This window comes from Musca domestica, unplaced genomic scaffold (assembly GCF_030504385.1).
Source record: "Musca domestica strain aabys unplaced genomic scaffold, Musca_domestica.polishedcontigs.V.1.1 95, whole genome shotgun sequence".
NCBI classification, from domain to species: Eukaryota; Metazoa; Arthropoda; class Insecta; order Diptera; family Muscidae; genus Musca; species Musca domestica.
In genome coordinates this window covers 1,395,242-1,539,420 of record NW_026712445.1, presented here as the reverse complement: position 1 = coordinate 1,539,420, position 144,179 = coordinate 1,395,242, and the positions used below count along the sequence as shown (strand labels likewise).

Below are 144,179 nucleotides of genomic sequence, written 5' to 3'. Positions count from 1 at the left end.
TTTGTCGTTACATCCTTTTACAGCCAATTCCGCCTCTATGCAAATAAACGAAGTTTGAAAAACTTTGCGATAACAGAAAAGCGCAATTTAAAAACTTTTATTTTGGAGTAGGAAAATAGTTTTGTGGTTCATTACCTTGCCATTCGATGATGGCTTCCGTTCCTGCCACAAAATAAATAAACTCCAAAAAGAATCAACAAATAGATGAAGAAAAAAAATGGGACAACAAATATTTTGCAAATTTGTTATTGTTGTCATTTATGGAAAGTAGGTCCTTTGCGAATCTCTCTTCTCTCACTGTGTGTGTGTGTGTTTGTGTACAAGGAAGACTGTTGTTCTGTTGTCACGGACTTAAAATGCGTGTTTTACATGAATTTTTCTTGACATAAAAGAAGCCATCCCACATCCCCCACCAGAAAAAACAACTCTTTTTCTGAACTAAGAATACAACGAGGATTTTTAATAAGTTTTTGTAGGTTCCACCTGTAACTTGGTAGGAGGTAGATAGGTAGGTAGGAGTTATGACAATAATTATCGTCACTGGCATGAACATGAAATTAAATCAATGATAAACATAAAAAACAAATGTATAAAAATAAAACAATTTGTTGACGTATTTGTTTTACTAGACCACCAGAGTAGTTTTGTGGTTTTCCTATTTTCAGTTGTTGATTAAGGCTGCATGTTAGCGGTTAGGCATTAGAAAACGGCAGTCATGTCTTCCAATTCAAATTCAAGTCCTAAAACGGGAAAGTCTAGTGCAAACAGAAGCAATAACGATAATCCGGAAGTAATTGCTGGCATAAGTGGCATAAATGAACCCCGACCTATGCCATATCTCTTCGAAAAGGAATTGATAAATAAAGCGAATAAACACATCTATGTGGTGGACGATTTTGTACCATCCCGGAATAGTGAGTAAACGTTTATGGACTGTGTGGAATAACACTTTGCAACAAATTTCAATTTTTTTAATAATTGCGGGGCAACTATCCAAAAAGGGGCAACTATACCAATGATTCTGGATGTGATCGAAAGAACTCTATCAAATAAATAATTACCGGGAGTTAAAAGAGAGTTCCACGCACCAATTTGAAGCCAAATTGATTGGAAAATATGGCATGACCCCACAATAAATAAAATCAGGGGATTATAAGGGCTGTACCAAAAGCTGGACCTATTTTATTATACCCTATTTATTATATTCTTCACCATGGTATGGAGGCTATATTAAGTTTGTCATTCCTTTTGTAACACCGCGAAATTTACATTTTAGACCCTACAAAGTGTATATATTCTTGATCAGCATAAAATTCTTTGACGATTTAGATATGTCCGTCCGTCCGTCTGTGGAAATCACCCCAGCTTCCGAAGGAAATGAAGTAGGTTGATAAAATTTTACTGAAATGTATATTATGCCTGCAGGACTTTTGGTATTGAGAATGAGCCATATAGGTCCACGTTTTGGTATAGGCCCCCTATAATGGTACCTCCCTATTTTACGTATTTTTGTGATTTAAGCGTCATTTTTTACCGGAATTGTTTCAAATTTGGTATTTGAAGTTCGTAATGGATACTACTATGACACAAAATTGTCTGTGCAGGTTCACGTACCTCCCCATAGCGACATTATTCATCGGAATAGTTTCAAATTTGGTATTAGAAGTTCGTACTGGGTACTACGGCCTATGACAGAAAATTGGCATTTGAAGTTCGTAATGGATACTACAACCTAAGACAGAAAATTATCTGTGCAGGCCCACGTCTTCGTATAGCCCCCATATACCGTACCCCCCGATATTCGGTATTTTGATGATTTTAGCGACATTATTTACCGGAATTGTTTCGAATTTCGCATGTGAAGTTCGTAATGGATACTTCATCCCATGCCAGAAAAATTGTCTTTGAAGGTCCACGTCTTCGTATAGCCCCCCTATAACGGTACCCCCTATATTCTGTATTTTGATAATTTTAGTTACATTATAAACAGATTTTTCTTCAAGTTTCGCATTTAAATATTGTAATAACTTATGACAAAAGTTGCCTATGCAGGTCCACGTCGTCGTATAGGCAGAATTTTTTTACAGAATTTTTAACGGATTTAATTTTTTTTTTTTGGAAATTGCCAAATTTGTGCCAAATGGTGGAGGGTATTAAAAGTTCGGCCCGGCCGAACTTACAGTTTTTTTTTACTTTTTTGGACTCAAAATAGTCTTTGATTCCTCAAATATCCTCAAAAACTATCGAAGTATGAGTTCAGTATCGTTTGAAATAATATAATAGATGATATGATAAAGAGCTTCCCTACATCCCTCTAAAGGACTTCTATGCACACTAAAAATTCTATCAATCCGAGATTTTTGAATGTTACATGTCAACAGAGCATCCAGAGACAAAGGTCCTTCTAATAGAACTTCTGATGACAAAAACCTTTCTTCATTTATTGCATGGATAAAATACCTCCTGATTTTCTCTTTATATATCTCTCTTTTTAGCACATCACATAACGGCCAAATTCTATGCTCATCATCAACAGCGGGAACCCAGAAATGAGAAGGCCTATCGCAACTTTATAGAAAGACCCTGTCCCGAAAGACATCAAACGGAAAATCATGTTTATGGATGGATGCCTCAAACACTCAAGGCCACCCGGTTGCTTCGAGAATTGAATTTCATCAATGCTCCCAACCAGCGATGTTGCCTTACCGTTTACGGAGAGATACTGCAGAGCGATAAAATTACCGAGAGAGCGGGATTTAATGGCTTGCGTTTTCATTTGCAATAAAAAATTGTTACCTTTTTTTAAAGTTATTTTTTTAACGAATTGTTTTTTTTATTTTGTATAAAAATAATATTTTTTTTAATTTTTAACTTAAACAACTAATTGCAGACTTGTTAATGAATGAAATTTTCCTTAAAAATAATTAAATGTGATCTGAATGTGATAGAAGTAAGTTATGCCAGTGCTACTGTATATTCAGTTGGTTCCGGTTCTTCTTTGTTGCGGGGACCAAAGAAACTCAGGAGTACGGGTAATAATATCAAACCATGGGCAGCTCCAATTAGCACTATACCCAAATACATGCGGAAATAGAAGACCTCAAAGACCTGAGAATTTGAGAAACCCAAGACAATGATACCGGCAAATTTGGTGAGCGTAATGCCGGAGAGGACACTGCTACCCGTCACTGCCAGCGATTGACGGGCACGTTCCTGTCTGGTACCAATGGCATTCTTATACGAGCGTATAATGTGCGATACAAATTCCACACCAATACCCAAACACACCACCAAATTAACCAAGGAGATGGCATTCAGGGTGATGTTCCAGGCCCACATCATGCCACACATATTTACCAAAATCAGGAAGACCATAAAGAGTACCATGCCAGCCGAAATGATATCAAATCCAGTTATGAGGAAGGTCACCATGAACACAGCCAGCAAAGAGATACCCAAAGAGAAGATGGCATCATCCCATATTGTTAAATATTGTTCATAGAATATGAAGAAGACACAATAGGGAAAGATGGAGGCATCAACATTGTTCTCCTTTAACATCGCATTGATTTCATCGGCCACACGTCGGGCCTCACGCAAAGCCGAATAGAATTGTATGGAGGTCGTTGAGGTTGTGGAGTACTGCATAAAATAGGTATCCAATATGGTACTATCTCCCTCATTGTCCAGGGTGTAAACAACGGCCTGTGAGGGGAGGGATGTGAAGAGGGTGATTTAAGAAATATTTTGTTTTATTTATATTTTGTACTTACATCGGCATAGGAAGCTCTGCCAGCTTTGGCACACTCAGCATCCGGTAAGTCAGATAAGAAATAGGGTATATATTTCCTAAAGGTTTCATTGGTGGGTCTTAGGCCATCTGCCATAAATGAGCGGGGACAGGGTTCACATTCGTATTCCTTGGAATCTGTTGAAAAATAAAGAGAGAGCATGGAAATGTTAGAGCGGAGGAATTATAAAAGCAACAAGTAAAAAAACGATAATTTCGGCCGGGCCGAAATTTGAAAGAATTTGATAATGTTCAAAAAAATAAAATCCGCAAAAAAATTTGCAAAAATCTTAAAAATGCCGAATGTAGACGTTATGTTAGTGTCTATACGATGAAGCGGACCGGTATAGGCAACTTTTGTCATAAGCCATTACAATATTCAAATGCGAAACTTAGCTAAAATCATCAAAATACCGAATATCGGGGGCTATACCAAAACGTGGACCTGCACGGACAATTTTCTGTCATAGACTGTAGTATCCGTCACGAACTTCAAACACCAAATTTGAATAATGTTGCTAAAATTATTAAAAAAAAGAAAATCGGGAGGTGCCGTTATATGAAGGCTATACGAAGGCGTTGAGCTGAACGGAAAATGTTCTGCATAGACTGTAATATCCATTACGAACTTCAAATATCAAACAATTCCGGTAAATAATGTCGCTAAAATCATCAAAATACCGAAAATAGGGGTACCCTTATATAGGGGCTATACCAAACGCCCATTTTCAATATCAAAAGTGCTGCAGACATTTATCATTGCTCGTTACCGTGGTACCGGTAACGTAGCCCGACGTCAAGAAAGTGGACGGAAAAAAACAGCAACATCAGCAGAAATGGTTCGAAAAGTAAAGAAGCGACTTGATCGAAACCCGCGTCGCAGTGGCCGAAAAATGGCTCGTGAGTTGAACATATCGCAATATTCCATTCGGCAAATATTGAAAAATGAGCTCGGAGTAAAGCCATTGAAATTCGAAAAAGTGCAATAACTTACACCGCAACAGAAAGAAAATAGACCCAAAAGAGCTAAAGAGTTGCTTTGCTTGGTGAACTGCCGAATTTGGTTTTCTCCGATGAGAAAACGTTCGTTGTCCAATAGTTTGTAAACAAACAAAATGATCGTGTTTACTGCCAAAGAGGTCAGCTGAAAATGTGGACCTTCGATTGGCCACCAGAACTCAAGCCCCGGCCATGGTGATGGTGTGGACCGCCATAACAGCCGATGGTCGCTCTCCGCTCGTATTAATCGACCGTGGCATCAGAATAAATGCCGAATATTACCGCGAAAATATTCTGGAGGGTGTATTAAAGCCTTGGGAACGCAAACATTTTGGCCTCAGACCTTGAACATTCCAACAGGACTCAGCACCATCGCACTCAGCACTCGCTACCCAAGAATGGTTGCAAAATGAGGTTCTGCGCTTCATTTCCAGCGACAATGGCAAACAAAATATCTGGATACCAATCCGTTGGGCTATTGTGTCTGGAGTATTTTGGAAAGCAAGGTTGGCACTAAAAATACCAAAGTGTCGATCAACTCAAGCAAGCGCTTGGCCGGGAATGGGTGAAAATACCGCAGAACAACATTCGGGCAGCGTGTGACGGGTTCATTAGCCGTTTGAAGGCCATAATTCGTGCCAAAAGTGACCACTTCAACAAATCTAAACTTATTCTAAAATTTGATGCTATTTCACATTTGTTGCTTTCATTCAATAAAATTAAAAAAAAAAAAATGTAGAAATGATGGCGTTTGACTTTGTTGCAGTTTTTTTATCTCAACCTGTATACTCTCTCTAGCTGAGGATGTAAAAAACACACACACACATTTTTGTTGTACTTACTACTGGGGCAAAACGTATTATCGGTCGTATTAACTTTACAGCAATCGGCAATACCCAACCAGTCGATGTAGTCATCAATCCATGATGTGGCTGGGCGGGCGAGGTAAGTTCTGTAAAAATAAAAATATGATAAAAATATATTCCAATAAAAAAAAATATATTTTTTAATTGTTTATGTCAATATATCAGAGTCTATAGAGCTGAGCTCCAAAAACATGGATTTAAAAAAAAAATATTTCAGATTTTATTCTCAGCCGCTAAAACGAGGACTATTTAAAATAAAATATAATAGGATATTTTGAGTTCTATCAGCGTGGATTTTTAACAATATTTCAAATCCTATGCTGGACTCAACAAACATGGATTATTTCACTATATTTTAAAGGCGATTCTGAGCTCCATAGAATAGGATTATTTAACAATATTTCAAAGGCTATATAACGGAGGCTCCATAACGATGGACTTGTTCACAATATTTCAAGTCTGAGACCGCAATATCATATTTGAGAATTTCAGTTCTATCCCCTCACCCAATACCAAATTTAGTACCATTTAGTACCTTTCTTACATTTCAAAAACTATCTCTATATTTCAATTCTAAATACCAACAGACCCCTCAACATCAAATTTGAGGATTCCAGCCCTATATCAATTTTATTACCATTTAGTACTTTTCGTACAAATGTAGAACGTATTTCCAAACTATCGTTAAATCTCAAATATAGATACCATCTGTAATCTAAACATCAAATTTCCGAATTTTAATGTCTATCCCTTAACCTAATACAAAATTTAGTACCATTTAGTACTTTTCGTACAACCATCGTACACATTTCCGAAAGCGCCTCCATATGTCCAGGCTAGTAAAAATTTTAAGATTTCAAGCACTATTTGTTCACCCAATATCAAATTGTACCAAATATAGTACTACTTAGTACTTTTCGTACACATGAAGTACAAATTTCCAAAACCACATCTTTATCAAAAACCTATCACCAACAGGGAACCCAATATAAAAATTCAAAATTCCAGCTTCATACATTTACCCTTAACCAAAGGGTTCCAAATTTAGTACCATTTAGTACTTTTCGAACAAATATGGTACGCATTTCCAAAAACATCTCCTTCTCTCAACTATAGACACCCGCAGTGACATCTATATCGAATTTCAGCTCTATTCCTCCACCCAATACCAAGTTTAGTACTATTCAGTACTTTTCGTACAATTATAGTCCACATTTCCAAAACCACCTCCATATCTTAAGTCCAGATTCCAAAAGCGCTTTCAATATCAAATTTGAGGATTCCAGGTCTATCCCACACTCAATACCCAACTTGGTACCGTTTAGTACTTTTCAAACAATTATGGTACGTATTTCCGCAAAACCACCATCATAACTTAGCCACAGACACTTACAAATTTCTACTTAAATTTCAGATCTTTAATTTTCCCCATTATCAAATTTAGTACAATTATAGTACGCATATCCAATACAAGTTCCTTTTCTTAATCAAAAACACCATCAAAGACATCTATATCAAATTTGAGGATTTCAGCCCTATCCCTTCACCCAACACCAAATTTAGTACTATGTAGTACTTTTCGTAGAGTTATAGTACCAATTTGCAAAACCATCTTCATCCCAGATACCAACAGAGTCCACAATATCAAATTTCGAGATTTCTGCTCTATCCCTTCACCCAATACCCAATTTAGTACCATTTAGTACTTTTCGTACATATTTCCGAAACCATCTCCAAATGTCCAGATTACATATGAACACCGACCCTAAGACCAAATTTGAGCATTACAGCCCTATCCTAACTTTCGTACAAATATATCAGGCATTTCCAAACCACCGTCAAATCTCAAATATAGATACCAACAGTATGGTAAATAACTAATTTCCGAATTTTATCTCTATCCCTTTAAACAATGCCAAATTTAGTACCATTTAGTACTTTTCGTACAACTATCGTACACATTTCCGAAACCATCTGCAAATGTCCAGGCTACACATGAACAGCGACCCTAATACCAAATTTGAGATTTCAATTACTATCTGTTGAACCAATACCAAATTGTACCAAATATAGTACTATTTAGTAATTTTCGTACACTTGTAGTACCCATTTTCAAAAGCACCTCTTAATCACAAAGCTACCACCAACAGAGAATCTAATACCATTTTTCCAAATTCCTGCATCGTCCATTCATCCATAAACCAAATTGTTCCCAATTTAGTACCATTTAGTACATTTCGCATACTTAGTACACATTTCCAAAACCACCTTAATTTATGGAACTAACTTTCCAACCCTGATTCTCATACCTAATTGCAAGTTCATAGCTCTATCCGTTCACATAATACCAAATGGTGCTATTTTCCATGTTTAGTACCATTTAATAACTTTTCGTACTTTAAAGTTCGTATTTCCAAAAACCCTTTGGTACATTCATCCGGCACTCCTTTAGTAACTCTCATACCAAATTTCAGAATTCTAGATTATTCCGTATGTCTATTACAAAGTATTAAATTTGTAGTACTCTTCGTACCCTTTTAGTACGAATTTCCAAAAATATAGCCTTATTACACGCCTACGTACCAAGCCTGACCTTCGTGCAAATTTTGAAGATTCTGGGCATCTGAGCGTCCATTCTCAGTCAATCACTTAGTTATTTCACTACCTTTCACTCTAAGAACGTGCATTTTTTGAATATCTCAAAGGTCACCATAAACTTTTCAGAAAATTTCAAGGGCCACTAGTAAGTCCTGCAAGTTCGAGGTACATACAGCTTTCAAGAATAAATTCCTAAGGAAGCTCTGAATATCTAGTCCAGGGGATATCGTAAATCTATTTCTATAGCATTTTAAGTAAATTTTTCACAACCCATTCCGAGCTCCAGCTAAGAATATTTTTTAAAAATATCCTTTAAAAAATCTTTCCCAATGAAACGGATTATTTAAGACATTCCTTAAACCTTTCAATACTTACATATCGGGATAGAGGGATTGTGTGTACAGCTGTACCGACAGCGAATTATTGTTACATTCCACACCACCACATATGAGATTTTGATGATCACGCTCTGTGTAATCCAAACCGGGTTTCAGAACCCAATAGACCGGTGCACCCATTGCCAACAGATCATCCATGTAACGGAAATATTTAACAACATGCGAATCCTTGGGCATGGACATTTCCTGGTCCAAACCCAATTCCAAATTGGGTGTTACCAGCAGCGACAGGGTGGTGACCACAAGGAAAACAATGCAGACAATGACTTTTACGGGTCTGGAATAGGGAAATGAATTTCGAAATTATTTCATATCCAAAAAAAAAAAATCCACTACTTACTTCGACAGAATGAAGGGAGCATAGAAATTTTTAAACAGCTTTTCCAAAACTCCAACACTGGCATCACTTTCGCTCTCCTTTAGCTGCTTAGAGGTTTTACAGCAGCAGAACAAATCCAGGCGACCCGACTCATAGCGTCTCTCGTCCAACGCCATCATGGCCACAAAGGCCGTAATTTGGAAGAGGAAATTAAAGAAAATTGCAGCAGCAGCATACATGGCAAAGGTCTTGACAGCCGGCATATCCGATATGGCACCAATGGCAAAACAAGCAAATTCCGAACCAGCCGTTTGCAGTATCGAAGGTCCCACCTGGCCCATCGCCTCACCAATGGCCTCGGCAATGCTGTCAAACTTTTTGCGATTCAAACGATGATAGGTATGGACCATAATGAAGATATTGTCCACACCCACAGCCAAGACCAAGAACGGTATAACCTCAATGGCCAACATTGTTGTGACCACATTCAAATAACCCCAGAATCCCAAACTGCAGAGCACCGAAGCCAGCACAATGATAATGCCGCCAATGGCCAGGACTATCTTCGATTCTCGCAGGAAATGTAAACAGCTACGGATTTTACCCAGTGCAATGGCCACATAGATGAACATCACCAGATAACTGATTGCCACAGTGGAGACCTCTCCCTCGGACAGCTCAACGATGGCATCCTGAATAGAACGTTCGGCCGAGTAGGCAATATCCAGCTGATCATTGGTATAGTTCTTCATAAAGTCCACAAAACGTTTTTCCCATTCCAGGTTGGGTTCCAGCAGGGCTTCATTGTTTTGATTTTTGCCAAGGAAGGTCAAAACGACACCGGTGGCCAGCAGATAATTGGGTTCTTCGTCGCCACTTACTTTGGGCATGCCGCCCACAGAAATGCCGGGTTCAATGGGGCCACCATAGGGACCGAAACAGGCCTCCAACATGGGAACGCTGGTAGGGAAAAATGAAAATAGGCAGGGTTAGATTTTTTCTTAGGTTCCGCCATGGGAAAACCTTCAGCCAGACTGAATAGGGTTTTCACCATAGGAAAACTTCTATTCAGCGGGTTTCCCCCAAAGGGAAACTTCTATTCAGCCAGGCTGAATAGGGCTTTTCTCCATATAGGAAAACTTCTATTCAGCCAGGCTGAATAGGGCTTTTCCCCATATAGGAAAACTTCTATTCAGCCAGGCTGAATAGGGCTCTTCCCCCATGGGAAAACTTCTATTCAACCAGGCTGATTAGGGCTTTCCCTAAAGGAAAACATATTTTCTAATGGTTTTCCATTGGACAACTTCTATTCACTTTGGCCGAATCAGGTGTACTCACTTTAAGCAATCCTCCAGATGATTCAAATAATTGATGACATAACCATTTTCATCCTCATATTCCGTTTCGAAAAATTCCAAATCATTTTGAAAGAATCCATAGATCGATTGGACAATACATTTATCGACAGTGGTCTTTTCGCCGGGATACATGACGGGAGCATAGCATACTTTATCCAGACCAATACCATCTTCCATACCAATTGCCTCGATGGCTTCCTGCAGTTTGAATACTTCCAAGAGGAAATCCTTTTGATAGGCCGGACCAAATTCCACTGTACCGGCAGAAGTGACATGGGTGAACTAAGAGAGGAAGATAGAAAGAGAGAGAGAGAGAGAGAGGGGGGGATCATAAGTATGACCTACATCTAAAATGCTTGCCTCAAGTCCAACTTACCCCTGAGGCATTGGTGGGCTTAATGAACACTTGATTGGTCCTGTAGAAGGGGCCAAAGTGGGCGTCGAAATATTCCTTTTCTATACGGGTTTGACTCTCTTCGCCAGCCCACAACTCAATGGGATCCGTGGTCACTTGCATATAAATAATTCCATAGCAGAGACCGGCAATTATCCATGACAGTACGGCCAGAACCAAAACGGGATGTTTGGCACAGAATGTACCGCCCGCACGAAACACTTTGTACAGGACATCATTGAAACAACCAAAGCCCGAAAAACAGAAGCACTGGGGACTATTACTGTTCGAGCGCAACCTTTCAAATACCCACACCGCCACAATGACGACAACTAAACCGGCAGCGATGAACAAACCCATGAAAACAAAAACCTCCTCATGGCCCACGGGAATATCGGTAATGGCACACGATTCGGCACAGTCAATGCAGGCACAGGCATATGAATTTTCATAGGCCTCGGAACAGGATAGCGGAGACATTTTAAATCGGTCATCCTCCGTATCATCCTCCAAGAATATGTAGTTGATGGGAAACGGCACATAGTCGCTGAGTTCGGTGTCACCCATGAATCGGTACCATTTCTGATGGTCACAGGTGCGAGCATTGTATGCACCACAACCCAAGTCCATGGCAGGACGACCTGTTTGTGAATGCTGTATGGCCTTACAGCTGTTATAAACGCCCTCCACAAATCCATCATCAATACGGAAATCGATTTTTTCCACATAATCCCAGGTATCGTGCTTTGCGGTATAAGCGGTCAGGAAGAGGCTATGATTTTGGGCACATGTCATGGCACAGATGCTGAGACCCATGTTCAATGTACACGTTGGACAGCGGGAATATATACCATCCGCCTGAGACATACCCTGATCCATGGTTAAGATTTGGCCGCTGTCACAGCACAAATTCAAGGGAGCTGAGAGAAACGTTTCATTATTTCAAAAGAGAGAGAGAGAATGAGGAGGAGGAAATTAGGGGAAAAAAAAACAATTCAAAGAAAACAATTCTCACCATCCGGATCATTGCCTTTATACTCATTGTATAGGATGGGACAACGTGTTTTGAATATTGCCTCGGCCTGGCTATCATTCAGAGGCAGAGCTTCACCATCATAGGCCTTATTTTTCCAATGTGCCCCAACCATATGACTGTGGCCATACCATATGCATTTGCCATCGCTTTGTGGTAGAGTTTGTAAAAAGAGCAGGAGACAACTTATGGACAATATCACAGCTGTGTTATTCTTGGGTACTGAAATAAATAAAACATTTAAATTAAATTAAAAACATTATTTCAAAATCTATTGAAATAAGGAGGAAGAGAATAGGGCATTTTTTATTTGATTTTTATATCATCACCATTCTATGGAGGGTATATTAGCTTTGTCATTCCGTTTGTAACTCCTTGAAATATTCATGATAGACCCTACAAAGTACTTACAGGGTGAGATAAGAAAAACGGCAACAAAGTCAAAAGCCATAATTTTAACATGATTTTTTTTTTAAATGTTATTGAATGAAAGCAAAAATTTGTCGGGAATAGCATCAAGTTTAAGAACAAGTTTAGATTTGTTTGAATTGGTCACCTTTGGCACGAATTATGACCTTCCAACGGCTAATGAAACCGTCACACACTGCCCGAATGTTGCTCTGCGGTATTTTGGCCCATTCCCGACGAAGCTCTTGCCAACCTTGTTTTCCAAAATACTCCAGACACAATAGTCCAACGGATTGGTATCCACGAGGAACCTCATCCTGTAAACATTCTTGGCTGGCGCGTGCTGACCCCCAATTGAAATGTCCAAGGTCTGCGTCTGAAATGTTTGGGTCTACACCCTTCAGAATATTTTTGCGATAATATTCGGCATTTATTCAGATGCCACGGTCGATTATTATGAGCTGAGAGCGAACATCGGTCGTTAGCCACTTGTGGTTTTCCAGCCAAACGCTTGAACTCCATCACGAATAACTTTTTTTCTGGAAAATTCTCAATAAAATGCTTTTGTACGCTTCTGTCACTGGAATAATTTTAACAGCTGTCGGACGAGTGGCAGTGGAGTTTTTTCATCTCACCCTGTATATTCTAAAACGATTTAAGACGATTTAGGGATGTCCGCCTGCCGGTGTGTCTGTCTGGGCCATATCGGTCGAAGTTTTCGTATAGCCCCCATATAACGGTACCTCCCCATATTCGGTATTTTTATGATTTTAGCGACATAATTCACCCGAATTATTTCAAATTTTCTAGTCGAATTTTCTAATGGGTACTACAGCCTCTGTCAAAAAATGTCATATGCAGGTCCACGCCTTCGTATAGCACCTATATAACGGTACCTTCCGACAATCCGTATTTTGTTGATTTTAGCGACATTGCCTGCCGTAATTGTTTCAAATTTCGTATTTGGAGTTTCCAATGGGTACTACAGCCTATAGCAGAAAATTGTCTATGTAGGTCCAGGTCTTCGTATGGCTCCCAAATATCGGTACATCCCTATAATGGTTATGTTGATGATTTTAACAGAATTTTTAAAGGATTCTATTTATTATTATTATTTTTTTTTTAAATTTCCAAATTTGTTCCAAATGGTGGAGGATATTCAAACTTTGGCCCAGCCAAACTTATTAGGTTGTAGGTTGTTGTACCCATTTCCAAGCCATACGAAGACCTGGACCTGCCTCTATAATTTTGTGTCAAAGAAATTCGAAATTTGAAAGATGAATAATACATCTAAAATTAACAAAATACCGAATATAGGGAGTTACCGATATATGGGGGCTATACGAAGACCTTGACCTGCATATAAAATTTCCTGTCACAGGCTGTGGTACCTATTAGGAAATTCAAATACAAAATTGGAAACGATTCCGGTGAATAATGTCGCTAAAATCATAAAAATCCAGAATAAAGGGAGGTGCAGTTATGTGGAGGCTATACCTAAACGTGAACCTCATTTTCAATACCAAAAGTCCGGCATACCAAACACATATCTGAGTAAAATTTTATCAAGCTACTTTAATTCTTTCGGAAGCCAGAGTAATACTATGGTGGAGGGTATAAAAACCTAAACAATACTTTAAATCGGTGTTTACCCGGGGGCTATACCAAAAACTGGATCGATATGACCCATTTTTTAGATCAATGAAACTTGAAGTAATCCGGAGGTCTGCAAACTTTTTTAAAGCTCTATATTAAATCTTGCGAAGGGTATCTTAAAATATTGGAGACCCTTTGTGTATGGTCAAGGCTGTATAAAAAGCCTTAAACAAGTTTGGCCTATGAACCCGAAACTCTTTGGAGTTTTTGTCCAAAAACCGGGTTCTTTTTATAATCACTTGGAAATTTCCAATAACCACACTGTTTATTGGATGATAAAATTATAAGGAACTTTGCTGGAAATTTTGAAAATTTTAATTTAATTTAAAATTATTCGAAAATAAAAAAGTTTTTTTTTTTTTTTTTCTTTTTTTTTAACCAAAAGTATATGACATTTTTATGTGGTACAAGTTACGTATACAATTGTCTTTTGTTCAGAGACTCACAATGAAATTTGATCTAGAATATTTCATCCTTTGACAGTTTCCCCAAAAATTAGATATTATGTGAGATTTTGACTCAGAATTGAAACGTGCTAAATTAGCATTAAATAAACTTAAACACATAATTTTCAGTTGAAATATATAACTTCTAATGTAATTTTCTTAAAAAACTATTAAAAAGTTAAAAAGCAGTAAATTCGGCCGGGCCGAACTTTGAATACCTTCCACCATTTGAAACGAATTTGAAAATTTTCAAAAAATAAAATCCGTTAAAAGTTCTATTAAAATCTTTTCTGTCCTAGGCTGTAGTATCCATTACGAACTTCAAGTGCCAAATTTGAAACAATTCCGGTGAATAATGTAAATTCCGGTCATCAAAGAACCGAATAAAGGGAGGTACCGTTATATGAGGGCTATACGAAGACGTGGACCTGAACAGCAAATTTTCTGTCATAGGCTGTTGTTGCCATTGCGAACTTCAAATTCCAAATTTGAAACATTTCAGGTGAATCACCAAAAAATAGGGATGTACCATTATATGAGGGCTATACCAAAACGTGGACCTACATGGCCCATTTTCGATACCAAAATGCTGCAGAGACTACTTCAATTTGTTCGTAAGTGATTTCCACAGACGGATAGACGCACGGATCACTTTGTGGGGTCTAAAATGTATATTTCGAGGTGTTACAAACGGAATGACAAACTTAATATAAATTATTATGTCGTTAACATTTCAATTAAAAAATAATTCAAAATTTTGCATATTATTTTCCATATTATACTATATTTTCCAGCACGTGCGACACACTATTTTTTTTCGTATCGATTTGTTTTACACAGTCTCTTAGTTTAATCTTGATCCGAGTCATTTTTTTTTTAAATAAATCACAAAAAGACATCGATACAATCTTTTATTCTCAATTTCAATTAACAATCATTGATTCTCAAGCCCTTTTTTAATTCTGAAAAAAAAATTTCCACAAATATCAAACACTTGAACTTTGATAATCGACACATGACGAATAATTTTGGTTTTTTGTGTAACTATAATTTAAATTAAAAAAATATTAAAAAGAAAATTTTAAATACCATTCATTTTCAATATTTGTTCGCTTTATTTTTCTATTTCGAAAATATATATTTTTTTTCAACACAATTAATCCTTGTTCGGAGCTAGCGTTTGCATTTATTCCATTATATAAAATTAATTTTTATTTTTTCCCCCTTTCAGGACTTCACTATAACTTATGCCACAAAACTAATTACGCTGATTATCAAAACCGGTCCGCGTGAAATGAACGACCGTCGAAAACTGTATGAATTATTCACATGTTGCCGAACTTATTGGTTATCCGAATTACCAGTGTTTTATTTTGAGATAAACCAATCTATCGCAAAAAAACCTGTGTGGATTTTGATAAGATTTCCGCGGTGAGTGTTTTGAGGACGAATCATTATTTCGGCTTGGCTCGGCGTCAGTCCGTCAAACAACCAACGATAAGCCAAACTAACTACCAACCACCTGCACCACCAAATTTTGCTCCGGCTGTGAATTATTTGTCATTTAATGGTGTTTAATTAACTGAAATACAAGCAATAGAATAGGTTTATGGATCCTTTGTAGCGTCGTGTGGTTATTTAGGGGCGGGGGAAATCCAAAAGATTAGTGAAAACATGTGAATGTATTTTTAGTTTCGCAGTGTGTATATATGTATATCTACATATGTATAGATTTGAAATCGTGATTGACGGATCGAACAATAAATGACAGCTAATATGGGGTTTGAATTATTTCAGGCAATGAAGGATTTCAATTGAAAATAGAATGGAAAATATCTTTAATTAATTATTTGTTGATTTATTCGACCTATCTTTATTATCTTTAATTTCTAGAATTAGATCAAATATTTAATAACTCAAAACCCTTTTTCTAAAATTAGTAAGACATTTTGAATTTCTACCTTATTTTTACTCTGTTTCAGAATCTGCAGAGATCTACTAATTTTGCAATTTTTTCGATATTATAAGGGAAAATGATTTCCTTTGTCGTGTGTTTTCTAAAAAAATATCCAATAGCCTATCTTTATGATCATCCGATAAAACCCGCTGATTTTATCCATATTGTCAAAATGCATGTCATTGCTAATTGAACCATGGTAGAAGAATACAGGTAGTCGCATCCAAGTAGATGCTGGGTCAATTAATTGTCAAACCAATTTTGAAATTGTAAATTTTGAATGAAAATTATTTTAGTTTGTAAAAATTATTAAAAAATATATATCACAACCTCCGATTGGCGTATCGGAAAACATATACAAATCCATTTTCAGGGTGAGATAAAAAAACTGCAACTATCTTCAGACTGCTGTCATTTCTAAGCCACTCGTCCGACAGCTGTTAAAATTATTCCAGCGACAGCTCATTATATTGTTTACAAGCGTACAAAACAATTTGGTGAGAATTTTCCAGAAGAAAAGTAAAAAGGCTGTAAGTTAGGTCGGCCCGACCTTCGAATACCCTCCACCATTTGGAACTATTTTGGCAATTTTCAAAAAAATAAAATCCGTTCAAAATTCTATTAAAATCTTAAAAATATCGAATGTAGACATTACATTAGGGTCTATACGACGATATGGACCTGCATAGGTAAATTTTGTCATAAACCATTTCAATATTCAAATGCGAAGCTTGAATAAAAAAATTCGTTGAATAATGTGTAAAACTCCGCATATAGGGAGGTACCGTTATATTGGAGCTATACGAAGTCCGGTGAATAATGTCGTTAAAATCATCAACGTACCGAATATCGAATATCGGGAGGTACCGTTATATAGGGGCTATATAAAGACGTGGACTTGCATAGACAATTTTCTGTCATAGGCTGTCCGAACGAACTTCAAATACCAAATTTGAAGTTCGTTTCGGTGATTAATGTCAAAATACCGAAAAAAGGAGGTATGGGGGCTATACCAAAACGTGGACCTACATCACCCATTTTCAATACCAAAAGTTCTGCAGACATAATACACATTTGAGTAAAATGTTATCAACCTACTTGATTTCGTTCGGAAGCCATTCGGCAAACATTGAAAAATGAGCTCGGGGTAAAGCCATTGAAATTCCAAAAAGTGCAAGAATTTACACCGCAACAGAAAGAAAATAGACTCAAAAGAAAATGGTGAACTGCCGAATTTGATTTTCTCCGTTGAAGAAATATTCGTTTTCCAGCAACAAAATGATAGCGTTTACTTGCCAAAAAAGTAAGCTGAAAATGTGCACCTTCGGTTGGCCACCAGAACTCGAGCGCCGGCTATGGTGATGGTGTGGACCGCCATAACAGCCGATGTTCGCTCTCCGCTCGTATTAATCGACTGTGGCAGCAGAATAAATGCCGAACATTATCGCAAAAATATTCTGGAGGGTGTATTAAAGCCTTGGGCACGTAAACATTTTGGCCTCAGACCTTGAACATTCCATCAGGACTCAAGCAAGCGCTTCGCCGGGAATGGGCCAAAATACCGCAGAGCAACATTCGGGCAGCATGTTGCGGTTTCATTAGACGTTGGAAGGCCATAATTGGTGCCAAAGGTGACCAGTTCGAACAAATCTAAACGTATTCTACAATTTGATGCTATTTCCGACATTTTTTGCTTCCATTCAATAAAATTTAAAAAAAAAAAATTAAAAATTATGGCTTTTGACTTTGCTGCAGTTTTTTTTATCTCACCATGTATGTAAATAATCGAACATTATCTAAGGGTATACATCTGTCGGCACAACCGACTGATACTTTTTTACTTGTGATTTCCAAGACAGATTCAGTCAAACTTATGTGTTCCCTTTTCAAAATCGTTTGGAAGAAATTACAATTCAGTTCTAACAAAAATAGGTGTGTTTGGTTATCCTAAAATTTGTAACAATTGTTAAAAATTGTTACTGAAAGTCTTCTGTTAACCCGAAAATTCTGCAAAATAGAGCGGTTGGAGAGAGAAATTTTGACAGTTCTTTCAGTAAGAGTTTGCACATTCTTGCTGGACAAATTTCTTCTTGCAATAACTTGCAACTCTTCTTCTTCTCATTCATAGACATTCAATCAGATGTTTTCTATTGTTTGTTTATTTCTTTTTCTGCTTTCAATTTGAAAATATTTTTTTTTTGGAATTAGCAAGACTAATTGTTTATGGAGAACAACTTTATAAAATTTGAAAAACATACATATGTAATAAGAAAATAAAAAAAACTATTTCCAACACTTTTAGACAAACGGCATTAGCAACACGTTTAAAGGATTACGGGTAACAAATCAAATCTATCTTTCTTTTATTGTTCATATTTTTATTTTATTGCTAATTTCCTTTTTATTTATAAAACTTGTGCTTCCTTTCTTTTAATTCTTTTAATGGGGCACAAATTGGTTTGTTTTGACAAAACAGGTGATTAGTTGCAAACTTCTGCAAGAATACCGTCTGTTTACTTTTCGCATTTTCCTTGCAAAAGAGAATAAAACTACCTTACTCTCTCAGAAAGATGTTGCTGGACAATTCATGCAGGAAAAGTAACCAGACAAAGTTTTGTATGAACAAAATGTATTGTTTTTGTAACGAAATACATCTATATTCCTTAAACTTTTGATAATATTACCCAGTAAACAATTTTTTCCGACTGCTCTGATTTTAGATTTTTTTCCGAAATTTCTGACGTTTTTTTCAGAAATTTCTGATAGAAATTGGTCCGATTTTCTAAACGTTTTTTTTTAGAATTTCTGCACATTTTCCTATGTTTTTAAGCGAAAAAAACTCGAAAAATGTACAAACGGAGAGAGTAGATTGTCTATTGCTCTGGCATATTCTCTCCCACATGTAAACGGATGGTGGTGGTTTGACACATTCTCTCCCATTGTAGTTGTTGTTGTGATCATTCATTTCAAGATCTCAACAACAACAAAGCGCAAAGCAAAAATGCTATTTGTTATTGTTATTGTGAACTGTTAGATTTTCCGTTGTAAAAATGTGCGTTTTGTTGATGTGAATCAGCCTCTTTCTCTTTCGTTCCCAAAAAAATATGATGGAAAAAAATTGCAAAAACAACTACATACCGGTTTTCTGTGTGCACTGCTTTTTATTTTTAGTTCTTGTTTAGCAGTTGAAACAGAAACGTGCTACTGTATGTTATGTTCCTAATAAAAATAATATTTATAATGTAAATGTATTATAGATGTAATATTTAAACTACATTTTTACGAAACCCGAAATAAATTGTTTGTTTTTGAAATAAATATGTGTTTTTTTTTTTTCATTTTTAAGTGGTGTGACGATTTTTTTCGATATTTCTTCCGAATTCTGAACGATTTCTTTCAGAAAATCGGAACTTTCTCCCGAATTCTGAGCGTTTTTTTTCAGAAAATCTGAATTTTATTCCGAATTTTCTTTCGAATTCTGACCGATTTCTTTTAGAAAATCTGAATATTCCGCCGAATTTCCAGACGAATTCTGCCCGATTTCTTTCAGAAATTCGGAGTTGTCCTCCGAATCTTTTCCGAAAATCTAATTTTTTCTCCTATTTTTTCAAGAATTTTCACCGAATTCGGACCGAATTCGTCCAGAAAATCTAATATTTTTTCAGATTTTTTTCAGAAAATCTTTCCGAATTCGGTGACCACGTCCATACAACTTTCGTACCGAAATCGGAAGGAATTCGGAATCAGAATCGGACATTTTTTCAGAGATTCTGACAGAAATCGGACCGAATTCGGCAAAAATTGTTTACTGGGTACTTGCAACTGGGAAGTATTGCATACATATACACAAACATGTATAAGAGTTTCACTCTTAACCTGGATAAAAATTGTTTTAAATGTATAATAATCCGGCAAGAGTATAATTTTTGAAAACGAAACATTTTGAAACAATTTAAAACAAATGTTCAGTCTAGTCTAGAAACTCTAAAAATCATTCGAATTTTCAACAGATTAAGAGTCATAAAAATTTAGAAATAAATACATACACATTTGTTTTTGCATAGTCACTGGTATTTGACATTTATTTTCTTCCTCTTGCCTAGAAGAACAAAAAAAAACACATTCTTTTACATATGAAATGAACACTTAATACAGGTGTAAGATTAGCTATCACATTTTATAGCCAAATTTCATGCTGATAACGAATTGAACACCTGTTGATATTTCCAAACATTTTTTTTTTTTTGAATACAACTTGACGTCTTAAGGGAGTTGGTTGGTTAGCTCAAAAGCAATTAAAGATTGATAAGTCCGCGGGAATTATTCATTCACCTATTGTTGGCTACCCAGCCGGCTAGTATTTCAAGATACAATATTGAACGAGACGGCCAACATCTGGCTGATTGTTAAGTGACACACATACAAAGTTTTGATATCGGTCATAATCGAATTATAAAAAAGGCACTTGTTACGATTAAATGTTATAAAAACTGATTAAGGTTTCAATTTTAAGAAATTTGTTTTAGGGCTATGGCAACCAGTGGCATTTTTTAAAATACAATATTGTTACATGGATTTTTAGTTTATTCAAAGAAAAACAAAAATATATTATGGATGATTTTGAGTCTTTTGTTTGGATATATTTATGAATATCTCGATTGCCATCAACAGTCATAGTCAGAGGCATTTATTTTAACTAAAGTTAAAACCCTATTTTAAAATTTAAAAATTATAATAAAATCTAAAACAAATTTTTATTTTTTTCGTTTTCCGATATTTCGCAATTCTTTAAATATCATCTTCAGGGTATTTGTATACAATAAACGTCAAACGAACTTGAAACTATACTAGGATTCACTATCTTCGTCCGTTGTTAACATTGCATTGTATTCTTTATTAATACTGGTCTTTATTATTTTATGTTTTCTCTTTCGGAATAATAATAGCGTTAAAACAACTATTCCAGAAAAATACTATGGCATTATATTATTTATATTAAGTGTATGTATAAATAAAACATACATCTGGCGATGAACTTTGACACTAATTAACGTGAGTCCCATTGTTCATTGTCGATGTTAAATTATAAAGTTTATTTTCTTCGTTTGTCTTGATTATATTGTTTTCTCCACTAATTTCGATACATTAAATGTCAAACTAACTGATGTAACTATTTATTCAAATACGATTAATTCAAATAATTATAACAACTAATTTTTAACAGTTTTGTTTCAATTCCGTTTTGTTTCACTATTTTTGTGTCTTCATGTTAGTTGAGATGCCAACCTGGTGGAAGAAGAGAAATATAATATTGGCAACACTTGTCAAACGGTCATAGTAGGGTTACCAAACTCGCAATTTTAAACATTAAATTATTTTGGGAAATATCACCTGTATATATAACAGCAAGTGTTATTGTCAAACAAACGTAACAACAATCGCATAGAAATTTGTCCAAAAATGTAAATAAAAAACTTAATTTTCAATAAATTAGTTTAATTTCCAACATCGCCATTTTTCGAATTTAGATTCTTAATTTTAAAATACAGAGAAATACTTCTAAAAATATTTAATTTTTTTATGCTTTCATATCATCCCTCTAAATGTATAGTTGTTAGGTTAAAATCCAAATCCATAATTTATAGTACTTGCTTTTGGGCTGAATTCCGTCGGAAGTGCTATATACCATGGTACAATGAAGAGAAGGTAGGCCAACTTTGAAGAAATTGCAAGTATAGAGGTCTACCTGTTTGGCTTGTAATGTCAGAATTAGTAACAAAACAATAAAAAATCAAACAACTTGTTGCATTTGTTTTGAATAAATAATTGAAAACCGCGATAACTGAATGAAAGGTCAACATTTCTTTTCAAAATCATGTACTATATACCTATAAAGGATTATTTCGCTACAAAAACTCTAGATTTTGTCGATGCATACGTTGAAATAAACATTTTGAAAACACCCGAATTTAAATATTTTCTGAACAATTTTCAAAGACATAGAAGTATTAAGATGGGACAAGACAGATCCAAGATATGGTAACCCTGTGAAAATACCTCTGTTGTTATGATATCGTAACAACATAAGTTGTGTTCCAGAACCTGCAAATTAGTACTAATTAGCACTAATTCTGCTACAACGCGTTCCCGTATTCCAAAAACTAGCAAAACTTGCAGCTCTCTCGAGAAAAAAATGGCGCTGAGTGGTGCACATTTCTGCTTGTTTTAGCTACATGAATTTGGCCGAGCAGAAATGTGCATATTGTAAATTTGACATTTAATTGGCAGGGCTAACAAGGTTGAAAATGTATTGATACATTTCAATAAAGAAAATAACCAACTTGAAAACTAAAGGAAAAACTAATATTTGTCGTGCAAAAAACAAAAAGAGGAAATATGGGGCAACTGATGTATTCACTTTTGGATGATTCCAGCAGTGAAGAGGACTGGCTGAATGAGGAATCAGATTATTAATTACTATTATAAATTATTAATTTTAACTTATCGTCTTCAATTCTCATTTTTTAAATGTTGGCGCTCTTTTCAGTAAGGTTTCACCAGTCCGATTTAGGCTCTTTACTTTTGGAATTTTGAATTTTGACATTTTATCGCATTTCTGCTAATTTTCCGTTCCCTTATTTTTTGAGCAAACCTAAATGAGAATGACATTTCGAACTGTTCTCTCTTCTGCTAGTTTTACTACTAAAAAAGTACTGGAACACAACTATAGTTAGCAATGTTATGCGATTTAAACCGCTTAGGCAATATGCAGTTACTTTGGAAAGTCTATGGAATATAATTTTTAAACCCAATTTTTGGATTTTTCAAACATTTGATTTTCATATTTTTCTATAAATGTGTTTTTGATATTAACATTTTCCTGCCATGAACTGTTATATAGATTTATGGACACAAACCATTTGCACAGAATGTATTTTGTCTAGTCTTTACCATTTTAGGTCTTTGCAATTTTTTTGTTATTGAAAAGAATAGACATACATAAACAAATAAAGATGACATATTAAGTCAAGAAAATAAAAAAATTAAAATCATATGGTATCATAGCCCTACCTTGATATCATTGTACCATGCTATATGAAATATATATATGAGAGCTATAGCTATATCTGAACCGACTTTCACCAAATTTGATATACTTGTTTCTAGGATGGATTCTGTTGGAATTGTCAAGATTTAGTTCACTTGGGCAGATAGTGGGTATGAAATGAATATTTAAACATGATCTGTTCCAAAGCTGCAAAAATGTAAAAGCTTTTACGGCGATAACTGATTTTCTCTTTACTATATAGAAAAAATTTGCAAAACTAGTATATTCCTGAAGGTTCTGGAACAGAGCTGTAATTGAAAGCATAGACACACACACACTCAAAACTAAATTTGACATGATAATCCATGCAAATTAATAAATTAGAATTGAAATGGTACCTATGGCCTAAAGGTCAGGGTACATAAGCAACTTGAAGACTTCGTATGGCATATTTTATGACATATCATAGAGGGATGCCAGAGCCGCACTCGAATCCTGCCGTCGTTTTCATTTATAATTTGACATTAATATGCCTAACAATGATGCCAAGCTGCTTATGTACCCTCACCTTAAATTTGTAAGCTATCAGCTGATTTATCAAAAAAGACAATTAGCCTGCCCAAGAGGTATCGTTTTGCTATTAAAACTCAATTTCTTATTTTAATTATTTTATAGATTTTTGTATGACCTTAAAGTGTAAAAATTTGAGAAACATTTTTTTTAAATAAAAAAATAGAGGTAAATATATACTAAAGCTGAGAGAACATAAAAGGTTTTTTTTAACTGGCTTAAATCTTCGACTGGCTTCTTCAACGAGGAATAAACGAGTTTTAGGTTGACTTATTACGATTTTGGCCCAACGATCATTTGTTCCTTTCCGAAGAAACCAGCCGATGACTTAAGCCAAATGCGCTTTATGTATTCTCAACTCAATGGGTGAATTGCCTCCATTGTAACCTTATTAAATATATCTTGTCTCCTCCATAAAAAATATAGCCCGAAAAAATGTAGTATTTTATATAAACAAAAAAAATATTTTGTTATTTTACAAATTTGTTAAAGAAAAATGTTTTTAAATTGCTTTGTCTGTCAAGAATTTACAAACTCCCTGTAAATAAAACTGTCACAATTTCTCCCTGGATTCGTTTTTTTTTTCGCAGAACTTTTGGAGTAACTGTTGACTATCAGTAACATTTTTCAACAATTCTTCCAAATTTTGGGGTACCAGAGTAGTAAGTTTACAGTTAACGCAGATTAGTAAACGTAGTAGATCTAAAATGCCGATTCCATTGCATTTCCCTTCCAATTAATATATAAAGGAGGTTAACCCGCAAAAGATCCAATGTAAACATGCTATACGTTTTTTTTTATATTGTTCCATCACCATGTTTACTTCCTTTCAATGATTGATTTTTTTGTTTCATTTCCAAGGCTTCCAACCTATTTTCCCTCCAAAACATAACGGCCGCCAAGACGTGGCATTAATAACAAAGACACAGAAATACGATTTTTTACAAATACTTTGATTGGCAACACTCATTAAATGGGGGGCTTGTTTACACTCTTTCCCCATATTTTCTCCGCTCCTTCACATACGCGTTCTCTTTCGTTCTCAGACTCTATCTCAATATGCTGAACTTAATAACAAGCGCATAAAGGAATATGAATTCAGTTTATTTTGAGCAGTTGACAAATTCGCATTGAATTCGTACGGAGAGAGAGCCAACTACCTACCGTGGAGAAGAACATAATAAAAAATAGAAATAAAGCAAAAGAAACACAGCATATTAACATATTTCTTGAGATAACAAGAAGGCATCTGTGAACCAGAGAAACGATTTTTAAAATTTAACAATTAAAGAAGTGATAAAAAACATTTAAAAAAGGAAGAAAAATAACAAAAACAACTGAGCGCACAACAAAAGTGTTTCATATCTTACAAGGATTTTTTACAAAGTTAAATTTTTTCTACAGCCGTGTATTTTACACCTACATTGTGACGTATCAACAAACATATTGTTGGACCCGTAGTTAGTGTATCTGTGTGTGGTGGTTTGGATACTTGCGTGTTTCCAGAGTTTTTTCTTGCAAACCAAGTCCAGTCGGCCCCAGCACAAACAAACAAACAAAACGGGCCATCATTAAACGAAGCAACATTCAAACAAACAAACATCTGCACTAACAGAGAGCCAGTCAGCTGGTGGATTTAATCCTTGCCGCCCGCCCTAAAACATCCTTTGCGAAATTTTTTTCGGTTTCGGTAACTCAACACGCAGGCAACAGCAGTAGAAAATCTTTCCTGCCGGTTTGTACACGTCATTCCTCTCTGAGCCGGAAAGAGGGAGCAGTGCAAAGAAGTGCCGACTTGAGGTAGTTAAGTGATTGTGTTTTGGTGGTGATTGCATTGCATTGTGTGAGCTGCCGCTGCCGCCGACGACACCAATCCTACAGCGCTAGAGAAAAGATACATAGCACAGCAAACTTGTCGGCAACTACGTCGTCGTCGTCTCTTGGAAGTGTTGCGATTTTATATCTGAAAAAATACAAGTTTGTCAGTCACCGTCACTATATTCGGTCAGTGTGTAAGCGTGTGTGTTTGTGTGTGGAACATTCCAAAAAAAGCGAAAAAGAATTGTGTTGTTTGAAAAGCAATAATTAAACGCAAAAAAGTAGAAGAATAAAAAAAAAACAAAGAAATTCCAAAACAAAACTAGGTGAATTAAAATCAACCCCCCGTCCTCCCCTCTCTTCGTCGTTGTTGTTGCTGTTGTGCTGCATAGAAATGCAAAGTTATGCAGATGAATGCTTTCGAAGCTATGGCTTCGATACCGACATGGAAATGGATATGAATGGCGAGAGGCAGAATATAGGAAAAACTAAATCAAGTAAGTAAATGCGTATTTTGTTTTATCAAAAATGGAGAAGAAGAAGAAAAAAGCGGATTGAGACAAGGTAGACATATTTACATACGTAAACTGTGTGTACCCTGGTTGGCACTTTTTGATGAAGATAACTCGCTTGTATTATCATTTAACCCATTGTTGTAGGTATTATATTGAAATTAGATGCACATTTTTAAAAAGGGTTGCCTGTTTTGTTTTTGTAACTTTTCTAGCAAAAATTAATTTGAAGCGAGTGAAAATCGCTAAAGAAAGGACAATAATTCGGGAGCAGTAGACTAAATGATGCCCTACAGCACCATGCATATTTGGTGGAGCTTGGAAAACCTCAACGAACACAATAAGACAAGGTCTTATTGATTACGTGTTTACATAGGGAAGGTGTTTGAATCTTAATGACTTTCACGTCGTACTTTAAGAAGGCTAAATCGGCTTAAGTCTAGTTTAAAAAAAAATTTTTTTGAATTTTTCCAGAGGTAGGTATTTTTACCCTGATTTGGGAAACTATTTTTTCTTGGGGGACGAACCCGAGACCCAAGATTTTTGATCCGAAAGTCCGAGTACAAGATCCGGGCTAGACCCACTTATATATAGACAATATAGGTATCGTTGGAAATTAAATTCCTATCCCGGAAATAAAAATACCTATCCCGGGTCCGTCTCCCAAGAAGAAATAGTTTCCTGGAATCAGGGTAAAAATACCTACCTCTGGAAAAAAGAATTTGAACGTATAAATATGAATGTAAACAGGTATATTTCAACCAATTTTCACCAACATTGACATACTTGCTTCTAAGCTAAGTCCAGTCATACTATGTTTTGTGCAAAGCAAACCAAATCTGAACCGGTCTAAAAAAAATATTGGTAATATCATTGTTATGGAGAGCATGTAGCGGGTTTTGTTGGACGTTGGGCTTTGGGCGGATCATCAGGGGGCATGTGGGTCTGTGGACGACAAGTACAAAATTTTCAAAAAAAACATCTATTTTTGAATTTTTATGTTATTTAGTAAAAAATAGAAATAGCTCAGAGACCTGAATAAGGATTAAAAATACCAATTTAAAGGACTATAAAAAAACAAATATAAAAGTAACAGCCGTTTTTTCTGGCAGATGTTTGCCCAGCCAATGTTCGATTATTAACATATAATTTGACTTATGTCATGATTATTCAAATTATTGACACTCTTTGGAGTAGGTTCCTAAGGAATGGTCCAATATTGTTCATTTCGTGTCGGACCTAAATACATATGACATAAATATTACAACCTGCCAGATTTGGACTATATCGACTACTTCCTATACTTTATGTGTGCAGATTTTTGGAAAATGTGGAAATATGCGTGAGGTACAGCCGACCATTACAGTATTCCATTTTCATACTTCATCTAATACAGATGAAAATATTGGTATTTGCAAAATTTGAAGGAAATCGAACATTTATATCCAATTTTATGTGAAATCATAATTTACGAAATATTGAGATGTAGCAAGTCTGAACCGAATTAGATGTTAATTTCGTGTTTATTGGGCTTCATTGATATTCAAAATTTTGACCTTTTGTGGGTGAGGTATCAGAAGGGGTTGGCAGATATATATCATCTTCACAACAGGTCTTACGTGAGCAAAAATATTTAGAAGTGTGAAATTTGAAGAGAATTGGATTCTTATTTCGCTTTCTTTCAGTGTTTTCTATTTCAAAAATCTTGAACCCTATGTGGGGGAGGTACCAGAAGAAATGCTCCGATCTTTACCATCTTTATAACAGATCTTGTGTTGATGGAAATATTGAGATGTGCCAAGTCTGGATGGAATCGGATATTAATTTCGTCGTTACTCAGAATTTTGACCGTTTGTGGGTGGAGGTAACAGAAGGAGTGGGCCGATATATCTCATCTTCACATCAGACCTTGGGTTAATAGAAATAATGTGATGAATGTAATCTAAAGAGAACCGGATGATTATTTCGGATTTAATGATCGTTTTGGTTATTTAAAATTTAAACCCTTTGTGGGAGAGGTACCAGAAGGAATTGTCGAATCTCTTTCATCTTTATAATAGATCTTGTGTTGATGAAAATATTGAGACGTGCCAAGTCTGAATGGAATCGGATGTTTATTTCGCTGCTTATGAGTTTAAGGGATATTCAAAGTTTCGACCTTTTGTTGGGGACCGATATATTCCTTCTTTACCACAAGACCTTGGATTAATAAAAATATTGCGATGTGTGTAATTTGAAGACATTTTATAAGAGTTATAATTATTCAAAATTTTGACCCTTTGTGGGGGAGGTACTTGATGGAGTGAAGCACATCTGATCTATACCTGATGCAAATATTAGGATTTGCAAAGTTGGAGCAAAATCGGATTTTTCGTTCTCTTTTAGTGCAGTAGATTATTTTTGTTGACATTTTGTGTGGTAGTTACCAGAAGGAGTGGGCCGATATTGCCCATCTCCAAACTCAATCTAAGTTTGATAAAAATATTACAATTTTACACGTTTGGACTACATCGGATACTCCCTTCGAGAGTTATCGTGCCCACCAGTCAGCTAGACAGATAGCCGGACCGTCCGGACGGACGGACCATCGCTAGATCGACTCCAAATGTCCTGAAACGGATATGGTCCAAAGAGAACTAGGGTTTAAAACCGTTATTTCGATGAGGCACGTTTTGGCCATATGCTGAGGGAATAAAAAATCAAGATGAAGTTCCTTAAAAATATTTTTAAAAAATCTATGGGAAGTCCTTAAATTTTTCTGAATAATATTTCTTGGGAAGTCCATGGAAGAATTTTTAAAATCAATGATTTTTTATGGACGGTAATTTCTTGAAAAATATTTTTGAAAAGTCCTAAGTAACACCTTAGAGAATCTATGGAATTTCCTTGAAAAGTCCAAAGGAACACCTTAGAGAATTTATGGAATATCCTTGAAAAATTTTTATGAAAATCCACGATTAATTTTAAATCCTCAAAAATAATTTTCAAAAAATCCACAATTTCTATACAACCGGGAAATTCTGATAAATATAATTAAAAAATCCGCAATTTATATACTTGGGAAGTACTTGTAAATACTTGTAAAAAGTCCAGAAAAGATCTACTTTTTTAAAACTTAAAAATTAAATTTTAAAAAATTAAAAATTTGAAAATTAACTATTTTTATATACTCAAAGTCATTGAATAATATTTTTAAACTATCCACTATTTTTATATGCGGGACGACCTTGAAAAATATTTGTAAAAAATTTCTGGTATTCCTTGAAAAATATTTTTAAAATATTTTTTTTTTATAAAAATATATAAAAGTGGGGGCCTCTCTAGCCGTATGGCTAAGGGTGTATACGATATCATGGATCGATATAGCCCATCTTCGAACTTGGCCTGTTTGCAGGCGAAATACTGATCTCTGCAAAATATAAGCTTCATATCTTTATTCGTTTTGACTCTAGCGTGATTACTTTACATTATGGCAAAATAATGAGTATTTGGAGAAGTTACAAATGGAGTGACAAAGTCTACATATTATGATAAAAAAGCAGTCGTATCTGGCACCCACGGCCCCAGGTTAGTCCTCATCCAAAATTGTTAGTTTCCATCTTTACGTCTGGGCGTTGATGGATCAACAAGTCAGGGAATCACTCAACTCTTTATATATTTATGTTTACATATATGTACTTCAAAGTGCTGGGGTTTAATTTTAAGTTCTCAAATTAAGGCAAATGCCGACATTTGCTCTCGGCTCCATATGACCTACTTGCCATTTCTACGGAATTTCATCTATGAAATTCCCTCAATCACAATACATAAAATTAAATTCTAATTAAGTTTATCAACGTGTAATAAAATAGCTTTCACAACAAATAATGTGTTTGGCTCAACATTCCACTGGCCAGGCAACAACAAAGGTTAAATGATTTTGCTTTGTTCGGCTTATCGCTTGCGTTACCTCTCATCTACCGGCCGGTGGAATATTTTGTTTTTTTTTTAATTTTGTTGCAATAACTTGTGAAATAATCTTATCCAGATTATGATGACTGTATTCAAATAGAAAAAAAGCCACACACATACACCTAAAGCGTTTTATTTTTTTTTTTGCAACTGCCTATGGTAGATATTTCTTGACATTTCTCAATAGATATAAAAGCCATACAAAGAGCCCATATCTTTGACTTATATTTTTTTGTGTGGATAATAATATCCTCCTTTGTGTCTTTGTCTATTTTCCGCAACACAAATAAATTACCTTATTCACACATTTAAATATTGAAATAAAAAATCGTCAAATTACCCCTAGGCGACTTTGATGCATGAGAGGTCAATGTACGTTTTCCACAAACAAAATATCGATTGAAAATTTGTTGGCCTGTTTGTTTCCTTTTTTTTTTTTGTTTTGGGAGTGGTGACCGGCAAAAGAATAAAGAATGGAAATTTCATTTCACAAGGTTTTTTTGTTTTGGTTGATAGCTTTGTTTGGTTTTTGTTGAAAATATTTTTGGGTGGGGAAGGAATGGCAGCGGCATTGTTTCTAAATTAAAACTCAATTATGCAGGACCAAACGAAAAACTGTTTTTGTAAAGGTGGGATGAAAAAACTGCAACCAGTTTTTACACTGCTGTCATTTCTAAGCCACTCGTCCGACAGCTGTTAAAATTATTCCAGTGACAGCTCATTGCATTTTTTACAAGCGTACAAAAGTATTTTGGTAAGAATTTTCTAGAAAAAAAGTTATTCGTGATGGAATTTAAGCGTGTTAGAGTGATTTTCTTTATATTTGGCTGGAAATCACCAAGTGGCTATCGTTAGAGCACTCCAGCATTTAAATGTGAATAAATCTTTTGTGTCTCGTGCCATCGCTCGTTAACGTGATACCGGTAGCGTAGCCCGACGTCAAGGAAGTGCACGGAAGAAAACAGCAACATTAGCAGAAATGGTTCGACAAGTAAAGAAGCGAATTGATCGAAACCCGCGTCGCAGTGGCCGAAAAATTGCAAATATTGAAAAATGAGCTCGGAGTAAAGCTATTGATATTCCAAAAAGTTCCAGAACTTACACCGCAACAGAAAGAAAATAGACTCAAAAGAGCTAAAGAGTTGCTTCGCTTGGCTGAAAGTGGTGAACTGCCGAATTTGGTTTGCTCCGCTTGGCCACCAGAACTCAAACGCCGGCCATGGTGATGGTGTGGGCCGCCATAACAGCCGATGGGTGCTCTCCGCTCGTATTAATCGACCGTGGAATCAGAATTAACGCCGAATATTATTGCGAAAGTATTCTGCAGGGTGTATTAAAGCCTTGGACATGCAAACATTTTGGCCACAGACCTTGGACATTCCAACAGGGCTCAGCACCATCGCGCTTAGCACGTGCCACCCAAGAATGGTTACAAAAAGACGTTCTTCGCTTCATTTCCAGCGCACAATGGTCACCAAAATCTCCGGATACCAATCCGTTGGACTATTGTGTCTGGAGTATTTTGCAAAAGCAAGGTTGACACTAAAAAATACCAAAGTGTCGATCACCTCAAGCAAACGCTTCGCCGGGAATGGGACAAAATACCGCAGAGCAACATTCGGGCAGCGTGTGACGGTTTCATTGGCCATTTGAAGCTCATAATTCGTGCCAAAGGTGACCAATGCGAACAAAACTAAACTTATTCTAAAATTTGATGCTATTTCCGAATATTTTTGCTTTCATTCAATAAAATTAAAAAAATAAAAGTTTTAAAATTATGGCGTTTGATTTTGTTGCAGTTTTTTTTATCTCACCTTGTAGTCAAAACAGTTAACCCAAATGTTAGTTATTCAAAATATTGAAATAAATCCGAATTTCATTTCACGTTCTTGGAAGATACTTTTCTCTGCTAAAAATAAATCGCTTTATTTTTTGTTTACATACAGCAATCAAGCATACGACACCAGAAGACTTTATTACATCATCGTCAGAACCTCTACTACAAAAATCTTACCACTGTCATATTACATATTGTCACAAATCTGCTACATTGTCATAAATTGTTGTTATTTATTAAATTTAACTTTAAAAAATTATAATAAATTTAGACCATTTATCGCAGAATATGATTTTGTTTATTCAATTAATTGAACTGTGCAGTTCATTGGACTACTCAATTTCTGGCCACACTCCAAACAAAAGTTGACTAACTGCAGGAGTGACGCCAATGCCAAGCGTATCTATTACTTGCAAAAAATAAATGTGAGAAAAATGTTTAATTTTTTGTGGTAATGAACGAATATGAACCCAGCAAACAATTTTATAACAATTTGAATTTTATAGTAAAATCGAAAAATGTTAGTGAGAAAAATAAGTTATTCTCCTTTTTTTAGAAATAATAACATTAGGCATAACAAAGTGTATATATTCTTCATCAGTGTAAAATTCTAAGACGGTTTAGCCCTGCCCGTCTGTTCGTTTGTTGTAATTACGCTAGAGTCAAAACGAATAAGGATATGAAGCTTAAATTTTGCACATATCAGTCTTTTGCCTGCAGGCAGGTCAAGTTCGAAGAAGGACTATATTGGTCCACGATGTCGTATAGCCCCCATATAACGGTACCCGCCAGATATTCGGTATTTTGATGACGTAACCAACTGTAAGAGTATTGTCTGTATAGGCCAACGATATCGTATATCCCCAATGCAACGGCATCTCCCTATATTCGATATTTTTATGACTCTACCTGCATTTTTCAATGGAATTGTCTAAAAATACATACTAGATGGTTCTTTCTAAGCACTTTACCCCCTGGAAGAGATATGTCTATATAGGTCCACGATATCGTATAGCCCACATACAACGGTAACCCCCGATATTCGAGATTTTGAGAATTTTGGGGACATTATTCACCGGAGTTGTTTCAAATTTCGTATTTAGAATTCGTAATGGGAACTACAGCCTGTGACAAAAAATTGCGTATGCAATCCCACGTCTTCGTATAGCCTCCATAAAACGGTAAAATTTTCTATGCAGGTCCAGGTATTCGTATAGGCTCCATACAGGGTGAGATAAAAAAAAAACTGCAACAAAGTCAAACGCCATCATTTTTACATTTTTTTTTAATTTTATTGAATGAAAGCAAAAAATGTCGGAAATAGCATCAAATTTTAGAATAAGTTTAGATTTCTTCGAATTGCTCACCTTTGGCACGAATTATGGCCCTCAAACGGCCAACGAAACCGTCACACGCTGCCTAAATGTTGCTCTGCGGTATTTTGGCCATTCCCGACGAAGCGCTTGCTTGAGGTGATCGACATTTAGTTATTTTTTAGTGCCAACCTTGCTTTCCAAAATACTCCAGACACAATAGTCCAACGGATTGGTATCCGGATATTTGGTGGCCATTGTGCGCAGGAAATTAAGCGAAGAACCTCATTTTGTAACCATTCTTGTGTGGCGCGTGCTGAGTGCGATGGTGCTGGGTCCTGTTGGAATTTCCAAGGTCTGCGGCCAAAATGTTTGCGTACCTAAGGCTTTAATACATCCTCCAGAATATTTTGGCGATAATATTCGGCATTGATTCTGATGCCACGGTCGATTAATGCGAGCGGAGAGCGATCATCGGCTGTTATGGCGGTCCACACCATCACCATGGCCGGCGCTTAAGTTCTGGTAGCCAACCGAAGGTGCACATTTTCAGCTAACCTCTTCGGCAAGTACATACGATCACTTTGTTTGTTTACAAACTGCTGGACAACAAATGTTTTCTCTTCGGAGAAAACCAAATTCGGCACTTCACCACTTTCGGCCAAGCGAAGCAACTCTTCAGCTCTTTTGAGTCTATTTTCTTTCTCTTGCGGTGTAAGTTCTTGCACTTTTTGGGATTTCAATGGCTCATTTTTCAATATTTCTCGAATGGAATATTGCGATACGAGCCATTTTTCGGCCACTGTAACGCGGATTTCGATCAAGTCACTTCTTTACTTGTCGAGCCAATTCTGCTGATGTTGCTGTTTTCTTCCGTCCACATCCTTGACGTCGGGCTACGCTACCAGTATTACGGTAACGAGGGATGGTACGAGACACAAAAGATTTATTCACATTTAAATGCTGGAGTGCTCTAACGATAGCCATTTGTGGTTTTCCAGCCAAATATAAAGAAATGACACTATCACACTTGAATTCCTTCACAAATAACTATTTTTCTGGAAAACTTTCACCAAAATGCTTTTGTACGCTTGTAAACACAATAATGAGCTGTCACTGGAATAATTTTAACAGCTGTCAGACAAATGGCTCAGAAATGACAGCAGTCTGAAGTTGATTGCGGCTTTTTTATCTCACCCTGTAATTATACAAGATATTGATCCTCTGTGTTGGAGATACTTCATGGAGTGGACCGATATAATCCATTTTGCAAAGTTGGAACAAAATTGGATTATCCTTTCTCTTTCTGTGTAGTAAATTATTTTGTTTGAAAATGTTGACGTTTTGTGGGGGAGGTACCAGAGGGCTGGACCGATATTGCCCATCTCCGAACTCGAACTAAGTTTGATAATAATATTACGATGTGCAAAGTTTGGATCAAATCGAATACTCCCTTCGAGAGTTATCGTCAGACAGACAGACGGACATCGCTAGATCGACTAAAGATGTCCTGAAATGGATTTGGTCTAGAGACCTAGGGTCTAAAACCGTTATTTCGATGAGGCACTGAATATCAAATGATATATATCCTCTCTGGTCATATAGATGAGGGTATAACTAGCCATATGGTTGAGGGTATAAAAATTAAATCTCAGAACGAAATGGGTTGACTATTAATTTATGCGGGCTGCATTATGAATTTAATTAAAAATGTCATGCATTTTAACTTTTTTCTATAGTTTCTAAAAAATCACCCTATAACATTTTTATTTTTCTGTCCCTATAACACTGCTGTCTTATCGAACCTCCCTCGAACAATACTTTGTGCAAAAAGTAACACCTCATTGTTTTTGTTGTTGTTCTTGCAAAGTAAAAAAAAACAAACAAATGGCTAAATTTATATCAAACACAAAGTTTTCATTTATTACTTCTCGCTGGCTGACTTTGTTGTTTTTTGCATGTGTGAGCTATAAAGGGGTCTAATTGGGAGGGTGCTGTCGAACGACGGAGAGCGGCATTTTGTTTGAATTTCCATTCATATGAGTACCAAACGAGCGAGCCATGACGATAATTACGTCAAATATAAATTGACGACATATCCACTACTCTGTACTTTAAATGACAATGAGGAGAGTCTACTCTAATTTCGTTCCCGGCAAAGGAAAAAACATGACAAGCACCAGTCCCACAACAAAAAAAGCACTTATCGACCGAAAACAAACATCTCTCCTATTTTCTTTTCTCTGTTGTGTTTTTTTTTTTGTTTTTGGTTCCCACACAAACAAACAAACAAAAGCACTCAGCCAGCTGATGGGGAGACCGACCAAAAACCCAGAGACCCTCGTTGCTTTGAAAAACAAAATTGTTTTGTTCAGTCAGTCAATCAGCAGGCGAAACAGTATTACTTCGTGTTGGAGCAGATATCAAAAAGAAAGATTGTGTCAAACGATAAACAAGGAATCAAGCAATAACAAAAGAAACAAAAAAAAATATTTTTTCAAAAATTTGACTTTTAAAAATTTTTAGTTTGATAATCCGTGTGTGTAATTTGTAAGTGTGTGCTCCGGCGAAATAATTTACAAAAATAATCAAAAAGTGAAACAAAATTGAAAAGAAATGCATCATTATGCAATTTGTGTTAAGCCAAATGACATTTGTCGGCAAAAGAAAAAAGACCCAATGGAAATTCATATAAAATGCCTTGTGACGTTTTAAATGACACGGACGCCATCAAAGCCAAGATTTGAATGCCGTGCATTGGAAATTAACTGCATCCTTTTATTGTCTCCAAACACCGCTCCCCCCATCAGCCAACCAACCAACCAATCTACGAAAAAACGGCCGCTGTCAGGTTTTTTGCTTTGTTTCTTTTTGGGTTGCCTCTCGAAAATTCAAGACGCATTTTCACATAATTTCTTTTGTGTATTTTGCGTCGTGGTCTGTCGACTTTCATAGATAAAATCATTGTCATCGTCGTCGCCATATCTGGATGATTATCATACATTTTTTGTTAAGAAAAACAAAAATTAAAATTTTATTGCATTTAAGAATTAAGAAAAATCAAAACAATAACACAATTGGGACAAGAACAAGAGAGAGAGTTGACATGGCATGATTCATTTTATTCGTTTCCCTCTCACATATTTTGTTCTCACGATTTTGCTCTATTTGTTTTGTTTACAACAGAGGTGGGAATGCTTAATTGCCAACAATTCGATTATAATTAAGAAAACAATAGAAATATTTAATAGAAAACAAGTAAGCAAAGGCTACAGTCGAGCGGGGCCGACCGTTGAATACCCTACAACACTATAATAACTGATACAGTTTATATAGGCGAGATACTCGAAAGAATTCCACAAGATATTGTGACAAATAATAAAAGAAAACCATCAGGTTTCGTTCTCTAATTTTCGAATAATAGCAACTTAAACTGCGTCTTTCCTGTATTTGTGAATTCTCCAAAAAGTCACTGGAATGGACATTTTCGTATTTTGTCTACAAAAGTTGGCAAACTCCCTTACACATTAAATATTTTTGGATGGCCATCCAAAACTGCTTGGCTTTTGCAATGTCCGGTAATCCCCATTCAAATGTGCGTGAGGATCGGGCGATAATTACGACCTGCCGACAATTTTGCAGTTTTTTGGTCCATTTCAACCCCTAAATATATGGCGATCATCTCCAAAAAGAGTAGGCTTCTATTCTGACCCTCATCTTATCCCAATGCAAAATTTTGTAAGGATCGGGCCATAAATGCGGTCTGCATATGATATCCTGATATTCTAACTACTTAGTTTTGTTAGCTGTAGAAATATTACCAAATGTTTAATTCAAAATGAAAATATGCCAAAAATATGACAAAATGGAAAAAATATGAGAAAATTTTACAAAATCAATATTTACATCTTTATGGAGATATTTTTATGCGATTTTTTAGACATTTTTTCTTTTCTGCCAAGAGGCCATTCTGAATTAATGAGAACTGTCGAAATCAGTTCAGCCGTTCTCGACATATAAGAGATCTTTCAAGCATATCTTCTTTGATAGACATATATATCGCACATATTTTGCTATATATCCGTTTTGTTGGATGTTAACATCAATGTAAAGATCAGAAGTAACCTTGTCATGGCTTTGTGATTTCGCCGGGATTTAAAATATTCGCGGTTTAATGAAAAATTTTGATTTTTTTCAACAAAAAAGATATGGTCTATTTTACCCGCTAAATATTATCCGATGACCATCAAAATTGGTAGGCTTCTTCCCCGCCCTAAACTCTAGCTACATGCGAAATTCCGCGTCGATTGGTCTATAATTGCTACTGCAAAATCCGACATTTTTTCAGTATTTGGTCCATTTCAACCCCTAAACATTTGGCGATCATCTCCAAAAGAAATAGGCTTCTATTCTGACCCTAACCCCACCTCCATTTTAAATTTCGTGAAGATCGGACCATAATTGCGACCTGTAGAGTGATTACAAATTAACATGGACAGACGGACAGACGGACGGACAGACGGACGGACGGACATACATAGCTAGTTCGACTCAGCTCGGCGAGCTAGGAAGATCCATATATACTTTCCTATATGGGAAACCAATATTTCGAGGTGTTACATAAATTCTGGCCCAATCAAACTTATAATACCCCCAACACATAGTGTTGTAGGGTATAATCAGAGAGTTTTGTTGTGTGGAAGAGTCTTATTATATGGACGAGTTCCATTTTATGTACAAGGAAACACAAGTACATTATGAGAGCAGTAGTGGGATTCTCTAAGTCATTATTTGAGTTACCGACAAAAATTTTTTGATATAAAAAAGAAGTTAAAGTTCACAACATTGGTATCTATCGATAGGTCTTAACGACTACTTTGATTTCGTCGCTAGCTTACCGAAAAATTTTGTTAATTACCGAAGTTATATGCATTTTAGGTTCACCCATGGTACAATGAAGAGAAGGTAGGCCAACTTTGAAAAAATTGCAAGTGTAGAGGTATACCTGTTTGGCTTGTAATGTCAGAATTAGTATCAAAACAATAAAAAATAAAACAACTTGTTGCATTTATTTTGAATAAATAATTGAAAACCGCGAAAACTGAATGAAAGGTCAACACTTCTTTTCAAAACCAGGTTCTATATATCTCTAAAGGATTATTTCGCTACAAAAACTCTAGATTTTGTCGATGCATACGATGAAATAAACATTTGGAAAACATCCGAATTTGAATGTTTTCTGAACAATTTTTTTGTTATTGAAAAGAAAACACATACGTAAACAAATAAAGATGTCATATTAAGCCAAGAAAATAAAAAAATTGAAATCATATGGTATCATAGCCCTACCTTGATATCATTGTACCATGGGTTCACCCATATTATTTTCTTGGCTTAATATGTCATCTTTATTTGTTTACGTATGTGTTTTCTTTTCAATAACAAAAAAATTGTTCAGAAAACATTCAAATTCAGATGTTTTCAAAGTGTTTATTTCATCGTATGCATTGACAAAATCTAGAGTTACCATGGGTTCACCGACTTTTGTCCGTAACTTAAAAACAAAGACCTAAAATGGTAAAGACTAGACAAAATGCATTCTGAGCAAATGGTTTGTGGCTATACTACCTTGAATAACAGTTCATGACAAAGGCATGTTAATATAAAAAACACAATTATAGGAAAGAATGACAAATAAAAGTTTGGATAAGCCAAAATATTAGTTTCAAAATTCTATTCCATATACCTTCCCAAACAATTGCATACTGCCTTAGCGGTTTAAATTGCTTAACATTGGTAACTATGTTGTTACGATATCATAACAACAGAGGTATTTTTCACAGGGTTGCCATATTTTACTCTGCCTTGTCCTATCTTTATACTTCTATGTCTTTGTTAAAAAATGAGTTAGAGAATTCCACTACAGATCAAAAAAAGACAAATACAAGATACGAAAAAATACCAAAAAATGTAAATAAAACAACAAGGAAAAAGCTGTAAGTTTGGCTGGGCCAAACTTTGAATGCCCTCCATCATTCGGAACGAATTTTGCAATTTTCAAAAAAAAAAAAAAAAAAAAAAAAACAGTAAAGAAAGCCTTAAAGTCGGGCGGGGCCGACTTTATGATACCCTACACCACTTTGCTAATTTAGTAGGGCTCCGTATAACAATTAAAAGTTTTTATGGGAGAATTCAATCATACACGCTATAAATATAAAAATAATTTAAAGTTCAAAGGACTAAATATGCCAAAGCATTTGTATTTTTTAAGTTCGGACTTGTATTGCCCATTTGGTGCATAATTAATTTGAAATCGGGGAGCTATATCCAAATCGGAACCGATCTTGATAAAATTTGGCAAAGATATTTCTGAGCTGTATTTGATATATTTCCCCAAATATTGTTGTTACAGAGTGCATATTACGGCGGAGGCCTAAAATAACAAATCGGATGAACAATAAATATTGGAGCTATAGCTATATCTGAACCGATTTCGATCAAATTTGGTATACTTATTTTCAGGCCTAATTTGGTTGTATGTGTAAAATTCCATACTATTCGGGCTGATATTACACGTTTGGTGCACAGTAAAAGTCAAATCGGACGAAGATATATATGGGAGCTTTATCTAAATTTTGACCGATTATCTCCAATTTCAATAGGGTTCGTCCTTGGGCCAAACAAATGATTTGTGCAACATTTCACCTGGATAGGGCAATAAATGCGAACTGTACTTTGTTTACAAAAATACATGGACAGACGGACATGCATAAATCGACTCAGAATGTGATTCTATGCAGATCATCAAAAGGAACTATGGGTCTATCTCGTTTCCTTTTGCCTGTTACAAACAAATGCCCAAAGACATATTACGCTGACCACCTTGTGGTGTAGGGTATAAAAAAATCAGTTAAAAAATATGTTAAAATCTTAAAATTACCGAATGTAGCTGTTATATTAGGACCTATATGACGACGTGGACCTGTATAGGCAACATTTATCATAAGCCATTAAAATATTCAAATGCGAAACTTGAAAAAAATTTGATGAATAATGTCGCTAAAATCATCAAAATACTGGATATCGGAAGGTGCCGTTATATGGGGGCTATACGAAGACGTGAACCTGCACGGACAATTTTCTGTCATAGGCTGTACGAACTTCAAATACTAAATTGGAAATAGTTCCGGTAAATAATGTCGCTAAAATCATCAAAATACCGAATATCGGGGGGTACTGTTATATGGGGGCTATACGAAGACGTGGACCTACATGGCCCATTTTCAATACCAAAAGTCCTGCAGACACAATACACATTTGAGTAAAATTTTAGCAGCCTACTTCATTTCGGAAGCTAGAGTGATGTCCACAGACGGGCAGAGGGATAGACGGACGGACATTGGTAAATCGACATAGAATTTTATGCTGATCAAGAATATATATACTTTGTTAGGTCTAAAATGTATATTTCGAGGTGTTACAAACGGAATGATAAACTTAATATACCCTCCATACTGTGGTGGAGGGTACAACAAATTAAAAAGAATCAGTCTGTTTTGTCGACAGATGTATACCCTCAGCCAATGATCAATTATTTAAATATATTTTGAATTCTGTTATGATAGTTCTCCTCTGTGGAGTAGGTTTCGAAGGAATGGGACAATATTGTCCATTTCGTATCGGACCTAAATAAATATGATATAAATAATGCGATGTTCCAGGTTTGGACAATACTTCCTTCACTTTATACGAGATATCTGATAATTTTTAGAAAATGTTAAAATGTGCGTGAGGTGCCAGATATATTCGAATTTTTGTGGAGGAGGTGCCAAAAGATCTTGGATCAATAAAAATACACCACCAGATCTTGGATCAATAAAAATATTTTGATGTGTGTAATTTGAAGACAATCGGACTCTTAAATCACACATTTTAAGAGTTATAATTTATGGGGGAGGTACTTGATATAGTGGACAGATATTGTCGACTTTCGCATCTGCCCTAGCACTAGTGAAAATATTAGGATTTTTTCTGTGAAGTAAATTATTTTCTTTGAAAATGTTGACATTTTATGTGGGAGGTCCCAGTAGGAGTGGACCGATATTGCATCTCCGAACACTATTTAAGTTTGACAATAATATTACGATGTGCCATATTTTGATCAAATCGGATACTCCTTCAAGAGTTATCGTGTGCACCAGCCAGAAGCATCGCTAGATCGACTTCAAATGTCTTGAAATGGATTTGGTCTAATTTATTTGAATTTATGTGAACGGAACTTGGGTTGATGTAAGGAGTTGGTTTTGGAAATCCTACGAAAGGTACTAAATGGTACTGATATAACTTAAAATCGAAAAATTCGCATTCGGGTAACTTTTAGTGTATTGGATTAAGAATCAAAGTTGGTTATGGGATTCTAATTCTATCCATCAGTGTATTCTTTCTGAATTACATAATTCTGGCTTTTCCTTCTGTCTTCAACACTGTGTCATTGCCTTGACCACATTTTACATTTAGTACGTTTGTAATCTTCTGGTTCGAATTTCCAATTTCATTCCCAGTTATCTGACCGCCGTGTTCCTAATTTTGGATTTCCTTAGTGCGGTATCTCAGAATATTGAAAATTTTGAATTTCTGACGTTTGCTAAAGATTTAGTATTTTTTAGTAGACTTTTCTTTCTTTCTTTTGGTTCGAATTTCTAAACTTACGGCATTTTGAGTTTTCGAATTCTAGCATTATCCGCTTCAATGATACAGCATTTTTTTTGTTTGTTCGCAAAATATTGTCATACATTATCTCAATTTCGCGGTATCTAACCGCTGCATACAATGACATACAATTCGGTAGGTTTTACCTAGATTTTTATCCTTTTGAATCCAATTCTTTAATTTCCACCCAGAATGTCAGTAATTTTAAAAATTTTTTAAATGATTTGGATAAAAACTAATAATGGAAAATGATTCATTTCAATTGATATGACCTAGATACATAAATGCACAAAAAAATAATTAAATCCACAATTTTGAAATCGGAAAAATAGAAAAAAATAAAGAAATATGACAAAAATTAATATCATGATAGTTCTAATTATGCGGGTAATTATGACAACGTTAAAAAAAGATTTATGCCACTCGTCGATCGCTAAGTGAGAAAAATTAGTGCAAATAATTTAAAGGGTACAGTGGCGTAGCCAAGACCTCTGAAAAATAATAATTATTATATTTTACTTATTTGGTTAATAGCTTGGCTTAAGGTCATTAAAAAACTATGTTTTTATTTTTGAATTTTTCCTTTTTTATTCATCCAATATTTCGATTTCCTCCGGAAATCATCTTCAGGGATCTGTTTTACAAAAAACACAAATTACAAACTGATTTTAACAATATATAACACAATAAATAACATACATTTTTAAAGTAAAAAGCTCGTCTATTGAGTTTAAATGTCACTATCAAACTAAGTTTTCTTTCGTCGGTGTTTATGAACTAGGCTTCTGTAAATGTGAGCACAATGGTCTGTATCGTAAAACAGATCCCTGAAGATGATTTCCGGAGGAAATCGAAATATTGGATGAATAAAAAAGGAAAAATTCAAAAATAAAAACATAGTTTTTTAATGACCTTAAGCCAAGCTATTAACCAAATAAGTAAAATAAATATAACAGGTCAACAATATACAACAACAACATAATTATTATATATATATTTGTTTGCTCCCATTCAAATAAGTCAGACTACGCCAGTGCTTGAAGTGTAAAAATAGAAATTGAATTTGCTAAATTTGCATATTATTCCAAGGCGGCTGGTGTCTTTGGCATCGCTGGTGTGGGAGTATTTTTGCATATCGCGATGACAATTTTTGAGTGTGTGGCATTACGTTTTTCAGATGCTAATGCTGATTATAATTAGCGTGCAATTTATAAAGTAACATTTGAGTGCAAAGAAATCTAAATCATCTCTGGGGCATAGACATTTGATTTTGTGACCGTAAATATTTTTCTAAGAAAAAAATTGGTTTTTTATGGTTGTCGATCAAAAAAATAAATAAAAAAATATATAAAATAAAATAATAATGCTAATAATAATAATAACAATAATGATAAATAATAATACTAGTAATAATCATAATAATTGTAATAATAATCATAATATTCTATATTTATAAAGGACTGACTTATCGATTCACCAAAGTCCAGACGAAACGACTACAAACGGCTATAATCTTGAAATTTTTGATTACGGTCACTCCTGGTCCGAAGGGGTCATATAAGGCTGAGTTTTTGGAAATTCGTAATAGAACGTCACGAAAAGTATTAAAAGGTACTAAATATGTTACCCTCTGCACAACTCTTAAATTTGGAATGTGGGTTACTGAGTGTAAGGGTTTTTGGAAATTCGCACAATAAGTGTACAAAAAGTACTAAAATTGACTACATTTGGTACCTTTTCGTATCATGAGAACGAATAGAGCTAAAAACTAAATTTGGAATGGGAATCAAGGTTAAGGATTAGGGTCGATGCAAGGAGGTAGCTTTAGAAGTGTGTACTTGTGTATACGAAAAGTACTAAACGGTACAAAGTTTGAATTTGGAGCAACGGATGGAGAAGGAATTCAGAAATTTAAAATCAATATTACTGGCGGAGTGTACATGTGTACTAAATTTGGTACAATTTAAATCTTGTGTGAACCAGTAGAATTGGAATCCTGAAATTTGAAAATAAGATTTCTATTGGACTGTATGAAAATTAGTTATGAAAATTAGTACTTAAGTGTACTAAATTTGGTGCAATTTGGATTTGGACTAGTATCCTGAAAATTGGAAATAAGATTACTGTCAGAGTGTAGGATTGGGATATGTAGGTTGTTTTGGAAATTTGTACTTATATGTACTAAAATGTACTAAATTTGGTACAATTTAGATTTAAGTGAACATATAGAGCTTGAATCCTGAAATTGGGAATTAACATTGCTGTTGAAGTGTAGGATTATGTTATGTGGGAGGCGTACTTCGTACTTTTCGGTACTATATGATACTGTAATTGGTAAAAATTGGAATTGTGATGAATCCATTGAGTTGGAATTCTAAAATTTGGAATGGGAGTCACTGATGAAGTGCAGGATATATGTATCCAAAGGTGTTTAGAAATTCGAGATTTATGGTTGTGAAAAGTTCTCAAATGGTACTAAACTTCTAAAATTGTGCCATTTGATATAATGTGAACGGATAGAGCTAAAAATTTGATATTTGGTATGAGGATCAAGAATGGAATTAAGTTTGTTGTATGAAGGAGAATTTGGAAATGTGTACTAAAGGTACGAACTGTACAAAATACTACTAAATTTGGAACAGTTTGGTTTAGGGTGAACGCATTAAGATGAAAACTTGAAATTTCGGTGGTCGCTTTCTGATAGAAAATTTGTTTTGAAATATGTACTACAAGCGCACAAAAAGTGTTAAATAGTACCATATTTGGTTCAATTTGGTATTGAGTGAACATATGGTGTTTGAAATCTTAAATAATCAGGTATTAGGGTCACTGTTCTTGTGTAGCCTTGACATATGGAGGTGGTCTCGGAAATATGTACTATTATTGTAAGAAAAGCACTGAATGGTACTATATTTGGTATTGGGTGAAGGGATAGAGAAAAATTTATCAATTTCATATTTAGATATCTGTTGGTGTCTGAGTTTGAGATTTGTTGGTGGTTTAATAATGCGTCCCATATTTGTACGAAAAGTACTAAATGGTACTAAATTTGGTATTGAGTGAAAGAAATTTGAAAATCTGAAATTTTGAATGAAAGCCCTTGATTTTGTGTAGGATAGTCAAAATAAAGTTTTTTTTTTTTTTAAATTCTAACAATACTTGTACCAAAAGTACAAAAATGCACTAAATTTGGTACAATTTGAATTTATGTGAACAGATAGTGGTAGAATATTGAATTTTGGTATGAGAATTAATTTTTGTAGATGGGGTTTAGGAAATGTGTAATAAATTTAGTACAATTCCGTTTTGGGTGAACGATAGAAGCTGGTAACGAAAGGCACTAATATTGCTTGAAATCTGATATTTCGTATTAGGATCACTGTTAGTGCATAGGATTGAGATTTAAAGTTGGTTTTGGACATGTGTACTATTATAGTACGAAAAGTACTGAATGGTACTCATTTGGTACTGGGTGAAGGAATATGTATAGGGTAATAGGTAGTTTGTCATATTTAGGTTACTGTTGATATCTGTGTTTGAGATTTGGCGGTAGTTTTGCAAATGCGTCCGAAATTTCTACGAAAAGTATTAAATGCTACTAAATTTGGTATTGTGTTAAGGGATAGGGCTGGAATCCTCAAATTTGATATTCAGATTTCTGTTGGTATCTGGAATTGAGATATGGAGGTAGTTTTGGAAATGAGTGCAATAATTGTACGAATAGTGAAGGGATAGGGCTGGACTCCACAAATTTGGTGTTCTGGTTTCTGTTGGTATCTGGAATTGAGATATGGAGGTGGTTTTCGAAATGTGTACTATAATTGTACGAAAAGTACTAATTTGGGTATTGGGTGAAGGAATAGAGCTGAAATCCTGAAAATGGATATTGAGGCATCTGTTGGTATCTAGGATTGAAATGCGTACTATAATTTGGAAATGTCTACTATACTTGTTCGAAAAGTACTTAATGGTATTAAATTTAGGTGAATAGAGCTGGAATCCAGAAATTTGATGTTGAGGTCTCTGTTGGTATCTTGGATTAAAATTTGGATGCTTCTAATTTGAGATCACTATTGGTGTTTAGGGTGGAGAAATTGACACTGTTTTGGATATGCGCATTAAATGTTACTAAATTTGGTATTGGGTAAAAGGATAGGGCTGAAATTCTGAAATTTGATATTGAGGTCATTGTTGATTTCTGTGGTTTACACATGGAGACGTTGAAATAGTTTTAGATCGAAAAATTAGATGTGGGTCCACGTCTTCGTATAGCCCCTCTATAACGGTACCACCCGATATTCGGTATTTTCATGATTTTAGCGACATTATTTACCGGAATTGTTTCAAATTTAGTATTTGAAGTTCGTAATGAATACTACAGCCTATGACAGACAATTGTCTATGCAGGTCCACGTCTTTGCATAGCCCCCATATAACGATATCCTTCAATATTTGGTTTTTTGATGATTTTAGCGACATTATTTACCAGAATTGTTTCAAATTTCGCATTTGAAGTTCGTAATGGATACTACAGCCTGTGACAGAAAATTGTTTGTGCGGGTCCACGTCTTCGTATAGCCCCCATACAACGGAACCCCCGATGTTCGGTATTTTGATGATTTTAGCGACATTATTAACCGGAATTGTTTAAAATTTGGTATTTGAAGTTCGTTATGGGAACTACAGTCTGTGACAGAAAATTGTCGGTGCGGGTCCAGTTTCGAATTTGAATATGGTAATGGCTTATGACAAACAATGCATATGTATGTCCACGTCGTATAGACCCCAATATAACGGCTATATTCGGTATTTTTAAAATTTTAATTTGTTAAGGATTTTATTTTTTGAAAATTTCCAAATTCGTTGTAAATGGTGGAGGGTATTAAAAGTTCGGCCCGGCCGAACTTACTGCTTTTTAACTTGTTAAGATTTTAACAGAATTTTTAACGGACTTCATTTTTTTGAAAATTGCAAAATTTGTACCAAATGGTGGAGGGTATTCAAAGTTCAGCCCGGCCGAACTTACAGCTTTCGTACTGGTTTTTATTTAAGTTTTTAACCGTTGATAGAGAACAGTACATTACTTGGGAACTATTCGAATTCTTTCAGTGCAAAATTTCACTCTGGCAATTTTTCCTTTAATATTTTATGTGTGGGAATTTTCCTTTAAATATGCCATCTTGTGTGGCCATCTCTGGCTGTGATTTTCCTCAATTGCCATGACGTCAGTCAGTCCGAGGCATGTTATTTATTACGACGTGCGACAGCTTGACGGTCCGCCCGGTGGCCCGATTTAAGTGTGATGCACTTTATTTATTGTTTGTCGAAATGTTAATTTCGAAATTTTTGAAAAAAAGTTTATTGAAAACATCTGTATAAACAAGCAGTTGTATTTTATATATATTTTTTATATTATAATAAATAAATATATTTTTAAATTAAATTTTTTTATATGAGACAAAAAAATACAAAGTATTTAATTTTAATAGGGTTTTCTTATAATTGGCAATAGAATTTGGTGATTTTCTTTTTTTCTTGGTATTTCAATTCAGAGACAAAGGGAAATGTGGGTTGTTTGTTTATTTGTTGGGTTAATTATTCTCTGAAAACAAGAAAATGGTCATTGTTTTACAAAGCAAGTGTAGGGGAGGGGTTGGGAAAACCCTCACCTACATTCAAAATAATTCATACATTCCCAGAACAACATTATCCAATAGCTTGGAATCGATTGGTTGCTTGGCTGACTGGCTGGCTGGCCGGAGTGTCATTAATAATATCACCTTAATTTTGTGTAATTTCTACGAAGTGTCTACGACTGACATCAATAAACAAAGTTAACAAATAAATTTTACCAAAAGGAATAACAACAACCATACAATACAAGGTATTCCCCTCTTTGAACAAAAGAAAAAAAGGAAACTAATTGTTGTGTATTTACCAGCAAAGAAGGAATAAAACAAATAAACAAAGGAAGAAAAAAAAAACAAACAAATAATGAGTTCGCGTGGCGTTTTAATTGCTACCGATTCCATGGAATCAATGGATATTCAAGTGTTGGATCCCTACAATGTCCGCACCCCGAAAACACCCCCGCTTCACTTGAACATCAGCAGCAGTGAAGACATTGGCTTTCCAACGAGCGCTCCCAACACCGGCAATCGCAGTGGCAGTGCTACACCCTGCCTGCTGGTTTGCAAGTGTTTCAGCGATTTAAAGCTGTCCAAGTGCAAGTGTCAACCGAATGAAGGTTAGTATTTAAGAAAATCAAATTTGTTCGTATTAAAAGAAGTGGGAAATTCGAAATATTTTTTTTTATTTTTCACCTTTTGATGGCCTATAAAAATATACATTTTTATGGTGTCTAAAGAAAATGTGACTTGAACAAAATTTATAAATATGGTTCCTAAAAATAAGAAGTCCTAAAAAAATTGAATAATAATTTATTAAAACTCAATTAAAGAAATTGAATGAAAATCTCCAATTCGATCTTTTTGGAAAAATACGAATTGATTGGTACTAAAGTTGTTTTAAATACATTTTGAAATACAGGGTGAGATGATAAAACTGCAGCCAACTTCAGACTGTTGTCATTTATGAGCCACTCGTTCGACAGCCGTTTTTCCAGTGACAGCTCATTATATTGTTTACAAGCGTACAAAAACATTTTAGTGAGAATTTTCCAGAAAAAAAGTGATGGAATTCAATCGTGATAGTGTGATTTCTTTAAAAATCGTCGATTAGTGGACAGTTGGTCCTCGAAAAATATTGCTTAAAAATTGCCGAATATTGGTGTGTTTTTCCTTGAAAAATGATGGTCCATGAAATCTATTCCTTAAAAAATCCACGCCACGAAAAAAAAATTCTTTAAAAAATCCACGCCACGAAAAAAAAATTCTTTAAAAAATCCACGCCACGAAAAAAATTCTTAAAAAATCCACGCCACGAAAAAAAAAAAATTCTTTTAAAAATCCACGCCACGAAAAAAAAAATTCTTTAAAAAATCCACGAATATTGGTCTGATGACCCTTGAAAAATATTCTTTAAAAAAGCCACGAATATTGGTCTGATGACCCTTGAAAAATATTCTTTAAAAAATCCACGAATATTGGTCTGATGACCCTTGAAAAATATTCTTTAAAAAAGCCACGAATATTGGTCTGATGACCCTTGAAAAATATTCTTTAAAAAATCCACGAATATTGGTTTGATGACCCTTGAAAAATATTCTTTAAAAAATCCACGAATATTGGTCTGATGACCCTTGAAAATATTCTTTAAAAAATCCACGAATATTGGTCTGATGACCCTTGAAAAATATTCTTTAAAAAATCCACGAATATTGGTCTGATGACCCTTGAAAAATATTCTTTAAAAAATTCACGAATATTGGTCTGATGACCCTTGAAAAATATTCTTTAAAAAATCCACGAATATTGGTCTGATGACCCTTGAAAAATATTCTTTAAAAAATTCACGAATATTGGTCTGATGACCCTTGAAAAATATTCTTTAAAAAATCCACGAATATTGGTCTGATGACCCTTGAAAAATATTCTTTAAAAAATCCACGAATATTGGTCTGATGACCCTTGAAAAATATTCTTTAAAAAATTCCACGAATATTGGTCTGATGACCCTTGAAAAATATTCTTTAAAAAATCCACGAATATTGGTCTGATGACCCTTGAAAAATATTCTTTAAAAAATCCACGAATATTGGTCTGATGACCCTTGAAAAATATTCTTTAAAAAATCCACGAATATTGGTCTGATGACCCTTGAAAAATATTCTTTAAAAAATCCACGAATATTGGTCTGATGACCCTTGAAAAATATTCTTTAAAAAATCCACGAATATTGGTCTGATGACCCTTGAAAAATATTCTTTAAAAAATCCACGAATATTGGTCTAATGACCCTTGAAAAATATTCTTTCAAAAATCCACGAATATTGGTCTGATGACCCTTGAAAAATATTCTTTAAAAAATCCACGAATATTGGTCTGATGACCCTTGAAAAATATTCTTTAAAAAATCCACGACTATTGGTCTGATGACCCTTGAAAAATATTCTTTAAAAAATCCACGAATATTGGTCTGATGACCCTTGAAAAATATTCTTTAAAAAATCCACGAATATTGGTCTGATGACCCTTGAAAAATATTCTTTAAAAAATCCACGAATATTGGTCGGATGACCCTTGAAAAATATTCTTTAAAAATCCACGAATATTGGTCTGATGACCCTTGAAAAATATTCTTTAAAAAATCCACGAATATTGGTCTGATGACCCTTGAAAAATATTCTTTAAGAAATCCACGAATATTGGTCTGATGACCCTTGAAAAATATTCTTTAAAAAATCTACGAATATTGGTCTGATGACCCTTGAAAAATATTCTTTAAAAATCCACGAATATTGGTCTGATGACCCTTGAAAAATATTCTTTAAAAAATCCACGAATATTGGTCTGATGACCCTTGAAAATATTCTTTAAAAAATCCACGAATATTGGTCTGATGACCCTTGAAAAATATTCTTTAAAAAATCCACGATTTTTGGTCTGATGACCCTTGAAAAATATTCTTTAAAAAATCCACGATTTTTGGTCTGATGACCTTTGAAAAATATTCTTTAAAAAATCCACGAATATTGGTCTGATGACCCTTGAAAATATTCTTTAAAAAATCCACGAATATTGGTCTGATGACCCTTGAAAAATATTCTTTAAAAAATCCACGAATATTGGTCTGATGACCCTTGAAAAATATTCTTTAAAAAATCCACGAATATTGGTCTGATGAGGCTTGAAAAATATTCTTTAAAAAATCCACGAATATTGGTCTGATGACCCTTGAAAAATATTCTTTAAAAAATCCACGAATATTGGTCTGATGACCCCTGAAAAATATTCTTTAAAAAATCCACGAATATTGGCCTGATGACCCTTGAAAAATATTCTTTAAAAAATCCACGAATATTGGTTTGATAATCCTTAAAAAGTATTTTTTACAAAAGCCACGATTTTTGGTCTGATGGCCCTTGAAACATATTTATTTTAAAAATTTTTAAATCCAATTTTAGATGGTTCCCATATATATTTGTTAAAAGACTTGGTGGTCCAAAAAAGTTTTTTTTTGAATTTTCCTAAGAGTTCCAAATATATGTTTCTAAAAAATATTTTTTTTATATGACATAAAAATAATTTATTTAAAAAATCCAAGCGGTATTGATTCAAAGATTGAAAAACATATTTTAAAAAAATCTACCTTAATTGCTGGGAAAATGTTCTTTTCTTTTAAAAAACCAGCTCTTTGGGGGAATTTTATTTAGAACGTATCTGTCCCCCATCATTTTCGAAATGAGTCAAAGACCATTTAACCCATATAAAAAAAAGAAAACACAGAACTACGAAACTGTGGCCAAATATTTATCTAAGAATTTATCATTATTTGTTCGTTGCATGACCGCGACATACCAAAAAGACAATTTGCTTACAATTTACACCACAATTCGCCACAAAATTAATGGCAAGCGGTAAGCGTCATTAAACGAAATGAAAACGAATGAAAGAAAGGAAAATTTTTGGCAAAACGGAATGTCGTCTAAATAGAATTCTCAAACACCCCAAAAATAAATGAGGGCCGCGGCGCTATTACGTTTGTTTGAATTTTTAAATGCATTTTGTAAAGGACATTGGCGTGGAAAGGTACATTTAGAGGGGGACTAATTTCTATTCAAAAAAAACTCTGCCAAAAAAATTATCAGCGTCAAACAGAAAAAAATCTAAAAATTATTCTTTTTAACCCCTTTTATATTAAATAATGAAAAATTAGAAAAAATAATAAATTAAAAAATAAATAAAAAATATTTTTTAAGTTATAATATTAAACTAAAATTGTTAATGGTCTTCAAATAAATCAAGTAATTATTTAAACAAAAATTTTTGATCTAATGTCCCATAGAGAAATATATGAAATTGGCGACATTTCTCTCTCCCTGAGACTTTTATTATTTTTAAGTCAGCCACCCTCCCAACTGGGTAATCTACCTACACCACTGGTTGGCACACCATAGTGTTTACCTACAAAATTTATAAATAATACAATAATTGTTAATACAATTAATTTATTACCAATTACTCCATGCGGCTCGCTATGTCAAACCTTTTTTTTAATGGAGCTGATAATCAATCATAGAAATGTCTCAATTGAATATTTTTTAAGGCCCAGCAGGGGTTGGGTAGATATATTTATCAACTCTTTAAAAAAATTCAAATATTGTGTGTGTTCTGAGCTAGCTGCTAATTGCTCAATATATAAATGGGTTGATTGTAATTGATTAGCGCCACAGAGGTTATATATAAAAATTCCTCTTGGGGGTTGCTATCACAAATAAATAGAATATTAACTGATAAGAATCGTGCTATAAATAATTCAAATCTGTTTGATATGTGGAGATAGTAAATCTCATTTCAAACAGATTAGAAATGTCAGATATAGTAGCCATCATCACCAAGTCATGGAGGGGAGGGTGGGGTAAATAATTCTGGTTTGGGGGCCTAAAAAATACTACTAAAATAATTGGTCTGAAGATCCTTGAAAAATATTCTTTTGAAAAATCCACGTTTATTGGTCTGAAGATCCTTGAAAAATATTCTTTTGAAAAATCCACGTTTATTGGTCTGAAGATCCTTGAAAAATATTCTTTTGAAAAATCCACGTTTATTGGTGTGAAGATCCTTGAAAAATATTCTTTTGAAAAATCCACGTTTATTGGTCTGAAGATCCTTGAAAAATATTCTTTTGAAAAATCCACGTTTATTGGTCTGAAGATCCTTGAAAAATATTCGTTTGAAAAATCCACGTTTATTGGTCTGAAGATCCTTGAAAAATATTCTTTTAAAAAATCCACGTTTATTGGTCTGAAGATCCTTGAAAAATATTCTTTTGAAAAATCCACGTTTATTGGTGTGAAGATCCTTGAAAAATATTCTTTTGAAAAATCCACGTTTATTGGTGTGAAGATCCTTGAAAAATATTCTTTTGAAAAATCCACGTTTATTGGTCTGAAGATCCTTGAAAAATATTCTTTTGAAAAATCCACGTTTATTGGTCTGAAGATCCTTGAAAAATATTCGTTTGAAAAATCCACGTTTATTGGTCTGAAGATCCTTGAAAAATATTCTTTTAAAAAATCCACGTTTATTGGTCTGAAGATCCTTGAAAAATATTTTTTTAAAAAATCCACGTTTATTGGTCTCAGGGTCCTTAAAAAATATTGTTTAAAAAATCCACGTTTATTGGTCTCATGGTCCTTAAAAAATATTGTTTAAAAAATCCACGTTTATTGGTGGTTATGGTCCTTAAAAAAATATTGTTTAAAAAATCCACGTTTATTGGTCTCATGGTCCTTGAAAAATATTGTTTAAAAAATCCACGTTTATTGGTCTCATGGTCCTTAAAAAAATATTGTTTAAAATTCCACATTTATTGGTGGTTATGGTCCTTGAAAAATATTCTTTAAAAAATCCACGTTTATTGATCTCATGGTCCTTGAAAAATATTCTTTAAAAAATCAACGTTTATTGATCTCATGGTCCTTGAAAAATATTGTTAAAAAAATGGGCGGTTATAAATCTCATGGCCCTTGAAAAATATTTTTTAAAAGAATCCATGATTATTGGTCTCATGGTGCTTGAAAAATATTCTTTAAAATATCCACGCTTATTGGTCCGTTGGTCCTTGGAAAATATTTATAGGTGGTTAAGGTCCTTGAAAAATATTCTTTAAAAATCTGCAAGGATTGATAAATATTGTAAAATATCCTTTATAATTTTCCAATGTTTTCCTTTGTGCTCCACTTTCCTCCCATGCGTTTATTGGTATTGCGTAAAATGAAACAATAAAAATAATACTATATTGCAGACTTTTCCTTATCTTGCCCCTCCCCCTTTTGTTACCAATGCCTACCAAAACGCATTTCAACTAACCTTTTCGTATGGTCAAGGACGCTAGGGAAAATTCTTTTGATTTTTACCCACCATTGCGGCCAAACACTTCTTTGCTTTGTAATTTAGTTTGCTTTCGCATTGTTCGTTTTGTTTTGTATTTGAGTTAGCTAGCTTGTTCACGCTTTGTTTGAAAACAAAAATGTTGTAATCCGAACAAAAGAAAAAAAAATAGAAACAAAAACTACACGAGAGGTTGGTTGATGGTTTATCCAACATAATGGGGTTGATTATGATGTTAAAATGTACATACAGACATACTTGTATTAATATACCAATTTATACTATTTTTTTTGGCATTCTATTGTTTGCCGTTATCCTACAAACAGCGCCAGAATGCCGGGCAAATAATTATCTGACAATGATATATTGCCGAATATTGTGATGAAAAAAAAAATTCTTTATACTCTGACGAAATTGATCGAGGGGATAATCTATGGGGGTCATGAAAGACATTGAGAGAGTCCAGGGATAGATATACCAAGTGTTTTTAGAAATTCGAACTTTAAGGTTACGAAAAATTCTGTAGGTGGTTTTGGAAATGTGTACTAAGTGTGGGAACTACACTTAATGGCACTAAATTTGGTGTTCGCTATTCGCGATATGTTTGAAGAAGAAGAGTTGGTTTTGGAAATGTATTCTACAAGTGCACGAAAAGTACTAAAATATACTGTATTTAGTACAATTTGGTATTGGGTGAACAGATAGTGTTTGATGTCGTAAATTTGGTATTAGGGTCGCTGTTTATGTGTTGCCTTGACATATGGAGCTGATTTCGGAAATTTGTACTATAATTGTACGAAAAGCACTGAATGGTACTATATTTGGTATTAGGTGAAGGGACAAATATAAAATTCTGAAATTTAATATTTCGATTACTATGCGTATCTGCGTTTGAGATTTGATGGTGTTTTGGAAATATGTCCTTTATTTTGTACGAAAAGTACTAAATGGTACTAAATATGGTATTGGGTAAAGGGATCCGACTGGAATCTTCAAATTCAAATCAGGAAAAGTACTAAATATTACTAAATTGGGTGAAGGGGTCCTTCTGGAATCCTCCAATTTGAAATTCAAGTCTTCTTCTATTATCTGGAATTGGGATTTAGCAGTGTTTTGAAAAAATGTCCTATATTTGTACGAAAAGTACTAATTGTTACTAAATTTGGTATTGGGTGAAGGGGTCAGGCTGGAATCCTCAAATTTGAAATTGAGGTCTCTATTGGTATCTGGTATTGAGATATGTAGATAGTTTCGGAAATGTTTTTTATAATTGTAGGAAGAGTACTAAGGGGTACTAAATTGCTTATTGGGTGAAGGGAAAGGGTTGGAATCCTCAAATTAGACTTTGGGGTCTTTGTCGGTATCTGGAAATTGAGGTATGGAGGTGGTTTTGGAAATGTATGCTATAATTATACGAAATAGTAGTATTATATATGTTTTTTTTTTTTTTTTGATATAGATGTCACAGTTAGTGTAGGTTGAGAAAATTAGGTGGTTTTGAACATTCGTAGTATAATTGTACGAAAACTATGGTAATAAATGTGGGATTAGATCTTAGGATAGAGTTGGAATTCTGAAATTTGATAAAGAGGCCACTGTTGGTAAATAGTTTTGAGGGAAGGAGGTGGATTTTGGTACTAATTTTGCCATTGAGTGAATTGATTTAGATATGGTGGTGGCCAAATTTTATCTTCAGCCATATGGCTACAGAGGGCATATATCAATTGATACGGCCAAAACGTGCCACATCGAAATAACAGTTTAGACCCTAGGTCTCTTGGACCAAATTCGTTTCAGGACATTTGGAGTCGATCTAGGGTTGTCCGTCCATTTGTCTGTCTGTCTGGTGTGCACCATAATTCTCGAAGGGAGTATCCGATTTGGTCCAAGCTTTGTACATCTTAATAAATTGTCAAACTTAGATCGAGTTCGGAAATGGACGACATCGGTCCACTTTTTCTGGTAACTTCTTACTGCACAGAAAGATAAAGGATAATCCAATTTTGCTGCAACTTTGAAAAATCCTAATATTTGCATCAGTGCTAGGTCAGGTGTGAAAATGAACAATAAATTGACCCACAAAGGGACAACATTTTGAATAATTGTAACTCTTGTAAAATGTGATTTCACAGTCCGATTGTCTTCAAATTACAATATTTTTATCAACCCACGATCTGGTGTGAAGATGGGATATACCGGTCCACTCCTTCTGGTAGCGCCGCCAAAGAGAGTCAAAGTTTTGTGGTCAGGCTATTATGACTTTGTGTATTTGTTTGTAACAGGCAAAAGGAAACGAGATAGACCCATAGTTACTTTTGATAATCTGCATAGAATCACATTCTGAGTCGATTTATGCATGTCCGTCCGTCTGTCTATGTATTTTTGTGACAAAGTTCGCATTTATTACCAAATCCAGATGAAATTTTGCACAAATCATTTGTTTGGCTTAAGGACGAACCCTATTGAAATTGGAGATAATCGGTAACAGTTAAGATATAGCTCCCATATATATCTTCTTCCGATTTTCCTTTTATTGTGCACCAAACGTGTAATATCAACCCGAATAGTATGGAATTTTGCAGATACAACCAAACTAGGCCTGAAAATAAGTATGCCAAATTTGATCAAAATCGGTTCAGATATAGCTATAGCTCCCATATATATTGTTCATCCGATTTGTTGTTTTTGTCCTCCGCAGCCGTAATATGCACTCTGTAACAACAATATTTGGGGAAATATATTAAATACAGCTCAGAAATACCTTTGCTAAATTTTATCGAGATCGGTTAAGATTTGGATATAGCTCCCATATATAACTTCGTCCGATTTACCTTTTATTGTACACAAAACGTCAAATATTTGCCTAAATGGAATGAAATTTGGCACTTACGACCGAATTGAGTCTAGAAGCTAGTTTGTTATATTTGGTGAAGATCGGTTCAGATATAGCTATACCTCCCATATATATTGTTTATCCGATTTTTTACCCACAGCCGTAATATGCACTCCGTAACAACGATATTCAGGGAAATATATGAAATTCAGCTCAGAAATATCTTTGCCAAATTTTATCGAGATCGGTTCAGATTTGAATATAGCTCCCATATATATCTTTATCCGATTTCAAATTAATTGTGCATAAAAACATTTAATTGTTATGTGGAGCTCTACTAAATTAGGAAAGTGGTGTAGGGTATCATACCATACCACCACCACAAAGGGTCAATAGGTTGAAAAATCATAACGCAAGGCTAAGGCTATACATCTGTTGGCAAACCCGACTGATACATTTTAAATTGTTAAAATACTAGAATTGCATTTGTGTTTAATTTCGCCACCTTTCAGCTTTTTGTGAATATTTTTGTTAGCCTGATGTAGGGATTGAACTTGCGTTCTTCAGACGTCCAGTTAGGCCCACCATGAACTCACGACTTGGTGAGGGTCGACAAATTCTTTGTGGTTTCTACCCTATACCCTCTACTAATTATTATTTACCTTTTTGGTCATTTAAATGGTATGCAGTTGTCATTACTAGCCGTGCTAAAAGTGCCACATGACCCTACCAAACCTTTACTGTGTAGTTACATGAACCATATCTTAATAAGCCTTTCCCAATGGTTCCATATCATTTAATGCTAATCAATTATTTAATAGATTTATTATACGCTCTCATAATCTTTACAGATAGTGACAAAGTTGCTTTTACATTAGCAACAACACCAACAAATTCGTTAAATATATTTACCTCCCAACCTTATCTCGTTCGCCTTAGAATATTTACCACCCTGGGACTTATCGCCCTTTTTAGAAAAAAACAGGCATCAACACCAGGTTTTGCCATTCTCATGTCAGACAAAATTAATTGACCCAAGCAAACAAACAAATCGACTCACACACACACAGACCCATACCCATACACTCACATTCTCACACCGATATTCTGATGATAATAACCTAATTTTTGCTGATCCGTAGCAAAACATTTTTTTGTGATCATGATTTGCGAATGTGAACGTGAATGTAATTTGCTTGTCTTTTATTATTATTTATTTATTTTTTTTTTTTGGTGCGAGAGTGGCCCAGAGCGATTAATTTTATTTTATTTTGATTGCCATAGACCATAATTTGATTACAAAACATACACACGCACACATACCCGCATACATGTTTACAAATCAAACTGCACTATGTGTATATTTGTACGAATGTAGATATGTTTCATCAGCCGGCAATTGCTATCACCGACGAATAAAAAAAAAGAATCAACAATAATAACAACAATATTTTTCATCACAAAGTCATAAACATCTTCATAGAGCGGCAGCAGCAGTAGTAGAAGCATCTCATCGGTAGTCCTCGCTAGAAGCTGCCAGTGAAAACATTTAGAAAGCAAAAAAAAAAATATTTTTTTACAATGAATTTTAATAGCTCCGATTTAATGGAGAGTACTCCGACTTTTGAAAAGCTCTATCAAAGTTTCCACTCATATGAAGAAGCGAAAAGTATTTTTCGAAAATGAAATTGTAAATTTTTCTGATGGACTAAATATTAATCGTTGTTATTTTTTTGGTTTATTTTTCAGGAAGTGATTCACCTTTGGCCGGTGCTGTTGCTGCAGGCCAGCTACAACCACCAAAAACACCCGGCGCCCTCGATGAGGCCACTGTCGATGATGTCTTGCCAAATGAGATTTCCGCACCCTACGAAGTTCCACAATTTCCCATTGAGCAGATTGAAAAGAAACTACAAATACAGAGACAACTTAATGTGCGGTAAGTAGAGGAATGTTAAAAAAACTCCAGATCGAAGGAAATGAAATATTGAAGAAAAAAATTTGAAAAGAATTTGAAAAAGTCAAACGGGTTAGAAGTTTTCCAATAAGGAAAAGTCGGGCAGGGCCGACACCACTAGGCATACTTAGTAGAGCTCCCGTAACAAAAGAATTTATTTCAAGTAGATCACACCACCTATCAACATTTGGTTTTAGAGAAGTTATATTTTGCTTTCAGAGGGAACTAATGTATGGTAGGCATATCCAATTCTGAATCGATTTTCACTAAATTTGACGGAGACATTTTAATCTTTTATACCAAATAACAATGCTATATAGTGCATGAAAAATATGTATCGGAGCCGAGTTCCACAAAATGGAAACGTACGTCCCGAAATGCACTCCTGATATTTGCCATTATTTGCTCAATAAACTTGAAATCGGTTAAAGATATATATAGAACCTATATCCAAATCTGAACCGATCTTGATAAAATTTGGCAGAGGTATTTCCGAGCTGAATAAGATATATGGTACCAAATATCATTGGGCTTTAACCCCAAATCGGATGAAACATATATATGGGAGCTATAGCTATATCTGAACCGATTTTCTCCGAATTTGATGTACTTGCTTCTAGGCTGAATTCGGTCGGATGTACCAAAATTCAGGACTTTTGGACTGATATTGGCCATTTGATGCACAATTATATATGGAGCTATATCCAAATCTGAAGCGATCTTGATAAAATATGGCAGAGCTATTTCTGGGCTGTATCTGAAAACTGGTATCAAATATCATTGTTGGCGAATGCATATTTAATTTTACGGAGGGAATCAACGGCCCGGTATATATATTGCCCCAATAAATATTTTTATACCCTCAGCCATATGGCTAGAGAGGGTATATATCATTTGCCTAGTCGAAATAACGATTTTAGATCCTAGGTCTCTTTGGACCAAATCCGTTTCAGAACATTTGGAGCCGTACGTCTGTCTGGCTGGTGCGCACGATAACTCTCGAAGGGAGTATCCGATTTGGTTCAAACTTGGTACATCGTAATATTTTTGTCAAACTTAGATCGAATTCGGAGATGGGCAATATCGGTCCACTGCTTCTGGTACCTCCCCCACAAAAGGTCGAAATTTTCAAAAAAATATATTTTCTGCACAAAAAGAGAAGGGATAATCCGATTTTGCTCCAACTTTGTAAATCCTAATATATGCGTCAGTGTTAGGTCAGGTGCGAAAATGGACAATATCGGTCCACCTCCACCACAGAGGGTCAAAATTGTAATTAATTATAACTCTTATAAAATGGAATGTAAGAGTCCGATAGTCTGGTATGAAGTTGGAATATTTCAGTCTACTCCTTCTGGTACCTTTCCCACAATGGGTCAAAATTTTGAATATCCATTATGCTTATAAAACCCGAAATTAACATCCGATACCATCCAGACTTGCCACATCTCAATATTTTCTATCAACACAAGATTTGGTATAAAGATGGTAGAGATCGGACCATTCCTTCTGGTACCGCCCCCACAAGGGTCAAAATTTTGAATAACCAAAACGAGCATAAAATCCGAAAAAGTCATGCAGTTCTTTTCAAATTTCACACATCTCATTATTTATACTAACACAAGATCTGTTGTGAAGATGGGCAATATCGGTCCACACCACCAAGTACCTCCTCCACGAAAGGTCGAAATTTTCAAAAAAAAGTTTACTGCACAGAAAGAGAAAGGATAATCCGATTTGGCTCCAACTTTGCAAATCCTAATATAATATAATATGATCAGGTGCAAAAAACGGACAATATCAGTCCACTCCCTCAAATACCTCCCCCGCAAACGGTCAAATTTTTGAATAATTACAACTCTTATAAAATGTGGTGTAAGAGTTCGATCGTCTTCAAAGTACACACAACACAATATTTTTATTAACCCAAGGTCTGGTGTAAAGAAGGAATATATCGGGCCACTCCTTCTGGTACCTCCCCCAAAAAGGGTCCATTTTTTGAATATTCACAATGGCTCGAAGTTTTGAATAACCAATACGATCATAAAATCCGAAATAATCATCTGGTTCTCTTCATATTTTAACCCAAGGTCTGGTGTGAAGATAGAATATATCGGGTCACTCCTTCTGGTACCTCTCCCACAATAGATCAAAGTTTTGAGTAACCAAAACGATTATAAAATTCTCTTCGTATTTCACACATCCCATGCACTATACTGCAATGTTAGAGGTACAAAGGCATTCAAATAAGGTTCATAATTGGAACGATCTACTTCACATAAATTCCCAATATAAAATTTTTTGTCAAACAAACACGCATATAGTATAGTATCATATAGTCGGACCGGTCCGACTTTTAACCTTACTTTACTGGTTATGTATTTAACTTTCCCTCCTGTTCATCAAAAACCTATTGGTTTTATATTTTGTTTTCAATAAAGGCCTAAGCCTTTTTCTAAGTTTGTATTTATATCCATTTCTATGCCATAATCGTTACCCGTCCTGCCATGGTTTCGACATTTCTTTAACCTTTCGACAAATTGGTGATTTCCTTCATTGCGAAGATTAACAAAATGTATGGCAAGAGGAAAAATAAATATCATTGTTGTCATTTTGTGACAGCGATATTTTTATGAATGGCGGCGGCAGCAAAGGTTCTTCGTGATGGCGGTCCGTCCGTCGTTCACATGAATTAAAATATTCCGTGTTTTGGTTAATATCCTCATTCATCCATTTTACCTATTGCACATGGTCTTGCTGGCTTTTACCATTGCAGAGGCCGAGGCAGCGGCAGCTGCCCGCTTTGAGACCTCCGGTGTGCGTTTGGGGAAAATGGCCAAACATGCCAAAGCCAAAAGAAAACAGTTTAGGCCTCCCAATAACACCAGCGCAAGCAGCGATGTAAAGTGTCAATTGTTTCAGCGTTTTGTTTTTTTTTTCATTTCATTTTTTTTTTGCGCCAAACACCTTTCTAATACAATTAGTTGTCTTCGCACTCAGTACCATATTCGGCCTGCAGGCGGGCTTGTCAATACATTTTCATTTTTGCCAGTTTTAGTTACAATTGTTCTTTCTCTGGCAGAAATTAACGCAGTCAATTAGTTGATTCCGCTCATATATTTTGAATTTATGCTCAAGTGGTAATAAATAAAAATTAATCGGAGAAAATTGAAGAAAAAAATAAATTGATTGGGTCGGATATCTTGGCATGTTTTTGAAATATATTTTATTTAAATTTTTTTATAAAAATTAATTTTGTATATAATTCGGAGAAAAGCCTCTAATGTAATTATGCGTAACTTGTGCGTGATATAAGCAATAATACATCAGCGGCCGGTTTTCCTTTTCTTGAGAATTTTGAAATGTTTTTAAGTGTTTCCGGCTACAATAACGCTAATATGTGACCGCCTATTCCGTAGTCGTTGCAAATCAAATTATAGAAGATGTTACATAAAGAAAGCCGTGGAATAGTGATAAATTGTGATTTACAGTGAAGAACAAAAGTGTTTGTATATATTCTTGCTTTTAGAAAATGTGGGATTAAAATCAAAAAGAAAAAAATTTAAATCAGTCATAAATTTTGCCACATATTGTTCAACATAAATTTTTTTAATAATTCTGTAAAAATAGTAAAAAGATACAAAAGTTTAAAAAAATCAAATTTGAAAAATGTAAAAAAAGATACCTAAATTTCGGACGAACCAATCATATGAGACCCTACTCAATGAGGAAATGAAAACATTGGGAAATATACCGGCATACATTCGTTCAAAATGTTTTATAAAAAAGTAAAAAAAAACATTATTTCGGCCGTGTCGAACTTTTAATACCCTCCACCTTAGGGTAAAGCAAATATTAGAATCCATTATGACCCATAAATACCAATTTAAGACATATTCGTGGGAAAATGTGGCAAAAATCATCAAAATACCAGATATCGGGAGGTACGGCTATATGGGGCTATACAAAAAAGTGGGCCTATACATACAATGTTTCGCCAACGGAGCTAGAACCTATTAGGATCCACAAATACCAATTTTTAAACAAATCCGCGAAGAAAAGTGGGAAAAAAATAATACCGAATATTGGGAGGTATCGTTATATGAGGGCCATATCAAAACGTGGGCCTATACATACAATGTTTCTCCATCAGAGCTAGAACCTATTAAACCCACAAATACCAATTTTTAGAGAAATCCGTGAAGAAATGTGGCAAAAAAAAAAAAAAAAAATACCGAATATTGGGAGGTATTGTTATATGGGGGCTATACCAAAACGTGGACCTATACATACAATGTTTCTCCAACGGAGCTAGAACCTCTAAGGACCCACAAATACCAATTTGTAGACAAATCCGCGAAGAAATGTGGCTAAAAACATAAAAATACCGAATATTGGAAGGTATCGTTATATGGGGGCTATACCAAAACGTGGACCTATACATACAATTTTTCTCCACCGGAGCTAGAACATCTAAGGACCCACAAATACCAATTTGTAGACAAATCCGCGAAGAAATGTGGCTAAAAACATAAAAATGCCGAATATTGGTAGGTATCGTTATATGGGGGCTATACCAAAACGTGGACCTATACATACAATGTTTCTCCACCGGAGCTAGAACCTCTAAGGACCCACAAATACCAATTTTTAGATAAATCCGCGAAGAAATGTGGCTAAAAACATAAAAATACCGAATATTGGAAGGTATCGTTATATGGGGGCTATACCAAAACGTGGACCTATACATACAATGTTTCTCCACTGGAGCTAGAACCTTTAAGGACCCACAAATACCAATTTGTAGACAAATCCGCGAAGAAATGTGGCTAAAAACATAAAAATACCGAATATTGGGAGGTACCGTTATATGGGGCTATACAAAAAAAGTGGGCCTATACATACAATGTTTCTCCAACGTAGCTAGAACCCATTATGACCAACAAATACCAACTTTCAGACAAATCCATGAAAAAATGTGGCAAAAATCATCAAAATACCGAATATCGGGAGGTACCGTTATATGGGGACTATACCAAAACTTGGACCGATATGTCTCATTTTCAATACCAACCATCCTAGACACAATACAAATTGTTCTGCTAAATTTTAACGTTCTACGCCCAATAAGGTGGGCTGCATCGTGATTTCAACAGACAGACAGGCAGACTGACGGACATCGTTAAATCGACTTAGAATTTTATGCTGATTCTGAATATATATACTTTATGGGGTCCACGACGAATATTTAGGGATGTTACCTTTCCAAGGTGGAGTGTATAAACATTTTAAATGCCTCACCATAGAATGGAGGGTAAATTAAATTTGTCATTTCGTTAGTAAAAACTGTTGGACACCTCTTGATGTAAATATATTCAAGTTTAGTGTAAAATTTTATGTCGGTTCAGTCATGTCCGTCGGACCATCTGTTCATCCTGAGAAATATGGGTTAAAACCAGAAAAAAAAAAACAAGTTATAAAGTATCATTCAGATTTGCCGACAGATGTATACCCTCAGCCGAAGTGAGATTATTAAAATATTTTTGGACTTCTGTTACGACTATTCAAGTAGTTGACCCTTTATAGAGTAGTTTCCGTAGGAATGGGCCAATATTGCCCATTTCGCATAGGACCTAAATAAATATGATATAAACATTGCGACGTGCCAGATTTTGGACTATATCGAATACTTTCTATACTTTATATGAGATATGTGCAAATTTTTGGAAAATGTGGAAATATGCGTGAGGTATCCGATATAGTCGACCGAAGTGTTCCATTTCCAGATAAAAATGTTGGCATGTCCTAATTACAAGAAAATCGAACATTTATATTCAATTTTATGCGAATTCATAAATTCCATATTCTTCTCCGGTTTCTGGTTGAGAGAAATATTTAAATATAGCAAGTTGCTAAAAATCGCTGACCGCAAGTTATGACAGATAAAGGTATTGATAAATTTGAAATTTGAATTTGGTACCAGAAGGGGTTCACTGACTTCATAACAGATCTTGTGTCAGCAAAAATTTTGTATGTGTGAAATTCGAAGAGAGTTGGATACTTATTTCGCTTTCTTGATGCATATTTCGGATTTTATGATCGTTCTGGTTTTTCAAAACTTCGATCCTTTCTGGAGGAGGTACCAGAATAAATGGTTCGATCTTTACCATCTTTATAACAGATCTTGTGTTAATGGAAATATTGAGATTTACCAAGTCTGAATGGAATCGGATATTAATTTCGAGGTACCTTTGTGGGGGAGGTACCAAAAGGAGTGTACCGATATATTCCATCTTCACATCAGACCTTGGACTAATAGAAATATTGTCATGTGCGTAATTTGAAGAGATCCTAATGTTTATTTCAGATTTTACTATCGTTTTGGTTATTCAAAATTGTAACCCTTTTTGGGAAAGGTACCAGAAGGAATTGACCGATCTCTACCATCTTTTTAACAGATCTTGTGTTGATGGAAATATTGAGATGTGTCAAGTCTTAATGGAGCTTCAAGGATATTTAAAATTTTGACCCCTTGGAGTGTGCCAATATATTCCATCTTCACACTAGACCTTCGGTTAATAAAAATATTGTGATATGTGTAATTTGAAGAGAACCGGATGCTTATTTCAGATTTTATGATTGTTTTGCTTATTTAAAACCTAGACCCTATGTGGGGAGGTACCAAAATGAAAGGTCCGATCTCTACCATTCTTATAACAGATCTTGTATAGATAGAAGTATTGGGATGCGCCAAGTCGGAATGGAATTTGATATTAATTTCGAGTTTTGTGAGCTTCATGGATATTCAAAATTTTTACCCTTTGTGGGGAGGCACCAAAAGGAGTGGACCGATACATCCCATCTTCACATCCGACCTTGGGTTAATAAAAATAAAAAATTATGTGTGTATGTTGAAGATAATCGGACAAATATTAGGATATGCAAAGTTGGAGCAAAGTCGGATTATCCTTTCTCTTTCAGTGCAGTAAATTATTTTGTTTGAAAATGTTAACATTTTGTGAGGAGTGGACCGATATTGCCAATCTCCGAACTCAATTTAAGTTTGACAATAATATTACGATGTACCAAGTTTGGACCAAATCGGATAACTTCCTTTCGAGAGTTATCGTGCGTACCAGCCAGGCAGACGGACAAACGGACTATATCGGCTCCAAATGTCCTGAAACGAATTTTGTCCAAAGAGACCCAGGGTCTAAAAACGTTATTTCGATGAGGCATGTTTTGGCCGTATCGAATGATATACTATACCCTCTCTATCCATATGTCTGAGGGTATAAACAGTAAAAAGCACCACCATATCTTAAAATGCACCTGAGCCAGTAAACCTCGAAGGGGAGATGGGTGCATATGGTGTTAAAAGAAATGGTGCTGAGAAACCTCACATTCAAAAATAGCGTTTCCAAAACGATTAGATTTGGATTGACTTGACTTTGGGTTGAAAATTGCAATAGAGTTTATACCGATATTCGAAATTCTAAAAATATTGTTAATTTTGCATAAATAAATCTGAAAAAAAAGAAAACAAAATGCAAACAAAAACAGATAACACACGCGTCTCATTTATTTCGAACTGACATTTATTTTCGTATCGAAAACCAAGCGAACTGCAGCAACGGCAATAATTTTTAATATGGCCAAAATAATAAATAACCAATAACGTCTGGTGTCATCATGAACGCAAAACAGCAACAACAACAACAACACCATAAGATAGAACCACTTATCATAAATTGGTTGCTAATATCGAATCTATTTCTATATCTATATAAAAACAATATTTAAATATTTTGCTAAATTGCGTTTGCATTGCATTGCTTCGTAAGCAAATATTGATAAATGAGTCACAAAAGGGAAGGAATAAAAAATACAAAATTTAAAAAAATATATATATTTTTTATATTTTTAAAAATTGGAATTTCCATTTTTTTTGGAAATTATTTAAAAAAAAAATTATTAATATTTTTAGAAAAATAAATCAAAATTGGTAATTTAAGATTTTTTTTTTTTGAAATTATCTTAACAATAATTTTGACAATAAATTTAAAAATTGGAAGTTAGATTTTTTTGGAAATTATATTAAATAATTTATTTTTATACCCTCAGCCATATAGCTATAGAGGATATACATCATTTGATATGGGCAAAACATGTCTCATCGAATTGGTACAAACTAGGTATATCCTAATATTATTCCTTTCCTTCTGGTACCTCCTCCACGAAAGGTCGAAATTTTCCAAAAAAATATTTTCTGCACAGAAAGAGAAAGGATAACCTGATTTTGCTCCAAGTTTGCAAATATTAATATTTGCATTGGTGCTAGGTCAGGTCCGAAAATGGAAAATCTGTCCACCTTCTTCCTTCAAGTACCTTCCCCGTAAAGGGTCAAAATTTTGAATAATTGTAACTCTTATAAAATGTGATGTAGGTGTCCGATTGTCTTCAAATTTCACACATCCCAATATTTTTATTAAGCCAAGGTCTGGGTTATTAGCCCAAGGTCTGATGTGAAGATGGAATATATGGGTTCACTCCTTCTGGTAAGATTTTTAATACCCATGAAGCTCATAAAACGCGAAATTAACCTCCGATTCCATTCAGACTTAGTACATCTCAATACTTCTATCAACACAAAATCTGCTATAAAGATGGACCATTCCTTCTAGTACCTCTCCCACAAAGGGTCAAAGTTTCGAATAACCAAAACGATTACTAAATCCAAAATAAGCATCCGATTCTATACAAATTATTCACTTCACAATATTTTTATTAGGCCAAGGTCTGGGGTGAAGATGGGATATATCGGTCCACTCCTCGTGGTACCTCCCCTATAAATGGTCAAAATTTTGAACATTCGATTCCATTTAGACTTGATCCTTCTCTATATTTCTATCAACAGAAGATCTGTTATAAAGATGTTAGAGATCGCACCATTTCTCCTGTACCTCCCCACATAGGGTTCAAGTTAAAAAAAAAAAAAAAAAAAACAAAGCGCTCTAAGAAAACGAAATACGCATCCAAATCAATCCATCCATCCATCTCCTCAAATTTCTCACATACAAACATTTTTGCTAACACAAAATCCGTTTTGAAGATGATATATATCTGCGAACCCCTTTTAGTACCTCGCCCACAAAGGGTCACAATTTTCAATACTTTTATCTGTCATAACTTGCAGAACACGCCTGCGATATCTAAATATTTCTCGCAACCAGAAACTTGAGATGAATATGAAACTTATGATTTCGCACAAAATTGGATACAAATTTCCGATTTTCTTGTAATTTTGCCACACCAATATTTTTATGTGTATTAGAAAAATTATGAAAATTGAATATTTCGGTCAACTATAAAAAATATCTAAAAATTATCACATATTTTATTTCATCATTAGTCGAAATAATCGAAACATGGCAGGACGCAATATGAATATAATATTTATTGAGATCTAATAGAAAATGGAGAATATTGGCTCATTCCTTTGGAACTTACTCCAAAGAGGGTCAAAGGTTTGAATAATCATAACAGAGGTAAAAATATATTTTAATAATCGAACAATAGCTGATGGTATACATCTGTCGGCAAAACTACTACTATATTTATTAACTTGTTTTTTTTAGTTTTAAAAATTTGGCATTTTTTAAGGATTCAAGATCTAAAATTAAAGTAAAGGGTTTTATTGAAATATGGGAAATATTGAAAATGTTATGATATTTTTTGCATTTATTCCCCTTTATCCTCACATTATATCCTGAAAAAAAAATGTATTCATTGTTTTGGTGTTGTCAAAAATAATTAGAAGGATATTTGAATAGAATGAAATTATTGTGTAATAAATGAAGACATATCTTCTGCCAATGGGCAATAAATATTGACACTACTCCTCCTCTTCCCCTCCGACACCAACAAAGTGGCAATAAAACTCAATTTAAGTGACACGTGTTTTTGGGCATAATTTTATTTGACTTTCATCGATATTTCGTGTGGTTCGGCCAAAAAAAAAAAAATAATCAAAATAAATGTTGTCATTACCCGCAAATTAATAATTGAATAGTTATCGAAAACGCTCAGCAATGTCGTTTCGGGATGACTGTTACACGTTTCAAAAGATAACCAATGGGAAAAGGTAAACATTGCTCTTTTCAACCTTTAACCTTCATCATTTGACCTCATTTTAAAACATTTTTTTATATACAAAAGATTTTGTAAATATTTTATTGAAAATTTTCTCGATTTTAAAAAACTGAATTTTTCAAATCTTAACCTTTAAGAAATTCCTAAAAAATTAAATTTTGTAATATTTTGTTTTAATTATTCAAATATTAAACGCCAGCACTCTCTCTTTTTTATTTCAATTACAAAACAATAATCGCCTTTCTCATCTTCTGGCTTCTCTATTCCAGTGCCATGACTGATAAGCATTCGATACAGGGTGACACAACCGATGATACCATAAATGTCTTGGATCATGATTTGATACCAAATTTCCAACGTGTCTCGATTTCCGGTGAGGATACCAGCGGTGTGCCTTTGGAAGATTTAGAAAGAGCTTCCACTCTCCTCATCCAGGCACTGGAAATGCGTTCACGCTACATGTCCATCTCGGAGCAATCGTTCCCTACTACCACGTTGCGTTTCTTGAAGACAGTACACGAAAGTGATCGTTTCAATAAAATCCAATACGAAGATCGTAAATCCATTGCCGGTAAGTTCAATTTCAATTATATTTTTGATGTTTTATCCATTTTGATGGTTTCTTTTATTTACATATATTTATTTATTAATTTATATACGTATATTGAAAGTTTTATTACTTCGATTTACTTGAAAACTTATTTACTTAAATCTTTTTCCAAAAATAAAGGCTAAATATTTGTAAATTTACTTTTTTTTATTATTTTTTTCCTTTTGATTTGTTTTATTTTAATTTTATTTTTTTTTCTTCACCAACTATTCACCTCTTTTTTATGGTTTGTACAGCAATTGTTCGGTTATTGTGAGAGAGAGAGGTGTGTTTGGAATTCAAAGTTTTAAATGTAAATAGCACTTGGATTCTTTATCCCTGGAACTTTGTAAATATTAGATGTTGTGTGTGTGTTAGTATATATAAGAAGCTTTGATATACAAAATATTTAAAATGTTAAATGTAAGATATTGAGGTAATTATGAAATTATCCCAAGACGTTTATTTTAAAGCTAAAGATTGGCAATTATATATTTTTTTTATTTGGTGCAAAGTATACCATGTTTCATAAGAATGTCGTTCTGGATTGACGGTTTTACCATAACCCACACTCAGCTCTATTGAGTAAAAACCATGAAGATGTGAAGCAAATGAGGTGGTATCATTGCATAGACTTGCAGGGAAACTTCACAGCCACTAGAAACCTAAGATGCCACTTAAAAGACAGACGGGACCACCTTTCTGTTAAAATTACGATATCTTCGGAAGAAATGGATCTTGAAATCACTATATCTTTCTGTATCGATACCTCCCATTTTTTTACCCTCCACCTTGGAAAGGAGGGTATATTAACTTTGTCATTCCGTTTGTAACATCCTTAAATATTCGTCGTAGTCCCCATAATGTATATATATTCATAATCAACATAAAATTCTAAGTCGATTTAATGATGTCCGTCTGTCTGTTGAAATCACATTATTTGACGTAGAGCGCCAAAATTTAGCAGAGCAATTTGTATTGTGTCTAGGATGGTTGGTATTGAAAATGAGATATATCGGTCCACGGTATAGTCCCCATATAACGGTATCTCCCGATATTCGGTATTTTCATGATTTATGCCACATTTTTTCACGGATTTGTCTGAAAATTGGTATTTGTAGGTCATAACGGATCCCAGTTTGTGTGGCGAGACATATTGCATGTATAGGTGCACGCTTTGGTATAGCCCTCATATAAAGGTACCTCCAGATATTCGGTATTTTGATGATTTTTGCCACACTTTCTCACGGATTTGTCTAAAAATTGGTATTTGTTGGTCATAATGGGTTCCAGCTCAGGTGGCGAAACATGGTATGTATGGGTCCACGATTTGGTATAGCCCCCATATAACGGTACCTCCCGATATTTGTGGGTCATAATGGGCTCTAATGTTTCCTTTACCCTAAGGTGGAGGGTATTAAAAGTTTGGCCCGGCCGAACTTAATGTTTTTTTTTACTTGTTATACCCTCCACCATTCATAGTATGATGACCTTCATTAAGTTTGTCATTCCATCTGAAACTTATGGAAACAATCATTTTAGACCCAACAACGCAAATATATTCTTGATCGGAGTAAAATCTAATTGGCTATACGTAAATGTTTATGAAATTGAACATGTATATTTTGGTCCATGATTTCGAATAGTCACACTGGAAAGGTAACTCCAAATATTCGATATTTTTTTGGCTGAAGCTAAAAATGTATATTGGTCCACGTTTTCGAATTTTCCCCCTAGATACCTCCACATTTTCGATATTTTAATAACTTTTGTCACATTTTTCAACGGAATTGTTTGAATTTTTGCATTTCACCTGACAACATATAACTCCGTCAGAGAATAATTTCATAATTACCTTCCGCATACGATAATATAAAAATTAATATTTTAAATAAAATCACTTGCTATGGCTATAACCGATTGTTACTGCACTAATTAATTATTAATTAAATATTTGTTTTCAATATTGTTTACATTATTTGTTATAATCTTAATCTTTAGTCTTTCGACGTCTAAATGCTTAAGTGTTTCAGAAGCCAAAACAAATAATAACACTGTGCGACAGCAAAAATACACACTTGCTCTAATGTTCCAATTGTGGTTTGTGGGAGCCCACAGATGACGAATATGCTTTTGGTTTCTTTGGGTCACTTTAAAAATTATAGATTTTTTGAAGCCGGATTTTTTAAATACTCTCCTAAAAGTCAAAAGTATGTCAAATTATTGATGACAAACCAGAATTGGAACATTAGAAGAAGTGTGTATTTTTTTTTTTTTTTTTTTTGAAGATTTGTTTTACAGTGTAATTAGTTTTAAAAACATCCTTGGCCATTCCTATATAAGGGTTTCATAAGTTTTTTTTTTTTCTTAAAATTGTACAAATTCCAAATTTTAAGTAATGAATTTATATATTTAAATACATTTTCACAAAAAAAAAAAAAAAATCAAGACGGTTTGAGCGTGACTTTTTTAATATTTCAATGTAATAGATATTATTTTTTGAAATAAAAAAGCCATCGAAAAATGGACCTATGTTGATAATTATATCCTAAGTCACTCTGTGGTACATGTCTTCCTGCGTGAGTCTGTAATACGCAAAAGGAAACGAGGTAGGCATATAGTTTCCTTTGGTGATCTGATTGTAATCACATTATGAGTCGATTCATTCATGTTTGTCCGTTTTTAGACCATCAGTCAGTATCCACCAGAGCGTATATATAATTTGATACCGCCAAAACGTGCCTCATCGGTTAACGGTTTTAGACCATAGGTGTCGATCTACTTCGATTTTGTGCAATCTTTGCAAATCTCAATATTTTTATCGGATCAGATGAGAAAATGGACAATATCGGTCCACTTCATCATGTTCTTCCCCCACAAAGGGTTTAAATACGGAATAAATGAGAAAAAAAAATCGTATTTTTTCTTCAAATCTATTAGTACCTTCCTCACAACCGGTCAAATCTTTAAATAATTATATATTTTATAAAATGCGAAATAAGCATCCGATTCTCTTTAAATTTCGTATATCCCAATTTTTTTAATAAGTCAAGATCTGGTCTGAAGATAGAATATATGGGACCACCCCTTCTGGTAACTCCATCACAACAGGTTAAAATTTTGAATAAATATTTCTCTCATAAATGAGAAACAAGAATCAGATTCTCCTCAAATTTCATATATTCCAATAGCTTTACTAGCGCAAGTTCTGTTGTGAAAATTATAAATATCGCCTACCCCTTCTAGTACCTCTTCCCCAATAATATTTTGTATAGCCAGAATTCAGCTATCCCATTATCGATCCCATTTTTATATTTTTCCAGAAACACAATCCATATGCTTGGTATTGGGAAAAATTTTTAAATCGACTCCATTAAATCAGGACTCTCAAAACAGTATTTATATCTCGATGCTCTTCGTTTCGTACCGTTTGAATGAAAACCTCTCTATGAGGTATATACGAAGACGAGTTCCTGCAAACACAATTTGTCATAGGCCGTTGTACCCATTAATATCATCAAAATACCGAAAAAGGGAGGTACCGTTATATGAAAGGTATACCATGGCGTAGACCTGCATATAAAATTTTTTGTCATAGGCTGAAGTATCCATTACGAACTTTAAATACGGAATTTAAAACAATTCCGGTCTGTAATATATAATGTCACTAAACCATAAAAATTAGGAAGATTGGGAGATGTCGTCATATAGATGTTATACGAAGGCGAGGACCACTTAAGCAGGTCCTTTTTTGTCGTAGCTTGTTGTGCCCATTAATATCTTCGAATACGGTAAAATCGTGTCGGTAAAATCATAAAAATCCCGAATATTTAGAGGTACCGTTATTTGGGGGCTATACGAAAACGTGGACCGACATGACCCATTTTCAAACTTAACCTGCCTACTGACAAACTACACATGTGTGAAAAATTGTAGCCTTCTATCTCAATTCTTTCGAAATATAGCGTGATTATAACAGACATCGCTATATGGTCGTAAAATTTTACGCTGATCAAGAATCTCTGTGTGGTCTGACATGAATATTTCGAAAAATTACAAATGGAATGTATCTATACCCTCCATAGTATGCAACAACAATATTTCTAAGGAACACTTAAGCATTTATCGAATAATTTGTTTCAGTAGTATATAGTAAGGTTATAGTTGAGTCTTTGATATCGTGTTCAATTTGCGTACAAACCATAAAAAATAAACAATTCTATCAGGAATAGGAAATAATGTTTTTCAATATTTTGCTAGATATTTTTATTATATGAATTCTATATACTTCAACAATTTCAATAATGGAAAATTCTGTATTTGCATTTTATCGAAAATATCCCAAAACGAATTTTGACATTATCCGGATGATATTTGCCATTTTAAAATCATTATGAAACAGTCTTGTATAGTTTCAATTCGTTGTTGCGAACGACGTAAGAAAACTGTGTCCTTTATCTTAGACTGTGATGTGAAAGTCAAAAAATATCGAGTTTGTCGTTTCCAATTTAAATAATAAATTTTTAGAATTGTGTCAATAATTTTCTATAAAAAAAATCCATTTCATAAATCATAATATTTTCGTTTATTATTTTCTTCTGTTTCCTTTGTTATTTTATTTATTTTTTTATGATTTTATAATTATTTCCTTTCTTGTTTCTGGTACACACCTTGATTTCATTCATTATTCTTTTATAGAATTAATCCGCAAGATCAGTCTACCTATGATCCATTTTCCACCCAGAGGTACAACATGATCTCCTTGTTCACAAAACTGAAAGAATAAGTTTTTGTTTTAGACAATTTTTAAGTTGTTTCTTTAATTGCTTTTGTTTCTTTTGTTGAAAATTTTTTAGTTGTGTTTTATTTTTATGTTGAGTTATGATTTTTCTTTTCATCTGCTTTCCTTATATATAAAAACAAGAAAAAAAACATGTTTGTTTGAAGTTTTTTTAAGTGAAACCTGTTTCTTTGTGCCGTAGAATGCTTTTAAATTTGAAAGAGAGATTTTCACAAGTTCCAAAAAAATATTAAAAAAATTAACAATTTTACATATAGTTATAAAGACATTAGAGTTTCCATTACTAGTTGATGAAAATCGATTAAAAACTGCATTACTTTGTTTTAATAACTCTTATTGGCTATAGAAATATGTAAATTCTCTGGAACTTGTGAAAGTTTATTTCTTGTCTTCTTTGCTGTTTTTTTATTTATTTATTTTTAATTGCCTGCTTTTGTTAATAGTTCTGTAACGCCAGCTGTTTGACAATGCCTTATAATTCACTAAAATACCAATGCTTTTACTGCAGTTTGTTTTTCTCTTGTCCATTTTGTTGTGCCCATTGGGAGGAGAACTTTCGATTTATATTTTCACTCAAATGTACCGATTTGCTGAAGAAAACTTCTCCTCCTTATTTGACACTATCAAAAATGTACACTTGTCCTTAAGAATTCAAAAAAAAAAAAAAAAAAAAAAAAAAAAAAAAAACTACAATCTATTTAAAATTGCTGATAATCTATCAAAAATCCTCCAGAATCGGATTTTCTTCATAAAAAACCGTTTTATTATTTTTTACATTTTTGCTGGACCAACGTCAGTTTTCATGCTGTACTTGAAATTAGCTTTTAAATGAAAAATTCAACTTTTATAAAAAAATATTTTTTGTTTTATAAATCAGAACTTTTAAATGGACTGTAGCAAATAGTTTTAAGTAATAAGTAGAAAATCTTTAAATTCTGTTTCTAAACAATCAGCTCAACCATAATGAACACCTTACACAAAAGGCACAACTGCTACCATTTAGCTTACTTTATCATTATGTAATCTACACGGATTCATTTTTATGAATTTTTGTATTTTTCTTGACCAAAATTCAAAAAGAATCTGTTTAATTACAAAAATACCCTTATAGGAAATTAAAATACGATTGACACAAGAAAAAAATGATTAGAATCTGTTATTGGAAGATAAACGTCGTGTTTGGCTCTTTAGATGGTCGGAGCAACGAATATCTTCCACACCCTGCCTTGAAATACTATGTTTGAATGGCTTTCTATTGAGAAGATATCTAAAAGGGTTACCATAAAGATTATTGATGGTACGTGACGCCCGATTACGGCACTGATTTGAAGTGGCCAGTGAGATGAAGGCGTTGAAGGTCATCCGGGTATCAATACAAATTTATTCGTAAAAATTACTCTGTGCAACAAAAAATAATTACAGTAAAAACTCAATAGATAATGAAAGCGGACCTGCAAATAGAATAGGCCCGCGTTTCGGAGTTTTGAAAGCTCACATCGAAAAGTAAACTAAATGGAAGTGTCATTTTATGGAAATTTTCGTATGACGATTCCTTGAAAGCTGGCTCTCTGGTACACACGATAAATCTCGAAGGGAGTATCCGATTTGATCCAAACTTGGTACATCGTAATATTATTGTTAAACTTAGATTGAGTTCGGAGATGGGCTATATCGGACAACTCCTTCTGGCACCTCCCCCACAAAAGGTCAATGTTTCCAATTTACCGTATAGAGGAAGAATGGAATATTCGATTTTGTGCAAACTTTGCCTGGTGTGAACGGATCAAAATCGACGCACTCCAACTGGTAACTCCCAATGCGTCAGCTCCTCCATACCCACTTCAGTTGATAAATTGTTTTGGAAAGTTGGTTTCCAGTTGCCATCATAAACCAGTATTCTCTAAGAGAACCTGGTTCAGACTGCCAAAAACAGCTAATAGGCAGTTTGATAATCTCGGGGTTTATTAGATAAATCGACTAATATTTTCGTTAGCTCATTCGTCAGCCATTATAAAACCTGTAATGTGGCTATAACAGGAACCCAACAAGTTTTAACTGAGTATTGGATTTAAAAAAATCCGTTCTGCTGTTAGTTATTAATCTTGAGTTTATAGTGCAGTAATTGAGAGCTTAAAGCCGCTTTACTATTGACATGGGAGTCTAGAGCTCTTTTAATGCTACCTCCAAGTACATTATTAGCTTATAAAAAGGTCAGGGTATAAAAACAGTCAGGAGTACTCTCGATAGATATACCTTTTCTTCAACTAGGGATGCATTGCCTTATAAACGGTGTGCATCACATTCCTAACTATGACCCATCGTTTCTTCCCTGACCTTGTCTTCAGCATCCCTATCTGTAATTATAACACTTTCGATTTAAAAGCGGAGAGTACCTCCTAATTCGACAAAGACGAAATTGTATCAACGAATTTCCGTCTTCGCCCATCTAGTATCCTATTACAAACCTCGAAAACCCTTGGACAACCTACATCATTAAATTGCATTTCCTGTATCAAGACATTTATCTCTGGGGAGACTATTTTGAAATCTCGGCATTTTGACATCACATAAAACTACGAATCGAACCTACCTTCTTATCATACATACCTGTACAAAAATATGTCCATATAACACAAAATGCTATGTTTACAGTCCAAATATTGCGGATTCGACAAACACAAAGCGACAACAACACACAAACACATTCACTTCGATTCAAGTGGAATATGGTTATAACAAAAATTCGAAATTATTTTTTTATAGCAAACATTAAAGGCCTGTTTCTCTATGACGATACGAAAGCAAAAGAAAAACTCCATTCCAAATAAGTTTTCCAAATTCATTTTTTAATCAAAAGTCATATTTGGAGTTATACATGGCCTATATAATAAGGTCGGCCAGTGAGTCCATCAGACAACCATGTTTCTTGTCAAAATACATAATTGTGATTTGAAATGCAAAGAGATTCAAATCACAATGGGGTTAAAACTACTAACCTTATTGTCTTCTTGGCCGACCGTATATAGGCCTTGGAATGGTATTTTTTGTTCGCTTTTACTTTCGTATTTTTATAAAGAAATAGGCCCTAGAATATTATCGCGAAAACCTCCCTATAACCACATTTCACCACTATTTTGTATGTGAGTTAATTCGTTCGTTCGTTTGATTGTTTGTTACTTAATTCTTATCCTTTGTTTATTACTTTTTCCTAATGAAATAAGATTGTTTTTAAGTTAAATAATTCCTTGTCTGTTCTTTCGTCTCTTGAGTAATGGTAAAATAATTTCAACAACAATTTTTTTATTCATTTCATTCGATTTGTTTTCACATGCGTCCGTCCATAATGAAACAACTGAACCGAAAAACAAAAAACAATTTTTGAAACAATGCACTTTGTTACCGAATGCACGAATCCACCAACATCATCATCGTCATCATGCGAAAACACACACACATTTGTTTGCGGCAAAACTCTCACATGCGTAAAATGTAGATCATCCCATTCACCCACCAACGGAGACCAGCGATCCCTGGGACATTGAATTTCCAACCGATAAGAATTACAGCATTCGTGCCATTGATGGTGTTTACAATGTTTTTCTCAATGAGGTAAGTGATGCGATCCATGCGTTGCAGGTCCAAATTGGTATTCCAAATTAGGATCTTTTTATAGAAAAGTAATAATTTCTTGTGTGTTTTTTAGGATTCCCAAGAGCCTATGATCCAGAATTATCCAAAACTAAAGGATTTCTGCAATGACATGCAAATCATGTGTAACATGATTGCCGATGGACCCTTGTGAGTATTGTGAAAAACTCATTTATGAATTAATTTTAACTTCTCTCTTATTTTCTTTTTCTAGGAAATCATTTTGTTATCGCCGTTTATGTTATTTGTCCTCCAAGTTCCAGTTGCATGTCTTACTCAATGAACTGAGAGAACTGGCTTCTCAAAAGGCCGTGCCACATCGTGACTTCTACAATATAAGGTTTGTATTGAGGAATGAGGGAATGAGCAATTTACAAGAAAAGGAAAGAGAAAATAACGTTAACTCTGTGCAACACATGAAATAAAAGTAGAGCTATAAAAATAAATCCTGGGCTATATTTACATATGGGCTATATTAAAATGTGGATCTTTATTAAAAAGTAGTGTTTCTACATCATAAGAACTCAAAATAGCAATATTTGGCGATTTTAAATGGAACATATAATTAAACGTAAAAAAATGTCCTGATACGAAACTATGAGAAGTAGCAGACTGACATGACCTATTTTATAAATCAATGATTTTTTAAGCAAGCCCTCTAAAATCGTCAAAGCTGTATATTAAATACTAGTAAGTGCCCGCTAACTTTTACACCAAAAAGTCTTTAAAATCGTTCATTTTTTAAGTTTAGCGAGGAGGATATTAGTAAAACCATTGCCAATTCATTTGCCCAAGCCTAATTCATCGTTTCTATATTCAATTTCAGAATTTCAGCTCAATCCCTTCATCCAATACCAAATTTAGTAACATTTAGTGCGCATATCCAAAACCATGTACATATCTTTATTCTAGATACCAACAGTGATCCAAAATTAGTACTATTTTGCACTTTTATAGTACATTTATTCAAAACCAATTCAATATATCAACACCAGATACCAGCAGACCTCTTTAATATCAAATTTCAAGATTTCATCCCTATCCCTTCACCCAATACCAAATTTAGTAACATTCAGAAATTTTTGAACAATTATAGTACGCATTTTCAAAAAAAATTTCCATATCTCAACCTCAGATACCAACATCAGTGACCTTAATATCAAATTTTAGGTTTTTTATTATTTAATTTCCCCCATTACCAAATGTAGTACCATTTAGCACAATTATGGTACGCATATCCAAAGTCAGTTCCTTCTCTAAACCAGAGACACCAACTCTGACATCCATAACAAATATTAGGATTTCAATACCAATATAGTACTATTTAGTACTTTTCCTGCACATATTCAAACATAACACCAACAGGAACCACCATACGAAATTTCAAAATTCCAGCTTTATCCGTTCGCTTTAAACCAAACTGTTCCAAATTTAACATCATTTAATACAGTCCTATACTTAGTACACATTCAAAACTTCCTTCATATATAAAACCTACTTTTCAACTTTGATTCTGATATCAAATTTCAAGTTTTTAGCTCTATAAGTTTACATAATAAGAAATCGTGTAATTTTAGACATTCATTAACATTTTAGAGCTTTTCGTAACCTTAAAGTTCGAATTTTTAAGAACCCTTTGGTACATCTATCCTTTTGCTGGCTTCGTTTGTCTAAAGTGCTACATTTTTTGTCCTTTTCGTACCCTTTTAGTACGAATTTCCAAAAACTCAGCCTTACCACACGCCTGCGCACCAAGACTAACCCTCATGCTAAATTTGAAAATTCTAGCTTCAGCCATTTCGTCTGGCCATGATTCTAGATAAGTCAATCAGTCAGTCAGTTATTTCACTACTCTTTACATACCCTCAGCCATATGGCTACAGGGGGTATATCAAAATAACGGCTTTAGACCCTAGGTCTCTTTGGACTAAATCCGTTTCAGGACATTTGGAGTCGATCTCCGTCCGTCCGTCTGTTTGGCTGGTGACACGATAACTCTCGACGAGAAAATCCGATTTGATCCAAATTTGGTACATCGTAATATTATTGTCAAACTTAGATAGAGTTCGGAAATGGGCAATATCGATCCTCTCCTTCTGGTACCTTCCCCACAAAAGGTCGAAATTTTCAAAGAAAATATTTTAATAATAATATTTTATGACAGGTGGGAAAATGGACAATATCGGTTCACTCCATCAAATACCTTCCCCATAAATGGTCAAAATTTTGAATTACAACTCTTATAAAATGTGATGAAAGAGTCTGATTATCTTCAAATATCCCAATATTATTTTTAATCCAAGGTCTGGTATGAAGATGGAATACATAGGTCCACTCCTTTTGGTACCTCCCCCACAAAGGGTCAAACTTTTAAATATCCATAAAGCTTATAGAAAGCGAAATTAACATCCGATTCCTTGGCATATCGCAATATTTCTATCAACACAAGATCTGTTATAAAGATGGTAGAGATCGGACTATTCTTTCTGGTACCTCCCCCACAAAGGTGAATAACCAAAACTATTATAAAATCCGAAATAAGCATCCTGTTCTCTTCATATTTCACACATCCTATTATTTCTACTAACGCTTGATCTGTTGTGCAGATTGGATAAATCGATCCACTCCTTCTGGTACCTCCCCTACAAAAGGTCCAAATTTTGAATATCCATTAAGCTCATAAAACGCGAAATTAACATCGGATTTCATTCAGACTTGTCACATCTCAACATCTGTCATAAATTGCGAAACAAGTCAGCGATTCTTTATAACTTGCTATATATTTCTCTCAACCAGAGACCTGAAATGAATATGGAATTTATGATTTCGCATAAAATTAGATATAAATGTTCGATTTTCTTTTAATTTTGCCCAAGACATTCACATTTTAACATTTTCTAAAAATTATCACATATCTCAAATAAATTGAAGGAAGTAACCAATATAGTCCAAACTGGCACGTCGCAATATTTAAATCGTACTTATTTAGGTCCGATTACAATATTGGCCCATTCCTTCGGATCCTAATCCATAGAGGGTCGACAATTTGAATAATCATAACAGAAGGCAAAATATATTTAAATTACCGAAAATTGGCTGAGGGTATACATCTACATCTAAAAAATCCACTTCGATAGAGTTTAGAATAATCCAGAATAAATTCTTTGCAAATTCGCGTTAATAAGTCCAAAAGACATTGATTGCAAAATCGTTTTTTATAAAGATCTGAATACCCCAGAAAGTATTATTTTCAAATTCACATTGATACAGTCGAAGTACCTTTACGAGTACAAGTCGATACAGCTCTGGGTAACCCAGGAAGTATTCTTCACAAAACCGCGTTCATGGAGTTCAAAATGAAACATAAAATATTTGTTACATATTCATGCTCTTATAGCTCAGAAATACTATTTACTAGAGGTACACAAAGCCATTTCTTAAAATCTGTGTTGGTAAGCTTTGACCTAGTTCTAAAATTCCAAAACGATTGAGCTCTATATAGGTTAAAATATAACTTTTTTCGACTTAGTTATTAGTGGCCAAACTAGCATTTTTTTAATCCAAATGTTTAAAACTCAAAAAGCCTAAAAAATATTTTGAAGAAAACACGTTGAAAAAAAACTCAAAAATAGCCCACAGGATATTCTTAAAACATACACTTCAATTTAACCTAAAAAAAATATTCTAACTCTTCCATTTCTTTCATTACAGAAAAGTTGATACCCACATTCATGCCGCCTCGTGTATGAATCAAAAACATTTACTGCGTTTCATTAAAAAGACTTTGAAAAATAATGCCAATGAAGTGGTGACGGTGACCAAGGGACAGCAAATGACATTGGCCCAAGTATTTCAGTCCATGAATTTGACAACCTATGACTTAACTGTCGATATGTTGGATGTGCATGCCGATCGTAATACCTTCCATCGTTTCGATAAGTTCAATGCCAAATATAATCCAATTGGTGAATCACGTTTGCGTGAGGTATTCTTGAAGACGGATAACTATTTGAATGGCAAATACTTCGCGCAAATTATAAGGGTAAGAGGAAAACAATTAACTTGGAATTTCAATATTACCAACTATTTTTGTTTATGCTTGCAGGAAGTGGCATTCGATTTGGAAGAATCTAAATATCAAAATGCTGAGTTACGTTTGTCAATCTATGGTAAATCTCGTGATGAATGGAAAAAATTGGCCAAATGGGCTATTGACTATAATGTCTATTCGACCAATATACGCTGGCTCATACAAATTCCACGTCTTTAGTAAGTTGTTGTCTTTATAATTTAAAAAAAAAAAAAAAATTGAATTTAATATTTGTATTGTTTTTCTTTTCCAGTGATATTTTCAAATCCAACAAATTGATGACATCGTTCCAAGATATTTTGGATAACATCTTCTTGCCATTGTTCGAGGCCACAGCCCAACCCAGCAAACACCCGGAGTTACATCGTTTCTTGCGTTATGTCATTGGTTTCGATTCAGTCGATGATGAATCGAAGCCAGAGAATCCTTTGTTCGATGGTGACATAACCACACCACCCAAATGGACAGATGATGAGAATCCTCCCTATGCATACTATATATATTATATGTATGCCAATATGGCTGTTTTGAATCAGTTTAGAAAGTAAGTGACCCATCGCTCTGGAGATTGAATATTATTGGTTTAGAAATTGATGGTTTTATGATCTTACGATTATTTGAATGCCTTGAAAACATTCTTAAAAAGGTACACGATATTTGATCTGGCGGTGTAGCAAATTAAAGATTTTCTGTTTCAAGGTTCTCGTCAAGAATTTGTGAAAAATCGTAAATTTTTATTGCAAAGCTACTTTAAAAGCTCCTTAAAAAATCCTAAATGTGAAGTTTTTTAAAAAATAATAGATGTTTGGTCTGAAGGTCCTTGACAAATTCCCGATTTCTATACTTAAAGTCCTTGAAAAATATTCTTTAAAAAATACTAGATGTTTGGTCTGAAGTTCCTTGACAAATTCCCGATTTCTATACTTAAAGACCTTAAAAAATATTCTTTAAAAAATCCATGTTTATTGTTATGTTGGTTCTTGAAAAAATATTCTTTAAAAAAATCCACGCTTATTGGTCCTTGAAAAAATATTCTTTAAAAAAATCCACGCTTATTGGTCCTTGAAAAAATATTCTTTAAAAAAATCCACGCTTATTGGTCCTTGAAAAAATATTCTTTAAAAAAATCCACGCTTATTGGTCCTTGAAAAAATATTCTTTAAAAAAATCCACGCTTATGGTCCTTGAAAAAATATTCTTTAAAAAAATCCACGCTTATTGGTCCTTGAAAAAATATTCTTTAAAAAAATCCACGCTTATTGGTCCTTGAAAAAATATTCTTTAAAAAAATCCACGCTTATTGGTCCTTGAAAAAATATTCTTTAAAAAAATCCACGCTTATTGGTCCTTGAAAAAATATTCTTTAAAAAAATCCACGCTTATTGGTCCTTGAAAAAATATTCTTTAAAAAAATCCACGCTTATTGGTCCTTGAAAAAATATTCTTTAAAAAAATCCACGCTTATTGGTCCTTGAAAAAATATTCTTTAAAAAAATCCACGCTTATTGGTCCTTGAAAAAATATTCTTTAAAAAAATCCACGCTTATTGGTCCTTGAAAAAATATTCTTTAAAAAAATCCACGCTTATTGGTCCTTGAAAAAATATTCTTTAAAAAAAATCCACGCTTATTGGTCCTTGAAAAAATATTCTTTAAAAAAATCCACGCTTATTGGTCCTTGAAAAAATATTCTTTAAAAAAATCCACGCTTATTGGTCCTTGAAAAAATATTCTTTAAAAAAATCCACGCTTATTGGTCCTTGAAAAAATATTCTTTAAAAAATCCACGCTTATTGGTCCTTGAAAAAATATTCTTTAAAAAAATCCACGCTTATTGGTCCTTGAAAAAATATTCTTTAAAAAAATCCACGCTTATTGGTCCTTGAAAAATATTCTTTAAAAAAATCCACGCTTATTGGTCCTTGAAAAAATATTCTTTAAAAAAATCCACGCTTATTGGTCCTTGAAAAAATATTCTTTAAAAAAATCCACGCTTATTGGTCCTTGAAAAAATATTCTTTAAAAAAATCCACGCTTATTGGTCCTTGAAAAAATATTCTTTAAAAAAATCCACGCTTATTGGTCCTTGAAAAAATATTCTTTAAAAAATCCACGCTTATTGGTCCTTGAAAAAATATTCTTTAAAAAATCCACGCTTATTGGTCCTTGAAAAAATATTCTTTAAAAAAATCCACGCTTATTGGTCCTTGAAAAAATATTCTTTAAAAAAATCCACGCTTATTGGTCCTTGAAAAAATATTCTTTAAAAAAATCCACGCTTATTGGTCCTTGAAAAAAAAATCCACGCTTATTGGTCCTTGAAAAAATATTCTTAAAAATCCACGCTTATTGGTCCTTGAAAAATATTCTTTAAAAAAATCCACGCTTATTGGTCCTTGAAAAAATATTCTTTAAAAAAATCCACGCTTATTGGTCCTTGAAAAAATATTCTTAAAAAAATCCACGCTTATTGGTCCTTGAAAAAATATTCTTTAAAAAAATCCACGCTTATTGGTCCTTGAAAAAATATTCTTTAAAAAAATCCACGCTTATTGGTCCTTGAAAAAATATTCTTTAAAAAAATCCACGCTTATTGGTCCTTGAAAAAATATTCTTTAAAAAAATCCACGCTTATTGGTCCTTGAAAAAATATTCTTTAAAAAAATCCACGCTTATTGGTCCTTGAAAAAATATTCTTAAAAAAATCCACGCTTATTGGTCCTTGAAAAAATATTCTTTAAAAAAATCCACGCTTATTGGTCCTTGAAAAAATATTCTTTAAAAAAAATCCACGCTTATTGGTCCTTGAAAAAATATTCTTTAAAAAAATCCACGCTTATTGGTCCTTGAAAAAATATTCTTTAAAAAAATCCACGCTTATTGGTCCTTGAAAAAATATTCTTTAAAAAATCCACGCTTATTGGTCCTTGAAAAAATATTCTTTAAAAAATCCACGCTTATGGTCCTTGAAAAAATATTCTTTAAAAAAATCCACGCTTATTGGTCCTTGAAAAAATATTCTTTAAAAAAATCCACGCTTATTGGTCCTTGAAAAAATATTCTTTAAAAAGTCCACGCTTATTGGTCCTTGAAAAATATTCTTTAAAAAAATCCACGCTTATTGGTCCTTGAAAAATATTCTTTAAAAAATCCACGCTTATTGGTCCTTGAAAAATATTCTTTAAAAAAATCCACGCTTATTGGTCCTTGAAAAAATATTCTTTAAAAAAATCCACGCTTATTGGTCCATGAAAAATATTCTTTAAAAAAATCCACGCTTATTGGTGCTTAAAAAAATATTCTTTAAAAAAATCCACGCTTATTGGTGCTTAAAAAATATTCTTTAAAAAAATCCACGCTTATTGGTGCTTAAAAAAATATTCTTAAAAAAATCCACGCTTATTGGTGCTTAAAAAAATATTCTTTAAAAAAATCCACGCTTATTGGTGCTTAAAAAATATTCTTTAAAAAAATCCACGCTTATTGGTGCTTAAAAAAATATTCTTTAAAAAAATCCACGCTTATTGGTGCTTAAAAAATATTCTTTAAAAAAATCCACGCTTATTGGTGCTTAAAAAAATATTCTTTAAAAAAATCCACGCTTATTGGTGCTTAAAAAAATATTCTTTAAAAAATCCACGCTTATTGGTGCTTAAAAAATATTCTTTAAAAAAATCCACGCTTATTGGTGCTTAAAAAATATTCTTTAAAAAAATCCACGCTTATTGGTGCTTAAAAAATATTCTTTAAAAAAATCCACGCTTATTGGTGCTTAAAAAAATATTCTTTAAAAAATCCACGCTTATTGGTGCTTAAAAAAATATTCTTTAAAAAAATCCACGCTTATTGGTGCTTAAAAAAATATTCTTTAAAAAAATCCACGCTTATTGGTGCTTAAAAAAATATTCTTTAAAAAAATCCACGCTTATTGGTCCTTGAAAAAATATTCTTTAAAAAAATCCACGCTTATTGGTCCTTGAAAAAATATTCTTTAAAAATCCACGCTTATTGGTTCTTGAAAAAATATTCTTTAAAAAATCCACGCTTATTGGTCCTTGAAAAAATATTCTTTAAAAAAATCCACGCTTATTGGTCCTTGAAAAAATATTCTTTAAAAATCCACGCTTATTGGTCCTTGAAAAAATATTCTTTAAAAAATCCACGCTTATTGGTCCTTGAAAAAATATTCTTTAAAAAAATCCACGCTTATTGGTCCTTGAAAAAATATTCTTTAAAAATCCACGCTTATTGGTTCTTGAAAAAATATTCTTTAAAAAATCCACGCTTATTGGTCCTTGAAAAAATATTCTTTAAAAAAATCCACGCTTATTGGTGCTTAAAAAAATATTCTTTAAAAAAATCCACGCTTATTGGTGCTTAAAAAAATATTCTTTAAAAAAATCCACGCTTATTGGTCCTTGAAAAAATATTCTTTAAAAATCCACGCTTATTGGTTCTTGAAAAAATGTTCTTTAAAAAATCCACGCTTATTGGTCCTTGAAAAAATATTCTTTAAAAATCCACGCTTATTGGTCCTTGGAAAAATATCCTTGAAAAATATTCTTTAAAAAATCCACGCTTATTAGTCCTTGAAAAATATTCTTTAAAAAATCCACAATTATTGGTCTGCATCCTTGAAAAATATTCTTTCAAAAATCCGCGATTATTGGTCTGATAGTCCTTGAAAAATATTCTTTAAAAAATCCACGATTATTGGTCTGATAGTCCTTGAAAAATATTATTTAAAAAATCCACTCTTATTGATGTGATGGTCCTTGAAAAATATTCTTTAAAAAATCCACGATTATTGGTCTGATGGTCCTTGAAAAATATTCTTTGAAAAATCCACGCTTATTAATGTGATGGTCCTTCAAAAGTATTCTTTAAAAAATTAAGGATTATTGATGTGACGGTCCTTGAAAAATATTCTTTAAAAAATCCAAGCTTATTGATGTGGTGATGATCCTTGAAAAATATTTTTAAAAATCCACGCTTATTGATGTGAAGGTCGTTGAAAAATATTCTTTAAAAAATCCAGCTTATTGATGTGTTGGTCCTTGAATTATATTTTTTGAATTTATTTTTTCTTTTCCAGGGAACGTGGCCTAAATACCTTCGTCTTGCGTCCCCATTGTGGTGAAGCTGGTCCGGTGCAACATTTGGTCTGTGGCTACCTAATGGCAGAGAATATCTCCCATGGTCTGTTGCTGCGTAAAGTACCTGTTCTACAGTATTTATATTACTTATCTCAAATCGGTATTGCCATGTCGCCGCTGTCGAATAATTCACTTTTCCTTAACTATCATCGTAATCCATTGCCGGAGTATTTGGCACGTGGTCTCATTGTGTCGCTATCAACTGATGATCCCCTACAATTCCATTTCACCAAAGAACCCTTGATGGAAGAGTACAGTATTGCCGCACAGGTGTGGAAGTTGAGCTCATGCGATATGTGTGAATTGGCACGTAACAGTGTTCTGATGAGTGGTTTTCCACATAAGGTAAAGGGTGTTTCTTCTCCACTTTTATTATTTCGTGGAATAATAAAATTCCCTTTTTTCAGATGAAACAACATTGGCTGGGACCCAACTATACCCGGGAGGGTGTTGCCGGCAACGATATAACACGCACCAATGTACCCGATATACGTGTGGCCTATCGTTCGGAGACTTTGCTCGATGAACTTTCCAATATCTTTAAGGTTCATCAACATCCCCATATGGAAGAAAGTCCTTAGACGCCAGAGACCGCAAAGGAGATCTACTATGAACTATGATGAACCAATAAATCTATTAACCAATCAACCAACCAACCAAAATTCATAGCCGAATATGTCTCTGAATTATTTGTTGTGTTACAAATGTGCGAATTTATATATGTAGCTTTTTTGTATATAAAAAAACACAAATTACAAATATCATCACCCAGCTATTGATGGTATTCAGTTATATCCATAAATTTTCTATAAAAAAAGAACAATAGGAGGAAGAAGTTTCGAAATCATTGACTGCTGGACCATGCATATTTACTTAAAAATCACATCTTCTAAATTAATACATAAAATAATAATAATCATGTTTTCTTTTTTTTTTGTATTCTCGTTTCTAATTTGTTTTGTTAAGCCAATAACAATAAAAACAAAATTATATATTAACAAATTAAAAATAATGTGTTTGAAATCTCTCAGCAAGAATTAAAAAGTTAAAAAAATTAAAAATTTCTCGATTTTTGTTGTGTCTGACAAGTTTTAAAAAAATATTCAACAAATTCACGATTTTTTAAAAAAATATTCTTTAAAAATAAAAGGATTTTGGGTCTGACGTTTAAAAAAAATTTCTCCAAAAAATTCACGATTTTCAAAAAAAAATATTCTTAAAAATGTACGATTTTGGGTCTGACGTGTTTAAAAGAAACTCTTTAAAAAAATCATGATTTTTAAAGAAATATTTTTTTAAATATTCATGATTTTTAATAAAATATTCTTTAAAAATTCACGATTCTGAGTCTGACGGGTTTTAAAAAATATTATTCAAAAAATTCAGGATTTAAAAAAAATCCACACCTTATTGTCCTTAAAAAATATTCTTCAAAAAATTCAGGATTTTAAAAAAATCCAAACCTTATTGTCCTTAAAAAATATTCTTCAAAAAATTCAGGATTTAAAAAAAATCAACGCCTTATTGTCCTTAATTTTTAAAGAAATATTTTTTTAAATATTCATTATTTTTAATAAAATATTCATTAAAAATTCACGATTCTGAGTCTGACGGGTTTTAAAAAATATTCTTCAAAAAATTCAGGATTTTAAAAAAATCCACGCCTTATTGTCCTTAAAAAATATTCTTCAAAAAATTCAGGATTTTAAAAAAATCCACGCCTTATTGTCCTTAAAAAATATTCTTCAAAAAATTCAGGATTTTAAAAAAATCCACGCCTTATTGTCCTTAAAAAATATTCTTCAAAAAATTCAGGATTTTAAAAAATCCACGCCTTATTGTCCTTAAAAAAATTCTTCAAAAAATTCAGGATTTTAAAAAAAAATCCACGCCTTATTGTCCTTAAAAATATTCTTCAAAAAATTCAGGATTTTAAAAAAAATCCACGCCTTATTGTCCTTAAAAAATATTCTTCAAAAATTCAGGATTTAAAAAAAAAATCCACGCCTTATTGTCCTTAAAAAATATTCTTCAAAAAATTCAGGATTTTAAAAAATCCACGCCTTATTGTCCTTAAAAAATATTCTTCAAAAAATTCAGGATTTTAAAAAAAATCCACGCCTTATTGTCCTTAAAAAATATTCTTCAAAAAATTCAGGATTTTAAAAAAAATCCACGCCTTATTGTCCTTAAAAAATATTCTTCAAAAAATTCAGGATTTGAAAAAAAAATCCACGCCTTATTGTCCTTAAAAAATATTCTTCAAAAAATTCAGGATTTTAAAAAAATCCACGCCTTATTGTCCTTGAAAAATATTCTTCAAAAAATTCACGATTTTTAAAAAATCCACGCCTTATTGTCCTTAAAAAATATTCTTCAAAAAATTCAGGATTTTAAAAAATCCACGCCTTATTGTCCTTGAAAATATTCTTCAAAAAATTCACGATTTTTAAAAAATCCACGCCTTATTGTCCTTGAAAAATATTCTTCAAAAAATTCACGATTTTTAAAAAATCCACGCCTTATTGTCCTTGAAAAATATTCTTCAAAAAATTCAGGATTTTAAAAAAATCTACGCCTTATTGTCCTTGAAAAACATTCTTCAAAAGATTCAGGATTTTAAAAAAATCCACGCCTTATTGTCCTTGAAAAATATTCTTCAAAAAATTCACGATTTTTAAAAAATCCACGCCTTATTGTCCTTGAAAAATATTCTTCAAAAAATTCAGGATTTTAAAAAAATCTACGCCTTATTGTCCTTGAAAAACATTCTTCAAAAGATTCAGGATTTTAAAAAAATCCACGCCTTATTGTCCTTGAAAAATATTCTTCAAAAAATTCAGGATTTTAAAAAAATCCACGCCTTATTGTCCTTGAAAAATATTCTTCAAAAAATTCAGGATTTTTAAAAAATCCGCGCCTTATTGTCCTTAAAAAATATTCTTCAAAAAATTCAGGATTTAAAAAAAAAATCCACGCCTTATTGTCCTTAAAAAATATTCTTCAAAAAATTCACGATTTTTAAAAAATCCACGCCTTATTGTCCTTGAAAAATATTCTTCAAAAAATTCACGATTTTTAAAAATCCACGCCTTATTGTCCTTAAAAATATTCTTCAAAAAATTCAGGATTTTAAAAAAATCCACGCCTTATTGTCCTTGAAAAATATTCTTCAAAAAATTCACGATTTTTAAAAAATCCACGCCTTATTGTCCTTGAAAAATATTCTTCAAAAAATTCACGATTTTTAAAAAATCCACGCCTTATTGTCCTTGAAAAATATTCTTCAAAAAATTCAGGATTTTAAAAAATCAACACCTTATTTTCCTTGAAAAATATTCTTCAAAAAATTCAGAATTTTAAAAAATCCACGCCTTATTGTCCTTAAAAAATATACTTCAAAAAATTCAGGATTATAAAAAATCCACTCCTTATTGTCATTGAAAAATATTCTTCAAAAAATTCAGAATTTTAAAAAATCCACGCCTTATTTTCCTTGAAAAATATTGTTCAAAAAATTCAGAATTTTAAAAAATCAACACCTTATTTTCCTTGAAAAATATTCTTCAAAAAAATTCAGAATTTTAAAAAATCCACGCCTTATATTCCTTGAAAAATATTCTTCAAAAAATTCAGGATTATAAAAAATCCACTCCTTATTGCCATTGAAAAATATTTTTCAAGAAGTTCAAGATTTTAAAAAAATCCATGCCTATAATCCTTAAAAATATTCTTAAAAAAATTCACGATTTTAAAAAAAATCCACGCCATATGGTCCTTGAAAATTATTCTTCAAAATATTCACGATTTTATAAAAATCCACGCCTTATGGTCTGGTCCTTAAAAAATTGTTCTTTAAAAATCGATGCTTTATGGTCTGGTCCTTAAAAAGTATTCTTTAAAAAATTGTCTTTTGGTCTTTGAAAAATATTGTTTAAAAAAACCCCACCTTATGGTCTGGTCCTTAAAAATTATTCTTTAAAAAATTTGTCTTTTGGTCCTTGAAAAATATTGTTAAAAAAAATCCACTCTTATTTGTCCTTGAAAAATACTGTTTAAAAAATACACGCTTATTTGTCTTTTGGTCCTTGAAAAATATTGTTAAAAAAAATCCACTCTTATTTGTCCTTGAAAAATACTGTTTAAAAAATCCACGCTTTTTTGTCTTTTGGTCCCCGAAAAATATTGTTTAAAAAATCCACGCTTTTTTGTCTTTTGGTCCCCGAAAAATATTGTTTAAAAAATCCACGCTTATTGATGTGATGGTCCTTGAAAAATATTCTTTAAAAATCCACGCTTGTTTTTCTTTTAGTCCTTGAAAAGTATTCTTTAAAAATTTCACAATTATAGTTCTGAAGTTCCTAGAAAATTATTATTAAAAAATCCACGATTTTTTCACTTTTCCTTCAACAATATGTGATTGATAATCCTTTCCATTAAAGAGAACACATAAAATTCACTAATTTTTTTTATATAATACATACATTTATTTAAAAAAATGTTTTATCATTTATATACAATTTACTTATATTAATAGTGATTTTTTCATAAATAACAAAGAAAAAAGTTTGGGAGGGTTTAAAAGTATTAAAACACAATCAAATTGTAAGTACAATTGAATAAAACCTATGTTGACATTTTCAAATGTCAAATATTCGTATAAATGTGGATGATAATTTAAATATGATGTATACGTTCTAAATCTATATACTTGTATATGTTATTTTCTAAAATATATGTACTTGTAGGCTGCTTATACAGAATTTTGTAATTTGAAATCGTTTTTTTTTTGTTTTTGTGTTAACTCTATAAAATCGTACATACATTCATCCATACGTATATATCTGTTATACACAAATTCATAAAATTATAAAATTGAACACATTCTAAACTAAGAGGGAAACATAAATTTAAAAAAAAATATTTGGCCAAAAGTAGTAGTTTCTTCTTTTCTTTGGCAAAATTGTAAATTCACAAAGGTAGGTCACTGGAAACTGTTGTAATTGGATTTAGGGGACCCAATATATCAGAAATTGTATTTCAATCTTATACACTTACCCTACCTTTATAACATTTACACTTTTGCCCCCAATGATTATCAATTTGAAATTCATTGAATGTAGTTTAAAACCAATAAAAAATGTATACTTGTTATGGAAGTCTTTTATGTTCTTTTTTATTCGCCTTTTCTCCGTTCATTTTTATTACCAAGTTTGAATTTAGAAAGGCGAATTCATACCCAATTTGGTACCAAAATCTAAGCGAGCACGTCGTTGATATCTTGTGTTAACTCTGTAAGAACACGAAATTGAAACATTCAAGGAATATTTTTTATAATATTTTCTAAGTCTTACTTGATTTCTTGCCATTTACAAATTTCCGATACAATCAGACTTATCAGGATGCCGCAGAATATGAAAACAATCGCTGGCCATGCTTCAGCGACATGGTCGCGCAATTCATCATCAAGTAGAATTTGGGTGACACTTACCAAGGCATGAAATACAAGAATACTACAGCAGCTGAGGGTCCAAATACTATTGCGAAAAGGATTCTTTTGCCACAATGAATGATCACGATGCACAAAGGAAGCGGATACCGTAACTGGAGGTAGAATATATTAAATGATTTGAGGATAATTTTTTTTTTTGAAAATTATTTTATGAATATTTTTTTAGGACAAGATCTTAAAACCTCTAAATGTTTTTGAACTATAATCAAACAAGTTAACAAGTGTCAGTAGCTTTTGCCGATAGATGTATACCCTCAGCCAATGTTTGATTATTTAAATATATATTTGACTTCTGCTATGGTTATTCTAATTGTTAACCCTCTATGAAGTAGGTTCGAAAGGAATAGGTCATTATTGTCCATTTCGTATCGAACGAAATATGATAGAAATATTGAGACGTGGCAGTTTTGATCTATATCAACAACTTATCGGATGTTATTTTCTCGTTTTATAATCTTCATGGATATTCAAAAGTTTGACCCTTTGTGAGGGAGGTCCCAGAAGCAGTGTACCGATATATCCCATCTTCTCAGCAGACCTTATATTAGTAAAAATAATGGGATGTGTAAAATATTAAGAGAACCGGATGCTTATTTCGGATTTAATAATCGTTTTGCTTATTCGAAACTTTGACCCTTTGTGGGAGAGGTACTAGAAGGAATGATCCAATCTCTACCATCTTTTAATCTTGTGTTGATGGAAATATTGATATGGGTTAATTTCGCGTTTTATGAGCTTCGTGGATATTCAAAATGTTGACCCATTGTGGGGGAGGGGACACCAGACCTTGGGTTAATAAAAATATTGGGATGTGTGAAATTTGAAGACAATCGGACACTTATATCACGTTTTATAAAAGTTATAATTATTCCAAATTTTGACCCTATGTGGGGAAGCTATTTGATGGAGTCGACCAATATTGTCCAATTTCGCACCTGATCTAGCACTGAAGCAAATATTAGGATTTGCACAGTTGGAGAAAAATTGGATTATCCTTTCTCTGTGTGCAGCGTTTTTTTTTTTTTAAACTTCGACCTTTTGTGAGAAAGGTACCAGAAGGAGGGGACCTATATATTCCATCTTAACACCAGATCTTGTGTTAATAAAAATATTGGGATGTTTGAAATTTGAAGACAATCGGGCTCTTACATCACAATTTATAAGATTTATAATTACTCCAAATGTTGACCCTTTGTGGGGAGGTACTTGATGGAGTGAACCGATATTGTCCATTTTCGCACCTGACCTAAAACTGATAAAAATGTTAGGATTTGCAGGATTCGGGTTATCCTTTCTCTCTCTCTCTCTCTGTGCAGTAAATTATATTCTTTGTAGATGGTGACATTTTGTGGGGGAGGTACCAGAAGAAGTGGACCGATATTGCCCATCTCCGAAATCGATCTAAGTTTGAGAATAATATTACGATTTACCAAGTTAGAACCAAACCGGATGCTCCCTCTCTAGCCACATAGCTGTGGATATAAAAATTGGCACACATTTTCAAGGACTATAACTGAGAAATGTTTAAAAATGATTTTATAAAAACTGACACGCCATGGCTAAACATTATTGGCCTTATAAAATCCCACTTTACCCAAAAATTTCCATCCTCCACTTCAAGTACATACCAAAATGCAATAATACTCCCAATACACCAAATATTCGGGCAATTTCCAAATTGATATGTTTATCGTCCTCCTCCACGTCCATAAATTTAAATGGATGATCCATAAATGCACAATAAGATAAAATCTACAAATAAAAGCGGAATGTATTTCAACGCAAAAACATTCACCTCCAATTGCCAACTCACCACTACCAGTACCGGTGCCAGAAATTTACAACCATAACACCATAAGACAAAACCAAAAACTCTCGTATCATATTCCGTCTGCTTTTTCCCCGTCGCACGATTCATTATTTTCGGATCCAAATCGATGTGGGCCAATGATAAGGAGATCAAAGGAACTGGTATTGACATCAAATAGATAACCATTAGTGGCGTCAGTATGGGTCTCAGACTCAAACAAGCACACAGCATATTGATCAACGACAATGAGCCTGCACAGCATGCCCAAAATTGTATACAATTCCAGAGGCCAGAGGAGAAACGTCGTGACAACTCAATAATGGCCACAAGCGATAGGGGGTCTTCACGTTTCACCGATATCGAACAGGGCAGTGAATTGAGCATACGACTTAAATAGATCGGTGAAATTGTATTGCCCGGCGATTGCATGGGACGAGCATTGCTCGAACAACCACCATATTGTCCTGTCTCCAATAGTTCTTCAGCGGCACACTGTTCGTCCTGCAAAGTTTCCGCCGCTGTCGAATGTTTTATTGTCTTAGCTCTCAATTTATTGTTGACAATATTTGCCTCGGTATAGGCCTCAATATCCTGACATACTTGAGGATAGAGCGGTTCCACGCCTATACTACAATCGGCCTGCAAAAAGATCTCAGCATTGGAATTGCTGGCCGAAGAGCCCAAACAAACCACAATTTCTCCATACGACTGCATTATTTCCAACATCTGCCTAGTGGCCTCAGCTGAACAGTCCGTGAAGAGGGAAACTTGCAGAGGAACATTGTCAACCTTCTCCAAGTGAGGCCGTATATTCTCTATGCCACGTGGCAATTTGGCACGATTTGACATGTCAAAATGTACCGGAGCACTTTGTTCGGTGCTCTCGGTTAGAATGCTTATGGAACGGCAATTCTCATCTAGTGCCGAGTCTTGCGATTGTCGCCGGCGATCGTTGAGGGATTCTCTTGAACCCGCCAAACTGGCATTCGAATAGGTTTCATGGTTTCCATTGGTGGCATTTAGTAAAGTGCAATCGTGATCCGATATGGCACCGGGCGCTGATGAGCTCAAAGTTTTGGAAGACTCTAAATTGGTTACCGGCGGCAAGAGACAATTCAAATCGGATGTTTCATCGTCCGTGGCCATATTACCTAAAACATTAGTTGCAATGGAATTATCATGAATGTCAGATGTGGCTGAGGTTGTTGTTGTTATGATGGCGGTGGTGGTTGTGGCTGAAGTCGGTATGAGGTCGTTCGCATCATGAGATACTACTGATGAGCGGTTATTGGATGTGGAATTGGTGGAGGTGGCGATAATGGTTGGATTATTACGATTTTTATTAGTAGAACAAGTGGTTGTAGTGGTGGTGGTGGTGTTGTTGGTTTTATGGGCTGTGGTGATTTTGGTGTTAACATGAGAACTCGGGGTAATGGGATTGTTCGTCGCAGTCGTTGTAGTATTGGTGGTGGTGGTGAGATCTGTTTTACCCGCAATTTTGGGTGATTGCTGCGTGGCCGCTGACTTCTCATCCGATTCACTCAACAATGAAATGTGACAATTCCAACCGGATTCCAGACCCATTTTCTCTGAGAAAACACGGGACCGCAATTCGTTCTCTTTACTGAAATGGACAAACCGTATACAGGCCCGTTCCAGACGTTCCACTAACTGTACTATATCTGTCTGAGCCTGATACTGCATTGTCACCATGCCTATGAATACTTGATGACACTGCATCTCAAAGCAACCCTCCACATCGGTAATGTCTTCCTCTTTGCTTTCCGAAAACAGCAGAGAGTCGGTGCTAATGCTGTGACTTAATTTGCCATGGCCACCTTCGAAATCGCAATGCATTTTATCGACATGTTGCATGCGTAATTTAGATTCGGGCGGCAGTTCCAAATAGGCAATGCTACCATCGTTATTGGGTCCGCCACTTAAGGCTCCATTGATGCCATGTCTTAGTGGGCGATAGGCAAAGGCTGTACAGTAGGCAGTTAGGGCACTACGCTGATAGAAATCCAAAGCTCGTTTACGATCCTGCGGAGAGAGGGGACGCAAATCGATGCCATCCCAAAAATCGTCGCAACAATCCAAAATAATGTCGGCAGTGCCTTGGGTGAAGAGCGACAAATAGCCACCGGGGTTTTCGCGCATTACCACCGACAGAGAGTGAGGAAAGGGTACCTTAACTTTTGAGGATAATTGCAATTGACGGGCAAAACGTATATCGCGACGCACAACATCAGGTTGCTGCAACAGAGGTGACGTTAATGCGGATATACTATTCGGTGGGGGGGGGGAAACAAACTACTTACCAAATGTCTATACGTGGCCAATTGTCCCTCCAAACTAAAACAGTCGGTGGCATGATCTGTAAAACCTATTTGTTTAGCCAATTCACAAAGGCATCGTCTAAACAGTTGGTTGGGGAGGATTAGTTTTGGAGTAAAAAAATAAGATTAGTTTATGTTTGGAGATGATTTTTCTTGCTTTTTTAATTTTTTTTAATAGAAAACTGAAGGCATGAAGCTTTTTGTTACAAGAAAATCCAAAAACAATCGACAGAGTACAAATGTTTTGAGAGAAAAACAAAATAAGTGATTGTGATTAAAAAGAATAAGAACAACGCTAAGGACTATGGACTAGGTAGGTATGTTGTATAAATTAACAAAAATATATGTGTGAGGCCAATTAATGTGCACGAATTAATGGTGGTGTGTTTTTGGTTGGAAGATAACTTTTCGGAATAAAAAAATAACAAATAAAGAACAAAAACGATGAATAATGCTCTGAAATTCGAATCAGAGTTTGTAATGCAGATAGAAGTTAATAGTAGAAAACAAACTGAATTAGTTAATATCAGGAAGAAGAAGTTAAGATCGATGAAAACTGAAATTGTTTGGAAAAGAAATTAATGAATTACACTGAAATTGGCATTTGAAAACCATGTTTAATGATCAGATGGAATTTTATCCTACTGAATGTTCTGTGAACTGAAAAACGATGTTTAACATTGGGCGCCAGTATGTATTATTTTCTCTGTTCCAGAACCTTCAAGAATCTACCAGTTTTTCAATTTTTTTTCGATATCATAAAGAGAATATCGGTTATCGCAGCAAAATTTCTCTTCTTGCAATTCTGGAACAGACCAATTGATTAACTTTGTTTCTTTGATCAACCCAGATAAAATCATAAAATACCTCCAACCCTGAACAAATATACTTAAGGTCATGGCCTATATAAGGTCGGCTAGTAAGTCCATCTGACCACTCAGCTTGCTGTCAAAAAAATAATTGTGACTTGAAACAAGACCTACATTAGGTCAGCCTAGAAGGCTACTTTTTGACAAGGATTTGACAATCAAATTAGTTGTTGTTGTACTATTGTGATTTGACTATCTTTAAATTTTAGGTCACAATATGTCTTTTGAGGGAAAACTTAATTGTCAGATGGGTTTACTGGCCGATCTTATGTAGGTCTTTCTTAAAAGATTCAACAAAATATATTCAGAATGTTCAAGATAAAATATTTATACATTTAAAAATTGTTGTGGAAATTTTAAAGTTTTCTATTTTAGATTTTTTTTACATCCTACGATCCGAACTCCACTGTGCAGCATTTAAATAATTAGAATATTGATCAAGAAGAATATTTATTCTTTCGAAAACTAATTGTTTTTCTCTTCACAGATTTCGTATTTTGTTAGCTCTCGGCTTTTAGCAAGATTATAGCCAGTTCTTAGCCAGCTTCAAACACGTAGCAAATTCTAAACAGTTGTAACCTTATAGCATGCTCTAAGCTAAGTCTAAGTTTCCAAATTTTTTATACGCCCAACCGAATACCAAGTATCTAACTTAAATCTTTAATAGAATAAATAAATCTCCTTGAACGGCCTTTAGAGGAGAATATAGTGGACTTGAACTACAAATTAGCTACCTTTCACTACAGCATTCAAGTATTCTTAGAATGCTCGCTCAACAACTCCATGATGAAGGTTATTAACAGATCTACACCCAAGAAGTGATTGCTCTCGTTTCTTATAAGGCTTTTGGTGGTTAATGGAATACTCAATGTGTTTGGAACACTGATGATGTGGAAGATTTATTTATAGAGGGTATATACATATAATTTGATACGGCCAAAACGAGCCTCATCAAAATAACGGTTTTAGACCATAGGCCTCTTTGGACCGTTTCAGGACATTTGGGGTCGATCTAGCGATGTTGATCCAAACTTGGAACATCGTAATATTATTGTTAAACGAGTTCGGAGATGGGCAATATCGGTCCATTCCTTTTGGTTCGTCCCCCACAAAATGTTAACATTTTCAAAGAAAATAATTTACTTTACAGAAAGAGAAAGATCCGATTTTGTCCTAACTATGCAAATTCCAACATTTGCATCAGTGCTAGGTCATGTGCGAACAAAGAGTCAAAATTTTGAACATAAACCACGAAATAAACATCAGATTTCATTCAGACTTTGCAAGTCTCAATATTTCTATCAACCCAAGATCTGCTATAAATATGGTAGAGATTGGACCATTCCTTCTGGTACCTTCCCCACAAAGGGTCAAAATTTTGAATAACCAAAACGATCATAAAATCCGAAATAAGCATCCGGTTCTCTTCAAATTATACACATCACAATAATTTTACCAACCCAAAGTCTGGTGTGAAGATGGGATATCGGTCCACTTCTTCGGGTACCTCCCTCACAAAGAGTCAAAATTTTGAGCATCCATGAAGCTTATGCAATACGAAATTAACATCCAATTCCATTCAGAATTAGTACATCCTAATATTTCCATCAACACAAAATCTCTTATAAAGATGGTTGAGATCGGACCATTTCTTCTGGTACCGTCACCACACAGGGTTCAAGATTTTGAAAAACAAAACACTTAAAAGAAGCGCAAAATGCATCAATCTCTCTTTTTAAATTTCACACATCCAACTATTTTTGCTAACGCAAGATCTGTTGTGAAAATAATATATATATATATATATATATATATATATATATATATATATATATATATATATATATATATATATATATATATATATATATATATATATATATATATATATATATATATATATATATATATATATATATATATATATATATATATATATATATCTGCCACCCTATCTGGTACCTCACCCACAAAGGGTCACAATTTCCAATACTTTTATCTGTCATAAATTGCGAAACAAGTCGGCGATTCTTTACAACTTACTCTATCTAAATATTTCTCTTAAGCAGAAATCTGATATGAATATGTGGTTTATCGAAATTTATTATTTCGCATAAAATTGGACATAAATGTTCGATTTCCTTCAAATTTTGCAAATACAAATATTTTTATCTGTATTAGATGAAATATGAAAATGGAATACTTCGGTTATCTCACACATATTTCCACATTTACCAAAAATTGTCTAGATATGTGCGCTTATCATGGGCTACATTGCCTTATTACTGTAAAAACCCGAGTCCCAATATGGTACGTTGTAATATTTATATCAGTCTTAGCTCAGATACGAATTGTACAATATTGGCCAACTGCTTCGGAACCTTCCCCATAGAGGGTCAACAGTTTGACTAATCATAACTCAAGGCTGAGGGTATACATCTATCGGCAAAACAGAATGATACTATTTTACTTGTTTTCTACAGAACTTATGCAAAGAGCCCACCAAAATCGTTCAAAAACTGAGGAAATGGAAAGTTGACAATTTTAAGCTATTAGCTATTCCATCTCGCAGCTTTTGTATTTTCACTTTTTGGTTGCAGAATTATCTGAAAGTAACCTGGCGACATAATTACGGATATTATCAACAACAGCAATCCTAACTAAATCTGGAAGTCTTTAAATCTAATAAATTTAAAAAAAAATAACACAATGTAAAAAATGAAAACAACAATCTACTTTAAAAAATAAAAAAGTATTTACAAATTTCGACTTATGTTATGAAATCAACACTACCAATAAATAAATGAATATGTCTTTGGCTGCAATGAAAAACAAGTTCCTGTGAGGTACTTTCTTTTATCCAAAGATGCTATTCCAAAAAGATTACAAAATAAAGGAATTTACGGTAAAAAATTAATTAAACAATACATTGAATTGTAAACTGTGCTAAAATTGTAAATAATTACCATTGGCTTGAATTTGAAATTTTTACAAATTATTTGTATCTTTTTTTCAAATAGTTTCATACTGCAAATTTTTAAAATATATCATCTCAAACAAAATTTGAATATTGGAGTTTAAATTAAATTAAATTTTAAAATCAGCAAAACCCCAGTGCAAATTTGTAACTCAATTTTGAGTTAAAAAGGATTTCAATTTAGAATTTTGGAATTTTTCCTTGCCTTTAGGGGAGAAGCAAAAATGTAGAAGGATTAAAGTCTCTTGATTAAAGGGAGTTTCTATAAATCCGTTTAGTGTAGCAAGGACACAAATTGTCCAAAAAAATGCTCATTGTTACAAAATCTCTAAGTTTTTCGTTGATTTATCCATTTTAGGGATGAGAAAAACTGCAAACATCAATAATTTGGATACAATTATAGGAAATCTAACAGAAAAAGGCATAAACACAAAAGGGTAATTCTTGTTTATGTGTGTTTTTGTTTTGGTTATTGAAATCATGGTACAATAAAGACAATGTAGGATAAGTTAGAGAAAGTTGCAATTGAAGAGGCCTACTTGCATGTCCAGAATTACAACATCAACAAATTGTTTTGTATCAAATAAACAAAACCACTTTTTGGTTTGATTTTGAATATATAAATTAAAGCGCAAAAACTAAATGATATTTTGAAGATTTAATTTCAAAATCATGTTCTAAATATATATCCCTATCTTGATTTCATTGTACCATGTTGGAAACACAATTTTGTTGTAGAGTTTTCTAGGACCAAATATTTTAAATTTTGGGTAAGGGTTTTTGTTTGTGCGGGTAATAATTACACCGTCATAAAAATATAAATAATTAATCCATGTGCTGGGAATAGAAGTGCCAATTTGAAAATAAAGTTTAAAAAAATATACTTGAAAACGAAAGACAAAAGTACAACAAATAAAAAATGAAAATGAACAACATACCCATGCAAAAAGCTTTTCATACTGGACTCTACGAGCTCATACCGGTTAGTGACAGGAACTAAGTTTGAATCTAGCATAGCCACTGCTGTGACATGGCCACAAAATTGGGCATAATGGCCATGTGTCAACGGTGAGCAGGTATTTAAGAGTATGGCAAGACCTGGAAGAAATGACAAGATATTTCGTTAAATTTAATAAATTACATTATTAAATTTAATAAATTTAATAATTACATCATATCAAAGCAAGCAAACTCCGTAAATACAATTATCATTAACCCGCCTTTTAACACAGCATAAGGTATTACAAACTACGACATTTCAAAATTTTGTTTAATATAACTTTTTAAATTATCTTGGTGTACTGTTTCAAAATCGTAATTGTTTAAAAAGCGACCAAAGTTAGCTTGCTTTTAACACGATGTAAAAAATCTTACCCAACGGTTTCAAGGACTTTATGTGATTTTTCCATTCTTGATCATCAAACTCCAAACGGAATGGACAATGTTGATCATGGGTTAAATCCAAGACCTCAGCAACCACACCATTTCCCTTTTGCACCGCATTGTCGGCAATGTCACTTTCCGAATTAAATGAACTCTGACAACTTTTCTCCTCCATCTCATCTTCTTCGGTGTCGTGTAGGAAAAATACCTTTTCGGCAGTTGGATTTGGCCATGACAAAATCCCCTTTTTATCAACACAACAGAGGGCAGTTATAGAGCCTAAAACTTGTACCAAGTTTGCCGAACGTGGTAGCAGTTCACTGTTACCACGCCACAATTGCAACCAATTGCGAAACACTTTTGAACGATGTAATGCCATATTTTCATAGTCAAATGCCGGCATATCGTCTTCTTCAAAGGATTTCTCCGAGTCTTTGCCCATAACCAGCTGTGGCGTCCTCAAGAAACACTGTAAACGCGCCACACCCCAATGATTCATAGAAATCCAGAGAAGAGGAAATATTAACGGCAATAGTGGTATGACTGCTGAGGCTGGCGAGTCAATCATTACATCCATCCAAGTTTCATGATAAAGGTTATTGGAAGAATTTATTCCGAAACCATGTAGCCTCAGAATTCCGGCAAAAAAGGTAACAGCAATGGCACATATAAAACCCCATTGTTGTATGTATTTGGTAACCAGCTGCAAATAGGATTGTGATTACAATAGTCTCTTAAAAACTTTAATTTCTTGCTACCTTACCAAATATCTCTGCTGATTGTAGATTGTCGGTGGTCGCTTGGAACAATTTTCCAAAATTAATCTTAAATTACTCAAGTACGGTGTCGATTCCAGGCAACACACCATATCCGGCAAGGGGGTACGGGCAATTGGCTTTAATGGTGGCGGCTCACTATGTGTAACGCCATAAATTTCATGAGCATTGAAGCTACGTTTTCCATTCAGTTCTGTACAGGGCCCGGGTGTAATGTGACCCGGTCGCATTACAATATAATCACCCTTCACCAACAAAGCCCATGGCAAATTGACAATAACTCCATCTCTGTAGGTCCATTGCAAGGACACACAGGGTGACAGGGGGCAGCAATTGTGGGGATAATTACATGGCTGCCAATCGGCACACAGCTCAACTTCAGCCAAACGTATATCATTTAATATTAATCGCGTTTTGCGGTAAACCTCAGTGCGTCGCAGATTATTCTCTCGTATGACAACATATAAATCTAAAGATAAGATAGCTGCCAAACAAAACGCTGCTAAATATGACTGGGCGATAAGCAATACCACTGTCGTCAGAAGTGAGGTGGCAATTGATGACCATCCTAAGGGACTATCGTAACGTTTAACAAATGCCGATCGTATCTTGAGGTACCAGCTGGAATTATTAATAAGTGTTAATTAAAATGTCAATAAAAAATGAGTTCTGTGCAAAACACTCACTTCTCTGCCTCCCACTTCTGCTCATATTCCTTGAGAATTTTTTCAATTTCATCGTGTAAACGACCCAAGGCTACCTTTGTACTTAATCCATAGCCTTCCTTGATGTTATTTGGAGGCCCACCACCGTTCTCTTCATTGTATGGTGGACCATCCCCCACAGTCTGATTGGTCTTTTGGTGTTTCGGCATTGCAAGCTTCACAAACTATCCAACTATTTTCCAAAACCAATCATTTGTTTCCTGCTTTCGTTAACAATGTTTGGGGGTATAAATATAATAAATATTCGTTGTATTTATAAATTAAATCATTTTCCTCCAAATGTCTCAAAAAATTTGAGAAAATGTATATATCCACTTTATTGGAGGTGTATGCATAGCAAAGCAATTAGAATTACTTTACTTACCTGTTTTTAAAATAATCCTGTCTAACAAATGTGTCCAATCCAATTCCTTTCTTTATTAGTTTTATCCTATTGGTGTTCAGGAGTTGGTTGATTCTCGTCGTCTCTGCTCCAAGGTTGGTTGTTTGTTGCGAGCGTGTTAACCAAAATTAAAAACGTCCCAACGAAACGAATATGAAGGCCACAAAGGAATACCCGATAAAAAATAAACAGATAGCAAAGACTCGGAGTACTCTGCTGTTTACGAATGAGTGTAATGCATAACGTCCGAAATGGTTCTTTGTTTACGAAAAAGAATTGTTAAAATTCGATCAGCTGTTAGTATTAAAGGGATTCACAGGTCGATTTTTGACAAAATCGATAGTAGATATTACGAAATATTGTTAATCGATAAATTACCGTTTATTAAATAATATGTCATATTTTAGGGAATTTTTAATAAAAAAATTCGAATTAGAAACTTTAGGTGTATTTTTGATTAAATAATTTAATTTTAAGTGATTAACCGACTACCCAAAGATTGCTATAAGCCAATGATCTGTGAGCTGCAAGAATGTGAACGTTTTTACTAGTATAACCGACTTTCTCTTTATGATATCGATACAATTTACAAAACTGGTAGATCCTTGCATAACTAAAGAGCGGGGAACTTGTTGTTTTAGCCTTGTAAGCGTCAGTTGCAGTCACAACCCAGAGAACTATTTTGTCCGAGTTCGGTGCGACTTCGGACCGAAAGTATTATGGAGTGATTTCTTTTGAAATGAAGTCAGCCCGAACTTGCAAGGATATTATTGGAATATTCCGAAATTATAGTTGTCGAAAAGAACTTTTAACAGTTTTCGGCCTAAATTCTGAGGAAAGTTCTTAAGAAATACTAAAGTCTTTGTCGAATAACGCACTGTGTAATAATGTAATGGAAAACATTTGTTGAGAATAAAGTTCATCTAAAAAGTCGAATAGCTTCGTAATTGTAAGCAGAAATAAACACATAAATAAACAGAACGGAATTCTGACATACTCGGTCAGATGCGTCGGACAAAAACTTTAGACTTGAAGCAGGTGAGCCGAACTCCGTCATTTCGTTCGCTGGGTACTAACACTACCAACAACAACACAAATTAACAATGTGGTACGTTCAGTGATCATTTTAATGCCGGCATGTCCATATTAGTGGTGTTCGGTAAATTCATAGTGGAATTAAGGACGTAGTATTTAATCGTTAATGACAATTTAAAATGACTATACTTCCATAAGAACTTACTAAAACGAGTATAGTAGAATACAGGTAGTCGCATCGACGCAGCTGCTGAACCGTCGAAACTACTTTGGAATTGAAAATTTTGAATGACAAATTTTTCATAACAACCTCCGGTTTTAAAATTTTTGACATATCAATGCCACCTGTATTCTTCTACCATGATAAAGGGTAGAAGAAGTATCACTTGCTAAATCGTAAATGGCGATCCTTCTTATACCCTCCACTTTGAAATGTAGGGTATATTAACTATGTCATTCCATTTGTATCATACCTAAATATTCATCGTAGACCCCATAAAGTATATATAATCAGCATAAAATTCTAAGTCGATATAACGATGTCCGTCTGTCTGTTAAAATCACGATACAGTCTACGTTACTTGACGTATAGCTCCAAAATTTGGCGCAACGATTTGTATTATGTCTAGAAATGAAAGAAAAATGTCGAAAATAGCATCAAATTTTAGAATAAGTTTAGATTTGTTCGAATTGGTTCCCCTTGGACCGAATTATGGCCTTCAAACGGTCAATGAAACCGTCACTCGCTGCCCGAATGTTGCTCTGCGGTATTTTGACCCGTTCCCGCCGAAGCGCTTGCTTGAGGTGATCGACGCTTTGGTATTTTTTAGTGCCAACCTTGCTTTCCAAAATACTCCAGATACAATAGTCCAACGGTTTGGTATCCGGCTGGCGCGTGCTGAGTGCGATAATGCTGAATCCTGTCGGAATTTCCAGGGTCTGCGGTCAAAATGTTTGCGTGCCCAAGGCTTTAATACGCCCTCCAGAATATTTTCGCGATAATATTCGGCATTTATTCTGATGCCACGTCGATTAATACGAGCGGAGAGCGGCCATCGGCTGTTATGGCGGCCCACGTCATCACCATGACCGGCGCTTGAGTTCTGGTGACCAAACGAAGGTGCACATTTTCAGCTGACCTCTTTGGCAAGTAAATACGATCATTTTGTTTGTTTACAAACTGCTGGACAACGAATGTTTTCTCATCAGAAAAACCATAATTCAGCGGTTCACCACTTTCGGCCAAGCGAAGCAACTCTTTAGCTCTATTTTCTTTCTGTTGCGGTATAAGTTTCAATGGCTTTACCCCGAGCTCATTTTTCAATGGAATATTGCGATATGTTCAGCTCACGAGCCATTTTTCGGCAACTGCGACGCGGGTTTTGATGAAGTCGTTTTTTTTACTTTTGGAACTATTTCTGCTGATGTTGCTGATTTTTTTTTACGACGTCGGGCTACGCTACCAGTATCACGGTAACAAGCGATGGTACGAGACACAAACGATTTATATGCTGGAGTGCTCTAACGATAGCCACTTGTGGCTTTCCAGCCAAATATAAAGAAATCACAGTATTACGCTTGAACTCCATCACGAATAACTTTTTTTCTGGAAAATTCTCACCAAAATCCTTTTGTACGCCAGTAAACAATATTATGAGCTGTCACTGGAATAATTTTAACAGTTGTCGGACGAGTGGCTTGGAAATGGCAGCAGTCTGAAGTTGGTTGCAAGTTTTTTTTTTTTATCTCGCCCCGTTTTTAACAACATAGTTTTGTGTGAATATATATAAAACAAGTAAAAAAAACATTAAGTTTGGCCGGGCCGAACTTTTAATGCCCTCCACCTTTGGGTGAAGAAAACATTTTTATTGTTGCAAAATGGTAAGGCTTTATCCCTTTATTGTTGTTTTTATAAAAACAACGTTTGTTTATTAGCGGAGAACGATGGTAATGTTTACCAGGGGGTAAGACAGGAAATACCTAGGTTTCGGAAAGAGCCACCTATCCTCATCAGTTCCCTTGCATTTTGTCTGGGATATTCTCCCCAGAAGTTATTTTAAAAATAACTTCTATGACAAAAACATTGTGACGAGATTATAAGCTCAATAGAAGAGGAACCAAAGAATTAAATAAAACTAAAATTTCTTGTAAATCGCACTTATAAACATTTTCATTGTATAAGTGCGGTTGTAAGATTTAGAAGACTTTCCAACAGAAGATTAGTTTAATTTAAATCTTTGGTTCCTCTTCTATAGAGCTTATGATCTCTTCCCTTGGGTAAAAATGCTTTATATTTTCTTGGGCTAGAACATATAAAGCTCGTGATTTTATATTTTTCTTCTAAATAAATTTTCTCGACGCTTTTAGTTGTTGTGTAGTCTTCGAATGACAATTATTAAAGCAATTTTAAGAAGAGGAAAAATATTATGCTTTGAAATCAGATTTATATACAGAGAATTCCCCTAATATAGAAATAATTCAAAACTTTTGACCACTACTGTAGTGTTTGAATACTACTTCTCAAGAGAGCTAGACTGCAGAGAGTCAAAAATCAAAATTTTCACAGAATAATTTAATATTCACCACACACTGCACTCACCACTGACTCATTGAAAATAGTGTTAAGTGTTTGTCCACAGCTGCAAAGGCAAGGAAACAATGGCACATGGATGGCAGACGACAATATTTATGATGATGCTACGGTAAAGAGTAACAACTAGCAATCATATGAGAGAGAGAGAGGAGAGCAAAATTAATGGAACAAAGATATGAGAACGTGTGTTAGCAACAGGAACACACAAGAGCCAGAGAGTGTGGGAGAATAGTAATTTATACAGAAGCATACAATTGTGTGGCAGCATAACAATCAACGAAGGATAGAGGATACACTGGTGACACAACAGTGGCCAGGCTGACACACAGGTACACACTCTGCACTCACAGTTTGCCTACCTTTTTATGCTCTTCTTCCTCTACTCGTCGGGGTGTGTGAGTGTGTGTGTGGTTTCTGCTTTTTGTGTGTATTCGTACGCATAATCGAATCCTGTATTTTATCCTGTATATTGAGGGTGTGACCGGGTTAAATAGAAAAATTTTCATACTTTGTTCGCTGCTCAAAATGTAAAGTTCTGTTTTACGGTCGTCCTCGCCGTGTGATAGTAAAATTTCAAACCGCAGACAAGAAATTCTAAGTGTGTGTCCATTTGTGTGTGTTTTTGCGACCAAAAGAAAAATTGGAATAATTCGAAATATTTCCAATCAGAAGACAAATTGTGAATCAAAATCGACCTTTTTTCAAAATGAAATTTAGAAAAAAAAGATCAATTATCATTGAAATGTTGGCGATTTGTGAAAACATGAAAACCGTGTAACCGAGACGTGCCCATTAAAAAATGAAGAAAAATTTTCCAATTCGTATTGTAATTGAAAAATGCTATGATACATACATAACTAATGTGAAAAGAAAATCCTAAAACAGTGCAAAGGAAAACGCCATGAATTAATAGTGCAAAACCACGGATATATGTGTGCCACAGATACGAATTCGCCTTACAGCTAGAGGCACCCACTTAGCCAACCAACCAGCAAGCAAGCCATTGAGCTAGCTACTCCAGCCCACTCAAAGGAAAATCTACATACATTAGCTCAGCGAAATGGAACAAATCAGCAGCTACATTTGAACAATAGCAGAGGCAGGAAAAAAAGGATACAACAAAACTTGTGTTTATGTGTGTACGTGTGTGTGTGTGAGACTTTTGTACTATTTTTCAATTATTTTAATAGAATTAAGCATAGTAGTCACTCCCTGTCTGCAGGAAAACTTTTCATCGTCACATCACATACTTTGTTATTTTTTCCCATATACAATCCCCTCGCCCCCTCAGCTCCTTAGTTAACTTCCTTTGGAGTACTTCCTTTCTTTGGTCTCCCCACACCCAAATTTTTTGCCAAAAAAAATTGTTCCTGGTCTGGCTGGTCTCATTACAACTAAAGCAAAAAAAGAACAGAGGGTTTTAATCACACCACCTTCACCGTCGCCGCCGCCACTACCACCCATCATCTTCATTATCTTCCATCCAGCCATCCTCCATGCATGATGTCCTTGCAGTTCTTAAGTTGCAATAGTTTATACATCTCTACAGTTTCGTTGTTGCTGTTGTTGGTGGTTTGATACTTTCGTCTTTTGAAGTAACTCTGGCGCAGAGATGCCAGGTCAACAGAAATCCCAAATGTTGAGACTTCTCTTTCCTTTTTGTTAGCCTCTTTCTGGGAGAGTGTTGTGATTCCCCGAAGGACTAACACAAAACTAAAACTACCCACCATCGGTATGCGGTGTGAGGTAGTCTGCAAAGTACTCAAACATCAATTGTTTCTCACATTCGTCTGTTCTCTCAAATACACAACATGGTTTGTGTATTTGTAAATATTACTTAAAAAAAAATATCCTAATTTTGATTTTGCATGTAAAAAAGGTTTCGAAACATGTATTGGGTTGTTGAAGTTTGCCGAATTTTAGATGGTATATACGTTCTTCGTACGCCAAGGGTTTTGTTTGAATCGAAGTTGATAGAATCCGGGGGATTAAGATTTTTTTTATGGAAAAATCGCTTATTAAGGTCACTCTTTCAACTTTTCTTAGTCTAAAATGGAAGCTGAGTTATTTGTCCGAGAAATATAAAAAATCTGTTTTCAAAATGCTGTGAAATATGCAATATTAGGAAACAGTAAGGAAAGGACGAAAGCCGGACTATATGTATGTCATACCAACTGCGATCGGTAGGAAGTGTCTAGCCACAAGTAAAATTGCCTAATACTTCAAGGAGAAGAGTAGTTTCTCTTTTTATTGTGGTGGGACCTAGTCGATCGATTTTCCTTATCTAAACTAAGGAGGTCCATCTCTCATCGAAAGGGTTGACCCGAATCTGGTCAGCTATACCTCAATCTATTGGGCACGTACTTGGCAGACTTTTGCTCTGTTCCAGAACCTGCAAAAATCTACTATTTTTATTGGATATCGTAGTAAAAACTTTTACTATCTTGCATCTGGAACTTTTACTTCGAACTTGCTAGTGTGGTGAAAAATCAACTTATCGCATATCAAATTTACTATTTATTATTCAAATTGTTGCCCCTCTATGGAGTAGGTTCTGAAGGAATGGGCCAATAGTGTCCATTTCGTATCGGACCTAAATAAATATGATATAAATATTACGACGTGCCAGGCTTGGACTATATCCACTACTTCCATCACCTTATATGAGATATGTGATAATTTTTATAAAATTTTAAATGTACGTGAGGTACCAGTTACAATTGACCGAAGTATTCAATTTTCATACTTCATCTAATACAGATAAAAATATAGGTATGAGAAAAATTACAAGGAAATCGAACATTTGTATCCCATTTTTTCCCGAATTCATAAACTCAATATTCATCTCATGTTTCTGGTTGAGAGAAATATTTAGATATAGCAAGTTGTAAAGAATCGCTGACTTGTTTCGCAAGTTATGACAGAAAAAGGTATTGAAAATGAAAATCTTGTGTTGATGGAAATATTGAGATGTGCTAAGTCTAATTGGAATCGGATGTTAATTTCGTGTTTTATGAGATTCATGGATATTCAAAGTGTTGACCCTTTGTGGAGGAGGTACCAGAAGGAGTGTATAGGTCCATCCCATCTTCACAGCAAATCTTGTGTTAGTAGAAATAATGGGATGTTTGAAATATGAAGAGAACCGGATGCTTATTTCGGATTTTATAATCGTTTTGTAGGGAAGGTACCTTACGGAATGGTCCGATCTCTACCATTTATATAACAGAGCTTGTGTTTATGGAAATATTTAGATCTGCCAAGTCTGGATGTTAATTCCGTGTTTAATATCCAAAATTTAATTTAATATTCAAAATTTTAACCCTTTGTGGAGGAGGTACAAAAGGAGTGGACCGATATATTCCATCTTCACGCCAGACCTTGGGATAATAAAAATATTGTGATGTGTGTAATTTGAAGACTATCGGACTCTTACTTCACATTTTATAAGAGTTATAATTATTCCAAATTTTGATCGATATTGTCCATTTTCGCACGAGACGCAGCACTGATGCAAATATTAGGATATGCAAAGTTCCAAAAAATCGGACTATTCTTTCTCTTTCTGCGCAGTAAAATATTTTTTTGAAAATTTCGACATTTTGTGGCGGTTGTACAAGAACGAGTGGATCGATATTGCCCATCTTCGAACTCGATCTAAGTTTGATAATAATATTACGATGTACCAAGTTTGGACGAAATCGGATGCTCCCTTCGAGAGTTATCGAGCGAACCAGCCAGCAGACAGACGAACGGACATCGCTGGTCGACTCCAAATGTCCTGAAATGGATTTGGTCCAAAGAGCACCCTAAGTCTCTAACCGTTATTTCGATGAGAAACGTTTTGGGCCGTATGGCTGGGAGTATAAATATAGCAAAAATATCGAAAGTATACATTAAAGTTGGCCAACCTAAAATCCTTTGTATATTACGAAACAGTAGGCCGGCGTCTTATGTTAGAAAAAAATCCTCCTATGTGTTCTCACCTTTAAATGTCATGCAAATTTGATCATAAAAATAGGTTCAACTTTTGGTATATATCGGGAGGTAAACCAGCACGCATTTCCGGTGAATAATAACGCTAAAATCATCAAAATACCGAATATAGGGAGGTACCGTTATATGGGGCTACATGAAAACATGGACCTACTGGAAAAATAAACATGTATGGAAAATTTTAATCTTCTATCTCAATTCGTTCAAAAAATAGGGTGATTAAAACTGACGGACAGACAGACATCGCTAAATAGACTTAGAATTTTACGCTGATCAAGAATATATATACTTTGTTTGGTCTGACATGAGTATTTCGAGGAGTTACAAACGGAATGACAAAGTTAATATACCCTCCATAGTATGGTGGAGGGTATAAAAACCTTTAATATAATATAAAATTCATAATATAAAATTTGATATATTAAAGTATATTACCTACCAACTTCTCCAGAGATTGTGAGGTGAATGTGGCAAAATCAGATCTGTAGCATATACTGTTGCTGTTTTTTCAAATTAAAAATAGTTTTGATGGAAATAAGTTTATAAATGACATTTTCTGTTGAACCATGAACCAAACCAGTTGACAGATGTAACTCGAAGCATCCCATTTGAAATGTGAACTATTCCATTTGTAATTTGATTTTATTTAATTTATTTAATTTGAACACTTTCATTTGAAATTTAAATTATTCCATTTCGCAACTTAATATTAAATATTTTATAGCAAAAGATTTGTGAAGAAACACTTTTTCCTTAGAAAATTAAACCTAAACCTCCAAGGACTACGATGACACAAAATAACAAGTAAAAAAGTGGACATGCATAGACTGTTGTACCCATTACAAACTTCGAATACGATTTAAACTAATTCGGATAAATAATGTCGCTAAAATCGTCAAAATACCGAATAGCGGGAGGTACCGTTATATATGGAGGGTATATGAAAACGTGAACCGACATGGTCAATGTACGAACTTAACCTGCCTACTGGCAAAATAAACATCTCAAATAGCCTTCTACCTCAATTCGTTCAAAATATAGCATGATTACAACAGACAGACGGAAATCGCAAAATCGTCTTAGAATTTCACGCTCATCAAAAATAGATATAATTTGTAGTGTCGAATGACAAAGCTAGAATGGTGGAGGGTATAAAATCTGACCAATATTTCGACTTGTTAACCGTGGGTCAAAATAAAATTGATGCATGTTCAATTTAAATAAATTTAAGCAATTGTTATTGTACTACAATCGTAAATGTTCGGCTTTTTGCAAAGCATTTCCTGTTTACATTACTCCCGAACTGTGTTCCACAGTTAAGCAAATAACAAAGGAATGGTAACACTGTTACTTATTTTACTTCCGTTTTTTTTCCTCAACTAGGAGAGAGGAACATAAACTATTTTATCTCTTGATACAGACAGGAAGCAGATGTAAAGAGCAGAGATACACATGTCCACAGCGAGAGTAGAGAGAAAGAGACATACACAATATGAAAAAACCACATGAGAGCAATAGAAGAAATTAGGAGCAAAATAAAACCAAAGGAGACAGAGTGGGAGAGAAAAACAGAACTCTGTGCGCACAAACTAATGCAATTATGATGAGTACAATTGACAATTGTTTCCGTTTGTTTTTTCTTGCTTTTCATGTTGTTTGCAAAGGAGTTCCGTTTCTATATTTACCTTTTGCAAGCATTTACTGAACCGCTGAAGCGACAACAACAATGGTGAAGAGACAAACAACAACACATAGACACACACACGAATACTCTGACAAGCCCACATGTCCTCGTTAATGTTATTCAATTTGAGGTCCATGCAAAAACAACATTCAAGTATATTTGCGCTTTGCGACCGACCATTGTGTTTGTTGTGTGACCAAATGATTCGTTTCGTCTAAGCTGGTCGGTGCACCACCTACATAGCACCCCGCTTGCCATGCGGTTGAGGTGTGTTTGTATGTCCTTTTTTCATGACGGAATGAAATTTATGACAAATTTTCCATGCATTCTAGGTTAGTTTGAACAACAACAAAACGAACGAAGGATCATAATTTATATCATTCTCTACTTAGGGTAGAGGGTGCGATAAGTTGCCTTTTTCAAACAATTAGTAAAGTAGGATAATATTACTAATATACATTCATTTTAAGGCACAAAATTGAAAGGATCATATAGTTGTTCTTAAAAATTAAGACTTTTATTTGACATAGCTAAAATATAAAGTTTTAATACCAATAAACGTTGACTGAGTGCGTCGAATTTTAGGTAAAGTTGGTATATGTTGGTGATAACACAGGCATCTATCCTTGACCTAGCCTTAGTATATATCATGGTAAAATGTATTAAAAGTTCGGCCTGGCATTACTCCTTTTTACTGGTTTTTATACCCTCCTCCATACATAGTATGGAGTATATATTAAATTCGTCATTCCGGTTCTAACTCATCGGAATAATAATTTTAGACATAACAAAGGATATATATTCTTGTTTAGAGTAAAATTCTAAGACCATTTAGCCCTGTCCGTCCGACCGTCTGTCAAATCATGCTAGACTCAAAACGAATAAAAATAGGAAACTAAAATTTTGCACAGATCAGTCTTTTGTCTGTAGGTAGGTCAAGTTCGAAGGTAGGATATATCGATCCACGATATCGTATAGCATCCATATAACGGTACCCCCTGATATTCTGTATTTTGATGATTGCAGTCACATTTTTCAATGGAATTGTCTTTGTGGGTACTTTATTTTTTTTCTGTATAGGTTCACGATATCGTATATCCCCCATATAACGGTACCCCTAGATATTCGGTATTTTTATGATTTCAGCCAAAATTTTCCATGGAATTGTCTTAAAATCCACACAAGAAGTTCCTTCTGAGTACTTTACCCTCTAGAAGCGAAGTGTTTAAATAGGCCCTCGTTTCAGTATAGCGCCCATATTACGGTACCCGCAGATAGTCGGTATTTGATTTTTGCATTATTCACCGGAATGGTTTCAAATTTCGTATATAAAGTTCGGAATCGTTACTACAGCCTATAAAGAAAAGTTAACTGTAAAATTTTAGGTTTGTTTAGAATTTAGATTTGTTTAAAAATGCACATTTTTTTTCATTTTTTTAACAAAATTTTATGCACCATTCTAACTATCCATCTGCACCAGTTCGATAACACTTAATTCAAAATCAATTTTTTTTCCGAAAAGGAAAATCGAAAAATTATTATTTTTGCACCAAAAGTGCAAGATCTTCTGTTCTAAAATTTTCAGACGAGCATATTAGTTAAACCCCATGCACAATGGTTCAACATCCAATTTTTCCGGAAATTTTATTCCATCCCTTCATCCTATAAAAAAAGTATTACTATTTAGTACATTTCGTACAAATATAGCTCACATTTTCAAAACAATCTCTATGTCTCAATTCCAGATATCAACAGAGACATCTGTAAAAAATTTCAGGATTCCATCTTTACCCACTTCATCTAATACCCACTTTAGTACTTTTCGAACAGCTTTCGTACACATTTCCGAAACCACTTCCATATTTCAACCACAGATACCAAAGTGACATCTATATCACATTTCAGAATCCAGTTTAATTTTTTCACCCAATATAAAATGTAGTACTTTTTGTACAATTATAATACACACTGCCAAAACCACCTTCATATCTCAATTCCAGAGATAGAAACGTGGTTTTGAATCACGCATTTCCCATTTCCCAATTGCCAAATCTCAATTCCACATACCAACATAGACCCCAATATCAAATTTGAGGATTCCAGCCCTATCGCTTTACCCAATATCAAATTTTGTACCATTTAGTACTTTTCGTACAAATATAGGACACATTTCCAAAACCACTTCCATGTCTTAATTTCAGATACCAACAGAGACTCCAATATCAAATTTGGCAATTCCAGCCCTATCGCTTCACCCAATACCAACTTTCGAACCATTTAAATATTTTTGTACAAAGATAGAGATAGCATCAGCAGTCTAAATATCAAATTTCAGAATTTTCATCCATTTTGCACTTTTTGTACAATTATTATCAAATTTCAATTAATATCAAATTTCAGATTTGTAGCAAATACACTACTATTTTGTACTTTTAGTGCACTTGCAGTATCCATTTCCAAAAACCACCTCTTTATCACAATCCAACCAACTGTAAACCAAACTGTTCCAAAATGGTACTACATCCATTTTGTACAGTTCGCACACTTAGTACACATTTTCATACATCAAACTTACATTCCAACCTTGATTCTCATACCAAATTTTAAGTTTTTAGCTCCATTCGTTGAAATAACACCAAATGGCAAAATTTTAGAAGTTTAGTACCATTTAATAACTTTTCGTAACTTTTAAGTTTGCATCTATCCTGCACTTCATCATTGACTCTCATTCCAAATTATTCAATTTTTAGTACATTTTAGCACTTTTCGTGCCCTTTTAGTACGAATTTCCCAAAAAAGAATAGTTTTCCAAACAAGACTTCATACATTATACTATCCTTCCAGTCCGATAGTATATTTTAGTACTTTTTGTACTCTTCTAGTACGAATTTCCAAAAAAAAACACGCCTATGCACCAAAACGGACTCTTGTGCAAATTTTCAAGATTCTAGTCTCAACCGTTTCGTCTGGGTCTTGATTCTATATCATATATATAGATAGTGAACAAGCGACTATGTGAAACGGAAACGTTTTAGTTATTCGAAATTTTGACCCAGAAGAAATGGTCCGACCTCTACCATCCTTATAACAAGTCTTGTGTTCATAGAAATATTAAGAAGTGTTAAGTCTGAATGGAATCAGACGTTAATCTCGTGTTTTATGAGCTTCATTGATATTTAAAATTTCACCCTTTGTGGGGGAGGTACCAGTAGGAGTTGGCCGATATATTCCAAATTCACACCAGACCTTGGATTAAAAAAAATATTCTGATATATGTAATTTGAAAACAATCGAACTCTTATATAACATTTTATAAGCGTTATAATTATCAACATTTTGACCCATTGTGGGGGAGTTACTTGATGGAGTGTACCGATATTGTCCATTTTCGCTCCTAACCTAGCACTGATGCAAATACTAGAATATGCAATGTTGGAGCAAAATCGGATTATTTTTTCTCATTCTGTGCAGTAAATTATTTTCTTCGAAAATGTTGACATTTTGTGTGGAAGGTACCAGAAGGAGAGAACCGATATTGCCCATCTCCGAACTCGATCTAAGTTTGACAATAATATTACGATGTACCAAGTTTGGATCAAATCGGATACTCTCTTTGAGAGTTATATAGCGCACCAGCCAGACAGACAGACGAACGGACATCGCTAAGTCGATTCCAAATATCCTGAAACGGATTTGGTCCAAAGAGACCTAGGGTATAAAATTGTTATTTCGATGATGCACGTTTTGGCCGTATCAAATGATATATACCCTCTCTAGCCAAATGGCTGAGGGTGTAAAAATAGCATTTTTGTTTTCCCTTGAATGATGGCTTTATTGGATAGCGACTCCAGTGGATGCTCGTGTACACGACTAATTACAATCAGCATATAAGTCAATGAGAACCTTGTAACCGTGATATATATTTTTTGCCTAGTTAAATTTATCTATTAAAAAGAAGTAATAGCGTCGCCAGATTTCTCTATGTTCTCTTCAATTTTCGGGCGAGTATGGGAAGGGTGTTAATTTTTTTGCCTGATCAAATAAATACCATCTCTAACCATAAGGCTGAGGCTATAAATACAACACTTTGATTTGTAGGGTATCACATGGTCGACATTTTCTAATTTGTTGAAACGATTACGATGACAGATAACGGTATCAACGACTCTCATGCTGACAAATGTTTAAGATGTTAAAGACGTCGAACAATGATGATGATGTCGACGACGACGACGGACACCACCAACAACAACAACAATTAAGAAGAAGAAGAAGAATGGGACCAACAAAAACACAATTTAGCCTAGAAAGGCATGAGGATAACAGCTAACGGTGATATACTAAATGTTTGTGAGATAATGTGTGTCGTACACACTTACATAAGTGCCTATGCGTCTCGCTCGCTCTCTCTCTCTATATATATTTTTGACGAGTATGGCATGTGTGTGCATGCCTCTGTGCAAGTGTGTATTTTTAGATGAATGAATGTAAAATAAATTGTGTTTTAAAAGTAAGGATAAAGGACGTGAGTGGCAGGGTGTGTGTGTGTGTTTGCTCGCATTTTTAAGAGGCCCTTTCATATGCAAATGTATGTCGTCTGTTTATTTGACGACTTTTGTCTGACAGTCGGTCTGTTGTCCTCTTTATTGTAGCAATGATGAAATGCAGCAGTGGCAATAATGTACCAAAGAGGATACCCAAAGAGCAGCAGCAGCAGTAGAAGAAGAAGAAGAAACAGCAAAAGAACTTAACTGTGTACTACTTTGTATAAGTATGTGTGTGTGTCTGTCTGTCTGTCCGTCTATTTGCTTGAATGTGAGTGTTTATATTTTCTGAGCAAACCACCGCCACTCGTTCTTTGGTCGTTCTGTTTATTGGCTCTCATTTGGTTTGTGGTGGCAGTCGGGCGGCCACGACATTCGGTCAAATCCAACAAAAAAGGAATTCCTAAAGAGGATAAAATCAACAACAACAACAGCGGCAACATTATCCAGAGTAACAACTGAAGTTCGTGAATATTTTGCCTCGCCTTCTTTTATTTGTGTGTTTTGTTATTGTTGTTACTGTTGTTGTAATACTAGTCAGTTGATTTGTTGTTTTCTCTTTATTTTGGGATCATTGACACTTATCTTGGCAGTGTTAGAGTCAAGAGGCCAATATTTTCTCAAAAAAAAAAAAAAAAAAAAAAACTCAAATTTATTTGCCATTAAAAGATTAATGCTCCTCAAAAAAAAAAAAACCGAACCGCACATAAGTAAATAATCGATTGATTGCCTATTTCTTCTTCTTTTTTCTTCTTATAGCTTTTGGACACAGTATTGGTTTGTGGCAAACAGAAGTGAATGAACACTCCATACGTTCTGGTTTATCTTAAGAGAGGCTCAACGAACAGCCAAGACACCACACCAGCAGCCATAAGGCCGGAAGAAGCACCACCACCCCTCAGCACCAGTCACTGCCACTAGAAGGTCTGAAGAAGCACCACCACCCCTCATCACCTGTCACTGCCACTAGAAGATCACACACGAACTCACACACACACAGAAGTAAAATCTCACAATGGGTGACTATCATGAGTATACGGATCAATACAAGGTGCCGGTTATTGCCAAACTGCTGCATGCCCTGCCTCACTACAATATAACATTCCATAAAATTAATAGCACATTTCGGCCAAATGATGAAATCTACTTGGAGGTGAGTTTTTTTATACCCTACCTTACCACACATAGAGGTAAGGGTATTATGTCTTTGTGCATTTGTTTGTAACATGGAGAAGGAAGCGAGATACACCCATAGCTACTTTTAAGGATATTCATAGAATCATTTTTAATCGATCTATGCATGTCAGTCCGTCTTTCCGTCCGTCCGTCTATGCATTCGTGTCAACAAAATGCAGGTAGAATTTATTTTCCGATTGAGATGAAATTTTCCAAACAATATTTCTTAGGCCCAAGGACGAACCCTATTGAAATTGGCGATAATCGGTTCGAATTTAGATATAGCTCCCATATATACCTTCAACCGATTTCGGTGTAATTGTGCACCACATGACCAATATAAGCCCAAAGGACCTAAATTTTGGCACATCCCACCGAATTCAGTCTAGAAGCAAGTACATCGAATTCAGAGAAAATCGGTTCAGATATAGCTATAGCTCCCATATATATGTTTCATCCGAATTGGGGTTTAAAGTCCCTCACAAGTGTAATATGCATTCCACAGAGATGATCTTTGGTACCAGATACAGCCCAGAAATACTTCTGCCAAATTTCAATTGAGCACCAAATGGCCAATATCCGACCAAATGACCTGAATTTTGGCACATCCGGTTGAATACGGACTAGAAGAAGGTACATCGAATTCAGAGAATGTGTCTTATAGAGCTCGGAAATACCCTTGCCAAATTTTATCGAGATCGGCTAAGATTTGGATATTGCTCCCATATATGTATCCTTAATACTAAAATTGTTTCCAACGGAAACTTCAATTCAGAATGACTGAATGGGAATTTCCAAAGGAAAACTTAATTTCGATCAGGCTGAATAGGGGATTACCATGGGAAAACTTCAATTTAGACCGGCTGAATAAGCTATTCGTCATAGGAAAAATTCCAACTTGCCCGGCTGAATGGGGTTTTCCATAGGAAGCCTTCAATTCGGCCCGGCTGAACAGGGCTTTCCGTAAAGAGACTTCCTAAACAGAAAACTTCAATTTAGCCCTGGTAGATGAGGTTCTCGATAGGAAAACTTCTATAAGAAGGCTTCAAGCTAGATGGGGTTTCCTGTACGGTAACTTCAATCCAGTCCAATCCAGAGAATTCTTAGGAAAACTTCTCAGGACCTATGTGTTTTTCTGAAGAAAAGTTAATAATTTTTTATATTTCCAGAGCCTGGGAATTTTGGGCTCTGTGCCAGCTGCCCTGCTCATCGTCTCACTATTGGGTCTCCTGCTTTATTTAATGACAAGATGTTGCGATCGCAAACCCAGACCTGCCCATTCAATTACCAGTCTCAAGGTGGCCCTCTCCATTGTGACGGTAATGTGTTGTGCTGCCATTGGATTGGGTAAGTAATATTTCTAAACATCTCTTGAAACTATTTATGAACTTCTCTCTCTCTCTCTCCCTCAGGTTTATATGGAAATGATGATTTACACAATGGTTTATTGGAAGTTTTAACTGCTGGACGTAAGGTGGACACATTGGTCACAACGGTACGAAATCAAACATTGATTTTGGAAAATACTTTGAAAAATCGCATCCGACCTCAGCTGGTGGAGCTGGCCGATATATTCGATCAACCGGTGACAAATTCAACAGCTCTCTCTATACTCTTTGTATCGTTGAATATTGTGCAAGGTAATGTCACGCTGGCAACCAATGCGGCCAGTGATATACGGAGGCCATTGACAAGTGTTACCATGACGAAATTTCTTTCGGTGAGTAGGAAAAAGTCGGGAAGAAGATATGGCTACAATTAAATGTTTTTTGCTCTTTTAGGAGGGTGATAAAATGGAATTGATACGATGGCCCGGAACAGTGGCCACTCTGGCTTTGCTTTTGGTCTTGTGTGCTGTGCTACTGGTGGGAGTGGCCCGCCACTCCCGCTGTGCTTTGATTTTGTTCAGTGTCTGCGGTCTATTGGCTGTCACCGGCTCCTGGCTAATGTCTGGCCTGTATTTATCCTCATCGGTGGCTGTGGGTGATCTTTGCATTAGCCCAGCGGACTTTTTGGTCTCAGTGGCACCCCGTGATCTTCCCACCAATGTATTGCTGCACTATACCCAATGTGAACCCGGACACACCAATCCCTTTACACAACGTCTCAGGGAATCACAAAATTCTCTCAACAATGCTCGCAGTGCCATGGCCACGGTTATGAAAATCTCATTGGTGTTATTCAAATCCTCCGGATTACAGCCAAAATTGGGAGCAGTTAATGCCGATTTGAATAGCAGCGAACGTCTGTTGACCCAACTGACAGCCTTGGTGGATTGTAAAACTGTGCATCACAACTTCCTGGCCGCGTCAAGGGGTCTGTGCGAAGGTGGTCTCCTCGGACTTGTCCTAATGCTCATTGCCAGCTTTATTGCTGCCATTTTGCTTACCATCATGGTTTGGGTCGATTCACACACATGGATCTATATAAGGAAACGCAATGACTATGCTCAAGTGGATGAACCCTCTTATATCTCCCACCCTGCCCCGCAGAATCACCAACAAATGTTGAATGCCTCCCGTACCCTGCCCAGGAACCACAATGGGTGAGCGCAATAAATGAGAGTGATTTTATTTAAATTCTGGTTGCAATCTCTTTACAGGCACTTTAGTCCACCGGTGATCAGTGGCTCGCACACCCTGCAGCACCCATCGAAGCGTCAGCAGCACGAGATGATGGCTCACGTGCACATGCAGCAGAATATGAGGGCTATGGGCACGCATACGCTGGGTCGTTTGCCGTCGCACAATCATAGCCCCACACACCTGACTGGTAAGTTGGAATGGCCTCTCTGTCTCTAACTCTCCTGTATCTCTCTCTGCACCTCTCCTTGGCTATAGTCTTCCGTCTGTGATTTGGCGAGCAATTTGCTTATTTTCCTTTCTTCTCTTTCGTTTTTCTTTTAGGCCCAAATAACGGTAAATATGCAACTTTAAGCAAACAATGCAAAACTTTGGAAGCAAATGATTTTTACTGAAAATCATCATCAGTCTGTAGCGATCCCAACCGAAGTCAACAGGCGACGTCACAGCAGCAGCAACAATCCCAGATGGCTCCCCAACCAATCTATTGTCACCATCCTCATCCACATCCTCACTCACACGAAGCCGCCGCAGCCGTGGCCGCTGCCCAGCATCAGCACGCCATCTATCATCAACAACAGCAGCAACAGTATGGCACCTATTCCACAGCGGCCCATGGACAACATCATTTGGTGGCGGCCGGACCACACGGACAGCAGAGTCAAATATATCAACAGATACCGCCGCATATGGGTCAAATGTCTCAGAATGGTGGCCAGGCAAATCCTCATTCCATTTACCAGCCATTAGTTGCTGTTAGCCAGGGTTCCATCTATGTCTCAAATTTGGCCACAATGCGTCGTCAGAATTCGCAACAAAGTAATGCCGGCCATCCTCAGATCCCCGGGCATCATGGCATGTCACAGCAACAGGGTGGCGGGCGAATGCTACCAACATCACATCATCAGTCGATCAGTGTGAAATCGCCACAAGATGGCATGCGTGATCCCTCGCGATCCGAGGCAATGGATACGGCTATATATGATCGTGAGAAGGGCATATATAAGTGTTCAACTCTGAGACAGGGTGGTAAATTTGATCCCAAATATAAACCATCGATTTTGAATTGTCCACTGCCAGAAATACCCAAAGATGCAGATCCACCCAGTGTGGAATCAATATACGAAAAGCAACGACAGCAACAGCAGCAGAACTATTCCAAGTAAGTTAGGAAATTTTTTTGTTTTGATAAGCCAGGCTGAATAGAAGTTGTCCTAAAGGAAACTCTATTCAGCCAGGCTGAATAGAAGTTGTCCTAAAGGAAACTCTATTCAGCCAGGCTGAATAGAAGTTGTCCTAAAGGAAACTCTATTCAGCCAGGCTGAATAGAAGTTGTCCTAAAGGAAACTCTATTCAGCCAGGCTGAATAGAAGTTGTCCTAAAGGAAACTCTATTCAGCCAGGCTGAATAGAAGTTGTCCTAAAGGAAACTTTATTCAGCCAGGTTGAATAGAAGTTGTCCTAAAGGAAAATTTATTCAGCCAGGCTGAATAGAAGTTGTCCTAAAGGAAACTTTATTCAGCCAGGCTGAATAGAAGATTTCCTAAAGGAAACTCTATCCAGCCAGGCTAAATTAAAGTTTTCATAAAGGAAACTCTATCCAGCCAGGCTGAATAGAAGATTTCCTAAAGGAAACTCTGTCCAGCCAGGCTGAATAGAAGTTATCCTGAAGGAAACTCTATCCAGGCAGGCTGCATAGAAGTTTTCCTAAAGGAAACTCTATTCAGCCAGGCTGCATAGAAGTTTTCCTAAAGGAAACTCTATTCAGCCAGGCTGCATAGAAGTTTTCCTAAAGGAAACTCTATTCAGCCAGGCTGCATAGAAGTTTTCCTAAAGGAAACTCTATTCAGCCAGGCTGCATAGAAGTTTTCCTAAAGGAAACTCTATTCAGCCAGGCTGCATAGAAGTTTTCCTAAAGGAAACTATTCAGCCAGGCTGCATAGAAGTTTTCCTAAAGGAAACTCTATTCAGCCAGGCTGCATAGAAGTTTTCCTAAAGGAAACTCTATTCAGCCAGGCTGCATAGAAGTTTTCCTAAAAGAAACTCTATTCAGCCAGGCTGCATAGAAGTTTTCCTAAAGGAAACTCTATCCAGCCAGGCTGAATAGAAGTATTCCTGAAGGAAACTATATACAGCCAGGCTGAATAGAAGTTTTACTAAAGGAAACTCCATTCAGCCTGGCTGAATAGACACTCCCCTGGGGTTTTCTATAGATTATCCGTAGGACGTATTTACAAAATCGGGTATTTAATCTCCCTTTTCTCTATTCTTCCTTCGCAGAACTTTACAAAGACCACCCATGAAATTACCCCCACAAATGAAGGCTATACCCCCACCACGAGTTGGTACACCAAATTCGCCACCACCTCCGCCAGAGAACACGGACAACAATGGTGGCAATATGCCCAAACCCTATAGCCATCAGAATGGTGGTAATACCCTGAACATGGGTGGTGGCGTCATTGATACATCCAGTGGCGCCTCAACAAATACCACCAATACTAATACTACGACAAATGTGTCCGATACTAATCGTCAAATGAACAACGATGCATCACTGCCACCACCGCCGCCTCTGGACACACCAGAGGATAGTGGACCCAAGACGAACAATATAATGCATCACAATAACAATAGCACAAACAAGAATAATCCAGCACAACATATGAACGATGAAGATGATTTACCCCCGCCTCCGCCACCACCTGCAATGAATGATGATTCGAATTATGCCGTAACGGAACTTTAAGCAGAGTGAACTAATCAAAATAAATGTTATATCAATCATGCAATGGGTGATCGTGAAATGTAGAGGGCGCTCTTGATGTTGACAGCCAACAGACAAAAGAGAGTGCGAGAGAGAGAGGAACCCATTCCCCTAGGAAACCAAAAAAAAAGCAAAAGAAAAACAGAAAGTTGTGGTAACATTTTTTGTAGTTTATAGATAATGAAATAAGAAAAACCCAAGGATTTTTTGTAGCAATAATATAAAAGAGAAGAGGAATCTACCCATAAATAAATACAGACACACACACACAAACTCTCAACACAATATCAGTTATCCTGTGGAAATAGTTATTCTATTGAAGAATAGGCGGAAAAAGAGAAATGTGACTCGTTAAGAGTTGTTCTCTGTTTCAAGTTCTAGGAAAACATGAAATGGTTACTGGAGATTTCCAGGATTCATTCACACCAACAAACACGCACACACACACACACAATGCCACTATTTGACGGGCTGGGGACCTAAACAATCATCTTCATCTCAACCTTCATTTGCATAGCCATGATCTTATGATGAGCGTTCTTTTTCTTTGCAAAAGTAAAAGATCCAAAAGATTCGTTAAATCTACTACATTTTCACATATCAATGTTAAGGTTTTAGCCACCCATGTTAATCTTCTAGCCAGTGAAAGAATAGTTGCTGGTTTTGAATCGGAGAAGAAAGACAAATTGTTGGAAGTTTTTTTACATAAGCCTAAGCCTTACACCGAAGAGCATTGGCCAGTGTCAGAGAACATTTTTTACCGTTTCAGTATCCTCCTCTTTTTGACAAAGCCTGCAGAAGTCGGTGAGTTCACCATCTTGCAGTGAACCGTAATTTTTATAAGGGAATTTGTTCTGTTTCGAGAAAGCGTTGGCCAAATTGTCTTGAGAGGGCACATCACCTATCATTTAGGCAGGACTTTCCCGAAGTAATTTTCCTATATTATTCGAAAGATGTAGGGTAGAGCGGACTGAATCGACTAATTCACATATCGACTGACTCAGATCCGCATCTTGTTTTTTCATTAGCGAATATGTTGCGATGGCCAGGAATCCAACACAGGAACAGGAATCAACGACATAAACATGTCAGGTGGTCTACACTTCAAAACTACCAGAGATTTTATGGTGCTTGATTTGAGTGTTTTCAAGTCTACCTGACCTGGTGCGTGATTGGAGCGTTTTCAAGTCCGCCTGATTATCGACGTATATAGACACCATATAGTGAAGTTTATTGATTCTATCTGAAAAACAATGAAGTCGTTGCTTGAAGGACTCTCTCTACTAATATTTAGGCTATCGTAAAGGAGGATCAGTTTTATACCCTGAACCACCTAGTAGTAAGGGTATTATGTCTTTGTCCATTTAATTGTAACATGGAGAAGGAATCGAGATAGACCCATAGTTACTCTTGAGGATCTTCATAGAATCACTTTCTGAGTCGATTAAGGCATATCAGTCCGCCTGTCCGTCCACCTATGTATTCTTGTGAACAAAATGCAGGTCGCATTCATTATCCGATTGAGATGAATTTTCCAAACGATATTTGTTTGGCCCAAGAACGAGCCCCATTGAAATTGGTGAGAATCGGTTCAAATTTAGATATAGCTCCCATACACATCTTCAACTGATTTCGTGTTAATTGTGCCCCAAATACCCAATATAAGTCCAAATGACTTGCATTTTGGCACATCCCATCGAATTCGGTCTAGAAACAAGTACATGAAATTTAGGGAAAATCGGTTTAGATATAGCTTTTGCTCCCATATATATGTTTCATCCGATTTGAGGTTTTAAGTCCCTCACATGCGTAATATGACTTCCACAACAATAATCTTTGGTACCAGAAATAAGTGCCTGAAATTTAGTCAAGATTGGTTCAGATTTGGATATAGCTTCCATATATATTCAACCGATTTCGGGTTAATTGTGTACCAAATGGCCAATATTAGTTCAAATGATTTGAATGTTGGCACATCCGATCGAATTCAGTCTAGAAACAAGTACATCAAATTTGGAGAAAATCGGTTCAGATATAGCTATAGCTCACATATATATGTTTTTTTTTTATCGAGATCGGATCAGATTTGGATATAGCTCCCATATATATTTCTTTATCCTATATCAAGTTTAATGTGCACGAAATGGCTAATATTAGTCCAAATGACCTGAATTTTGCCAGTTCCGACTGAATTCATCCTAGAAACAAGTACTTCAAATTTGGTGAAAATAAATATAATATGGAGCTATAGCTATATCTGAACCTATAGCTATAGCTCCATATTTATCCGATCAGTCCAAATGGACAGAATTTTGGCACTTCCGACGGAATTCAGCCTATAAGCAAGTGCTTTACATTTTTGGTGAAAATAGGTTCAGGTATTACTTGAACCGACTAGAAGTGGACTGCTAAAAATCCAGATGTCCCTGTTCAGTATGTAAGAGCTTTTAACATATTTCACACATCCTACCTCCATGAATTGAATATTTTTCACAAGTTTTTTTTGCAACTGCTTTTAGGCAAACTTTCTAATACTACAATCCGGTTCTTTATTGAAATTTCTTACGTTAGAAATGGTATTTCTATGATTTCTTACGAAATTCGTTATATTTGAAATAGATATTTCTATATAAATTCATGGCATCTTCAAGAGGCTTATCAAAACCCATATGATTCCTTAAAGATCTTCTAAAATTCTTTCATTGATATGTGAAAAAGAGTCTGTAGAATCATCCTTCTCATGTACATTAATAAAAAAACAAAACACCCGAACAATACAAAATCTATTAAATTAATTTATCACAATTTGAGACATTTACCAGTTACAGGCTGATAACATTTTTTTTCAAAATCAGCAAAAGTTGATTATCATCATAATCACCATCTGATCGAATCATTGATCAGACCTATTTGTAATATGTTTGTAGATAATATTTATTTATAATAATTATTGAAAAAAAATATCCTTGGTCATACAAGGACGTGTACAAATAATAAATTTAACAAAAATTATTAAAACAAATATCGAAACAAAACAAAAAACATTACATTACAATGCATACATTGACAGCATACACGCATACAAACATACATAAATATTTTTTTAGATGGATCCCAACCCAAGAAAAAAGAAAATTATGTCCGCTTTTTTATGATACAAACAATATTGAAGAATGTGGGGAATTGCGAGTTAATTAATGGGTTAGATTGAAAATTGAAGTTGCACTTATTTCAAGTATTTGAAGTTGCCATTTAGGAACAACAATTTAGTTATAGCTTTTTAATATTTCCACTCTGTAGAGAATTGAGTAATTCACAGTGGTACGAACTTCTTAAAATACATATTTCGGACTATTTTGATAAATGTCATTTCAAATAACCCAAAAATGACATATTTGTTAAATTTCGCCAAATTGTTCGTAAGAAAAACAATGTTTTGAGAAAAAAATAAAAAAAGGAAGATAAAATACTCCATTAAGGCTAAGATTGAAATCTTTAAAGATGCAGAATATTTATTTGCTGTAGTAGACGATTTAGAGAGGGCAAAATATAAATAATATAATTTATGATCAACATCAGGTAATTGCATTTACTTTTCTCGCTGATAACCACATTTTGAATATCAGACTCGAAGGAGAACAGAAAGCAGAATGTGGTGATCAGCGAGAAAAGTAAATTTAATTCCCTGTTGATGATGATAAATTATGGTCGAAATATCGTAAAAATAAAAAACAAATTTTTTTAATAATTTTCACCTGACCTCAAGTTTTTTTTTAACAATTTCAAAGAAATCAGAAAAATGCATGCAATTGTGTTCAAAATTAATACTATGGCCACCCAAACATCTTAAATCTGGCGGTACAGTTATATGAGGGTTAAATCAAAATGGACCATTTTCAATACAACAAGTAAAAGTAGCTAAATTCAGTCTGGCCGAACACACAGATAGTCGGATATCGCTAAATCAACTTAGAATTTTACTCTGATCGAGAATATATATACTTTGTTGTGTCTGACATGAGTATTTCAAGGTATGGCAACATCTACGGACCAGTATTGGCTTGTATGTTTGGGATACCATAGAATATTTTGTTGCAAAATGGTTAGGCTTAATCCTTTTATTGTTGTTTTTATAAAAATGCGAATGGCGCCCAATTGTTCGTCTGAATGGAAAAAATGTAAGTCCAAGAGAAAAAAATGGTCTTTTATTGAAAACGCAATTAAAGATCATGCTTTTATCTGCATAGAGTTGTCATATCCAGTTCTCTTTGAACTAGGTTGAATTTCTAGTTCCTAGGTTCCATTTAGTTCAATGGCTCCTTTTCGTTTTATTATATCCTCAGTCATATGGTTATAGAGAGGGTATAAATTATTCGATACGGCAAAAACGTGTCTCATCGAAATAACGGTTTTTTATAACCTAGGGCTCTTTGGACTAAATCCGTTTCAGGACATTTGAAGCCGATCTACCGATGTCAGTCCGCCTGTCTGTCTCTCTGACTAGTGCGCACGATAACTCTCGAAGGGAGTATTCGATTTGATCCAAACTTGGTACATCGTAATATTATTGTCAGGCTTAGATCGAGTTCGGAGATGGGCAATATCGGTCCACTCCTTCTGGTACATCCCCCACAAAATGTTAACTTTTTCAAGGAAATATATTTTTCTGCAGAGAAAGGATAATGCGATTTTGCTCCAAAATTTGCATCGACGCTAGGTCAAGTGCGAAAATAGACAAAATCGGTCCACCCCTTTAAGTACCTCCGGCACAGAGGGTCAACATTTTGAATAACTATAACTGTTATAAAATGTGATGTAATTGACAATTGGACTCGTCTTCAAATTACACACATCACAATATTTTTATTAACCCAAAGTTCTCCTTAAGATGGATGGAATGTATCGGTCCACTCCTTCTGGTACCTCCCCACAAAGGGTCAAAATGTTGAATATTCATGAAGCTCATAAAACTCCAAATTAAAATACGATTCCATTTAGACTTTGCGCGTCTCAATATTTTTTGGCAACACAGGATCTGTTATAGAAATGGTAGAGATCGGACCATTTCTTGTGGTACTTCCCCCACAAAGGGTCAAAGTTTTAAATAACCATAACGATTATAAAATCCGAAATAAGCATCCGTTTCTCTTCAAATTTCATACATCTCAATATTTCTACTAACACAAGATCTGCTGTAAATTTGAATAATCATAACAGAAGTCAAAATACATATATTTTCAATTAATTTAAATAATTTTAAATGCTATAATGCCTATTTCTTAATCCATATATTTTTTTAAATATACGTACCTGGAATTTCTATAAAAAATGCGGGTGTTTTCTCGTATTTGCATACCTAATGGTGTCATTTCAAAATAAATCGGAAGCCCGATCGAATGGAGACGGTAACTAGAAATTTCCAAAAAAAAAAAACATAAATTGCGCTCGACAAAGCCTCCCTTTGTTTTTCTCTCCCTCTCGCACTGTTTTTATTACGCTCAGTAAAATATAAAGAGGAAACCTACTCTTCTTTTGAAGAGTAATGGAGCAAAAACAACATTGACTCTCCCGTGAGAGTTTTGTAATGGATACACACAATTATTATAACACATAAAAATTAAAAAGCGAAACTCCTTGCTAAAGTTATTAACAATTTATCTTTAATTAACTGCATTTTAATAATGCTAATGTTTAAAATTTATTGTTTTATTTGCAATGAACACATTAAACCGCCTAATACTAGTGCAGTTATTAATTAAACACACTGAAATTAAGAATTTCGTGAAGCATAACCACGCGCGAAGTATGCAACAACCGATTTGAAGAAGAACACAAAATAGACTGGAGAAATGCAATGATCAGAGTTGTCGTGCTAATTTAATTAGGACATTTTTAGTCTTGCTATGAAAAAATGGATTGACCCAACACAAGGGGTCAAAATTAAAAAATTTATATTTTTTCAGTTTCATGAAACGCGAATTAAGTATCCGATTACTTTCAAACTCGGCAAATTCCAATAATTATATTAGTAAAAGATATATTGTGAAAATGGGCAATATCGGACTACTCCCTCTGGTACCTCCCCCACAAATGGTCAAAGTTTTGAATAACAATAATGATTATAAAGTCTGAAGTAATCCTCTGATTCTCTTATAGAGAAAAACTTCTCAAAGGACTGATTCTAATTTTTTTCTATAGAGAAAAACTTCTCGGAGAACTGAGGCTAAGTTTTTTCTACAGAAAGATGTGTTGTGAATATGATTCGGAGATATATCCGAACCCCTTCTGCTACCAAAATATATTTAAATAATCGAACATTGGCTGAGGGTCGGCAAAACCAGCTGATACTTTTTTACTTACTCAAATAAATTTCATTGAAAACGTCCAAATTCCCAAATTACAAATGAATATTTTCTATTTCGAAATGTTCTCACAACTTGTTAATGGTTTGAATTTCCCGGCAACTATTAAAGAGTTAATATTTTTTTTAACTTTAAAGAATTTCCCAATTTGGGAATTTTGTAGCCATTAAATTCTTCAATGTTGATTGTATCAAAAAAGTGAGAAAGGAAGCGATAACAACAACAGAAACAAAATTTAATAAAACAACACAACAACAACTTTTAGATAAATGTACTTAAAAGTATACTTTAAAATAAAAAAGCAAAACAAAACAACAAATAATAAGGAATTAAAACAAAGAAATGTATTGCATTTATATAAGTTGTAAGTTTCGATTTTTACATTTTGAATTTCGAATTTTATTATATGATTATTATTATATTATATTTATTATACAAAACAAATAATAATAATAATATATACTAAAGTAAATAGAAAACCCCCAAAAAAACAAAGAAAAGGAAACAACAAAAAAGAAATGAAAAGAAAAGACATAACAAACAAAATAAAAACGAATCAATTACAACAAAAAAAAAATATATATTGTAAATGCTAATATTAGTAATTAATAAAGAAAAAAAGAAAACTAAAACTTAAAAAAATGAACCAAAAATTAAATCAAATAATAAATTATTGTGGGAAAGAAAAATGGGCTCAAGGGAATATAGTACGGCTCTTAAAACCATTTTTCTTAGCTACTAAAAACTCCAAAAAATAAAAAAAACCAAATCTAGAAATAATTTGTGTGTTTTCTATTTTAGTTCTAAACAATTCTTTTGTAATTTTCGTTAAATAAATGTGTTATTATTACGTATCATATTGTAAAATTACTACTTAAGAAATCTTAAAATAAAAACAAAAATAAATTAGTAATAAAAAACCAAAATAAATTACAAATTTATATATAAGTTAAACTAAAAAAAACAACTACAAGAAAGGAAAATTCCAAGAAAATATATTGAAAATTTCAACTTCAAAGCATATATCCAGTTGCAGTTAGGCCGAATATCCGATAGACAAAACCTAATCATGGAAGAAATCACGCAATAGCAGGAGAAATGCAACAAAATTGAACAAACGGACACAACAACAATTCACAATTCACACAAAAAGGACAACTAGCAGAAACCAACAACAACAACAAATGTTTAAAATATATATTAAATATGTAACTTGAATATTCAATTACAACAAAAAAGAACAACAACAACAACAGCAAACAACACCAAAAAAAAAAACAATGCAATGAAAATCCCCAATTTAAAATTTACAAAAACTCAAACTGAAAATTATGAAAAAAAAATTCCCTCAAGAAAAAAAGATACAGAACCGAGTACATAGTAGATGTATAAATAAAAAAACATAAAATATTATAACAAAATGTTAAAATCAGTAACAGCAAAATGAGTAACAATAAATAAAACCAAAAAGAAATCAAAGAAACAAAGACAAAAAAAATATTTAACAAAAAAAGAGAAGAGAAACCAAAAAACCGGATATAAAATAAATATACACAGAACACGCATACATATATTCCATAAAAAATGCACAAGGTGTTTTATTTAAATGTTAATGCCCTCCACCTTAGAGTAAAGGAAACATTAGAATCCATTATGACTCACAAATACTAATTTTTAGACATATTCGTGGAAAAATATTCAAATACCGAATATGAGGAGGTACCGTTATATGGGAGCTATGCCAAAACGTTGACCTATGTATGCAATGTTTCTCCACCGGAGCTAGAACCCATTATGACCAACAAATACTATTTTTAGACAAATCTGTGACAAAATGTGGCAGAAATCATCAAAATACCGAATATCGGGATGCAGCATTATATGTGTGCTATACCAAAACGTGGACCGATATATCAGACAGACAGACATCGTTAAATCGACTCAGAATTTTATGCTAATTATGAATATATATACTTTATGGGGTTTACGACGAATATTTAGGATGTTGGAATGAAAAAGTTAATATACACTCCTTTCCAACGTGGAGGGTATAAAAATTATTGCTGGGGAAATCTAGCAGACTTTAAAAGGTAGAGCTAAACCAGTAAGGAAAAGTCAAAAGTCGGTTGGGGCCTACTATATGATAGGCTATACCAATTTATTAGTGTTTCCATAACAAAAGAATTTATTTGAAGTAGATCATAGCCTTCCTATCAACCTTTGGCTTTAGAGCAGTTATAGTTTGGTTTCAGGAGAAAATAATATATGGGAGGCATATGCAATGCTAAATTGATTTTCACTGAATTTGACGGAGACATTTTAAACTTTAATACCAAATAACATTGAATTATATCCCAACATACCAAAAATACAATACAGCTTGAGAATAATATTATGAATATAGTTTATCGTAAGAATTCCTCAACAATGCTAGAGAAAAACTTTTTTGCACAAACTTTTCTCAAATCTGTCCTTTGTTGACAAATTTGTTTTGATTTTTTTTTTGTGAAAATTGTCGACAAAAAATTTTTTCTTTGGTTAAAATCAAAATCACGCGAATTTAAGACCCATTTCTGGACGAAACTCTAAAGTAATGATGAATAATAAATCTGGGAATCTGTAGTGTATATTATTTCAATCTCATTTCAGAATAGAGGCGTCAAAAAGTTGCAAGAATTCAAGAGAAGTGAAGAATTAGTGGAGGAGATGCGGAAGCTCAAATAAGGGGAAAGAAATCATCTAGGTATCAATGCAACAGGAGGCAGCGACAGCTGGGATGGCGATCAATGAATGAAATGTGTAAAATAATTAAAAAATAAATATTTTATACCATTGAAAAAATAAGCTTGATATAATATTACTTTCGTAAGCTTATTCTGCAATTACAAGAATAAGCTTATGAATAAGGGTTCCCTTTCGATTATTCTATAATTGTTAAACAAGCATTTTTCAATACATTCTCAAGATTTTCTCAAGCTTAAGGCTTATTTTTGAAAGCTTATTAAAATATTATTCTCAAGTCAATTTGGTATGTTGGGAACACATTTACAAGGCAGGAATGTTGCCATAAGTCAGTTTTACAATCATTTCTTATATAGCTCCCAAAAACATGTTAATAATAAGTAAGCTCGGCCGGGCCGAACTTTGAATGAACCCCCCCCCCACCAACTGGAACGAATTGGGAAATTTAAAAAAAAAATAAAAATAGGATCCCTTAAGAATTCTGTTAAAATTTTAAAATTACGGAATATAGGGATGTACCAAGTAAAAAAGCTGTAAGTTCGGCCGGACCGAACTTTAAATACCCTCCACCATTTGGAACGAATTTGAAAATTTTCAAAAAATAAAATCCGTTAAAAATTCTTAAATCTTAAAAATGTAGCCGTATGTTAAAAAATTATTTTTATAATGTAGCTAAAATCATCAAAATACCGAATATAGAGAGACCATTGGGGTAATAAAACGAGGACCTGCACGGACAATTTTCTGTCATAGGTTGTAGTACCCATTACGAACTTCAAATACCAAATTTGAAACAATTCCGGTGAATAATGTCGCTAAAATCATCAAAATACCGAATATCGGGAGGTACCGTTATATGAGGGCTACACAAAGACGTGGACCTGCACAGACAATCTCGCTGTAGAATCTATTACGAACATTTAATACCACATTTGAAAAAATTCCGGTGAATAATGTCGTTAAATGAAATCAAAAATGTCGGAAATAGCATCAATTTTAAGAATAAGTTTAGATTTGTTCGAATTGATCACCATTGGCACGAATTATGGCCTTCAAACGGCCAATGAAACCTTCACACGCTGCCCGAATGTTGCTCTGCGGTATTTTGGACCATTCCCGGCGAAGCGCTTGCTTGAGGTGATCGACACTTTGGTATTTTTAAGTGCCAACCTGACTTTCCAAAGTACTCCAGACACAATAGTCCAACGGATTGGTATCCGGAGATTTTGGTGGCCATTGTGCGCTGGAAATGAAGCGAGTAACCTCATTTTGTAACCATTCTTGGGTGGCGCGTGCTGTTGCGATGGTGAGTGGAGTCGTGTTGGAGTGTCCAAGGTCCAAGGACATTCATTCTGATGCCACGGTCGATTAATACGAGCGGATAGCGACCATCGGCTGTTATGGCGGCCCATTCCATCACCATTGCCGGCGATTGAGTTCTGCTGGCCAACCGAAGGTGCACATTTTCAGCTGACCTCTTTGGCAAGTAAACACGATCACTTTGTTTGTTTACAAATTGCTGGACAACGAATGTTTTCTCATCGGAGAAACCCAAATTCGGCAGTTCACCACTTTCGGCCAAGCGAAGCAACTCTTTAGCCCTTTAGAGTCTATTTTCTTTCCTTTGGGGTGTAAGTTCTTGCACTTTTTTGAATTTCAATGTCTTTACTCCGAGCTCATTTTTCAATATTTGCCGAATGGAATATTGCGATGTGTTCAGCTCACGAGCCATTTTTGGGCAACTGCGACGAGGGTTTTTGATCAAGTCGCTTCTTTACTTTTCGAAACATTTCTGCTGATGTTGCTGTTTTCTTCCGGCCACTTCCACTTCCTTGACGACGGGCTACGCTACCAATATGTTACCATGATATTGGTAGCAAACGATGGTACGAGACACAAAAGATTTATTCACATTTAAATGCTGGAATGCCACTTGTGGTTTTCCAGCCAAATATAAAGAAATCACACTACCAGACTTGAATTCCATCACGAATCCTTTTTTTTTCAAAAATTCTCAGCAGAGTGCTTTTGTACGCTTGTAAACAATTTATTGAGCTGTCACTGGACTAATTTTAACAGCTGTCGGTGGCTTAGAAATGACAGCTGGCTTAAATTGGTTGTTTTTTAAATTACCCTTTATATTATCCTTCTTTTTATGTAAATTCAACTAAATAACTATATTCACCTGCATTTCAACCAATTAGACAAATAAAAAACGCTTCGAATCCAGGCCTATGGTTTATTAAGGCCTCTTTCTTGTAAGATCCTTTCTTTTCTTGCATGTGAATTTTTAGGATATTGAAGTCTCTGATCTTATTTTTTTTCATATCCTTGGACATAACAGGGTCCTGCGTTGTGTACTTTTGAAATTTAGTTCTTGTATTTGTATGAATCAAGGCAAACGTCATTCCAAATAAATTTCATATTTTTAATTTGAATTAAATTCAAAATTTCAAAAACACATTTGGAGCTCTGTTTTCTTAGTCACAGGCACGCTGAAGGTACTAGGTCGTAAACTTCCTACTTAAGACGTATAAACAATTAAAATATGTATGAAATTTGTCAATTGCATGGCCTATAGCTAAGGACCATTAGGCTACCCCTCTCTGTGTTCACAAAGCCAAGGAAAAGTAATATTCCATTTTATAAAAAAAAACTCTCCATTCTTTTTCTAATCAAACTGTAATAGCATCAAAGATTTATTTAGCTTTTAATCTTTAAGATTAACATTTTTTTTTGTTTTAATTGTTTTTTTTTGTTGTGTTTTTTATAATTTATATAAATTAAAAATGGAACGTTTTTAAAGAAAGCTGAGAAAAAAATCACTTTCTAATCATAGTTATAATAATACAATACAATAAAAATAATATACTATTTGTTTACGGGTTGTTTTTTTGTTTTTGTTTTGTTTATATAAATATTGGTATTTTGTTTAGTGTATATTGTAATTGCCCATGATGGCCTTTATGGTCCAACAGCTCCATTAAAAATGAACTACGTGAATTGTATTTTTACTAGTATTATTAAAATTATCCCGAGAGGACCTCCACAATAAATTACCATACATTTATGTTTCTTTCAGTTTTTTTTTTCTGTGTGGATTTACTGTGAAGCTTGATGCATTGAAAGTCAAGGAAGCATAAGTTTTGTTTATGACTGTGGTGTGGGTGTGGTGTGTGTATGGGGAGGTGCATTGTGGTATTGGTAAAAAGAGTTACAAAGTAGTAGAAGAAGTTGTCAAGCGCAAACGGAAAACCATAGATAGTTGTTAAAGTAAAGAGAGTCTCAATATCTAAATATTTTTTGAATTGAGTGGGGGGAGATTTTATGATTTACTATTTTCATTTGTTGTTGTTACGGTTGTTTCACTACTATTAATTGCACTATTATTTATTGCCACCAATTCGGGTACCGAAGAGGCAGCACTACTTTGACTAACATTGCGATTATGTCCAGAATCAGCGTTGCCAGTTGTTGCGGCGGCAGCTGTAGCTGTTTTCGTTGGTGAATTTGAGGCCTCATCACCACTTTGCGACTTTTGTGAAGTCGGTGAATTATTTGAAGAAGTAGGAAATACTGGAGGCACTTTATCGGCTGGATCAATAAGTGGTGTCTGCACCATTGGTGTGGGTGGTGACTTGTTTGCCGGCAGTTGATTGTGGGTGGCGGAGATTTGCATGTGGTATCTAATAAATAAAAAGGAAATTTTATTAATAATCTTCACAAAAAAAAAAGGATTTGCAAATCTCTAACATACTTGTAAATGTTCTCCGTTGATTCGACCACACCCTGGGTCAAATTCAGGCTACGTCCCTTGATGCCAGTTTCCTTAGGTGGAGGTGACCACCAGTTAAATACCCTGCCCACCACGGGAACGTGACGCAATATACCCTCCTGCCATAGCTTTTCTTCACTTTCTCTTTGCAAATCGGCAGTGGCTGCCTCAATGCCCTGAAAAAACAAAGCAGATTAGAAATTGTTTATTTTATGTTGCTATGCTTCTTTCTTACCCTCTTAACAATTTCCGACATCGTATCCAATACCCTTGAATTTTCCTGGACATTTCTGCCCACCGACACCACCAAATCGAGTAATTCATCAACATCGGTTTCATGGGTCACCATACCAAAACGTACACATATAAGACCATCTGGACCTTCGCCCAAAGAGAATGCATTATCAGTGGCCTTCAAAGATTCCACCAAATCAGCATTTAATTTGTTTAGCTCAGTTTTTGCTTGATCCGTTAACAGTGACTCCCAGCCATCGGGTACAAATCGCACACCACCCATACCAGCCCAATCGGGTAGATTGACAAAACGTAAAACATCACTTTTCTCAACCAAATACATAAATGTGGCTTTGTGCTTTATGGTGGCCCTCAAGATATCCACATGTGTCTCCAAACTTTGGGCTAAACTCTCGAGATTTTTTGCTGTGGGCGGCTGTTCACCTAGGCTCAGCTCAAGAGGACAATAACGTATGCATGTACCATGTGTGGCATGCTCAATTATTTCAAAATCGAACTGAAAAAGAGGTAGAGGTAAAGAAGATGTATTTGGAAATTTTAAATTTACTTACGTTTGGACAATCCCTTTGCAGGATTTGACCCAGCCAGGAATTTAAACGATCAAAATACGAGGGATTACTGACTTTCTCTAAAGGTTTGATCTCATCCGAGCCATGGCTTGTATTATTGTCGGAAGGAGAGCTAGCTGTCACCGTAACACTTCCATCGAATTGAAACACCACAACAGGAGCTGCTGTTTCGAAGAGCAACTAAAAAAGACAAAGTTTAAAAACGTTTACATTTTTTGATATTCAAATACTTACATTCACATCTAAAGGTTTGTTTATTACATCGGATAATGTTTTTCCAGATTGAGCTCCTGGTGGACGGCTCTGTAAAAAAAAGAATTAGACATGATATTCTGCTCTTTTTTGAAAATAAGGACTGAAAAGTGTTAAGGAATATTTCTATAATGCGTGGCAAATTAATTTCCCCCACATTTAGCTTATCATCAAAGCAAACCCATTTACAAAAAAATCAAAGTGATGTTCTTCTAATAATTGAAAGTAGTTCATGTTAAAAACGGAACACCTTTTAGGTATGTCAATGTTATCTTTGTGTCAACAGAGATACGATATTGCGACTACTTAACATACACAATACAAATAACGTCATAACGAACTTCTGGGTTGTCAGAATAGGACATGTTTGAGATACATATTTTCTCAGTTGCAATTGGAGTCCATATTCTTGTTAAATTCTTTGTTTGGTGTTATCTAATAGTATATGACGTGTCTCTATCTTCTATGTAAGCTGAATAAATATATCACATATTCCCTTTATTTCTCGTATTGGTAATCTATCAGAGTATTACTCACCACAACTTTAATGCCCTCACATTCGGATACCATTTCGAAGAGAATACTACAAGTTTGAAAGGCTACATGTATACGTTCAGCAATGGCATCACGACCCAAGGCCTGTAAACTTGTCCACAAGGCCAAAGAGTTGAGGCGCCTTGACAATATGGGATCCTGATCAAAGGCATTCAGAGCAGAGTTGTTTAGCTGGCGATGCAATAGCTGGAAAATATGATTAAAATTAATAAAACTCATAAGAATGAACTAAACAATATTCCGACATACCACAATGGGTAAACTGGGAATACCCAACCAACTGCCCAGCGACAATGTTATTGAATCAACCAATGAACTTATCTAAAAAGAGATAGAATAATAAAAATTCAAATCGATTTTCAAGTTACTCTCCATACTCACCACCCCCGGACCTTGAGAACAAACCAATGCCGCCAGGCCATGACCTGTGGCATGTAGCCAAAGATTATTTGCCTTACAAATCTCATGCATGCGCATAATATTATCCACATAACCACACAAGGAGGCGCCCACATCGGCAATGACCAACAAGGGGGTACGATTCGATTGTAGATCAATTTGTATTTGTCTCTGGAGTACGGATAAATCCATTGTACCAAAGGTTGTATTGCCCGGTATCAGGCGGATTGCATCCAAGGGTATACCCAATTGACGACAGGCATATTGCAAACGCATTGGTGTTGTATTTTCCGATATATACAAACAGGGATGGGCCAATGCCGGTATACCACCCTCCAAATAGCCTGGACATCGGGCCACAATGGCTAAACGTACCACACGTAATATAGCATCGGCATTGTCATTATGAAAGCTGCTAGATGGATCCATAAAACGAAACAACGTTCCCAGCCAATGGGTTGTATCGCCAGCAATACTTCGGGTAACACGTACCAACTGTTTGGCATCCAAATGTGACAAGTAGGCCACAATGCTGTGAGAAATCAATGCCAGGTGTGAGACATCATCTAAAGCGGGTAGGGGGAATTCAGGATCTTCATCGGAATCAGAATACGAGATAAGAAGTTCCAACGATTTGAGAATTTCTGAGGGAGGCTTGCGTATGCCATGTAACTGCTGGGCAACACGAGTGGGTGTAGTGGTGCTATTGGCAGAGTTTTGTTGCTGTTGTTGTTGGGCGGCAGTACGTTCTTCCAACGTTAGATTCTCCAATACCTCTGACGGTGCCCCATCGGGTGGGGTTTCAACGGGTACGGCCTTTACATTCTCCAAACGTTGCAATACCTGTGACGTTTTCAATTCTAGTTCAGCCAAACCAGAACGTATCTACATAAACAATGATGTGTTCTTTTTATAATATATGCCGGGGTTGAGATTTCATTATGCCAAAGTACTTACGCTGGAGGCTGCAATTTCTTTTGTATATTCATTATTTTCGCCGGACATTGCCTGTTCAAAAAATATATATTATTTAGATATGTACTAGTGTGCAATTTTTCAATTTTATCTTTAGGAAAATTTATACGATTCCCTGAAACTAATTTATCACAATTTTACATACCCCCGTTATCGCTCTTTTCTCCTTCTCTTTACCAGTTAGCAGATCTGGGATACCAAGAAACTGTCAATATAGACGAACTCTCTCGCCTCAAACGTGTAGATTTATTTCCTTATCAATTGTCGGCAAACGATTTAAAATAAATATTTACACAATTGTTTTTGTTTTCCATCAGAAAATTGAAAATGATTAAACTTATTTTTGTAGTCGTCACTAGTACGAATCCGATAGCACAAAAAAACTCCAATAGCAATAAAAGTCGATTTGTTTTTCTTTTGTCATCGAATTGTCAATGGAACAGTGTTATCATTTAGCGGTGAGTAGCAGAGACGATGTCGGTAATGACGTGTAAAGAATTAAACGGCAAAAGAGGCGTATTTACACAACATAAAAGGCACATTGAAATGGTAATTTAAATTTATTTAATTTTCTGAGTTAAAAGTATGTATTATTTATAAAGAAAATAGAAGAAGGTATTTTAAGGAATATTTTTTGAAGAATATCAAATTGGATTTTTACACGAATTTTATTTGCATGATTGGTAAATGATAAAAGTTGCAAAAATAGTAAGATGTAAACACGACCCCTTGGGTCGTTGTTGTCTTTGAGTTATGCTGCCATTTTGTTTAAGGAAACACGTCTCAAGTAAAAAATTGGAAAAGAATTTTGAAAACATATCAACGTTTCCTTTTTAACAATAAAAATGTGTATTATTTTTAGAATATCAACATTAACTCTTTAAACAATTATCAATCACTAAATTGCTTTGCCCGCTTACTTCTCAAAATAATAAATGTTGCAAAAATAGCAGAGTGTAAACTCGACTCTCCTTAAGATAACGCGTTTCCAGTAAAAAGTTGGACGTAAAGGAAGAGTTAACACGATTTTTTAAATAATTTCAATGTTGATTATTTAAAAATATCATTGTTGAATTTGATGGCAGATTTCACATCGTCCTTCGGCCTTAAACAAATCTCTTGGCTTGCCATTCAAGTTTATCCGGCAGTGCTTTCGAATGTTATCGTGTCGTGTCACGACGATATTGAAAATGATGACACACTTTGCAGCCCGGCCACAATTGTTCCAACAACGCTGGAGGCAGAAGTAATGGCAATGGAAGTCAGGCGGAACAAACAAATGGATGGAAGTTAGCGGCAAACATACAGACGAACAGCACAAAGTAAGACCTTTAGAGAGTTGTAGAACGAAACTCAATCATTCACTCACTCAGCCAGTCAGTCAGTTAGTCACTCGCTCATTCACTCGATGCCTTGCACTGCAGTCAAAAAGTAACAAACTCCATACCTGAGAACGACGTTACGCCTTTCGCTGGCTGCATCTTCAGAAGATCCTTTGCTACCTTAACGAATGACACGAATTCCAGTCACGATTCACATTCAAAGGGATTAAAGGATTCCCTGCCCATTAACTTGGCAGAACGACCAAAAGATGCGAGCTGGCAGGCATGCAGTCAGGCTTTGCATGACTACCCATGCCCCCCCTCCCTCAATGGTTGCCAAGGGGTATGGCCCAGGTACACATCTGATTTATAAATGCCATAATGAATCCATGCCTTGCCATTTGGGTCGACATAATGATGGATTTCTTGCCGATGATGATGCTGCTACTGCTGCTACCGCTTTGTTGTAGCAGCTTAAGTCTCTAGCAGCAGCAGCACCAGCACCTTGAGAAGTGAAAGCAGTAAAAGTTACTACCATAATTGGGCAAAATTTACATATCCCAGCCAGTCAATGAATTAATTGACATCATTTTGTCTACAGCGATGAGTGGGAAATGTGTAATTAAAATGAGATGGAAGGGATGGATAGATGGATACATGTTGACAGGGAAGAGGAAAATAAATGTCTGGATGTCAACAATTAATATTAGTTTGCAGGAAGTGTTCATTCATTGCAGGGTATATTTTACAGTGTTTGAAAAATAAAGTCCTTGTAAAATATTCTTTGAAAAATCAAGGATATTATAGTCCTTAAATAATTAAAAATTTTTTGAAACATCAAGGCAATTATAGTCCTTGAGAAAATATTTAAAAAAAAAAATTCAATTAAAAAATCAAGAAACCTCGAAAATTTTTAAAACATTGAATGTCCTTAAAAAAGTCTCTAAAAATATTTTTTTAAAAATTGTGAAAATTATTTTCTTTTTAAATCTGAAATTATTATCAATCGAATAATTAATAGTCCTTAAATAATTCTTTAAGGCATCAATGACTTTCTTGAAAATCAATTTAAAAATGTCCATGTTCCTAAAAAGCCTTATTTTTTAATCCAGGATAATTTAAAAATTAAAAAAAAATCTAAGATCTTTGTAATTGTTTTCAATCAAGGACTTAATAGTTCTCAAATAATTCTTTGAGGCATCAATGACTTTATATTCCTTTGAAAAATACTTTGTAAAAAAACACAGACCTTGAAATTAATTTAAAAATTTCCATGTTCCTAAAAACCTTGTTTTTAATCCAGGACAATTTAAAAATTTAAAAAAAATCTAAGATCTTTAGAATTGTTACCAATCAAGGACTTAATACTACTTAAATAATTCCTTGAGGTATCAATGACTTCAAAATCCTTAAAAAAATCAAGGACCTCAAATAATTTTTGGAAACATCAAGAGATTTATAGTCCTTGGAAAAATATTTTCTAAAAAAATTCAATTAAAATCAAGGAACCTCGAAAAAAAATTAAAAAATTGAATGTCCTTAAAAAGTCTACAAAAATATATTTTTTTTATCACCAAATTTTTAAAAAATTTAAGATCTTGAAATTTTTATCAATCAAATACTTAATAGTCCTCAAATAATTCTTTGAAGCATCAATGACTTTATAGTCCTTCGAAAAATACTTTGTAAAAGAAAAACACAGACCTTGAAAATTAATTTAAAAATTTCCAAGTTCCTAAAAAACCTTTTTTTTAATCCAAGATAATTTAAAAATTTAAAAAATCTAAGATCTTTAGAATTGTTATCAATCAAGGACTTAATACTCCTTAAAAATATATATTTTTTAAAATCCAGGATAATTTAAAAATTCATAAGAAATCTACGATCTTTGAAACTGTTATCAATCAACGAATCAATAGTCCTTAAATAATTCCTTGAGGTATCAATGACTTCAAAATCCTTTAAAAAATACTTTCTAAAAAAACACATACCTCGAAAAACGATTAAAAATTTCCATGTTCCTAAAAAGGCTAAAAATATATTTTTTAAGATTCAGGACAATTTAAAAATCCTTAAAAAAATCTAATAAAGATCTAAGTCCTTAAATAATTCCTTGAGGTATCAATGACTTTCTAGTCCTTTGAAAAATACTTTCTAAAAAAAACATAGAGCTCGCCACAGCCTAAAAAAATATTTAAAAAAATCCAGGATATTTGAATTTTTGCAAATCCACTATCCAAGATTTTTTTTATAAAATCCAGGATTTTTTATAAAATTCAGGATATTTGAAATATACATATATATATATATATATATATATATATATATATATATATATATATATATATATATATATATATATATAATATCCTTAAAACAAAAATGTTCTTAAATCCACGAATTAAAAAACTAACGCATATAATCCCAGATATAAATCTAGGATTTTTGAAAACCATTTTTATCCTTAAAAATAAACATTTAACAAAAATTATATTCTTGATTTTTTTAAATCCACGGTGCTTAAACAATTATTTGAAAAAAATTGAATTTTAAACAACACGATGCTTTTTTATATCCTCCAGCATACGTGGAGGTCCACATTGTG

At 34.5% G+C, this 144,179-nt stretch overlaps 6 protein-coding genes and 1 long non-coding RNA gene across 13 annotated transcripts; 4 read left to right on the top strand and 3 right to left on the bottom strand.

Annotated features, from left to right (window-relative positions):
• Positions 1–679: 679 nt before the first annotated feature.
• Positions 680–2,793, top strand: LOC131807065 (uncharacterized). The gene is made up of 2 exons (XM_059132089.1): positions 680–914; positions 2,496–2,793. Exons 1-2 carry the CDS (start codon positions 716–718, stop codon positions 2,783–2,785), a joined length of 489 nt encoding a protein of 162 aa, XP_058988072.1. The 5' UTR covers positions 680–715; the 3' UTR covers positions 2,786–2,793.
• Positions 2,794–2,940: 147 nt separating this feature from the next.
• Positions 2,941–15,579, bottom strand: LOC101888580 (NPC intracellular cholesterol transporter 1 homolog 1b). Its single transcript, XM_011292373.3, has 9 exons — positions 15,355–15,579; positions 11,738–11,977; positions 10,705–11,642; positions 10,309–10,610; positions 8,992–9,930; positions 8,629–8,928; positions 5,632–5,741; positions 3,774–3,928; positions 2,941–3,705 (listed from the first exon to the last, which is right to left on the bottom strand). The coding sequence occupies exons 1-9, from the start codon at positions 15,359–15,361 to the stop codon at positions 2,956–2,958; spliced, it is 3,741 nt and encodes a 1,246-aa protein (XP_011290675.2). The 5' UTR covers positions 15,362–15,579; the 3' UTR covers positions 2,941–2,955.
• Positions 15,580–25,032: 9,453 nt separating this feature from the next.
• LOC131807047 (AMP deaminase 2-like) lies at positions 25,033–88,130 on the top strand. 4 transcript variants are annotated; one of them, XM_059132059.1, is made up of 13 exons: positions 35,655–35,821; positions 47,787–48,227; positions 58,577–58,766; positions 69,206–69,507; positions 74,224–74,271; positions 77,820–77,935; positions 78,030–78,124; positions 78,189–78,314; positions 81,686–82,016; positions 82,080–82,243; positions 82,318–82,608; positions 87,159–87,564; positions 87,627–88,130. In XM_059132059.1, exons 2-13 carry the CDS (start codon positions 47,975–47,977, stop codon positions 87,798–87,800), a joined length of 2,496 nt encoding a protein of 831 aa, XP_058988042.1. In that variant the 5' UTR covers positions 35,655–35,821; positions 47,787–47,974; the 3' UTR covers positions 87,801–88,130. The 4 variants fall into 4 exon arrangements, with proteins under 4 accessions (XP_058988044.1, XP_058988042.1, XP_058988043.1 ...); XM_059132061.1 differs by lacking the exons at positions 35,655–35,821; positions 47,787–48,227 and adding an exon at positions 25,033–26,155 and having other exon boundaries at positions 87,627–88,129; XM_059132060.1 differs by lacking the exon at positions 74,224–74,271.
• A 4,234-nt stretch (positions 88,131–92,364) lies between these two features.
• Positions 92,365–104,221, bottom strand: LOC131800410 (transmembrane protein 94-like). Of its 4 annotated transcripts, none has more exons than XM_059132065.1 (11): positions 103,975–104,218; positions 103,572–103,813; positions 102,873–103,506; positions 102,101–102,812; positions 101,665–101,824; positions 96,863–96,959; positions 96,032–96,797; positions 94,545–95,692; positions 94,360–94,483; positions 92,574–92,823; positions 92,365–92,511 (listed from the first exon to the last, which is right to left on the bottom strand). In XM_059132065.1, exons 2-11 carry the CDS (start codon positions 103,757–103,759, stop codon positions 92,439–92,441), a joined length of 4,152 nt encoding a protein of 1,383 aa, XP_058988048.1. In that variant the 5' UTR covers positions 103,760–103,813; positions 103,975–104,218; the 3' UTR covers positions 92,365–92,438. The 4 variants fall into 4 exon arrangements, with proteins under 4 accessions (XP_058988048.1, XP_058988049.1, XP_058988046.1 ...); XM_059132066.1 differs by having other exon boundaries at positions 101,707–101,824; XM_059132063.1 differs by having other exon boundaries at positions 94,545–96,797; positions 103,975–104,221.
• Positions 104,222–108,014: 3,793 nt separating this feature from the next.
• LOC101888413 (protein tweety) lies at positions 108,015–124,453 on the top strand. The gene is made up of 9 exons (XM_059132096.1): positions 108,015–108,759; positions 118,604–118,997; positions 120,190–120,367; positions 120,433–120,740; positions 120,802–121,565; positions 121,623–121,792; positions 121,927–121,938; positions 122,011–122,764; positions 123,882–124,453. Exons 2-9 carry the CDS (start codon positions 118,860–118,862, stop codon positions 124,348–124,350), a joined length of 2,793 nt encoding a protein of 930 aa, XP_058988079.1. The 5' UTR covers positions 108,015–108,759; positions 118,604–118,859; the 3' UTR covers positions 124,351–124,453.
• An 8,683-nt stretch (positions 124,454–133,136) lies between these two features.
• LOC131807064 (uncharacterized) lies at positions 133,137–133,574 on the top strand. The gene is made up of 2 exons (XR_009344287.1): positions 133,137–133,320; positions 133,380–133,574. It is a non-coding gene; the product is annotated as an uncharacterized LOC131807064 (long non-coding RNA).
• A 2,980-nt stretch (positions 133,575–136,554) lies between these two features.
• On the bottom strand, positions 136,555–140,649 carry LOC101900133 (pyridoxal-dependent decarboxylase domain-containing protein 1). Its single transcript, XM_005178913.4, has 10 exons — positions 140,398–140,649; positions 140,235–140,285; positions 139,260–140,162; positions 139,128–139,199; positions 138,861–139,064; positions 138,306–138,374; positions 138,054–138,251; positions 137,483–137,998; positions 137,230–137,423; positions 136,555–137,158 (listed from the first exon to the last, which is right to left on the bottom strand). The coding sequence occupies exons 2-10, from the start codon at positions 140,280–140,282 to the stop codon at positions 136,798–136,800; spliced, it is 2,565 nt and encodes an 854-aa protein (XP_005178970.2). The 5' UTR covers positions 140,283–140,285; positions 140,398–140,649; the 3' UTR covers positions 136,555–136,797.
• Between the last annotated feature and the right edge of the window lie 3,530 nt (positions 140,650–144,179).

Excerpts from the sequence above, each read along its gene's own strand:
- LOC131800410 (XM_059132063.1), bottom strand. The coding sequence starts at position 103,759 with ATGCCGAAACACCAAAAGACCAATCAGACTGTGGGGGATGGTCCACCA. Across the intron at positions 102,813-102,872 it reads ACAATCAGCAGAGATATTTG|CTGGTTACCAAATACATACA; the intron begins GTAAGGTAGCAA and ends TCCTATTTGCAG. Across the intron at positions 96,798-96,862 it reads TGGCCACGTATAGACATTTG|CAACCTGATGTTGTGCGTCG; the intron begins GTAAGTAGTTTG and ends CCTCTGTTGCAG.
- LOC101888580 (XM_011292373.3), bottom strand. Across the intron at positions 5,742-8,628 it reads CAATCCCTCTATCCCGATAT|AACTTACCTCGCCCGCCCAG; the intron begins GTAAGTATTGAA and ends TTATTTTTACAG. Across the intron at positions 3,706-3,773 it reads GCAGAGCTTCCTATGCCGAT|GCCGTTGTTTACACCCTGGA; the intron begins GTAAGTACAAAA and ends CTCCCCTCACAG.
- LOC101888413 (XM_059132096.1), top strand. The coding sequence starts at position 118,860 with ATGGGTGACTATCATGAGTATACGGATCAATACAAGGTGCCGGTTATT. Across the intron at positions 118,998-120,189 it reads ATGATGAAATCTACTTGGAG|AGCCTGGGAATTTTGGGCTC; the intron begins GTGAGTTTTTTT and ends TTATATTTCCAG. Across the intron at positions 120,368-120,432 it reads TTGTGCTGCCATTGGATTGG|GTTTATATGGAAATGATGAT; the intron begins GTAAGTAATATT and ends TCTCTCCCTCAG.
- LOC131807047 (XM_059132059.1), top strand. The coding sequence starts at position 47,975 with ATGAGTTCGCGTGGCGTTTTAATTGCTACCGATTCCATGGAATCAATG. Across the intron at positions 78,315-81,685 it reads CGTGACTTCTACAATATAAG|AAAAGTTGATACCCACATTC; the intron begins GTTTGTATTGAG and ends CTTTCATTACAG. Across the intron at positions 82,017-82,079 it reads ACTTCGCGCAAATTATAAGG|GAAGTGGCATTCGATTTGGA; the intron begins GTAAGAGGAAAA and ends TTATGCTTGCAG.
- LOC101900133 (XM_005178913.4), bottom strand. The coding sequence starts at position 140,282 with ATGTCCGGCGAAAATAATGAATATACAAAAGAAATTGCAGCCTCCAGC. Across the intron at positions 140,163-140,234 it reads AAGAAATTGCAGCCTCCAGC|ATACGTTCTGGTTTGGCTGA; the intron begins GTAAGTACTTTG and ends TTGTTTATGTAG. Across the intron at positions 139,065-139,127 it reads TTCCCAGTTTACCCATTGTG|CTATTGCATCGCCAGCTAAA; the intron begins GTATGTCGGAAT and ends CATATTTTCCAG.
- LOC131807065 (XM_059132089.1), top strand. The coding sequence starts at position 716 with ATGTCTTCCAATTCAAATTCAAGTCCTAAAACGGGAAAGTCTAGTGCA. Across the intron at positions 915-2,495 it reads TTTTGTACCATCCCGGAATA|CACATCACATAACGGCCAAA; the intron begins GTGAGTAAACGT and ends CTCTCTTTTTAG.